We start from the raw sequence: 111,513 nt of genomic DNA, 5'->3' as shown, positions 1-111,513 counted from the left end.
TGCTGGCGATTAGGTGCCTCACCCTGGCAGGTGTGGGTTCGAATCCCGCACGGGACTCAACCCAAAAAAGTACTAGAATCTGTACTTTACTAAGAAAGTGTTATCCCAAATATAACATTAGTTACATTTGATCACTTTCTAAATGGCATTGTGTATTCATAGCTTTCGGCCATGGGAGCCGTGCCAATTTACACCTGTCAGGGGCGTACTCAGAGTACTCGTGATCTAGACTACCAGTTGTCGGACTTTCATTTTAATTTAGTGGAAGGCTCGGTGGCTGAGTGGGTTAGATCGCTGACTTTGTGTGCTGGCAATTAGGTGCCTCACCCTGGCAGGTGTGGGTTCGAATCCCGCACAGGTCTCAACCCAAAAAAGTACTAGAATCTGTACTTTACTAAGAAAGTGTTATCCAAAATATAACATTAGTTACATTTGACCACTTTCTAAATGGCATTGTGTATTCAATTCATAGATTGATAATCCGTATGAACAACCTATTCATGGCTTGACAGTCAGTCTGAACTGAAACAGCAAATATAGACTGTCAGGTGCATAGTCCCTCTAAATGACCAATTATCTTGCAAGAAAAGTCACTGGTGGGAAAGTTTTTCTGTCTGACAATGGAAGAATCTGGTTCTATCTCCATTTTTCTGACACGAGAATGATATTTAGTAAGAAACAACAAAACATCAGGTAATTGCTTTCTTTTTATTCATTATTAGTACATTTAGAGTTAAAGGCACAAAATATATGTAACAATATATATGAGTATTATTTCCATTTAAGAATACATCCCATACATGCTGTTATTTCCTATATACACCAGTTGATATGATAACAGAATATGATAACATGGAAATGTCCTCTTCCCGAGGCAAGAGAGTTAACTGACTTTAAAAGTCCAGTTTCCACCCTTGCCGAACTAGGCTGGAATTACTGGGCTCGATCGTAGCGCCACCAGTGGCTATTACCAATTATGTCCCTTCTAAGCCTCTCCTATGGACCAATCAGATTCCACCTCTCGTATCACTTGAGTTTGCTTCACACAAAATGGTGGCGCCCAGTCAGGACGATCTGATCGATAACCAAGATCTATATTGTGATAAAACGGGTCTTACATCTCGAAATGCATCAAATCACATGAGCACCTTGATTAAAAACATGAAATGATTTGGAAAATATCTGCTGACGAGTTGGCGGTGCACATGCTTTGCAAATCTTGCAATCGATCGAAATCTGCACGACAGTTTACGAACTGGATTTTGATTTTGGCGCGTGATTTTGATTGGACTATGCACTGACTCGTTAGTCCAGCCAAACTCCATAATACCAGCCTAGTTCCTCAAGGGTGGAAACTGGACTTTTATACTCAGTTAACTCTCTTGCCTTGGGAAGATGCAGGTAGATATACGGTACAAGACACCAGAGAGTTTTGCATATTAATGTCATGGAATACATTTTGGTTTGGACGGAGTACAGTATCACACTTACGCCAGTAAATATGTAGATACATAGCAGACGGCAGTGTCATACACTGCATCTATACACAGATACGACCAACTCACACACATGCCATCAGTTAGTTCAGTGGAAAATATATATGACTGATAGAGATTCAGCTTAGAGAACCAGGAACCAAATATGGCAGATGAACAGTCCTTGATGCATCCTTCTTTGGCCACAATCCATTCACAGTGCTGAGGCCCTAGCTGTCTGTTACCCACAGTAGTGTGTTAGGCCTCATACTTAGAACTTACTGTATTCGACGTAATAAGCGCCCCGCTCTAAAAAGCGCCCACGGCGATATTTGCATATATATTGGCTAGTGAACAATCCCAATTAGCACCCCTTCCGATTGATTAATGTACACAAGACTTATTCATTCGTGTATAATACGTACTCGTGTGTTATATCACCCTTATTATGGGCAATTAAATTCTTGAAACATATATCTGTCGTACATAAACATTTCAGGCTGTCAGCATAAACCACGAAATTTATCTTTCAACTCACCTTTTTTTTCACCAAAATAATATTCTAATTTTTAGAGCGCCCTGGGCGCTTATTACGTTGAATACGGTACATGTGTTTCAAACATCTTTCACACATTTCTTTCACACATTTAACTATCAACACACCTTTCTCTACACCATGGCTTCAGTTTAATAATAATTTTAACAAAGGAGCATTTTTATGAACATCTTCGATTTAAATTCACATTTCTAATTGATGAGAAGTATCCATCTTATCAGATTATCCAGAGTTGGGTTATGGTTCTTTGTAACTAACATTGTTGTGATCTTTCATGTCTTCCAGCAAACATACAGTACCCTACATCCAGATAGAGACCTCTACAAGATAAGTTTATACAAAATCACTTAAATGTTGTTATGTCGAACACTACTTCCTAAATGTTGTCAAGTTGCCCCAGGTTCAATATATAAAAAACATGGTAAAAGAGCAACTTCCTTTTTTGGTTTGACCATACGACTTTCAATTTTCAATACTGATTTCTTGGTACAATTGCAATTATGAAAGAGCTTTAAAAGAAGGCAATAAATAAAGCAAATCTGATAAGACATTTGCCACTATTCTATTTCCCATCTTCAAAATAGATGTCAAGGCAGTGTTAAGCGTCAAAATAAGATGTCTCTCTGTTCAGAGTCTTCAGTTGTGATAACCTAGACCGATAAGGAAAAAAATAATAAACATAGTCCTGGTTCTCAGGCACCGTCCACATCATCATAAAGTTCGCTGCATGTTTCGTTTTCATTTCCATTATGAAAACAAACCAACCAAAAATCCGTAAATATTCCAAGTCCAACAGTAGTCAAATACTGTACTCCAGTATTTTACTCCCCAAGGAATACATTTATGCAGGCTGGCCCTTTCCAAGGTTGATTGTTCACAGTTGTTTATTGATTACACAACTGTTTATTGGTTACACTAGTTTGAACAACCCCCCCACCAAAAAAAAAGGACACCGCCCGCCCGCACTATATTTTCAAAAAACATTGCCTGAGAACCAATTCTTTAATTTTTTAAGCCAAAGCATACAAACAAGGTGTAGCTTGAATAATCCTACTGGAAACTGCTAAGCCTGCACTATTTGTGGACCCTAGCACCTCTTTGTTACATTCTGAAGGAACCACGTAGATTCAAGGAATTTAACCTTGAATGTCTACTTGCCCGAATAATAACATACAGGAACATCCTCCAAAATGTTTGAAATTCTACTAAAGTACTGTTGGAAATGTTTGAAGACTGCTTTTCTGGCTCCATTTAATTAATACAAGTCATAGGACTATAAATAGAGCATATATCAAAATAACGCGAATTGCCCTAATCTAGCCTGTCCTAACTGACACTGATTACCCCGAAAATGTACTTTTACAGTTAAAATGATGATCAACTTAGAAAATATTTGTGTGTTGTCATGCATGTATGAAATGGCCTATAGCCTGAGGTAATTACCTAACACCTGTCCCAAGGTGATGACCTCACACCGTCCCGTGCATTCTCACAGGTGCAAATGTCACCGATTTGGGGGTGGTCTCAAAATATTGCTGTTATTGTACTTAATTGACATGTGCGTTGATGGGGGTAGCAATTAAGGATATGAACTGCATTATATTTATCTCCGCTGATGACGTTTATGAATCTGAACTTTTGAATGCTGTGTTATGTCTTGCTACGAACCCTTTACACTTAGCCAAGATGGGCACAACAGGGTTAACTCACAATGTCTGACTGGCGTACGTAAGACACCGTAACCCTGTTGTGCTGCCAGCACACATGTCCTGTCCTTTACAGAGTTCTTATTCAGATGAATTTTCTCCATGAGTTGAACTTTTGTTTCATATGGTCTGAAGTCGACAATGTCATATATTCCTATATGGTCGCCTTCAGACTACTCATGGTTTGGGCGACAGTATCTGATTCTGGCGTTATCTATGACAATAACACTGATGTTGTTTAAAATGGACAATAGCAGAAGTTCCAACCAGTTTATCAACACATCACCTCCTATAATTTCCTTATGAAAATCACCAGTTTTCTTTTCCGCATCGAAAACTAGCACCCATCCATCAATAAGCCCCATATCATGGGTTGCAGCGTGGAAAACAATGAGACAGCTGCCTTTACCTAATGGTCTGTGGGTGCTCCTTGTACATCTGCCGACAGCCACATGTAGTCAGTGGAATGATTCATCAAGGTAAATTATCTGGACGCCCTGGCTGTGATAGTTATGAATGGTGAGGAGAAAATGTGCTCTCATAGACAGGATGGAATATTTTCCCCTGAAAAGTGCTCGGTCATTGCCACGCACAGTGTATCAAAATCCCATCTCTTGGAGGGCAATAGTTAGTGCAGTTAACATTAACTGTATTTTTTATTCCTCCTAAATTCTACTACAAGTCAGGGTTACTTTCTGCTCATAAAGCTTGTATACTATACGCCTAATCACCCTGTATCAAGCTGTCTAATATCCTTTTACGTCCTAGTTTTGTTTTTGAGACCACCCCTATAACTGTTTTGTATTAATTATCATACCGTAGACTTGATGGTATGACTTGAAAACCATATAGCTTGGGCAGTTCGGTTCAATCTAAATTGATAAATGTTTTCCCTCTATCTCTCTAAAGTGTAAAGAACTTGTATACATTTCCCAGTACAGACTCCATATCGTGTAATGTAACAAGCATCATGGGAGCAATTGTAACAAAACAAACACAGCGTCATATTGTCTTTTTGAAGAATTTTCTCAAAATGATTTTTGTGTGTGGATTAGATGTTTTATGAAGACTACATTATTATAACAGTGTCACATGCCCATATTTCTATAATCTGTTTCAGACTGCCATCATCGGACTTACAATAAATATAAACTTCCTGTTTCATGAGAATTTGTCTCCCGTAAACTTGTCGATAGGACTCCTTGTGACTGAAATACTTGAAACCACAGGTAGGGCGATCGGAAGTTACTCGATATTTCAATATCAACAGTCTGTGAAAAATTATGTCCATTTTTAACAGGCAAAAAGCAGTTTTCTAGCGTTTCCGACAGTACTTTAGCCCTTAAGACACCTTTGGCAGAAGTGAAACTGGGCTAGTGGGCCAGTGCTAATTTCTGTCCCTGCACGACATACACCAACACAGAATATTGAGTTCCTCTACTGGGTTATAAACACAGTGCTTGCATAGCATCTATATATATGTTGTCAATATCACCCCTATGTTGCCTGAGAGATCTATGGTGTCTTGTCACATCACATCATCTCTCGGACAACATGTCATCAATATCACGCCTATGTTGTCTTGGAGATCCATTTGTTTGACCGTTAGAAATGTCAGCCATTCGGAGACTTTCTGCTAATCTGCCACTGTGACTCAGGTTGGAAATATTGTGGCTCCTGGCAAACAAATAAAATTCAAATAAGATATAACACATGAAACAATTGGTGAATGTTGTTTTAAGCCACAGTCAGCAATATTGCATCGATGTCATGGCAGCATTCAGTAATTAAGTCTGTGACAAACCAATGGTTGACAGAATCAATACTTTTGTGGTACAATGACATGTGGTTAGCAAGGTCTTCCATTCTAACCACTTGATTATCTGCCCTAGACTGGGAAACAACAATTCACTATCACATGGAAAATTGGCTGTAAACTAACTGGAAGCCTAATTTGTATAAATGTTGATATCTATCAATGATACATTCACAAAGCCCCCCAAATTATTACCGACATCCCCTATACCTATAAAAATGAAAACCAGTTTTTACCTTCAGAGTATTTTTGTCTACCAGCGTGATTATCAAACAGATCCTGTCAATTTTTCATCCCCAAAGAATTTTTCTACTGATGAGGTGAGATGAAATGGGGTTGGACGTTGCGTCCAAGATTATTGCACTCATATAGCGACGTGCATGTACGTGTGTGAGTTTGTGTGGCTGCTTGTACTAGTCAGGACAGATGCCAATTTATAGTGCTAGCTCACTGAGATACCCTCAGTGCTAGTAAACTACTTTGTGATGTTGTGTCATTAGCTCTATGTGTTAGCTGTACTACGCTACCTGTTTGTCTCTCTCTGACTGCGAGTGAGTTCTTGCAATAAGCCCTCTCTCTCACTCGTCATCTGTCTCTCGCGTACCACATGCCGAGATAACTGCAAAAAAATACACAATTTCATGACATAAATATATCCATATCCAACACATAAAGTGTTTCTATTTCTTTCACAAGGCTACTCATGTGACCTGCTTGTGGTTGACATGGCGAAATATTAGGAGTGTAACGATATATTGAACTATCGCAATTGTTTGCTCTACGATGATACAATGTCAATTTGACTTTTGAAATGCCAGGAGTATTCATAACAATCGTTTGTATAAATAGTTGCAATTAGTTTTAAATAAAACATATATTATACAAATTTCACACGGTCCTCCATGCTCCCAGGACCCTCAAATTCCTGGTGGACTCGGCTGCCCTCTGCTCCGACTCCCGCACACGGTCCTTCATCCTCCCCACCCCCTCCACACACAGACTCACCTTCCTGGTGGACTCGGCTGCCCCCTGCTCCGACTCCCGCACACGGTCCTCCATCCTCCCCACCCCCTCCACACACAGAGACTCACCTTCCTGGTGGACTCGGCTGCCCCCTGCTCCGACTCCCGCACATGGTCCTTCATCCTCCCCACCCCCTCGACACAGAGACTCACCTTCCTGGTGGACTCGGCTGCCCTCTGCTCCGACTCCAGCACAGGGTCCTCCATCCTCCCCACACACAGAGACTCACCTTCCTGGTGGACTCGCTGCCCTCTGCTCCGACTCCAGCACAGGGTCCTCCATCCTCCCCACCCCCTCCACACACAGAGACTCACCTTCCTGGTGGACTCGGCTGCCCTCTGCTCCGACTCCCGAACACGGTCCTCCATCCTCCTCACGTTCTTTGTGTACTCGCTGATCACACGCTCCGCCTGCACAAACACACAACTACCACCTTTAGTAGCATGCTCAGTGTTGTCTTGTGAGCAGTCACTTTGAGTTTCCATTGTTAGAAATTTGAATGTCTGCAACAGGTGTCAAACTTTTTCTCTGATGGATGTTTTCAAAATCCTTAGTGGATTGATTTGCTTCCTGTTGCAGTTGATGCACTATATACCTTTGAGCCTCCTGAAGTATTTGCACACTTCTTACCACTAACTGCTGGGCTTAATTTGGCATTAGGTGCTGTAAAGAGGGTGGTTGATTGGGTGGGTGTGAGGACAGGGGTTGGGGTGGTGTGGATAACTGGGATAGGTGTGAGGACAGGGGTGGGTGTGAAGACTGGGATAGGAGTGAGGACAGGGGTGGGTGTGAAGACTGGGATAGGAGTGAGGACAGGGGTGGGTGTGAAGACTGGGATAGGAGTGAGGACAGGGGTGGGTGTGAAGACTGGGATAGGAGTGAGGACAGGGGTGGGTGTGAAGACTGGGATAGGAGTGAGGACAGGGGTGGGTGTGAAGACTGGGGTGGGGTGGGTGATTGGGATAGGAGTAAGGACACTGGTGCGAGGACAGGAGTGGGATGGGTGATTGGGGTAGAGGTGGGGTGTGTGATTGGGATAGGGGTGAGGACAAGGGTGGGTGTAAGGACAGGGGTGAGGTTGGGTGATTGGGTGGGTGTATGGACCGGGGTGAGGTGGGTGATCGGGATAGGAGTGAGGACGGGGGTGGGTTGGGTGATTGGGTGGGTGTAAGGACAGGGGTGAGGTGGGTGATTGGGATAGGAGTGAGGACGGGGGTGGGTTGGGTGATTGGGTGGGTGTAAGGACAGGGGTGAGGTGGGTGATTGGGATAGGAGTGAGGACGGGGGTGGGTTGGGTGATTGGGTGGGTGTAAGGACAGGGGTGAGGTGGGTGATTGGGATAGGAGTGAGGACGGGGGTGGGTTGGGTGATTGGGGTAGGGGTGAGGACGGGGGTGGGTTGGGTGATTGGGGTAGGGGTGAGGACGGGGGGGGGGGGGGGGGGGGGGGGGGGGGGGGTTGGGTGATTGGGTGGGTGTAAGGACAAGGGTGAGGTGGGTGATTGGGATAGAAGTGAGGACGGAGGTGGGCTGGGTGATTGGGGTAGGGGTGAGGATGGGAATGGGTTGGGTGATTGGGGTAGGGGTGAGGACGGGGGGGGGGGGGGGTGATTGGGGTAGGGGTGAGGACGGGGGGGGGGTTGGGTGATTGGGTGGGTGTAAGGACAGGGGTGAGGTGGGTGATTGGGATAGGAGTGAGGACGGGGGTGGGTTGGGTGATTCGGTGGGTGTAAGGACAGGGTAGAGGTGGGTGATTGGGTAGGTGTAAGGACAGGGGTGAGGTGGGTGATTGGGATAGGAGTGAGGACGGGGGTGGGTTGGGTGATTGGGATAGGAGTGAGGACAGGGGTGAGGTGGGTGATTGGGTAGGTGTAAGGACAGGGGTGAGGTGGGTGATTGGGATAGGAGTGAGGATGGGAATGGGTTGGGTGATTGGGTGGGTGTAAGGACAGGGGTGAGGTGGGTGATTGGGGTAGGGGTGGGATGGGTGATTGGGATAGGAGTGAGGACAGGGGTGGGTGTGAGGACTGGGGTGGGGTGTGTGATTGGGGTAGGGGTGGGATGGGTGATCCGGATAGGAGTGAGGACAGGGGTGGGTGTGAGGACTGGGGTAGGATGGGTGATTGGGTGGGTGTTGGGACAGGGGTAAGGTGGGTGATTGGGGTAGGCGTATTGGGTGTTTAGATATTTTCAAAATGTTAGCATTTGTTTCACCCAATTTTTGTACCGAGAAATACAACCATATTAACCAAGAAACTATGCATATCCTTTGAATCACACTTAACATTTTCCACCTATCAGACTGCAGCAAACTCTCATATTTGGTTCACAAAACGACCTGACTGACCTCAATAGTCTTCTGCTGACTCTCCTTCAATAGTGATGTTAACTCTTCATTTCTCCGCTTCAACATGCTGACCTCTGACCTCAGATCTGTCACCTTGACCTCAAATTTCTGCGTAATGGTATTGCATTCCTCTTTCCACCTGAAGTAAATATGTGAAGAACTTGAGCCTTTTTCAACTAATAAACATACAGTAAGGGATATGACTGATGTAGACATGCCTTTATTGCAGGCATGACATTATGACATGTCTCTGTACTCGGACACAGATTTGTATGATAATGATAACCTGATAAATTGTTTCTGTATCAATGAATCATGGGTGTGTAGTAATTATTGTAATGTCCCCTCTCCCTGACCGACGTCCCTGCCCAAAGTGAGCTGTTACCTTGCACTCATCCTCTGCTGGGCATTGAGGAGTTTGCGGAGCTCCAGCATCGTGTGTCTGTTGGCGTCCTCTGTTGACTGCAGCTTCACCTCGTAGTCCCGCATCTTCAGCTGCTGCCCCTGCTCCATCATTACCGACTGCAGAGGATAAAACAGCTACTACATTCATCGTCACATTGTTGGGCAGTTGTTAAATCATGGCGTGTCAGCTTAATGTGGGAAGGAAGCCAAACGTGTTGAAGGTAGCAGATGTTTACCACTTCTGTGAAACCCACAAGCACATGCAAGGTGTCGGTAAGGATCATAAACAAGGCTGTCCATGGATTCAAAACCATGATCAGTGGATCCTGCATGGATAGGGGACATAACTCTTTACAGCAAATCATGACACTAGCAACTAGGGAACCTGTGCTGTCTATAATTTGTAACAATTAGGTCAGAATCTAATAGGCTGACATAAAAGACAAGATACTTTTAACATACAAAAACTAAACAACGACCATCATAAAACAAAATCACTTCTCATGTCCTGCTGCTCACCTGCTTGGTGTACTTCCTCTGCGCAGCCTCCTTGTCTTGCTGGGCAGACTGTAGCTGCCGCTTCAGCTTGTCGATCTCATCGAGGTAGCGGACACGGTCGTCGTTCAGGTTCTCAAACTCCAGCTCCATCGTCATGAGGCGCTCCCGCGTCCCGCTCAGCTGGGACTCCAGCTGGCCCTTCAGCTGCTCAGAGCTGTAGGGGAGAGATGTCAGAGAGAAGGTAACACCACTTTGAACCATGCTGCAGCTTCATATAGGAGTAAAGCATAGTGTGATAAAGGTCATGATTATGGGGGGGCACGGGTGACACAGTCGTCTAAGGCGCCGCGATTCGTTGTGCAGAGTTGCGTCCCTTGGGCACGCCAGAAACCTATGATTGTGGGTTCCAATCCCTGTTCATCCCGATTATGTTTCTAGGTTTGTCAGCACCGTACCCGTGCTCATGGGTTTCACCGAAGTGGTAAACGTATGAGACCTGCATCACTTTGTGCTTTCCTACCACATTAAACTGACACGCCGTGATATAACTGGAATACTGTTAAAAGCGGCGTTAAACCCAACTCACTCACTCACATGATTATGTAGCTGACCAACTTATCATCAGGTTGAAGCCATGACCAATGGATCCAGGCAGATTAACAGGTGACACTGTGCAAAGTGACCAGGTCAAAGGGAGGAAGGAAGTGATGCCAAAAATATAACACAGTGCATCTTTGTAGATGAAAGCATCTTCATAAAGTTTGGGATTTGAAAAACAAACATCAAGACACAAATGTCCATTCAATGCAAATGAGAGTATGGTGGTAATTGAGAAATATAGGTGCAGATTACTATTTGATGAAATATTGTAGGTCACTTTGACCTTATGACAAATCTCACTTCATTGCTTCCCGCTTCAGCGTAGAATCCAGCGTGTCCACCTTAAGTTCCGCCTCATCGCGACGTCTCTCCGCATCAATAGCTCGCCGGTTCAAATCCTCGTATGCACTGTGTTGTTTGGAGCCCTGCACGATGCCGTCCTTGTAGATCTGTAACATGTGATGGGGACACATTATATTCCTGGAATAAGATGCCTCCTCAAAGACTATCACATCATGCCAGGTAGGATCAGGGCAGGGGTCCGTTTAGGGTCCAAGGCCACATTGTTGTTGGGATAGGGCCCAGGCAGATGTCAGGATAGGGCCCAGGTAGGTGTCGGGATAGGGCCCAGGTAGGTGTCAGGATAGGGCCCAGGTAGGTGTTGGGATAGGGCCCAGGTAGGTGTCGGGATAGGGCCCAGGTAGGTTTTGGGATAGGGCCGAGGTACGTGTCGGGATAGGGCCCAGGTAGGTGTCAGGATAGGGCCCAGGTAGGTGTTGGGATAGGGCCCAGGTAGGTGTCGGGATAGGGCCCAGGTAGGTGTCGGGATAGGGGCCAGGTAGGTGTCAGGATAGGGCCCAGGTAGGTGTTGGGATAGGGCACAGGTAGTTGTCGGGATAGGGCCCAGGTAGGTTCCGGGATAGGGCCCAGGTAGGTGTCGGGATAGGGGCCAGGTAGATGTCTTGATAGAGCCCAGGTAGGTGTCAGGATAGGGGCCAGGTAGGTATTGGGATAGGGCCCAGGTAGGTGTCGGGATAGGGCCCAGGTAGGTGTCGGGTTAGGGCCAAGATAGGTGTTGGGATAGGGCCAGGGTAGATGTCAGGATAGGGCCCAGGTAGGTGTCGGGATAGGGGCCAGGTAGGTATTAGGATAGGGCCCAGGAAGGTGTCGGGATAGGGCCCAGGTAGATGTCAGGATAGGGGTCAGGTAGGTGTTGGGATAGGGCCCAGGTAGGTGTTGGGATAGGGCCCAGGTAGATGTCAGGATAGGGGCCAGGTAGGTGTTGGGATAGGGCCCAGGTAGGTGTCCAACATCTAACTTATTGTTGTGTCTGGAACTTGTTATGACACGTGTCAACATGATGTTATGACTAGTGTCACACCTGCCACAAGTTGACATTGTTTGTGTAAACACAAATGGCCAAGTTGCAAAACTTATTGAACGCCCCTCATAGGTGTTGGGACGGGGGCCAGGTAGGTGTCAGGATAGGCGCCAGGTAGGTGTTGGGACGGGGGCCAGGTAGGTGTAGGGATAGGGGCCAGGTAGGTGTTGGGATAGGTCAGAGGTAGTTGTCGGGTGGGTGTCGGAATAGGGGCCATGTAGATGTTGGGATAGGGGCCAGGTAGGTGTCGGGATAGGTTGGAGGTAGGTGTCAGGGTAAGGGCCCTGGTAGGTGTCGGAATAGGGGCCAGGTAGATGTCGGAATAGGAGCCAGGTAGGTGTTGGGATAGGGGCCAGGTAGGATCAGGGCAGGGGTCTGGGTAGGGTCCAGGGCCTTATAGGGGATAAGGACCACATACGTGTTGGGATAGTGCCCAGGTAGGTGTCAGGATAGGGGCCAGTTAGGTGTTGGGATAGGGCCCAGGTAGGTGTTGGGCCAGGGGCCAGGTAGGTTTCGGGATAGGGGTAAAGTAGGTGTTTGGATAGGGGCCAGGTAGGTGTTGGGATGGAGCCAGGTAGGTGTTGGGATGGACCCAGGTAGGTGTTGGGATGGGGGCCAGGTAGGTGTTGGGATGGGGGCCAGGTAGGTGTTGGGTAGGGGGCCAGGTAGGTGTTGGGATGGGGGTCAGGATAGGGGCCAGGTAGGTGTCGGGACAGGGGACAGGTAGGTGTTGGGTTAGAGCCAGGTAGGTGTTGGGATGGGGGCCAGGTAGGTGTCAGGATAGGGGCCAGGAAGGTGTCAGGATAAGGGCCAGTTAGGTGTTGGGACAGGGGCCAGGTAGGTGTTGGGATGGAGCCATGTAGGTGTTGGGATGGGGGCCAGGTAGGTGTCGGGACAGGGGCCAGGTATGTGTTGGGATGGAGCAAGGTATGTGTTGGAATGGGGGCCAGGTAGGTGTTGGGATGGAGCCAGGTAGGTGTTGGGATAGGGGCCAGGTAGGTGTCGGGATGGGGGCCAGGTAGGTGTTGGGATGGGGCCCAGGTAGGTGTTGGGATGGAGCCAGGTAGGTGTTGGGATGGGGGCCAGGTAGGTGTCGGGACAGGGGCCAGGTAGGTGTTGGGATGGGGGCCAGGTAGGTGTTGGGATGGAGGCCAGGTAGGTGTTGGGATGGGGGCAAGGTAGGTGTTGGGATGGAGGCCAGGTAGGTGTTGGAATGGGAGCCAGGTAGGTGTTGGGATAGGGGCCAGGTAGGTGTTGGGTTAGGGGCCAGGTAGGTGTTGGGTTAGGGGCCAGGTAGGTGTTGGGATGGAGGCAGGTAGGTGTTGGGTTAGGGGCCAGGTAGGTGTTGGGATAGGGGCTAGGTAGGTGTTGGGATGAAGGCAGATAGGTGTAGGGTTAGGGGCCAGGTAGGAGTTGGGTTAGGGGCCAGGTAGGTGTTGGGATGGAGGCAGGTAGGTGTTGGGATGGAGCCAGGTAGGTGTTGGGCCAGGGGCCAGGTAGGTGTTGGGCCAGGGGCCAGGGTAAGGGTAGGGAAGGTGTCAGTGAATGGGGAAGACTATAAATAATCAAGTGTCGACCTGACAATTCACACATGTGGTCGAGTGAATGGTCAGCACTGGATGCTCATTCAAGGCTTGTCTTGAATCAGACTGCTAAAAGAATTAGACAGAGATATTGTTGGAATTGTTTTGAGATATATCACTGACCTTTTCCAACTCGGACTCCACGGATCTCTTCTCCCTCACCAGTCTCTCAATCTGGGCCTCCCGCTCCGCCCCTTCCTGGAATGTCATCATGTTGTTTACTTAATTCTAAACTATGACCATCAAACTTCAAACTATCCACATTTACTGCTAATCAGCATATATGAAATAATGAACTACAAGTGATAAATTCTTAGAATCTTCACGCAAAGATTTAATGAAATTTTAATTTAATTTTATGAAAAATTATGCCAATCCTACAACTAACTAAACAAATACCAAAATTCATTACATTTTGTACAAAAACATTGCCATGAATAGATCTTTCCAAAAAGAAGAAAGCAACAGCAAAGGTGAATTGTTTGATAGGCATTACTTAGAAGTTGATGGATGACAAAGAAGACACAATTTATGGATAACAACTTCTTTAATACTGTAAAGGCGACGTTTTGGTATAGGTCCTTATACCGTTGTGTGGAAAGATTGACTTGCTTGACAACAGTATAAGGATCTATACTGACACGTTGCATTAACAGTTATTAAAGACGTTGTTGTCCATACATTGTGTCAACTTTGCAACAGCAAAAGTGGTAACATAAACTGGAGACAAGACACTGTGGTGACAGTAACTCAGGCTCACCATCTCCAGGGAATGGACTTCATCGGTGAGTTTCACGATTCTCTCATTGCACTGTTTCCTCACTGCATCAACCTATGGGGACAAAGTATAGGCATCAGTTATACATGGCCCTATTCAGAGTGCTAACATCACAAAATACCCATTTTAACATAGATTTACCAAATTTGTATTGATAAGATATCATCCAACACCTAATCTGACATGGACTAAAATAGCATTGATTCAGGGAACTGGGCCCACGTCCAGGTCTACCTATTGATGTTGGCAACCCAGTACGGAGTTGCATCCCTTCGCCATACCAGGATCTGCTGCTTTGAATCCAAGATTAACATCTACGACCTGCATTCCTTTATGCAGTTCCCCTTGTTAACATGCCATGGTTCATGCATGCATTCTGGCCATTACTGAAACACTGTTGAACTGCATTAATCCCCACTCACTCACACACTCTACCACCTGGTCAAGGCCAGGCCAAGGAATACAACGCTTCCTACCTCTTGCCGTGTCCGTACTCCTGCCTCATTGATGAGTTTACTGACAACATCCTGCATCTGTTCAATCTCGTCGTCTTTCTGGCGACTCTGCACCTCCGCCTGAAACACAATTTGTGGAAGATCTTACTCACGTCTTGCAGGACCCCTAGAGTATGATCAAGGCACTTTCCACAAAGCTCTGGCACCACTACGCCTGTCCTGTCTCCTTACTCCCATATGATAGTTTTAGTGCAAGATTGCACCTCGTATGCTCTATCATAAAGATCATGGCACTAACACAGGATAGTTTTAGTGCAAGAGTGCACCTCGTATGCTCTATCATAAACATCATGGCACTAACACAGGATAGTTTTAGTGCAAGATTGCACCTTGCATGCTATATCATGAACATCAGGGCACTAACACAGGATAGTTTTAGTGCAAGATTGCACCTTGCATGCTATGTCATGAACATCAGGGCACTAACACAGGATAGTTTAAGTGCAAGATTGCACCTTGCATGCTCTATCATGAACTTCATGGCACTAACACAGGGTAGTTTTAGTGCAAGATTGCACCTTGCATGCTCTATCATGAACTTCATGGCACTAACACAGGATAGTGTTTTTGTCTTTTCCCCACATTTTATTATGAGTGCAAATTTTGATGACAAACAATATCACAATAAAGTGAAAAGGGGATAACAAAGAATGAAACAAACTAACGTTCCTCAAAGAATTCCAAAATGTTATAAAGTTTGTTTTTAGAATTTTAAATGCATTTAGAAAGCACCAGAGGTGTGAAATAAAAGGCCTCAAATTGTTTCCATTCTTTTTCCAGTGTAAAATCCAGGTGTTGACCATAGACTTACCTGATCCTTCTCCAGCACGGCATTCTCCACCATCTGTACCGCATCCCGCACTCTCATGATGGCATCCGTTTCCTTCTCCTCCAGCTCAAAACTGTAACCACACACATCACGCTCAGCTGGGTGCCATACAGTTTGTTTTTTTTTGTCAGGAGACCATTACAATTAGTGAGCATGACTCACTGACTTCCTTCAGTCTGTGTTAAGGTATATGAGTCATTGTTATTGCTTTATGAAATGGGGCCCTGCCAAACAAATATGACAACAAGAAATAGACCCAATGTGACCATTCTGACCAAGGATCCAGGTGGTAAATGGTGATTTGGACCATGAGTGTTTGAGTGTGTGAGTATGGTTTTACGCCGCTTTTAGCAATATTCAAGCAATATCACGGCAGGGGGACACCAGAAATGGACTTCACACATTGTACCCATGTCGGGAATCGAACCCGGGTCTTCGGCGAACGCTTTAACCACTAGGCTACCTGACCGCCCCCCATAATTGTTTGAAGAACATTTGATGTAGCAACAGTAAAATCTATCCTGAAAACAACAAGAGCTGAAACTCACTTCCTCCTCTGAAGCTCTGAGACCCTAGTCTCCATGGCGAACTTTTCTCGCTTCAGCTCTCCACTTTCTCTACTGGCCAGTGACAGTCTGAAATTGATATCCATCCATCAAAGAGTGTGTGACATTTGTTTCCTGGCCCCTGCATCATGAAAATAACTTACATCCATACATATATATACACATCGCAACTTTCGTATCTCCCTTGGTTGAAGAGTTCTGTGATTACGGTAGTATGTTAACGTGTGTGTGTCCCATGATGACGGTCTCAGGCTTAGACTTAGTCTGGATGCTGCTAAGGTCATTTCATGATCCAGTCTAAGACTGAATCTTAGTTAAGCAAAATCTTCAAAGCTTTAGATAAAACTTGTGCTGATGACCCTCTTCAGACCCAGTGATTGTGAATTGTTTGAGTTCTGAGCAACCCTCCCAGTCTTGTGTATTTATCAAATGTGAAGCTTGGAGATACATCTACTTACTGGTGTTTGAGATCATCCATGATTTTTTTCAGTTCAATCATCTTTGTGTCTGTGATGCCTTCCTTGAATATTACATCTGCTTTCTCTTGATCCTGACAACACAAACAATTCACTCGCGTGATCAGTGATCTTAGCGCTAAGATGATCGTAACTCCTATTCTTTTACATAGGCTTACAATAGTTGTAGCGCTAAGATCGCTTTGTGCAAGTGGGCCCAGGTCAAGGGTGGTCAACAAACTAACAACAGTGTGTTAATTCTGGACAGTTATACAGGTCTGTTGAATATTTGTGTAACGATACGGTAATACATTTTGGGCCTCGTATCAGGATACAATACATCCATTTACAACCCCTGTGTCGCGATAAATATGATACATTACATTGCAAGTTATATTGGTGTAAGAACGTGAGTAATAAGCAGCTAATGCAGATTCTCTTGTATTTCCCTGCAATAAAAATTCACAGTGACCACTAGCCTATGTTTCTGACCCACTAGCAACTTTTGAAATAGAAGTACTGTATCGAGATCTCGTATACGAAGTAAGCATATCATTACATCTCAGCATATCGTTGAAATGTGTACCATACAAAGAATCTGGTGGGTCAGAAAAAATAACAAAAAAGTAAGCAAACTGATCAACATTGTTTGCTTTTCATATACAGTAAACTACATTTATAACGAATACACTTATAATGAACTGACGGATATAACTAACTTATTTTTTAGTCCCGGCCATTTGATGTATATATGCTTACAACGAACTACGGTTATTACGAACTAAAATGAGTGATCGCTTTGAGTTCGTTATAACCGTTCCCTTTACGTCTGGAAAGTGATATTCAGTATGTGTGTGTGCATGTGCCTGGTGTACATGATCTCACCTTCCATGAGAGCTGCGACTGCAGGTCAGCTATTGTCCTCTTCTGGTCCTTCATCACCTGTTCAGAGGTCACTAACTCCGTCCTGGCTTGCCTGGAACAGTGTATTGTACGGTCTTCTGATGTGTTCTGAAGTGCATTCAATCTTCAAACAGGCAACCATTCTTAATGAACATATATTACAAGTCTATAATGTTAGCCACAAGTCCAGAGTCACGGTTCCGAGAATACTGTTTGGACTAGTAAGCCCAGCCAATGATATTCTATTCCCGAGGCAAGCGTTTCCACTAGCCTAGATCAAAGCCTAGTTTCTACCCTTGCCACATCAAGGTCGTAGATCATGAATTTTCCCCATTGTAAAACACAATATCCAATCACATCACTGTTCTTATCTCATATAGCTTCACAAAGATGGCGACCTAGTCGATCAGATAACGAAAACAATCGCAATTCCATCCCTGACACCAAAACATAGGCAACAGTTGGGGTTGTAAAAGATGAAAAAGACATATTCATGTCAACAAAGACAGTCAGCGGTAAATCACTTCCATACGAAGGTGAACAGTCGTGGATGTTGATTTTGTGAAATGTTCTCTGATTGGACAATCATATTTAGCACAGGAAAGTGGGCTTGATGTGCCGAGGATGGAAACAAGACTTTGATGAAAAGGATAGAGGATGCGCTTGCCTCAGGAAGATGATGGCCTATATGATAACACCAAAATGAGCTTCTTGTACTAGTCATGATCCCTGGGCCAGGAAACAAGTGTCACTTGTTCTGAGCGGCCAGGCAGGAAAACAACAAGTACCATCTGTTAGTGTCATTTGACATGAGAGGGATTGAACCACTGACCTGCTCCCTGGGCAGATGCTCCATCCACTAGAACAAGGATGTGGTCCTCAGGTAAGTAGTGAGTGGAATACAACACTTAAACCATCACAGATAACATATTGTGATATCTCCTATCTGATGCCAGAATGAGAGCTGAAAACCTCTTCCACTAATATACTCACCACCAAAAGAAACGCAAACCACAGAAACATATAGAGAAGTATGTATGTTCAGATGAGATGTTTCCAATGTCTACCAATTAATGACAAAACTAACAATCGGTCAAGTGTTACCACAGAGTGTCTTTATTCTTATCACTATATGCTGCATGTGATTTCCAAACTTTATATGTTAATCCTACACGAGACAAATGGTGCATCTCGAGTTATGGATCTAAGACGTCAAATGTGATGCTTTCATAAGCATTGGTTCACACAACATACCAGTATGTTCGTTGTGCATCAAACCAATCTGATAGCTCTTGAATATGAGTAATTCTTCATATATTCACCAACATATTTGGTATTCATGTTTCTTTTGTCGGTGAGAATAGTAAACGAGTAACCTGATTAATGAATAATATTGAAAATACTGCTGTGTGGACTTGGATATTTTAAGAGTGTAAAGAGGTTGCATTCTGACATTGAAATAAAATATGAATGTCCTTATAAATCTGTGTGAAAGCAAACCTGGGTCTTACTTTGTGGTCATCGCCAAGGCTTTAAATTTGTGTGAGTGAGTGAGTGAGCTGGGACTACCACTGCTTTAAGAAGTGTTTCAGTTATATCACAACACTAATGTCAACAGAGTTTTTGCTTTCGTTTGTTTGTTGTTTAACGCTGCACTCAGCAATATTCTGTCTGTATGACGGCAGTCTGTAAATATTCAAGTCTGGACTTGACAATCCAGTGGTTGATATCATGAGCATGGATTCATGCAAGTTTTTGCATTTGAGTGAGTGAATGTTGTTTAATGCAACAGTCAGCAATATTCCAGGTAGTGCACAGGATCCTGGAGATAATCAACCATGATCAAAAGCCGGACCCCAGAGCTCTAGATAACTTTTCGAGCAATTGAGTTTTTACTCTAGGGTTTCTATTTTAATTGGGTTATTACACTTTTCATTGGGTAACCAATATTTTTTCACTCGTCCATTCATCACTCTATTTGGTTTTTCCCCAAATTAGTGAACATTTTAAGATTTAAAAAAAAATATAGATGTACATACGCATGTTCGCTATAACCAAAGTTTACTGTAGCTGTTCTAAATAAATAGGCTTGACTTGGAAAGTAAATTAGCTCGTATTTTTCTTTCGGAAAATAGCTCCTTTAAATGCATGCTGAAAAAGCTTCATTGGGTATTTACGCATTTGTACATTTGAGTTTTTCATTTAATGCATACATTTCTGTATGCAAGTTAATTGAAAGTAATTGGGTTTTTAATATATTTCGGGAGTATTTTACGCAAATACGCTGCTTATCTGTAGCACTGTGACCCACTCCAGCATAGTGCGAGGACACACAACCAGCCCTGCCACGGAGTCTGACCAATGAATCCTCCATAGTCAGCACTTTGTATGGGATTCTGGGAACCTGGCTCTAATTCAACAAAGCGAGTGTTATGGCTATTGTAGCTTCCATACCTTGACATAGAATTATGACAGTCATAAGATTGCTTTGTTGAATGGAGTCCTGTCCCACTCTTGGCCTTCAGGACTGTGATGGATACAAAAGTGATAGTATCTGTGCCTAAGTACTAGATTTCAATGGTAATATGACACACAGTTGACACTTTGACTTTTTTCTCAACACTTATCTATGTGTTAAGATACTGTACTGTTTCCCTTCCATGTCTGCAACACATATTGTGAGTTACCTCCCTTGGTCATGTATTCGTGTCGTCTTACCCAGACCCATGATGGAGCAGGCTCCGGAGCCCTGGAGTCCCTACAGGAGGTTCAACCTGTCACTCCCAGCATCAGGCAGTGGACTATTGTTAATTCCCTCTCACCTCAGCTCTTCCTGCAGGGTGTCCACCTGGGCTGTGACAGAGGCCATACTCTCCATGTACTGCTCCTTCACCTGGGAAACACAGTACACGGTACACTTGCAGCAATATACAGCTCACAACACTCTACTTGCGTTATCCTCATAGTTCCAAGTCAAATATGAAGTAATATCCTTAATTCTCAACAATAACAACAACAGGTTATGAGGCAATAATTTTCAAAACTAACAGTTTAATATTAAAAAAACCAAATGCTACAAAGGCCACAGAATTTACGCATTTGTTTTACGTGAAGTAAAATAATATGCTGACATGTGAGAGTAATGTTTTTGCAAGAGCAGTGTCTTTGAAGCACACAGAGAATCCAGAACATGGTGTTTCCATAGCCATTAGAATCTCAGTCTAATGAAAGCTCCAAGAAAACATTAAAATTGAAAACGGAGGAGGTGATTGCATCCCTGTACCTGATGTGCCTGCTGCTCCACTACCCTCCATTGATGAGACTCCTTCTCAGCCTGGAACACAGTGTTTTACAACTTGCTGTCAAATGCAGAAGTTATGTTCCCTATTAATATACCACCTTGTGGTGTACTTGCTATGTTTAACTGACGACATGACTTGGTTCGAGCAGGAGGAAAACCAACAAGCACTCGCATATACATCGTGAAAACGGCAATATTTGTCACAGAACATGTGCCACAACCTTGCAGCCATAACACTGCTTCAACATCAGGCAACGGTTGCATTCACACAAGCTTCATGCACAGAGCAAGACTCAGAGCTCCAGATAAGCTTTTGGTGATGTAGGTATTTTACCCATGCATTTTAAAATCATTGGGTATCAGTAATTCTATCTGGGTATTCAAATTTCTGTTACCCACTAGTTTTTACACATGTGGGTATTTGAGTTAAATATTTAAAAACACTATTCATGTAGTCCCTGCAAACTGGGTTCGAGAGCTTTATAGGACTAAAAAATATGACAATACTTCCACAAGAAAGTGTGATGGCAAATGATCATGATGTAACTGTCATCTTGGAGTTTGGCAAGCTTGACGGAATGCCCGTTTATAATTTCAAAATAAGTTGCTGATTTGCTAATCTAATACGCAGGGTTACTTCACAATGTTTTGATGATACACACAAGTTTTATTTTTGTAGCGTATCTGTAATGTTCGTTGCGTATTTGATACGCTTGGATTATATTTTACTGTGTATTTCTGCATTTCTAATGCGTATTTTATGCAGATACGCATCTTATCTGGAGCGCTGAGGCTCATTGACTTCCGTGAGATATATGCAGCCTCATTTTATTATTTAACGAAACATAGCCACATGTGCCCACACAACCTGTGAAGTGACATTATACATATATAACATAGCTACGGGATAAATCGCAACAATGAACAATGAATGAAGCATGGTTTCTTTCATGATAAAACATTGTTCTATCATGACGTCATTTCTGGAGATTCGAACATGCGCTTACAACGGGATGACGTTATATATTGGATGACATTATTTTTGAGAGGGAAGTGTCTAATGAGTTCTTCCCCATAGATGTAGCCTGGCTACACAGATAAACGTAGGGACTGAGTACTCGCATTCAAACGTGGGAGAGAAATTACAATCGTTATTGGAAGAAAAGGTACAGGTAATTGATGTGAGGGATTGTGAGAATATGTGGGAAATACCAAACTTAACCCACCTGTTCCTAAAATGGACTTGTCAGACATAGTCGAGGTTGGATGCTATTTCTGGGATGCATCATGATTAAAATTAGGGAGCTTGTACATTTTATCAACATCCTTAAAGAGGTTGTTCATAATGTTGATATCTCATGAAAATAACAATCGACTTTCGTACGATAAAACACTATAGGGAGAATGAGTGCAGTCCCGAGTGGTTCATTCTCCATGCAGTGTTTTACTGTACGATAAAGAACTCCCACTGGTCGTTTATTTCTTACATTATACAAAGTGTTTATTCAATTACTGAAGTGACCCTGACTGACCTCCAGCTCTTTCTCCAGACGGTCAATCTCCTGAGATGCTGCTCTCCATTTCTGCTCAGCTGATTCCCTCTCCTGTGGACAAGAGAATCTCATTTGCAACAACATATATATCTTAGAGTAAATCTTTTATACTTATTCTGACTCATACTGTTGCTTATCTAAACTCATTTCCGAAACATAGCAGAAACCTCCTGAACTGTGTTCCGGGAGAACAGACAAAACAGCTCATCTGAACGCACTCCTGGTCTGTGCATGAGTACCGAAACACGACCAAGACGGTATACTAGGATACGGTATATGGTAAAGGTCATTCTGACTTGATCCATAATGGGATGTCCTCAGATCTTTGTTTAGCGGCAGCAAGAACTTAGATCTGATTTTAATGAGATTGAAGGGCCACAGACCTTGTTGTTTGAGAATTATGGAGAATGCCACAGTTGAGTTGCCTGTTCTTATCATCAACAACTTGTGCTTCAGCTGTGGAGCCCAATGAGTGATATCTCTGATGACTGCCTCGAACTCTAGATCGTTGATGTGGAGGAGGTTTCCTTCTGCTGAATATATCCCTGAAGTTACTCTTCAATGAAGGAAGCACCCACCCTTGCAGGCAGGTGTCAACTAACAGATGCTGATGGCAAACCAGCTCGTTCAAAAAGGTTCCTCCGCAGACATTGATTGTCCACGAATGCAGGTTTTTCTTCAATCTTTGTGGATGTAGAAGTTTGAGGTCTGGATGGTCTAGGAATGGTCTTAAGAATCTCTGAATGGGACATACTTGCAGTCTGCCTCTTACCATCAGTGCTCGAGAGGACGTGAGTAGACCTTGCAGCTGGTTGACTGGTCTGTCCATGAATAGCTGTTGGAAGATAGCTTTGAATCGTTATCCACCGATCTTCTGGCCCTTGAATAAGATTCTGCTTTGTGAGAAATCTGATCCCTACAAACTTGAGATTCTGATTTCTGATAATTGATCAACCAAGTTGAGTTAACAATTTCAGGGTGAAGTTCAATTGATGTCTGAGTAGTTCTACTGCTTGATAAGCTTAATTCCATCATCCAGGCAGAAGGTACATCAGATCCCCTTGTTGTACAGGAAAGCTACAACTGGTTTAGTCATTCAGGAAAACAACCACGAGGCCATAGAAAATCCAAAGGGCAGGACTGCCCATTGGACGTGTTGCCCTTAAAACAGGAATCGCAGGAACTTTGTGGAGGATGGATGGGCATGTGCAGGTAGGTGTCTGTTAGATTGACGCTTATGAGATGATCATGCTGCTTTATCAACTGCTTTAGCAGCCGAAGATGTAGCATTCCGAAATTGTCTGTTTTTTTAAGATACTTCTTGTTGAATTCCTTCTTTTAGTAGATTAAACAAAACTTTTCGTTTGAGTTCCAAGATCAGTGAATAAAAACCTGGAGTTAGGGGTCCATCTCAACTGCTGCCTTGATGAGAAGATTGTTGATGGCTTGTGTTAACTTGGGTTGCAGTACTTCCTTAATATCTGATGAGCGGCAGGTTGAGTGAGATAGGTGGTTACTCACTTACAGTTAACTTGTAGCCCTTCTTGAGTATGTTGATGTTGTCCCAATTCCTCCAATATCTTGCCAGCCTTCCACCTCTGTTGCGGGCTGTACATGAGCTTTTGGAGGTGGACGTTCTCAGTAGTCCATCAGATTAGCTTCATCGGTAGGCATGGCATTCTCGGGACCCTCACCCACGGCTGGACTGGTCACGTGACCTGTCTTGTGGCCTATGAAAGGTAGAAGACTTGTTGTTTGTCCTTAGCTTTCTGGATACCAGAAAATTTGTTCTTTGAACTGCCTCCTCTGCAATGACTATTTATACACAGAGTTCATCATCTGGACAGATTAATTTTCATAGGATGGTCAGGATTACAAAGCTCAGGAAAGTTTCCCCCAACCACTCAGTTGACGCGAAAGTGTGAGATTAACGAGTAATACCAGCTAGGTCACATGTTTCCAGTGCGCATGCACAGACCACGGGTGCATTCGGGTGAGCTGTTTGACTGTTCTCCCGGAACACAGTTCAGGAAGTTTCCACGCCTTTCGGAAATGACTTGAGATAAGCAAAAGTAGGAGTCAGGATAAGGTAAAATCTGTAACATTTATGTTTCTGCTTTATTGTCCTCTGTCGACAGGTATTTGTAAATGACTAACTTTTTTTCCCATCGCTATACAGTCATCTTCCACCCTGCCCTACCTCTGCAGCCATCTTCAGCTGTTCCTGAAAGTTGTACAGCATCTGGTCGTCATCTTGTGCTTCATCCACCCCGGAGAGTCCCACCATCCCCATCCCCACTGAGAGCTGAGCTTCCACATTCTCACGGAGTTCGCCACCCAGTCTGAAACAGTCCATTAAACGTATCAGACCACAACAAACAAACATTCCAAGGAGCGAATGGTGGCTAGTTATATTGATTTAACATGTTTAAGGACAGTCCCTATTATTTGTTACAGGTTTTCACAGACAGCATGTTGACATATAGGAGGCAAAAGAAAAGAAAAGAAAAGAAATGTTGTCAAAAGTATTTAATTCCTAAAGAGATACTCTAGAAATATAAATGTTAAAACAAAAATGTGTAAAAGCAGAGAATTTGGTCACTTCGTGGGGGAGGGTGCAGGGACACCTTTACAATTATATTGGCAAATATATCTCTAAATCATGCCTGGCTTGAGTGAGTGAGTGAGTGAGTTGGATTTAAAGGCTGCTTTTATTCCAGTTATATCACAGCGTGTCAGCTTAATGTGGGAGAAAAGCCCGAAGTGATGGAGGTCTCAGACGTTTACCACTTCGGTGAAACCCACGTGCACGGGTACGGTGCTGACAAACCTAGAAACATAATTGGGGCGAACCGGGATTCGAACCCACAATCATAGGTTTCTGGCGTGCCCAGGGGATACAACTCTGCACAGCGAATCGCTGCGCCTTAGATGATTGGGCCACCCGTGCCCCCATGCCTGGCTTGAACATGTTAAGCAGCGACAGAATAGTGCATGATGCAAAACACTGCCATGTACCAGTCAAGACAAATCCACTGACTTGGACCATACAAGATTACTGTCTGACTGACTGTATCAATCAGATGACAATTTTCATCCTTTGCACCAACAACCTTTTTTGTCTTCACTAAGCTAAACAGTAACATGCATATGACACACCAGAATTAGTCACAATGCAATTTGTCCATAGCGCGCTGATCAACTACTAGCGTGTATTCATGATACACAAAAACCTTAAATCAAAACACTATGACACAACTTGAAGGCTTTGGAATTTGTGGAGAAAGCTTATTGTTTATTATAATGTCATTTATTGCTCTGAAAAAGAAAAAAAGACTTGACCATGTTGACACTGGGTTATTGCCCTTGGTTCATAGTTTGCAAGCAATCTTTGTGCCAAGATTATTGTACCTCCCATAACCAAACATAGACATACACCAGAGACATAGATTTGTGCAAGCGGCCCCGGGTGAGTTAAGCATTCTTTAAACAAAGTCACTGGGTTGGCAGAAAAGAAATGTAAAACTCATTCTCACCTTTCATTTTCTGAAAGCAGTTCATCAATGGCTTGTCTTAGTTTACTCAGCTCAACCTGAAAGAGAAATAAAATACCTTCAGCATTGACTGTCTCCTACCATGTCCTACATGGATCATGGATAGGGATAAGGAATAGGAAATGTCATCTTTCTCAAATTATCGGACATTCACAAATATGATATGGATTAAATTTCCCGAAAAGGTCAAAATCACAAACTAACTTTAACAAGGAAAAAACAACACACATATGTATCATGTAACTGTGTGTCAGTGTGAGATGAATGTATTTTTCATACCTTTTGATGACTTATTTCAGCTTCTTGTGCATGAATGATGCCATCATACTCGATCAGCAGCGGAGTCAAACCACTGAAACAAACCAGATGTCAAATGCGTTTCCCCTTCATAGTCAAGATAAGATAACTCACATAACAGTGAGTTGTGCTTAATGCTGTTTTGAATAGTACTTCAGTAATATCAGTGTGTCAGCTTGACGCGGGTCTTAGATATTTACCACTGTGGTAAAACCCACAAGCACAGTTCTGGTGCTGACAAAACTAGAAAAATCATTAGGGTGAGTACGGAATTCGAACCCATGATCATAGCTTTATCATGGTTAACATTTATACTAAGTTATCTTATAATAATTAGATCTACATCAAGTGCTTTTATGAGTTATCATGGTGTAATATTTATACACCATTTCATATAATTATAGTTTAGCAAGTAATAATTATCATCAGGTAAAATGCATATATAAAATATCAGTAGTTTCAGTTATAGCTTTTTAGATGGTTGCTAGCCTAAGGTATCAAGATCCCATCTCCCAGACAAAGGATATTTATTTAAGTATATCTGTCATCACCTACCGGGGTATATTAGAATAACATTACTTCAATTAAGACTCATTAAGGATTAGCCCCATACAAGCTCGTCTATAGTGCCTTAAGGATTAGCCCCCATACAAGCTCGTCTATAGGGCATTAAGGATTAGCCCCACACAAGCTCATCTATAGTGACACCCTAATCTCTTTCAAAGCATCCAGTAAATATGTCAACAAGATTAGTGCCAGTCCAACAGGATAAACAGGATTTAGTATTCCCCTCCGTCTAGCCATCCATTTAGCATAGGACACAACCAATCGTGTATCAACCAATCAAATTCCTTTCTATTGTTCAAACTTTCATTAAATACATACTGTAGCCAAGTTCTAGCAGAGAAGGGGTTTGACTCTCTTACCAAGCAGACCTCTCTCCCACAGCCCAGAGTGTGTACCGACTCTCTGTGGCACCCTCAGTTATTTCTAAGTATATTGTAAATTGTTAATTGTTCTTGTAAATAAAATTGTGATTAGTCTCCTGTGACTCTGGCTCTTTGCTGACTAATTCCCCAAGAAAACCAGCACGTCATTTGGAAGGTATTGTTCACCTAGAACAGTTCCATGATAAATTGGTGGAGAATCATCGTTTTCGGAACCACGGAGTCCAGGAACTAACTACAACCAACTACAAGAACCCATTGGAGGACATGTCCAACCGTGATCATCTGATGGAATAACAAGCAAGCTGCATCTACCTCTGACCTCAACACTGGATTAAAGACAACCAACTCCTCCAAAGACACCAACAAAGGAAGAAAAAGTCTTCAAATATTGTAAGTACTACATTGTTGATTACTTGTCTTCCTTTAATTTAGTACGGTACATACTAATAGGTGTCATGGCAAATATGGAGTCTGGTATGGAAAGTAACTTTGAAAGTGAAATTCCAACAGTGTCTTTAGTTACGCCCCTTGCCAAAAGTGTAATTCAGGCAAAATTTGGCACAAAAACAACAAATTGTTTAGTAGATACAGGGGCATCCATTTGTTGTATTTCGTCTGCTTTTCTGAGCACAGCTTTTGAAAACCTTACTCTTGGAAACTCACCCTTTCCACAGGTTAAAGGTGTTGGCGGCGAATTGCATAAAGTGTTAGGTTCAGTTGTGTTAGATTTTGTCATTGAGGATCAGGAATTTTCTCAAAGATTCTATGTTCTGCCTACACTACCAGAAGCAGTGATACTAGGTGAAAACTTCCTTGATGACAATGATGCAGTCTTAGATTATAGCTGTCATTCCTTGATACTTAACAACAGCACCTCAGATAGGCAATATATCAATTTCATAGCCAATTCAGTGCAAGAGATTAGTGGATTAGCAAAAACAATAGATCAGATTTACATCCCCCCTCAGAGTGAAATTCATTTCAAGGTTAGACTATCAGAGGTCAAAGAGGATTCCCTCATCCTGATTGAACCCATTGCTTCCCTCACTGCTCATTCTGAAGTAGCAGGTGGTAGAACTCTTTCCAAAGTGAAAAGCAAAACTGCTACCTTTAGGCTTATGAATCCCTCCCAAGAAGAAAAAGTTCTTGACAAGGGTACAGTTGTAGGCAAATTTAGTTACATTGACAAAGACTCTGTTTTTGAAATCGGCTCTGACCAACCATTCATCAGTACCGTTAACACCGACAATGAGAAGAGAGACAATGACACCAGGGATTATGTTAAAATTGCACAAGAATTAGGATTTGATTTGACCAATACACAACTGACTCCAGACCAACGACACAGACTACTTAGATTCTTGGGACAAAATAGAGACATGTTTTCAAAGAGTCTTGCAGATTTAGGAAAGACTGACATGCACCAGCATATCATTGACACTGGCGACCACCCACCCGTTAAGTGTAGACCATATCGCCAATCCCCTCATCTCCAAAAAGTCACTGAAGAGCTTATAGATGATTTCCTGAAGTATGATTTGATCGAGGAGTCTACTTCTATGTATTCAGCTCCCATTATCCTAGTCAAGAAACGTGATAGCTCATTTAGATTTGTTTGTGACTACAGAAAGTTGAATTCTGTCACTTTACCAATGTCATGGCCTCTTCCAGTTTTTGATGATGTTGTTGATAACATCGCCAATGCACAAGCTAAGATCTTCTCAACTTTAGACCTTGCTAATGGCTTCTTCCAAGTGCCATTACATGAAGATTCAAAGCATAAAACTGCTTTCGTCACCCATCAAGGCCTTTATCAATTCAAACGTTTGCCCCAAGGTTTGACAAATTCTCCACTTTGTTTTCAACAGCTCATGAGCAAAGTGCTAAGAAAATTGCTTTTTAAGGTTGCGCTGATCTACATTGATGATTTGATAATTTACAGCAAAAACTTTGAAGAGCATCTCCAACATTTGGAGCAAGTATTTTACTATCTGAAACAGGCAAAATTGACACTAAAGCCATCCAAATGCAATTTTGCAACGGACAAAGTTTCTTTTCTGGGTCATGTTTTATCATGTGGAGGTGTTCAAGTTGATGACAAAAAGATTGAAGCAAAATAAACCAAACCCTATCACATTGAACCGAACGAAAATCAAAGCGAAACAAACCAAATAGTTACGAAAACTAACAAAGAATTCTAAAAAGGATATACACCTTTCTAATACCTTTTGTATAACGTATTAGTGTAATAAATCGATGCACTTGTTATATGCACATGCACATATATGTATATATAATTCGTCTAATGATTGTATCCAAAAATAGAAGGATATTACTATTTTTCCATGATACACCTTTTTGCCACCAATACATTCGTCCTGGTCATGACACCATTTAGTAATACTTATGTACTGATCTTTTACATCGTAATTATCAAATTTGTTTTATTTTCTAGCTATTACAGACAAACGGAGGAAGTATTTATATATGACATAATTTTTTTAACATGCTAACTCTCTTTTCTTCGTTTCCATGTAAAACCTCTAATGGACACAGCCAACTATCCTCAAACCCCAATCCAGGATGTGGAACTCAAGGCCTCCTACATCACCCATAAAACCACCAGTACAGAGTGCCAAGACAAGCCAGCTCCACATCCAGATTCCCTGATGACAGCATTTTTATATTATGTTTTCCTTATATCAAAGAGACTCTATAATAATTATTATTCACTACTACCAGTTTAACTTTATACATTGTCCATCTAAGCCTTCATTATTTTTATTTTTACACGTTTGGGGTCCAAACTTTTTCAGACGGAGGGGAAGTTATCATGGTTAACATTTATACTAAGTTATCTTATAATAATTAGATCTACATCAAGTGCTTTTATGAGTTATCATGGTGTAATATTTATACACCATTTCATATAATTATAGTTTAGCAAGTAATAATTATCATCAGGTAAAATGCATATATAAAATATCAGTAGTTTCAGTTATAGCTTTTTAGATGGTTGCTAGCCTAAGGTATCAAGATCCCATCTCCCAGACAAAGGATATTTATTTAAGTATATCTGTCATCACCTACCGGGGTATATTAGAATAACATTACTTCAATTAAGACTCATTAAGGATTAGCCCCATACAAGCTCGTCTATAGTGCCTTAAGGATTAGCCCCCATACAAGCTCGTCTATAGGGCATTAAGGATTAGCCCCACACAAGCTCATCTATAGTGACACCCTAATCTCTTTCAAAGCATCCAGTAAATATGTCAACAAGATTAGTGCCAGTCCAACAGGATAAACAGGATTTAGTATTCCCCTCCGTCTAGCCATCCATTTAGCATAGGACACAACCAATCGTGTATCAACCAATCAAATTCCTTTCTATTGTTCAAACTTTCATTAAATACATACTGTAGCCAAGTTCTAGCAGAGAAGGGGTTTGACTCTCTTACCAAGCAGACCTCTCTCCCACAGCCCAGAGTGTGTACCGACTCTCTGTGGCACCCTCAGTTATTTCTAAGTATATTGTAAATTGTTAATTGTTCTTGTAAATAAAATTGTGATTAGTCTCCTGTGACTCTGGCTCTTTGCTGACTAATTCCCCAAGAAAACCAGCACGTCATTTGGAAGGTATTGTTCACCTAGAACAGTTCCATGATAGCTTTCTGGCACACCAAGGAGAGCCCACATTGTGCAGAAAACTGCAGTGCCTTAGACAACGGGCCACCCCTGACCCACATTATAAAATTCTGATAAATGCAAACTTCTAATCATGTTAATTGTAACACATCAGTATAATTCTGCATTTCCAAGTTCCAGGTAGCCAAACAAGCAAACTAAGTAAGACTCAGATCCTGCAATGGCATGTCCCCAAACATTATCAATAATACAAACTGTTGTTAGGAAAATTCATGTTAAAACATACTCTAAGTATTAAACTTTAAAGGTTCCCAAAGCAGAGAGTTAAGGGAGAATCAACAAGACACCACAAGAACAAAGCAGTCAGCATCCCTTGATGACATCACGTGAACATGAGTGAGTGAGTTTGATTTTACGCCGCTTTTAGCAATATTCCAGCAATATCACAGCGGAGGACACCTGAAATGGGCTTCACACATTGTACCCAAGTGAAATGAACCCGGGTCTTCGGTGTGACGAACGAACACTTTAACCACTGGGCTACCTGACCGCCACCACATGATCATGATGTCAAGACCGAATGACAACGTATGTCTATGACATCCTCTTGGGGAGTGAGTGAGTGAGTGAATATGGCTTTACGCCGTTTTTAGCAATATTTGAACCCTGGTCTTCGACGTGGCGAGCGAATGCTTTAACCACTAGGCTACCTGACTGCCCCCATCCTCTTGGGGATGACTGTAGGGTTGTAGAGGCCTGCCCTAGATCGAAGCCCTACATATACACCATACATTAACACTTCACTGTACACGCTGTAGATTACCTTCTGTCTGTAGTACTTGGTACAAGAGAACTGCTTTGAGCCTGTTGATAGAAGGAAAAATAGTCAGCTGACAACAAACAGTAGATCTACAGTTAGATTGTTTATGAGACCCAGGGCCCGTTCCACAAAGCGACCTTAGCTCTATAACTGATGTAAGTCAATGTTAATGTATGGGAGTTATGACAGCCTTAGAGCCAAGATCACTTTGTGGAACGGGCCCCAGAAGCTGTTTTTAAAAAAGAAGTGTTCTGATTAGCATGACCAAAACATAGTCAACTGTTCCTTCTTTCAAAGCCATTGTTGACACTGACCTTTGTTGGTTTATTGCTTAACTCCATCCAGTGTATGACATCTTTGTCATCCTGTGACATAATTATATATTTTGTGTGTCTTTATGTATGATCATGATGATTTATGAGAGGAGTTAATAATTTTAGTAAACTTAGAAAATGACCTATTTACTTTTTCCCAGATGAATGCATGTCTGTGTAAAAACATTGGTTTGAAATTGAAGACAATCGGAAAAGACTCCAACTTCTCCAATACATACTCATTAGACTGGTGAATGGACAGAGATAATAACATGCTATTTCCAGTTGACAAACAGCGTCACAGCAGTCATGTATTGTTTGTGACATTAAGTAGATGATAAGTCAGACATGGTTGAGGTTGCACAGTGGGGAGTGATGTCCAGTTGCAGTGATAGGATATAGAGTTCAAGGAACGAGCTGACACTATCAGGAACTTCACTTTAATACGATATTGCAGGGGAGATAACTCATTATCAGGGTATGCTGTAATTAAAATAATTACATGACTACAATCCTAAGGTCAATTACTTTAATATCAGATTCACATCATATAACAGAATATATAAGTTACATGACTGCTACAAATTTGTAAACAGAAATGTTTATCGCTTTCATGCGAAAAGTAAGACGATTTTGACGTAATCAGTCATACAGCCCTCAACTTCTGTACAGAATACCCCTTCTTGAGGGTTGCATGATTACAAAACACAGTCTGACTGTCACTTTCCCGATCTGGTGATGCTCTGACTCATCAGGTGAAAGATCGTCCTGACGTGATTTGTTATGGGATATCCTCAGATCTTTGTTTAGCAATAGTGAGCACTAAGATCTGATTTTAATGAGATTGCATGCTCATGTCTAGGAGATACCTCACCTCTGGTGTGTGTGAAGGGTACTTCCTCTGATAGCTGGCCAACAGAGCATTTAGTCGGACAACTGTAAGGTAAAAGGAAAAATGACAATAAGCATAAACAAGGAAAGCTTAATACATATAAACGATCCACTCCTTTTGAATAATGTTGGAGTCAATGATCGATTATTAGTCAATTTCGATCTGGACAGACAGATTGATTATCAACTTAATATCATGTCTAACTTTCAAAGAATTAATTATTTAAGAATTTGAAAATAAAGAGACATTGTTTTAACAATTGTTTAATGTTAATTCAATAAACATCCTGATTAGGTTGTGTATCAACTTGCTTGCATATCAGTGAATGTTGATATTATTAGAATCTTTGATGCATATATCAAGTTTAAAGCAGGTCCCTCGACATCAGAAACTAATCAACTTTCTACATCATTGTACATAACCATATTAATACAAGGACAAGCTTACCTTAACATACTATTTTTATTACTATTACTAATGGGTTGTAACAGATCTCTCCATTGTGCAGATCAGTAGAAACTAATATCCTACACCCAGTGCTTACATCATAGTTTTAACAACACTGTAAATGAACAGCAGCTGGGCCTCCATATAGACACCCCGGGATGTACACAAGGAGGTATAGCAATTTTCAACACAGATGCTGATGGTAGAAGAAGGAAAGTTGTCATCATGCATTCACAACTCTGACAGAAATGGATAGCTGTTCCATTTGTGGGAACAGTACTTGGCTAGCTGATGACAGTTTCACAACTACTGTTTGATGCAGTACCAACCCTAAATCTAAACTAAATAAACCACAGATTTGTGTTAGTTATATTTCTCAAATATTTTGTTCCATTTTCTCAAAAACATGGATCCATTTTCTCTCAAATTAGTGGCATTTTCACAAAAATCTGGGGCCATTTTCTCCTGCACCCCCCACCCCCCCATATACATATATGTAGTGTCATCCTGGGAACGTGACTTAGTTCATATGTCCCTCTGTTCAACCAGCAGGGAATGGGTACCTGATATATGAGGTGAGTGTAAACATCCTCTAGTGAATACTAGGGTTGTGACGAATAGTCCACATTTACTACCCGGGTACCCACCACCCTATTACCCGACCCTACCCGGGTACCTGCTGTAGGTCTCAGAGAGATAGGTACAAAATGTCTCATACATACATCCACTGAAATTGACTGAAGTTTTAACATTTATATAAAAAAGTCAGAATGAATGGGTGCATAGTCAGAAAGAAATGTGAAAATTCATGACTTAAAAATTGTAGTGTAACCATATAGTTCTAGATCATTTTTGTCATTAAACAATATGTCACATGACTCAACACGGGTCCTGGTAATCCTGTTGGTACCCGGGTCCTTCTCAGTACCAACCCGCCCCGAGTTACCCATCCCAGCCCTATTGAATACTCCCCAAAGAGTTTTGAGAAAGTTAATTTGAACCGCATTTGAGCAGATATCAGTACCTGGATAAGTGTGGTATACAAAATAATAATATAATAACATAATGATAATAATAAAAAAATAAAATAATGATTGTAGTGGTCCATTGTGGAATCTCCTGGCTCATTATGGTCATCAGCACTGGACATACAGGAATGGATGAAAATGCTTTATTAGTTTATACCTTGTTCCTCATTTTCGTGATGAGTATATAAATATGAATATGAATTCCTTTGAATATGGAGTTAGTGCTTTTGAAGTGACAATAGGATTAATCATAAAAGTAGTGAGTGCATGTACATGATGCATGATTTGACAAAACTTAGGCCTAGTTAACCAAATAACAAATTCTGCTCTTGATAATAATGAAAGTTCTTTTTTTGGTATTTCATATTGGATCTACATTCTTAAAATAATTTGTTTTATAATTTGTAGCGATTTAGAATAGATACATATCTAACTGTCTTTCAGCCTGGAGTGAAACATTTTTCAGTCATCATTTCCATAGTGAAAAAAACCGTAGACAAACAGAAATGCGTTTTGACCCGGCTATGTGCATGTTGAAACATGAGATAAAATGCCGGTTTGACAAGAACTTGCCTTGATCATTCAAAAACACGAGGTCTTGAGTTGCCATTTTGGTTACATTTGAAAGAACTTGATGCGGTTCATAAGTGACAATGCATTAGAGAAATCAAAGATAATCGCATGAAACGTAGATGTGGAAAATTCACATGACATTTACGCGACGGTTGTATTTCGCCGCCATATTTGTTTACATGTAAGACCGCACTTCGAATTTCAAGGTAAAAGAATAAAAAACTATTAGTAAATGCAAAATGTACTCAGATTATTTACATTCCTTTGATTATGTTGACTGATGATATTATGATATATTTCTTCGTTTGATCATTGTAATTACCTAAATTTTTATCCAATTATAATGCACTCCTATTCTGACTCCGAACTATAAAAAGTCACATGATTGGCCAAGATGGAGGAGGTGGATCACATTATTATCCATTCCTTGAAATCTATTGACTGGTAATTATTGTCACTATGTTTTCGTGCATATTTGATAAAAATCAAACTTTTAATTCTCTGTAACAATTGTCAGTGTTTAATTAGTGAGTATTTTCAACCGCTTGAGGATCTGGAAGAGCAATGTCATAAACTTGCACAAGAAAACGATGTCAGTAAGCTACTAATCAGCTGTGGGATAATTTGATCCATGTTATGAATATGACACCAGCTAATTATCAGTTCATGGTATTATTGTCATTATAATCATATCAGCATGTAACCCCTTGCATGAATATGAATATAGGATGTCATATAAGCAGGTCACCGGCTCATGTATCGTTGCTCTACACTATGGCAATGACAGCACTACTAAAACTGCAATGTAACGGAATATAACCTTTGACAAGAGAGCGGGTCTGTACCTAAACTGCAATATAACGGAATATAACCTTTGACAAGAGAGGGGGTACAGATCCTCACTCAACCATTGTCATTGCTGTCACTGTCATGTGTGAATTACATGAAACATTATCACCTACAAATATATCCACTTTGATGTTGATTATACATTTGAACACATTATTACCTAAAAGTGTCAAAATCACATAAGAATGTTGGCGTCGTGATCACAATTTCTTAACTGATATATTAATTGTCTTTATTGTATGTTGTGCGTATATACTCTTGTTCTGCCATTGGTGTTTTTTAGAAATAAACTGTACTGTAATGTATGCAATAAATGAATCGTTCATTTGACATCCAAAGTCCATTATGTATTGCCTACTCAATTATTTTACTTACATTAATCATGATATTAATTTTATGGAGGGATGTTTTTGAAGTGAGTTAACTATCTATAATTCCTAAGAAATAATGTTGCTGTCATGTAAATTGACATTTGTTCACAATTGTGATTGTGGTGGTGGTGATATGATATAGTGAAGCATTAGATATAATATTTACAATAATCTCAATTTGGAATTTGTATTTTCCTATGCATAAATCTGTCATTATACATTTCTGGTTTCAGTGACATTGATGATGATATTGTGAGTCTGAAACAGTTTAATACAGAACTGATTGTCTCAACCATCGTGAGTTGCATCAAGTTCATCAACAATGAAATTGATTTGCCGAACACGCTGCCACCAGGCATGTCTGCTCGCTTCAGAATGGGAGCCAGCCTGGCCAACTGTATACAGGTCTGTTGCAATCAATCAAACAGATAAAGTAAAAGCTAATTTAAGTTCTTCTGCAGTATATGATCAGGGCTAGTAAACATGGTAAATGGTACTTTCTATTAATCCATGTTACCCATAGAGCTTTCACTGGTGATATGGTATGTCTTCTTTGTGATCCATAAGATGATAGTGATATATAGCAATGGATATGACAGATTTGATCCTCTTGAATTTTATGTTTTTTGTTATTTTTTTGTTTTAAAAGAAACTGTTAAAGGCATCTGCCTACAGACATTGTCGGTAGATGTGATTCACATGAAACATGAATGTTTGGTATGACTGTTTCTGGTGTCTTTCCTCAAATACTGAAAGAAGTGATCACTCATGTAGCACTTGAGGACAAAAGGATACATGTTTGGCTGGGTGTTAGTACTCAGACAGGCGGGAATGAAATTTTGTATTTGATTTACATGGCGTAACCTATCCTGCTCACATTCCTTTCTATGGTTGGCTGTATTTTTCAGGATATTGGGTACCGCGGTGACCTAGGCTACCAGACATTCCTGTACTCCAATGAGAGTGAGATCAGGAAGATATTTATGTTCCTGGTTGAGAAGCTGCCTAAAGATTCATCCCAGGCAGCTGAGGAACCACTAGGTAAGAGATTCTGTGGTTTGTCAAATCTTGCCATCACTGCAACATTTTAAGAGCTGGCAACCATTGAGCAATTGGGAACTAATTTGTAATCACCATTAGCATGATTGACTTTATGATTTGCTTAGAATGTTAATCTATAAACCTTCCCATCACATACTAAACCAAGTGATAATTAAGTGATTATTATTAGTTGGTTGTACGTGTGACAATGGTGGTAGTGAAGTCAATAACTAGTCTAGATATTTGGCGATGTTTTGTAGAAATTTTGTAATAGATTCCCCTTAAATTTGCAGAATTTGGTTCACAATATTGTAATGATTTCTCCAAAATGCAACAGTCAGCATCTTTAAGATTCTGTGGCAGAATAGATCCATCATAGTTCATGCATTTCAGAAGGGGGCACGAGTGGCCCAGTCGTCTAAGGTGCCACGATTTGCTGTGCAGAGTTGTGTCCCTTGGGCATGCCAGTAACCTTTGATTGTGGGTTCGAATCCCGGTTCACCCCTATTATGTTTCTAGGTTTGTCAGCACCATACTCGTGCTCATGGGTTTCACCAAATTGGTAAATGTCTGAGACCTCCATCACTTCGGGCTTTCCTCCCACATTAAGCTGATACGCCATGATATAACTGAAATACTGTTAAAAGTGGAATTAAACCCAACTCACTTACTCATGCATTTCAGAAGAGCTGAATGTGGATTAGGTAGTCACAGTGAGTTCGTCAACAAGCAATGTCACCAAACCTGACCAGCAGACAGTTTCAAATTCTGATGTTGTTTAATGAACTTTATAGTTTTAAAAACTGAGAAGACATGGAATGAAATAGTTAAAACAAGTGACAAATGTTCTTGTGTTTTATCCAGGATCCTCAGTGCTGCTGCAGAGAGCAATCTCAGCTGTAATTTCGCGGCAGATGCAGTCGCCATGGACACCACCATATTTGAAAAATAAGGGCGTCACATGGCGTGGGAAACCTCCTACTTGGCAGAGAGAGGTAGGGACCAAGTTATGAGTGAAATTGATGCTGTAATATTTATGACAGAATAACTCATCTTTCTAGCCATGTACAGTTTCAGGTGAATATAAGTTAAATATGTAATCATGTGTACCCCAGTACATATATTTTTGTTTTTTTCTCTGAAAATTCCCTGTTGAATCAATCTGACAGTATAACTAGTGTTTCATTAGTATGATACTACTTTATCAATTTTAAACTGATATGAAATCCAGTCAAGCTAAAATAATGGCGGTTTGTCGCCTCTCACCTCATTCAATTACCACATTCCTGTAAGATGAGTTCTTCTGGAAGAACATGGTCAATTTCAAGAAAAGATGTATAAACGTGTGTATGAAAATCTTATGACTAGGTCATGTAGCTGGCCTTGCTCGAGATACCCGTGAAGATCCGGGGTAGAATTGGTCTTCAGCAACCCATGCTTGTCGTAAGAGGCGACCAACGTGATCGGTGGTCAGGCTCACTGACTTAGTTGATACATGTCATCGTATCCCAATTGCGTGGATCGATACTCATGATATCAATCACTGGATTGTCTGGTCCAGACTTGATTATACATGTATACAGACCGCCGCCATATAGCTGGAATGTTGCTGAGTATGGCATAAAACTACAAGCAAATGAAAATGAAACCTTGCTTGATAGTTCCGAGTACTAGGATTCCTGGATCACCCAGTGTATTATGGATCCATTCTATTAGGAGCTTCATTCATGAAATTACCATCACTACATCTTTCCTGCGTGGTCTAGTGGTAGAGCGTCCACCGAGAGAGCGGAAGGTCCAAGGTTCGATCCCCATCCGCGTCATACCAAAATTAAAAGATTAAAAGATGGCACTTGTTGTTGCCCTGCCTGGAACTCTGCATTAAGGAGCTAAAACAAGGACTGGGGTATTCATGTTGTGTGAGTGGGGTATTCATGTTGTGTGAGTGGGGTATTCATGTTAAACTGTGGTATGGTATCTCAGTGGGCTCGCACTGTAAAGTGGCATCAGTCCAGACTAGTACAAGCAGCCACACACACACATATGTGCATGCATGTTGCTATATAAGTGCAATAATCTTGACACAACGTTAAACTCTATTTCACCTTACCACCATCTTTCCAAATCTTTTCAAAATCATGGCCCTCTCAGAGCAAACCGTTGACATGTATTTAATCAAATCAGGAGACTGTTACAAAAGAATGTTTTGCTGGAAAAATAACTGTTTTCATGAGTTTGAAGACAGGGGAGATAAGTCATGTGAGAAGATGTTCAGAGTTGCTTTTGAAATAAAACACAACAAGCGAGTTGAGCTCTGGTGATGTACCAACTTGTGTCAGTCATGGAAGAACAGTGGTATTTGATTGGATGGCTATTTTTAGCTTCATGTCAGTCCAACCGAACTCCAAACAAAGCTGTGGTGGCGATGGGTCCAGGGTAATTATGTAATACATAGAGATATAATACACTGGGTAATTGAGGGGGAGTACTTTACTATTTGTAGACATTGTACTGTGCAATCTCTATCCATAGCTCCATGGTTGTAATATTGCTGATGTGATGCAAGCAGAGATTTCCAATGTGCCACTGGGCACTCTCAAAGATGTTCACATGTGCCCTTTGGAATATAAGTGTGACAATAAGAAGAATACAATCATACTGTGAATTTTTGAACTTATCCCATCTCATACTATACATTTCTTCTTTTGATGCTTATGTGGAAACTCTTAAGTTCTGTGGCCCGAACACATCCTAGCATCACCATGGTGACCACCAAAACAAATGGGTCACGGACTATAATCCTGTGTGTTGTGACCTAACACGAACTAATCACCTGACTATCTGTGCCAAATCATTCTTTTTCACATCACCATACTGTGAGTACGAGAGAATGTACGAGAGAATACTTTACTTTTTCTTTTGCGTGAGCTGCATCCTCCTTTGTATTTACATCTACGAATTTACGCCAAGAAGAGGATGGGAACAGACCAGGATAAATGCCCGGCCTGTGTTAATTTTTCCTAAGACTAGTGTTTTGTTGCCTGACTCAGAGTCCCTTCTGTGACCTCTGCTCTACATCATCGACTGGTCAACCGTTGGCACCTCCTTGTGACACTTTGACTTCCTCGTTGATTCCTGCACAGGTCGTTCCTCCCGGATCTGTGGCTCCTGTTCAACCTGATGTTTCTTCTGCGTCGTCAGATGTTGTCTTGATCATCAGAAATCCCCCACTTCATCTAATCGTTTGACATCGTTGATCTAGCTCTTATCCTTCCCTGGATTGTGGAAAGACTTGAGTTCAAACGTAGTGCATCAGTGGCCAGCTATTGTGTTTCATTGTACCCATCATCGCTTTCTCTTCCATCACGCAGCCTCACAGTCCCATCCTGTCTGATGTTGCTAGTCATATGGATAAGATCTTTGCTTCTTTTCAGCGTTTTTGAGATCGACTGCAATCTCCTCGTTTCAACCTTGATGATACTGGTCTGTCTTCAATCGCTGTTGCACCAGAGTTGGATGGAGATGTCGCTACACTCTGCCCCAAGCGCTTCTCCACTACTTCTATGGTGGATAATAGAGATGCCCACTTAGACAATATCAGTCAACAGATGCTACCACTCATTTCAACCATCCTGTCGGCAGCGGAAGCCATTTTTGCGTCTGTGTCACACGCGATGTCCTTAGGAAGACGCCTATGTTAGGGGTGCCATTGCAGTGATTCATGAGAAGTTTTGGGGTATTATTGATCTTGTCTTGAACCATATTAATTCCGGCACAGCTCTATGCCGCTGGGGTGTCCTCCAGGCCTGGGACAAACACTTCAAGGCACAGTTATATCAACTGCCCTGGACTACTCGATGCCAACAGGATCAAGAACGTCGCCCAGGGTGTTACTCGAGATACTCATCTCCAGGTGTCCATGGACCTGCTGAAACTTAAGAAAAAACACTTGGAGGACCAACAAAAAAGGGAGCGCCGTCAACCGCAATTTGCCCCTTCACAGCGGGATCTCCATGAAGTGATTGGATCTATAGTTCTCTTCGTGGCAGAGGATGTGGTCATGAAGGGCATCATGGTTACAAGTCCACCACTGTACACAGCTACTCCTTCTGGACAGGTGGTCGAAGATACAGTACGTGACACCCATTTGTTTAGGTGGTGACCATGGTGATGCGGGGATGAGTTTGGGCGAAATGTTTTTAGAAGCTGGAAAGTTTATTCAAGCATGTTTCCACATAAGGATCGAAAGAAAGAAATGCATAGTGTGATAAAATATACAATTTGATGTAAAATTTACAAATCTTGCATATGTCCAATTTGTGAAAGACAATTATCACTGGCATTGTATATGGAATTCTTGAATTAAATATGACCCCTAAATGTACCCTTAAGGCACCAGGAACATCTTTTGACAGTGTCATTAGGATTTTAACATGCATGGGCACTTTATGACAGAGAATTTCAAACCCAGTGCTGTACGGAGATAACCATTTACTTCACCTTTATGTAACCAGGGTAACTCTTGTCCCCCCAGGGTGCATGTAACATGCATAACTTCCATGCAGTACACCTGACGGCACCGGAGGGGGTCGCGGATCTCAACAAGAAAATACCCAAAGGTAGGATATGGAATATGTGCCATGGAGAATTTTACTACTTTTATGAATTTCTTGTGTCTGTATAGGAATATAGAAATATGAAAGCATTGTAATTTATGAAAATTCTGTGGTGCATTTACACTATCTAATTCATTAAATGATTTGTGAGAGTGTTGTTGGTTTCATATAGGTTACATAATGTGTGATGTCCGCTAAACAAGTGGCTTTGGTTGAAATATGCCTCTTGGTACGATAAGATGGAAATGTGAAAGCAAAATCTTTTGGCAGCTTGGCTTGTAGGATCCCAATGGAGTTGAGAATGTGAGTTTTATATGCACACTGATTTGTAGCTCAGATTGATTCTGTGTTAATATTATCGTCATTTCTGAAGTAAACCATTTTCCAGAGTTGAGAGCCTACTACAACCAGAGTCTGCCATTTGTGACAAAGCAAACGTTGCGGCATTTCGACACTGCGCCCTCTGTGATTGAACAGAACTCGTCCGAGGTCGTGGCACACCAGGAGTGGGAGACTGAATGGAACCAGTCAGGTCTTGCATCCAGGCTATCCCAGCAGGTAGGTGCCAGTTGTCGTCATAGCAACATTCATCCAGGCTGTCCGAACAAGAGGCACTCATTGTCATAGCAACAACATTCATCCAGGCTGCCCCAAGCGGTAGGCGCTTGTCATCATAGCAACATTCATCAATTCATTGTAGGTGTCATACAAGGCTAATCTTCATATCAACACTTGGACTTTTATCATTATTTGGCTTACAGATTTGTTTAATGTTAAATAAAATAAATAACCAATTTCATTTATCATGTTTATGGCTCTTTGTACATCTATATACATTCATTATGGAATGAGATTATCAGAAATTGTATTTGAAAATGCACACACACTCATATATGTATGTATTTCCTTCTCAGGAATTCCGAGCGAAGAAGAAACAGAAGATCCAGCGAATGATATCAGACCGCTTGCGTCAGGACGCACAGCGACGAGAAGGAGCCCGCGAAACAGACATGCTCCGTGACCTCCAGCAGGTCATTTCCTCCATCAGCAACCGAGCCAAGTTGGGGGCCAAGACGAAAGGATCACGGTTTGCTCATACAGAAAAACTTATGTTTGGAAAGGTAAACATGCTGGCTGGGAGAAGGGGTGTCATCGAAATATCAATATATTGCTATTGGTAATAGTTGCTTGCAATATCAATAGTTATCGCAATAGTTTCTTTCAATATCAATAATTATTGCAATAGTGACTTCCAGACCAATAGTCACCCCTAGTTGGGAGATATTCAGTGTACATGTCCTGTCATTCCATCACCCAGAGCTCGGAACAAGATGCATATCTGTGTAAACTATGCAAAATATGTTATAATTACCCCGGTAATTTAAATTGACATAACTCTGTATTGGTCATATCCAGTTTATTAAATATAATCTCTACCAATAGAATTGCTACCAACTGTGACACTTAGTTTATGTTTGGATCAGGATGAGGAGAAGACCATGGCCCAGATCGGCGGAGAAGTGCCCACCAAAGATACAGAAGAGGTGAGTTTATCAAAAACAGTGCAGAAGTAATTGTGTGTGATACTGTCTACATCAGTGCTACTGTTTTTTCTCTTCCTGGCACTCAGCATAAATGGGATAAATCAAGGACTGGTAGGTTGAGAGTCAGTGCATCCATGCTCACATATGCACACATATTACATGTAACACCTGTCACTCACCTATCTGATTGTAACAGGTGTGTCCCACCTATCTGATTGTAACAGGTGTGTCCAACCAGAGTGTAACACCTGTCTCTCACCTATCTGATTGTAACAGGTGTGTCCTACCTGATTGTAACAGGTGTGTCCTACCTGATTGTAACAGGTGTGTCCTACCTGATTGTAACAGGTGTGTCCTACCTGATTGTAACAGGTGTGTCCTACCTGATTGTAACAGGTGTGTCCTACCTGATTGTAGCTCCTGTGACCCATCTGCTTGCAACAGGTGTGTGACAGTGTCCTAACTGATTGTAACAGGTGTGTCCTATCTGATTGTAACAGGTGTGTCCTAACTGATTGTAACAGGTGTGTCCTAACTGATTGTAACAGGTGTGTCCTAACTGATTGTAACAGGTGTGTCCCACCTGATTGTAACAGGTGTGTCCTATCTGATTGTAACAGGTGTGTCCTATCTGATTGTAACAGGTGTGTCCTAACTGATTGTAACAGGTGTGTCCTAACTGATTGTAACAGGTGTGTCCTAACTGATTGTAACAGGTGTGACCCACCTGATTGTAACAGGTGTGTCCTATCTGATTGTAACAGGTGTGTCCTATCTGATTGTAACAGGTGTGTCCTAACTGATTGTAACAGGTGTGTCCTATCTGACTGTAACAGGTGTGTCCCACCTGATTGTAACAGGTGTGTCCTACCTGATTGTAACAGGTGTGTCCTAACTGATTGTAACAGGTGTGTCCTAACTGATTGTAACAGGTGTGTCCTATCTGATTGTAACAGGTGTGTCCTAACTGATTGTAACAGGTGTGTCCTAACTGATTGTAACAGGTGTGTCCTATCTGATTGTAACAGGTGTGTCCCACCTGATTGTAACAGGTGTGTCCTATCTGATTGTAACAGGTGTGTCCCACCTGATTGTAACAGGTGTGTCCTACCTGAGTGTAACACCTGTGACTCACCTATCTGACTGTAACAGGTGTGTCCCACCTGATTGTAACAGGTGTGTCCTACCTGATTGTAACAGGTGTGTCCTACCTGAGTGTAACACCTGTCACTCACCTATCTGACTGTAACAGGTGTGTCCCACCTGATTGTAACAGGTGTGTCCTACCTGATTGTAACAGGTGTGTCTTAACTGATTGTAACAGGTGTGTCCAACCTGAGTGTAACACCTGTCACTCACCTATCTGATTGTAACAGGTGTGTCCCACCTGATTGTAACAGGTGTGTCCTACCTGATTGTAACAGGTGTGTCCTACCTGAGTGTAACACCTGTGACTCACCTATCTGACTGTAACAGGTGTGTCCCACCTGATTGTAACAGGTGTGTCCTACCTGATTGTAACAGGTGTGTCCTACCTGAGTGTAACACCTGTGACTCACCTATCTGAGTGTAACACCTGTCACTCACCTATCTGAGTGTAACACCTGTGACCTACCTTATTGTAACAGGTGTGTCCTACCTGATTGTAGCACCTGTGACCCATCTGCTTGTAACAGGTGTGTGACAGTGTCCTAACTGATTGTAACAGGTGTGTCCTAACTGATTGCAACAGGTTTGTCCTACCTGATTGTAACAGGTGTGTCCTACCTGATTGTAGCACCTGTGACCCATCTGCTTGTAACAGGTGTGTGACAGTGTCCTAACTGATTGTAACAGGTGTGTCCTAACTTATTGTAACAGGTGTGTCCTACCTGATTGTAACAGGTGTGTCCCACCTGGTTGTAGCACCTGTGACCCATCTGCTTGTAACAGGTGTATCCTAACTGATTATAACAGGTGTGTCCTAAATGATTGTAACAGGTGTGTCCCACCTGATTGTAGCACCTGTGACCCATCTGCTTGTAACAGGGGTGTCCTACCTGACTGAAACAGGTGTGTCCTACCTGATTGTAACAGCTGTGACCAACCTGATTGTAACACCTGTGACCCATCAGATTGTAACAGGTGTGACCTACCTGATTGTAACAGGTGTGTCCTACCTGATTGTAACAGCTGTGACCAACCTGATTGTAACACCTGTGCCCCATCAGATTGTAACAGGTGTGACCTACCTGATTGTTTCGTGTTTCCAGGAGCAGAAACAGAAGCGAGAGGAGGAGATTGAGTCTCTGCGGGGGGAGTTGGGGGAGCTGGCATCACGACTCGAGCAGCTGGACACTGAGAACCGCAAGTTTGCTGCCAGCCACCAGCAGATGCAGGACGCCATCAGCACAGAGACTCGCACGATGGATGATAAGGAACAGGCCTACAGGGTCAAGAAGAGGACACTAGATCTGCTACCTGATGCTGAAAATAACATTGCCAAATTGCAGGTGAATATAAAGTACCCGATGCCACCTGAAGGGGCACGGGTGGCCCAGTCGTCTAAGGCGCCTTGATTCGCTGTGCAGAGTTGCGTCCCTTGGACAAGCCAGAAACCTATGGTTGTGGGTTCGAATCCTGGTTTGCCCCGATTATGTTTCGAGGTTTGTCAGCACCATACCCGTGCTCGTGGGTTTCACCGAAGTGGTAAATGTCTGAGACCTGCACTTCGGGCTTTCCTCCCACATTAAGCTGACACACCGTGATATAACTGGAATACTGTTAAAAGCGGCATAGAACCCAACTCACTCACTCACTCGATGCTACCTGATGCTTAAAAATAACTTGAACAATAAGAAAAAAACATTTCAGGTTCTTTTTTGTTTAATGTTATCTGAACATGTTGATATGCATCTATGTTTTGTTAAGTCTTGCAGGTATGAACATGTAAATTTGCAGTTGAACAAAGTAGATTTCTTAGGATCGGATCCATAACCAAATTTAAAAAAAGTATCGCCTAAGAATTGTTAAAGTGGTATTTTATGGTCTTCATTTTCAGAAAAGTTGGAATGTGAATTTTGCTATTGGTATCTGTTTGTGTATGACATGACAGTAGTGTCTGCCACAAGGTGATGTGTCCCCGTGGGGAGTCCGGGTTAGATGAGATCTCCAGCAACCAGTGCTGGTCGTAAGAGGCGTCCAAACAGATCAGGTGGTCAGGCTCGCTGACTTAATTGATTACGTGCCATTGTACCCCAAAGTCATCGTTGCTCATGATATCAATCATTTGTCTGACCCAGTCTTGGTTATACACTGGCAGCAGTGATGTGTTGCTGATGTGGGTATTAAACACTGAACACTGTTGCAGGAACTGGTGGACAACAGTGGTAAGAAGCTGATCCTGCTGGCCAGCAAGTGGGAGCAACACCGGGCCCCGCTCATTGACCAGTACAGAGAGCTCCGCGACCTCAACTCAAAGAAAGAGGTGGGACAGAGATTTTGTTGAGCATGCTAACCACTAGGGCTGGGACGAGTCCAAATTTACTACCCGGGTACCCACCCCCTATTACCCGACCCTACCCGGGTACCCATCCCCCTATTACCCGACCCTACCCGGGTACCCACCCCCTATTACCCGACACTACCCAGATACCCACCCCCTATTACCCGACCCTACCCGGGTACCCACCCCCTGTAACCCGACCCTACCCGGGTACCCACCCCCTATTACCCGACCCTACCCGGGTACCCATCCCCCTATTACCCGACCCTACCCGGGTACCCACCCCCTATTACCCGACCCTACCCGGGTACCCATCCCCCTATTACCCGACCCTACCCGGGTACCCACCCCCTATTACCCGACACTACCCGGGTACCCACCCCCTATTACCCGACCCTACCCGGGTACCCACCCCCTGTAACCCGACCCTACCCGGGTACCCATCCCCCTATTACCCGACCCTACCCGGGTACCCAACCCCTATTACCCGACCCTACCCGACCCTACCCACTGTTAGTCTCAAGAGATAGGTAAAACATGTCCGATTGGGAATAGTTTGACCGTACTCCTGTCAAAATAAATTTAGCTATACGTATAATGCGACCTGGTCATGCATACACTGACGTTGACTAATGTTTTATCATTATGCAAACATATAAAGTCAGAAGGAATGTGTGCAAAGTCAGAACATTTATCACTTATAGAGTAAAAATAGAGTCCTAGATAATTTTTACCATTAATCAATATAATCACGTGACTAACCACGGGTCCGGGTAGTCCTGTGGGTACCCTGGTCCTACTCAGTACCCACCCAACCCAGGTACCCGAGTTACGCGTCCAAGCTCTACTAACCACATTTCACATGTTTCTAAGAGTAGCTGCATTTGGGAGCTTCTCACCCCTTTGTTGCACAGGGATGTTTTCTGCCACTTTGGAGTATTTGGGTGCATGACATATTTTTGCATACTTAAGAGTTGTTGCTTGAATTGATCATGCTTATGGATTCTTATCAACAAAATGATTTTTTAGGCTTATGCTTTGGTGAGGATTATGGAATGTTATTTCTAAATGAATGGAGTATTTTAAAAAAATCTGTTATATTTTGAATTTTAGACATTATTAAGAGCCAATGATTATCTAGTGTATCCTTTATCCATTCTATTGTGATTTGTACCACAGACTTACTGGCCACTGAAGACCTGGGTTTCATCTCTGACATAGGTATGAGTGAAAGCCCATTTCTGGTGTCACCCGCCGTGATATTGCTGGAATATTGCTAAAAGCGGCGTAAAACCATACTCATTCACTCCCTCATTTGAGGATGGCGAGCAATTTGCAAAATTTTCAAGCTGATTGTGAAAAAGGTTCTGGTGTGTGTACTCCCTATGTTTACAATCTGATTAGGGGCGGTCGGGTAGCCTGGTGGTTAAAGCGTTCGCTCGTCACGCCGAAGACCCGGGTTTGATTCCCGACATGGGTACAATGTGTGAAGCCCATTTCTGGTGTCCCCCGCTGTGATATTGCTGGAATATTGCTAAAAGAGGCGTAAAAACAAACTCACTACAGTCTGATTATGGCCCATGTTGTATGTCTGTGTGTTGTGTTTACAGTCCGAGGCCCAGAAGAAGCTGGAGGAGATCAAGGCGTTCCGGGCTCGGATGAAGGAGTTCGCAGATGACACTCGGCACAAGGAGGAGCTACACAAACAACTGGTCAGTCCACTCATATATCAACCAGGGTGTGGTCAGTCCACCATATATCAACCAGGGTGTGGTCAGTCCACTCATATATCAACTAGGGTGTGGTCAGTCTACCATATATCAACCAGGGTGTGGTCAGTCCACTCATATATCAACTAGGGTGTGGTCAGTCTACCATATATCCACCAGGGTGTGGTCAGTACACCATATATCAGTCAGGGTGTGGTCAGTCCACCATATATCAACCAGGGTGTAGTCAGTCTACCATATATCCACCATATATCAACCAGGGTGTGGTCAGTCCACCATATATCAGCCAGGGTGTAGTCAGTCTACCATATATCAACCAGGGTGTGGTCAGTACACCATATATCAGTCCGGGTGTGGTCAGTCCACTCATATATCAACTAGGGTGTGGTCAGTCTACCATATATCCACCAGGGTGTGGTCAGTACACCATATATCAGTCAGGGTGTGGTCAGTCCACCATATATCAACCAGGGTGTAGTCAGTCTACCATATATCCACCATATATCAACCAGGGTGTGGTCAGTCCACCATATATCAACCAGGGTGTAGTCAGTCTACCATATATCAACCAGGGTGTGGTCAGTACACCATATATCAGTCCGGGTGTAGTCAGTCTACCATATATCAACCAGGGTGTGGTCAGTCTACCATATATCAACCAGGGTGTGGTCAGTCTACCATATATCAACCAGGGTGTGGTCAGTCCACCATATATCAACCAGGGTGTGGTCAGTCTTCCATATATCCACCATATATCAACCAGGGTGTGGTCAGTCTACCATATATCCACCATATATCAACCAGGGTGTGGTCAGTCCACCATACATCAACCAGGGTGTTGTCAGTCTACCATATATCCACCAGGGTGTGGTCAGTCCACCATATATCAACCATATGTCAGCTAGGGTGTGGTAAGTCCACCCGTATATCAGCCAGGGTGTGGTCAGTCCACCATATATCAGCCAGGGTCTAAATATTTTCTCATTTTGTTTTAGACCAGCGACCCAAAGTTTGATTATGAGATTGTTTGTCAGAAGTCTTACTTTTATCCTTCAGAAAATGTGTGCATGGGAAAAGGCGTGAATAAGATGTTTATATTTTCATGTTTTTTTTTGTTTCAGCAATCAGAGTATGAAAGGATGACCAAAGATGTAAACAGATCAGCATATACACGGAAAATTATGGAAATAGTAGGCAATATAAAGAAACAAAAACAAGAGATAGACAAGGTCAGTTTTCATTCTATTTATGTGTCAGTAGGAGTAAATATTTATCCAGTGTTTATGAAATAAAATAAAGTTAAATGTTTCAGTAATCTTTCTTATTTTATTTACAGGTATTAGTGGATACAAGAGAAATCCAAAAGGAAATTAATTCTTTATCAGGAAAAATTGATAGAACATTTATTGTCACCGATGAGTTAATATTTAAGGTAAGTAAAACCTCAACAATTATGCTGTCTTCAAACTATTTCAAAAGTTAGCAAGATACTTCTTTTCATATTGCATGTTGTCAGCTGAGAAGATTTAATTTATGTTGCTTTACATTTCATCAATTGTAACCTGCTATTCACTCTCACTCTCTTTCAATCTTGTGTAATCCATATTGACTGTAATTGATATCCTGGGTTTGTCTGCTCTTTACCCGCGGGATTACACGAATGTGGTAAACGTCTAGGACCTGCCTCACTTAGGGATTTCCACTGATATGAAGGTGGGCGATGGGGTAGCCTAGTGGTTAAAGCGTTCACTTGTCACGCCGAAGACCCGGGTTCAATTCCCCACATGGGTACAATGTGTGAAGCCTATTTCTGGTGGCCCCTGCAATGATATTGTGGGAATATTGCTAAAAGTGGCATAAAACCATACTTACTCACTCACCATATGAAGGTGACATGCCATGATATAGCAGAAACACTGTTCCAGTCTGTGTTAAGCCCAGCTCGCTCACTGACTTCCACTGTTTCAGGATGCCAAAAAGGATGAGGCTGTGAAGAAGGCCTACAGGTTTCTCGCTGCTTTACATGAGGTAAGTAGCCCTTGTGTTACACCTAGTGATTATCTTAATCTGTGAGGGATGTATTGGTTGATACAGGTATGTGCAGGTGTGTACTGGTATGTACAGCTATGTACAGGTGTGTACTGGTATGTACAGGTATGTGCAGGTGTGTACTGGTATGTACTGGAATGTAACGGTATGTCCAGATTTGTACTCGTATGTACTCGTATATCCAGGTTTATACTGGTATGTACAGGTGTGTGTATAATTGTACATGTATGTACTTGTATGTACAGGTGTGTACAGGTATGTACTAGTGTGTACTGGTATGTGCAGGTATGTACTAGCGTTTACTGGTATGTGCAGGTGTGTACAGGTATGTACTAGTGTGTACTGGTATGTGCAGGTTTGTACTGGTATGTACTAGTGTGTACTGGTATGTGCAGGTTTGTACAGGTATGTACTAGTGTGTACTGGTATGTGCAGGTTTGTACTAGTGTTTACTGGTATGTGCAGGTGTGTACAGGTATGTACAGGTGTGTACAGGTATGTACTAGTGTGTACTGGTATGTGCAGGTTTGTACTAGTGTTTACTGGTATGTGCAGGTGTGTACAGGTATGTACTAGTGTGTACTGGAATGTGCAGGTTTGTACTAGTGTTTACTGGTATGTGCAGGTGTGTACAGGTATGTACAGGTATGTACTAGTGTGTACTGGTATGTGCAGGTTTGTACTGGTATGTACAGGTGTGTACCGGTTTGTACCAGTTTGTGCAGGTATGTGTGATATGTTATTTCAGAACTGTGACCACCTGATTAAGACTGTGGAGGAGACTGGAGTCATCATGAGGGAGATCCGGGATCTGGAGGACCAGGTGAGTTGAGGGAAAACACTCCACCAATATCAGGAACCTAGGTCACAACCCATGCCAAGAAGTTCCTCATAGCTTCCAGGCCATCACAGGTTCTTGAAGCCCTGCTTGTTGTAAGAGCCGACTCGTGAGGAACCAGTGATCAGGGACAGTCCTGGCAGACGGTGTGTCACCATGATCTGAAGATGGGGATAATTGACCATGCATGTTGTAAGAGCTGAGTTCAGGGACTGTCCTGGCAGACTGTGTGTCACCTTGATCAGACGATGGGGACTCAGTTATTTACATACCTCTATCATAACGCTGGAACACTGCTAACTGCTGCGTATCACAAAATTCACGCACTCTCCTCCCAAACACACACAAATCAAGTGAAGTTTAGCAACATTGGTCAAGGAGAGTCTTTGGATGGGTGACTGTGTTCGGCAGCTTGACTCCTGAGAGTTTCTAGGACTTGGTCCTGCTCCACACTGAAGCATATGCAACACGTGTGGTGTCTCCTTGGGCAAGTGACTTTGTTCGAAATGTCCTCCCAGAAGTGAATGGGTACCTGGTAGGATGAGATGGCAGTGTGGTTGTTAATGTAGTGCCTCACAGGCAGCTTGGGTTGTATACTCCCTAGGGAGCTGAGAATGATGTTTGAGTGCACACTGATCCTTTGACTGGGGCAATAATAGTGTAGTGCTTTGTGCATGCCTATGGTGTGGATGTAGCGCAATATAAATAGGTCTATCATTGTTGTTGTTGTTATTACTACTGCTACTGCTACTGCTACTACTGCTACTGCTACTGCTACTACTACTAATACTGCTACTGCTACTGCTACTACTACTACTACTACTGCTACTACTACTGCTACTACTACTACTGCTACTGCTACTACTACTACTGCTGCTACTACTACTACTACTACTGCTACTACTGCTGCTACTGCTACTACTGCTACTATTACTACTACTACTACTACTGCTACTACTACTGCTACTACTAATACTACTGCTACTACTACTGCTACTACTGCTACTGCTACTACTACTGCTACTACTACTACTACTGCTACTGCTACTGCTACTACTGCTACTACTACTACTACTGCTACTACTACTACTACTACTACTACTGCTACAATCACCAGTCCTCCAATAGAGTGCGTGGATGTCATGATGGGACAAGCCTGAGTGTGTAGTATTGGTTGAAGGGAAGGTAGGGCAGTTGGAAGGTAGCTGACGCTTTGCTAAAGTCATCATCATATCACTGACTACCCCTTTGATATTTATCACGACATGTTTTGTTTTTCAGATTGAAAATGAGAGTAAGAATAAGGTGCTAGCTAACTTGGAGAAGATCACAGCAGACTTCCAGCAAATGAAGAAGGAGAATTCAACCATGATTGCAAGAATTAAGCAACAGTCATAATTTAATCCTTGCAAATATTTGTCATAATAATTATCTAAACATAGCTGTTTCTCCTTCCCAGAGGAGAATCACACATTTTTCATGATCAAATGTTACAGAAAACGTTAACTGATCGCCTTGATGATGACCTTGAAGACTATGTTTGCTAGTTTGGGTTTGAGACGACCTTCTGATTGCCGTATGTAGGACTCATTAACAATACTCCCCAATAAGCTGGTCATGTTCACCAAAGATGATCTACCTGTGTAGCCTGAGTTTGTGATTGGGATTTCATCTACAATGTCTAACATGTCTAAGGCACACTCAACAAGGAGTTAAATAATTAAGGTGCTCACATGATTTGATACACTTCTCAAAGTAAGACCCGTTTTATTAAAAACACAAGTCTTTATTATCAATCAGAATGTCTTCACTGGGCGCCACCATTTTGTTTGAGGCAAATGTAAGTGATGATAATGAGTAGCGACATTGTTTTTTTTTTACGCATAACAAAATCACAGACAACACTTAGCAGTGTCTCTTTATCAAATCAATCAGTTTAATATTTGCTGTTACATTTACACCACATCATCAGACAGGAAAGTGAACATTTTACATCTCGTAATTTTATAGTCTGAGGTTGACACAGTGCTGCATGAGCACAATTCTCGCACAACGTTCACTTTTCAGATGTTATGAAAATGATGTAATATATTGTGCACCTCGATATACACCAAATGGCCGCCCACACTCAACAATAGTTTTTTTTTGGTATTGATGCCAAGTAAAAAAAAACAGCAAGAGGTTTCGGTAGTAGAAATTCCATGCTATGCATATAATATTCACAACCAAAACTATTTTCACATGGAAATGAATCCTACAGTGTCATTTTCTCAGAAAGATTCTGGTTTTCAAATCCAACAGATTTCCGAACAGATTGCAGCTTAGATTGTATACAAGACGAGATGCACCAAGAAGTATTTGCTCTCAAACATACCGATGTATTGGAGAGCAGGTATGATGACTCCCAGTCACAGATGTCAGGAACCAAGCTTGTGCTTCCAAGGACCATGTTACTTGTCAATAATTTGTATAAAAAGATTGTTGATTTTGTCATTTATGAAGCGGCGTAGTTTGTCATTCTTTCAACAATGTGAAGCCGATTATTACCCTAGTATAGACTTAAAGTCTAGTCATCAAAGATAACAACTGGTCCCTTATTGCGTATATCAAACATGTATGTGTGAGCAGCTATTTTGTAACCTGGTTGCTGCTTGTTAGAAATTGAGGTTTTATCACAAATGTGAAATTATGATCTGATGATATTTTACTAAAGAAAAAGGCTCTATCTACATATTTCAAACATTAAGTATATTAAGTTACAATTAGTTTGTGTGAACACAAATGAGTAAACTCGTGAAAGACTCATATAAAACCAACCAATCGATGAAAAACATGTCATCTTGAGGCTGCAGTGCATCAAAGCATCGTGTAAAGTGAATCATGATATCTTTTGTTTTTATTGAATGTTTTGTTTTCTTGTACATAATATGTTTACGAATTATGTAAAGCTTCATGCTCCTCTGCCTAATGCATAACAGGCCATTGTATATAGAGTTGCCAGGCACAGGACTTGACTGGGATATTTCCTATTACCTTTATGCTGTTAGTATAAAAATGATAAATTGTTGCGAGTCTGTGAAAATAGAACGTCAATGTCTGAGAAAAACTGGTTTCCAATTATCCACCAATTGGGCATAAATGATAAATATTATATGAAACTTTGTTCTGTGGAACTTCACAACTCGTTACTGGTTAAAGGAAGTCATTGACCGATACCCAAAGGCTGGAAGACCTAGATTAACATGTGACCTAATAGAAGTTCCTTGTTACACACGATACCTGTGTGATAACATCCACTACAGCACTGCATACAGGCATGTGTTTATTAGTTGTAACTATCATATATATATTTATGCTGACAAAAGAAACACGAATACCATACATGTTGGTTAATATGCGAAGAATTACTCATGTTCAAGAGACATTAGATTGGTTTGACTCAAAAAGGAATATACTGGTATTTTATGTGAATCGATGCTCATAAACGCACTACACATGACGTCATAGACCCATGACTCGAGATGCACCATTTGTCTCGTGCAAGATTAGCGTGTAAAGTTTGGAAATCACGTGCAGCATATCGTGATGAGGATAAAGACACTCTGTGGTAACACTTGACACATTGGAAACATCTCTTCTTAATGTACATACTTCTCAATATGTTTCTGTGGTTCAGGGGCGGTCGGGTAGCCTAGTGGTTAAAGCGTAAGCTCGTCATGCCGAAGACCCGGGTTCAATTCCCGACATGGGTACAATGTGTGAAGCCCATTTCTGGTGTCCCCCGCCGTGATATTGCTGGAATATTGCTAAAAGCGGCGTAAAACCATACTCACTCACTTCTGTGGTTCATGTTTCTTTTGACAGTGAGTATATTAAATGCAGGAGCCCATTCCACAAAGCAATTTTAATGCTAAAATTATTGTGTCTGTTTTCACATGGGAGTTTCGGTAGTCGTTGCTCTAAGCTCGTTATGTGGAATGGGGCCCTGTTATTATAAATCACAACGATACACTTATTGAAGGTTATGTTGAAATTTACAATTGATTTTGTATTTATTGTGACCGACCAGACAGTACCCTAATGTTGAAATTAATGCCTGCAGCCTGACTATACATGTATTTCGAATGTTACGTGTATGTCTGAGACATAACTGTATGTGATAATTGAGGGTGGTTGTGAGTGAGTTCTCGTCCCAGATTTGACTGGATGATGGTTCTTGGTTTGTCTGCACCACAACCGGGCTTGTTGAGTTCCTTACAGAGGTAAATGTCTTCAGCCAGCATCACTGGCTACCTCCCACACTGATGGGCCGTGGGCAGTACTGATTACAGTGGCATTAGGAAACTCCCCATTTCATTGTCTTATTCACACTTCCAATGTCTTTATTTCATGGCCAGTGAACAAATATAAGGTGTATAAGCTTGCCTACTGTTGATTGTATAAAGATAATCATGTGCAAAAGACTTGTTTGTTGTGTTTGTCACCAACCCGTGAAGATTCCGGGGTAGAACCCATGCTTGCCGTAAAAGGTGACTATGCTTGTCGTAAAAGGCAACTAACGGCATTGGGTGGTCAGGCTCGCTGACTTGGTCGATCCATGTCATCGATCTCAATTGCAAGGATCGATGCTCGTGATATCAATCACTGGATTATCTGGTCCAGACTCGATTATTTACAGAACGCCGTCATATAGCTGGAATATTGCTGAGTGCGGCGTTAAACAACAAACCAACCAACCAACCACAAGAACCAAACAACGGATGCAATAACGCTGTGCCAGTACAGTAACGCCTACATTTGAGTGCACACTAATCCGTTGACCAGGTAATGTGGTGCCACAAGCCTTCACTTGGTGAATGAAATCTGGGGCATCATAAATGGTATTATTTGTTACTGGTTCCTGTCAGAATGGATTCCAAAGTACTCACTACGCCATATCAATCTTGTACTCCATCACCTATATTCAACTCAACATAACCTAGTGGTTAAAGCGTTAGCTCATCATGTTGAAGGCCTGGGTTCGATTCCCCACATTGGTACAATATGTGAAGCCCATTTCTGGCGCTCCTGATATAATATTGCTGGAATATCACTAAAAGCTGAGTATAAACATACTCACTCACTCACCCCAACCCTCCTGGATAGGGATCTCTATATAATATATAGCAACCCTTAATGGAATGATTTTCCCCTTGCATTGCTGGATCCTGGCATGGGTAAGGGATGCCACTCTGCAGAGAATCACATCACCTTAAGTCACATGCTGACCTGTGTGTCGAGTAAATGTACTAATGTATCGCTGGATCCTGGCATGGGTAAGGGATGCAACTCTGCAGAGAATCACATCACTTTAGTCACATGCTGACCTGTGTGTCTAAGAGTCCTAATGTATCACTGGATCCTGGCATGGGTAAGGGATGCAACTCTGCAGAGAATCACATCACCTCAAGTCACATGCTGACCTGTGTGTCGAGTATTTGTACTAATGTATCACTGGATCCTTGCATGGGTAAGGGATGCCACTCTGCAGAGACTCACCTCACCTTAAGTCACATGCTGACCTGTGTGTTGAGTACATGTACTAATGTATCGCTGGATCCTTGCCTGGGTAAGGGATGCAACTCTGCAGAGAATCACATCACCTGAAGTCACATGCTGACCTGTGTGTCGAGTATTTGTACTCATGAATCACTGGATCACTTGAAATCAAAACAATGAAAAGGTTAAAAATATTACATAGTTTATTCACAAGGCATTACATGTACAGTGCTGTCTTCAAATGGTATACATGTGCATCACAGTTAACACCATGATCACATAGCTTTGATATCTTAAAGACAATACATAAATCTACACTCAGCAGTCATGAGAGTGAGTGAGTGAGTGAGTGAGTATTCCAGTTACATTGTGGCGTGTCAGCTTAATGTGGGAGGAAAGGGATGAATGATGACATGACTGCTATACAGGCTTGCAAAACCTATCAACAACAAGGCAGAAGGTAGTTACTGATAAGTACAGGCCATCACTGTTAACGATAGAAATTCTTCAAAACAATTTCTGATTCTACCAAATAGTACAAATATTTGCATAGGTACGTTCCAAATGTAATAAAGAAAAGGAAATTAAAGAAGCCAGAGTTTATTCAGCAGGACCAGCTTTGCCCTCCACACCAAAATACAAACTGAAGATTTTTCCACATTTGTGCTCCTCAAGAAACTCAAAAAACTGGCCTAAATCCATGTGATATTCTCTCCCTTTTCCACCCCGAACATCAAACCCAACCTCTTCAAAATTTGAAAATTTTCTAAAATATTGAATGTTTTTCTTCCCCATCTCTTCAACTTCTTGTTCCTTAATTGCAATTTTCTTCCAATTTAATCGTCTGAGTCGATACCAAAACTCGTCCACCTCACTACTATATCCTTCAATACAAATAACTCCTGGTTTACCAGGCATACAAAACCCTGATACCTTCAGCTCACTGGCCCACGCCAGGATGTCTCGACGTTTGAACTTACTAAATATATGGTGACTGTAGATCCAGAGTCGGGTGAACACTGTGTCTACTTTAGATGGAGCTTTCTTCTCTTGCGGGACCTGGGTGTCTTGTGTTTGGACATAGTGAGGCAGGTTCTCCTGCAGCCACTCGATCACAGAACCTATACATATTTCTCCTCGGTCGAGCGTTGTGAGAAACTCGTTGAGGTCCTCATTAAGTTGTGCGTGGGACTCTCGGTTGAGGTGGTGAGCTCTGATGAAGACCTCGGGGGATGCGTGGGGGTAATCGTGGGGGAGGTGACATACCAGCTCGGCTGTTTTCTTCTGGAATAGAAAATAAAATGTGTAACTATGTGTATAAATCTACTACTGTGCATACCATAGCTCAAGTCCATGAGATGCTGGGTCAGATTATACTCAGATGAGTCCTTTGTATGCACTTGTACAAATTGACTGAAGATATTTTGGTGTGATTAATCATAATAATAGTCCAGAATTCCATTTATACGGCGCTGTACTTCATGCATAAGCATGTTGTAAGTGCTGAAACTATTACCCCTGTCAATGGATCAGTGTGCACTTAACAATCATTCTCTGCTCCTTGGGGAGTATACAACCCAAGCTGCCTGTTGGATGTAGAAGGTTAACCACATCGCCATCTCATCCTACTGGGTACCCATTCACTGAACAGAAGCATATTTCGAACATGTCACTTGCCCAAGGTGAGGTGAGGTGAGGTGAAATTGGGTTTAACGTCGCTTCCAAGATTATTGCACTTATATAGCGACGTGCATGCACGTGTGTGTGTGTGGCTGCTTGTACTAGTCCGGACTGATGCCGATTTATAGTGCTAGCCCACTGAGATACCATGCCGCAGTTTAACATGAATACTCCACTCAGACACAGTATACTGACTCCGAGCCGACCAGTCCTTGTTTTAGCCCTTTAATGCCGAGCGTACCAGACAGGGTAACAACAAGTACCATCTTTTAACGTCTGACACGGCCGGAGATAGAACCCCGGACCTTCCACTCTCTGGGCGGACGCTCTACCTCTAGACCATGGAGGCGGTCTCTTGCCCATGGAGGCACCACATGTGTTACCAAGTGCTTCAGTGTGGGGCAGGACCGAAGCCCCAGAAAATCTCATGAGCCAAGCTGCCGAAACAGTCACCCATCCAAGGGCTTGTTGCCTGTCTTAGGTGTTATTATTGACAGAAACGCAGTGACATACCAATAGCTGGAAAATGGTAGCCATGGTGGACATTTTGAAGTCTTCATCAGGATCGTTATAAACATTTTATATCACATCTAGTGAGTTACCACGGCAACAGATTCACATCCAATCCTCAATCAAAATGTCATTAATGTCAAATGATCTTGCTATGTCATGTGCAATGATATTATCACCTTACGACTGTAATCATAGTGAAAAGCATGTTGGGGACTTGACAAATGACAATATCAGAACAATACACAGAGATCGATCGGTTGTAGAACAACTTGGTTCAAAAATTGATGAAAATTAATCTTTTAATTATTTTTGTTTTTGCACCTTTTGCACTGCTGTTTACTGCTTCTGCGTTGCTCTTAAACAATCTGTAATAAACACAAGTAAATACGAACATGTACGTAAATTTTCAGTCTTTGTAGGGGGCACTACAAGATTATAGTTACATATTGGTCTAGAAGTTAGGGGGGTTTATTGTGGCAGGGCACTTAATATGGTGAATACAGTACATTATAACCTTTGGATCAGCTGAGCTGAGCTTAAACAAAAACTAATACACTACTAACATTTGTTGTGATCTTGACAATGAATCCAATGCGGCTCTCCAGAAACTCCGCCCTGATCTTGTTGTCAAGGAAAGCCTGTATTTCCTCCAGGGACTCCGGTCCGTCCTCCATCTTGAACTCCCCTGGGTTAGGGAACATGCTCTGCAGCATCTCCACCTCGGACAGCTGCAGCTCCAGCGTCTCCTGACAACAACAACACACAGTCTCAGCCTCAGGTTTAAAAAATAATAGTCTTGGTTCTCAGGCACTGCCTGCATCATCATAAAGTCTGCCGCATATTTCGGTTTTATTTCCATTAAAAAAAAATATAAACAATCTTTAAATATTCCTTGTCTAGAACACACGACCCTGTCAGTGAAATACTACAATACTTAAGAAAAACATAATTCTGCCGAAATAATTGTAAACAAAATTTGGTTACATACTAGCTTTAACAAAAAAACAAAAAACAACAACCACTGCCCACACTATGTTTTCAAAAGCAACTGCCTGAGAACCAATTCTTTAATTTTTTTAAGCCTTAAAAATTCCTTTTTTCATGACCAGTATTTTTATCTACTAACTCAAATTGTATTGTATGTCAATGTCAGTTTCCTGTCACACTCTAATTATTACACCTGGGATTTCTATGAAAATTGACAACAGGTCATTCAGCATTGTCCCTCTTTAAACAATGACATAAGACAAACTTTATCAACACATGATCCATGACATTAGGAAAAGAAGTCAGAAATAAGTTTTACCATGCTCTAGTCATATTACATTTATAACCATATATATCTACAGCTGGATGAAACATTCCAGGGTTGACTTACAAAAGTGGGGTCCAGGGACCCCCAATAATACATTTAAAGGCTCCTCGCAGCCAGTACGAGTGTCCTGTAAAGTTATGAAATGGTGTCGTGTACTGTACATTTTGATAAAAAAAATTTAGAGCCTGGAATGAATCAGTGATAATGTGGACAGAGGTTATGATTGACGGATTAAATGACAGATGCCCATAACTGCTCTTGATGTGCTGTAGGTACAACGAATTTTATTGTGCATCCCATGGTATGGATTATTATTATGTTTTCTCTGCATCCATTCTCTACATTTGTGCGTACTGGACACACATCTGTGCATCGCATAAAACCCTGCACTTTTCTGAAAGATGATATCAGATAAACGTAACAAAAACAGATACAAGTACATATAGGCTGGCCTATGTAGCGTGAAGCTTTGTTTGCAAACAACAGCTGATAACCCCTGAGCTTACTCGGCTCTGCTCGCCTTATTCTGCGAGTTTCTGCTCCAATGAACACACTGTGGGTGTAGGCTTATGCCGTGACCAGACTTTTCTCAAACAAGGCTGGAGCAAGGAACCCTGGCTAGGAGAGTGTTATGCAACATGAATATCTTCATACAATCCAGGCATGTATATTGTAACCTAGCCTTTGATAAACACTGGCTTCTAACCAAATCAAGCAACCAATTAGTATCTGGTAACTCATGTGTAAGAAAAACATATGAGCTTTCTCTTTAATTTGCCTCAAATAAAAACATGACCTAAGCCAGTTATTCTGCGCAGTGCTTGGGTTGTCGGCTTCACTCTATTGTCTTTGTTTGAAAATTGTATTGTGCATTCATGAACTAAAGGTGTAAGGTCACACACCTAAAATATTTTCATGCATGTTTTAAAAACACCAGGGTGCCATCAACATACTGGACCTTCAACAAAATAAACATGGATAAGTAAAAACACACTTTTCAATTTTAATCTCAGCAAAAGATGATACAAAATGACTGACAATTAGTTTCCAATCACACATTCTACATGTTCTAAATGAAAGAGTAAAAACATGTAGAATGTGTTATTAGAACCAACAGCCACGCCCCTAGTGATTGTGAGCTGGTGCAAAAGAAGAGCATGAATGAAACGGAACGAAATGGGAAGTTATATGTATGTTTGAGAAGTATGAAACGAAAAGTACATTTCACTATCGTTGAGCAGGAAGCTGAAATTCCTACCTTTAAATCTACACTGCTTGGGTCTTCATTTTCCATTATCAGAGCCATTGCCATTGGCATGTTTCGAAGTGAAGAACTTTGCCTCTATTTGTCACAGAACGGACGTATATACAATTCTATATACGTCTTTGGTCACAGCTTTCGCTCTTTTGTGGAAAAGATTCACAGCAACACGGACACAGAAGGTCGTTGTTTCTAACTCTCAAGTGACAAAACAAAACTTTTTTGTTGACAATGGCAGCGAGAATATATGTTGACGTTCCTATTGATGTGGTATATGTTTCAACCAGTGCTGATGAAATCGTGGAGGATTCTTTCACTAGACAGACACGTGATCTAAAACAATGTCAAAGCCGTTTCTTGCAGGCAACTTATAAACGATAAGCATTCGTGTCATATTGACAAACTATCTAAGGGGGGTAACTCTAAGCCATAGTCTTGTATTTAAGCCCACTACAAAATAACCTTGAAATTTGTTATGACGTGCGCCACCACATTGCTTCCAAAGAAAATGGTGATACAGTTCACTATTTTCTTTCCGCAAATGGAAATCAGAACGCTGCAAACATACCGAAACAGCCACTTCATTGTGGACTCAACTGTACTCTTTAGTTGGTGACCCGTGAAGATTCCGGGGTGAAATCGGTCTTCAGCAACCCATGATTGTCGTAAATGGCGACTAACGGGATCGGGCGGTCAGGCTCGCTGACTTGGTTGATGCATGTCATGGACCACAAGTTGCGTGGATCGATGCTCATGATATCAATCACTGGATTGTCTGACCCAGACTACATTATTTACAGACCGCCGTCATATAGCTGTAATATGAGTGCGGCGTAAAACAACCAACCAAGCAACCACAACCAACCAACCAACTTCAGTTGGTTAATAAAACTCGACCTTCATCCAAGAGGGGTAGACTAAAATCTAGTCTCTGAAATGAACATATCGTACATAAAAACAGTTGTTCAGTTATCTTAATAAAAATATAATAAAAAGGAGCCCAGTGACTCTCTTCATTTTCAGATACTGGAGTGATCTAGACTTGCCAAACACTATAGACTTGCATGGACTGTATTTGATATAAATTTTTTATCAGGGTCTGTAAGACAGACTACCAAGAGGGTATATCACTAATTAGATCAAAACTAGACTACGGCTGCGCCATATACAACACCCTAAACAACTCTCTATCTAAAAAACTTGACTCAATACAATATCAGGCTCTCAAACTAATTACACGCACCCAACATGGCACCTCCTACACTTCACTCCAGGCCTTAACAGGAGAAATGCCACTAAGTCTACGCAGGGAACAGCTAAGCTTAAATTTCTGGGCCGCATCCCAATCAAACCCTCTCATCCAAAACCTAATAAACCAAAATATCAGCCCCAAAAACCAAGCTCTAGCTCGTAAACACCCCTTACTTACCCCAATATCTCAAAGAATAACAAACTACCTAAATGAACACCAAATTAAAAATCTTAAACAAAACTGCAAACAATCAAATATCTTCACCCCTAAACTTAAAATACCCAAAATAGACACAACACTAGCTAGCCAAATAAATAAACAAACCGACCCAAACATAGCTAAAACCACCACACTAGCATACATACACGAAAATTGGCCAAATTGGTGTCACATTTACACGGACGGATCTTCAGATCCGACCTCCAAACACACAGGTTTCGGAGTCCATACCACACAACCAACTAAAACTACACAATCCTTCCGACTCCCAAACAACCAATCAATATTCACGGCAGAACTAATGGGCATGGCCTCAGCCCTCCATAGTCAAGAATCCAAAAACCACAATAAAATCCTAATACTTACCGACTCCCTAAGTGGACTGCAAGCCCTCAAAAACAAAAATACCAAAAACCGACCTAAATTAATAAATCTAATACTTAAAAGCTCCAACGACCTAACTAACGCAGGCAAACAAATAACTTTCTTGTGGATACCCGCCCACGTAGGAATATACGGTAATGAAAACGCCGATAAGGCAGCTAAACTATCCCTCAAAATCCCAGAAATAAGCTTAAACTTACCCATCTCAAAATCAGAAATTAAAAGTGTAAATAAGCAAAAAATCACCAAAAAATGGCATAACCTATATCTAAACTCAAATAGCCAAATCAAAAAAGTACTCAGCAAACCACTAACCAAACCAAAAATTCACCATCCATCAAAAAAAATCGACAGAGTAATCACTAAACTCCAAACAGGACACACCAACCTAAATAACCACCTAAAAAAAATAAAAAAACATACTACAGGTAACTGCCCACACTGCAAACAACTAGAAACCCCAGAACACGCACTCATCTACTGCACACACTACCTAACACATCGAACCGCATTACAAACCACCCTCAATCTAAACCAGGCTCTCACTCTAGAAGCAATACTAAACCCACAAAATAAACTAGAAAACTTCAAGGCCTTAGGCGTATTCTTAATCAAAACGGAACTAATAAAACGCATCTAAAAACACTATAATCCACCAAATCAAAATTACATAAACACACAAAAATCCACCATACCCAGCTCCCTTAGTTCTCCTTCCTTACCCCATCGGCATCTATTCCAAATCTCAAAATTCCCAAATTCTATATAAGCAACCCCTAAAGCCCCCTCTTGGGTTGCACACACCACTTTCGCCCCTTTCGGAAACACATTAAATGGCCTGGCCGGGCCCGTGTGCGAAATACGCATCAGTCGGAAAGCGCACGTTAAATCTACAAAGTAAGTAAGTAAGTAAGACAGACTACCAAGAGGGGGTCTAACTCGGTGGAAAGTGAAGCGAATAGGACAACATTCACCAAACTGTAACGGCACCTTACTACTGCATGTAGTTTCGTGTATAACACCAAAAAGGCACAACAAAAGCTTGATACTTGCATTCACACAATACAGAACGGTTTGAGAGTTGTAATCTTGTAACAAAGCCTACTCACATTCAAACACGAGCCCAGTTCTCAAATCGTGAAGAATTGTACAAATCTTCCAAAAGCAGTACTGAAAGCTTTGAGCGCGATACTCTTGAAACCAAACGTACTCATCTTTACTTCTCAAAATGTGATGGTATAAACAAACTGGTCTAACATATCTTACAGAAATGCTGAAAAGTTTGGCATTGGGCATAAACCCCACCCTCAAAAGTCTCCCAGGAATGTTAATTCCAGAATAGGAAAAAGGAACCAGTTCAGCTGTTCCCTACCTACACTAGTCTTGAACGAAGTTATTTTTGTCCTGAAAACGTCAAATCTCAAATTTAAAGATGTACGTCATGAATAACACAGGGTAAGAGTTTAGCTCTTGCGTAATGTCTATACAGAGTTAGACACATTTAACTATTGAACATCTTCCCGAGGCAAGGGAGTTAACTGACTATGAAAGTCGAACTAGACTGGAATTTCTGTGCTCGATCGAAGCGCCACCAGTGGTTAATACGAGTTGTGTCCCTTCTTTGCCTCTCCTATTGACCAATCAGATTCCACTTTTCATATCACTTGCATTTGCTTCAAACAAAATGGTGGCGCCCAGTCAAGACAATCTGATCGATAATCAAGATCTATAGTGTGACAAAACGGGTCTTACATGGCAAAGTGCATTAAATCATGTGGCCACCTTGATTACAAATATGGAAATATTTGGAAAATATCTGGTGGCGCCGAGGTGGCGGTGCACATCCTTTGCTGCAAATCCTGCAATCGACCGAAATCTGCATGACAGTTTACAAACCGGATTTCGATTTTGTTACGACTATGCATAGACTCGTTAGTCCAGCCAAAATGTAACTCCATAATACCAGCCAAGTTCGGCAAGGGTGGAAAGTGGACTTCTTTAGTCAGTTAACTCTCTTGCCTCGGGAAGATGTAACAACTCCTGTTTCGGATAGACGACGGATCATTGTTGCTAGTTTTAGGACACCACGGAAACCTCGCTCGACATGCCGAAGACCCAGGTCCGATGCCCCACATGGGTATAATGCGAGAAACCCATTTCTGGTGTCGCTTCTCGTGGTACTGCTGTAATATTAATACAAGTGCCGTAAAGTCATTCACACTCACCCCAATCAATAGTCACCGAAGCGGACGTAAAATATATTCAGGAGGTTTTTTGTTGTGAGAGTGAGTGAGTGAGTATGGTTTTACGCCGCTTTTAGCAATATTCCCGCAGTATCACGAGAAGCAACAACAGTAATGGGTCTTCGGCGTGACTAGCGAACGCTTTAACCACTAGGCTACCCGACCGCCCCCCCCCCCCCCCCCCCCCCCTTTTTTTAGTGAGAAATGACTGTACGGCTCCGCCTTATTTATGTAGCTATATTTCTTATAGAAAAGCTGGAATTAGTGTGTCTTCGAAAATATACATCATATTTGTCATGAATAGACTCATTTACACACCACGTGTTAATACATACGACAGAAACATACCTTGAGCAATAAGAACAACACGACGAATAAAGGAACAAAACTTGGCCATAATCCAGCATTCATAATATACTAAACTAGTAGGATTGGCGGTGGGGGACATACACACACATGCACCACGCACGCAGTCACGCACACACGCACACATGCACACATGCACACACCACCACCAACAACCACCATCAACTCCCTGGATCCGCGGTGGGTCTTGTTAACCTGGTAGACAGACGATTTAAATATCTTTAATAGTGTGCAGTCGGTGTGACTTAGTCAAATTAATGCAAAGTAAAAAAATAATAACCACTTGCCACTCCCCACCCTGGATTACCCTGTGTATTATACTGAACAAAAGAAAGTTGGGATCATGAATATTTTGGCACACAGTTTAATAAAAAAATATCCCCCAAAATATTCATGATTCCTAACATTTTTGTCCAGTATATATCTCCATTCTATTACAACAAGTAATAAACTGGAGGTGACATACACTGGATGCAAGAGTGTGTGAGTGAGTAGGGTTTTACGCCGCTTTTAACATTATTCCAGCTATATCACGGTGTGTCAGCTTAATGTGGGAGGAAAGCCCGAAGTGTTGCAGGTCTCAGACGTTTACCACTTCGGTGAAACCCACGAGCACAGGTATGGTGCTGACCTAGAAACATAATCGGAGCGAACCGGGATTCGAACCCACGATCATAGGTTTCTGGCGTGCCCAAGGGACGCAACTCTGCACAGCGAATCGCGTCGCCTTAGACGACTGCCTCTCCCCCCCCCCCCCCCCCCCCGCAACACACACACACACACACACACACACACCTGGATGCAAGATGATGGCCACTCCCTCAAACACAGTTGGTTGATTAATAAAGTACACAATGTATTGTGTTTATGAAAGGATAAGTAATGCTCTGTTGCGTAGTGCTTTCCTGTTCAAACGGTAATTTGAGCAAACGACTTGTCATATTGTGTACCTCGCTGTGTATGTTCATTCCCCTTCATTATCATCTGGGACAAACATATAACAAGATGACGAACATGGAATCCATCAAATGCCATTCACTTACTTCATATAGGATAAAAACAACAAGAATTTATCATAAAATAACTGACACATATCGTAAGACAATCGTGTACAATACAAAGTTATATAGTTATATTTACATATATTTATGAATGGTCATTTAGCATAATACACCTGCATGAAATTACTTTATTGACACCAACCGTTGTTACTTAGAAATTATTATAAACTGCATTAAGCGAGTATGAGACATTTGCTAAGCCCAAAAGATTGGTGCAACTTCATGACTCCTTTTCTATAACAATAATAAATCTGATTAGACGCTTACTACTTTACTTATAACAATACTCGTAATTCATGTGCCCACTTAACGCTATGGAGTCCCCAATGCCATCCAGTAACCAACAAGGTATCAACGGATTAGGATTAATATCCTAGAGACCAGTTTCAGTCTCAGAGCGAGGTGTACCCAAAAATCAACATGGCTGCCGGCGAGGTACGGAGCAGACGGCAATAGTGGTAACAGGGAAAAAAGCTGCTATAACTGAGTATTTCTGTGTAAAAAGTGATGACATACAAGAGGCAGATATAAACTACGTTGTTTGATGTCATGATACAGACGTCTCGGAAAAAATGTCATCTATATCAATGAAAATATTTCTCTGTGTTTCGGTGCTACTGGTTTTCCTCAACAAATCAGGTAAGACTTTTCATTTTATGTGCTATCATATACCGTTAGACGCTATCTCGGAATAACTTTTATAGCTATGTAACTGTTATTGGTACATGTGCTATTCACGATGTACAATCTTAAAATACAATTCACGATGTCAGCCACACGAAGCGATAACTTCAGAAACATACTTGCCGTATTGGTGAGTACATTTCGAATATCAGAATCTCTGCTAACATTCATTGGATATGTCGTATTAAAAAATGATTCAGTGAAACAAATATGAAACAAAATAAGAGCCTGGCTTATATTCTAAAGCTACATTTTCACGTACCGATCGTTTATGTATAATATACTACTCAAAATACGCTAAGGATCACCCGGTTGTAATAGTAATACGAAAGAATCGGATGATCCGTAACTCCTTTTGAGCAGTATACTTTAAAACACTATCTATTCATATGTAATTGAATAAGAGGTTTCTCATAGCGACACGACAGAGAAAGAATTGTATATCAACATAAGCCCAAAGAATATACATTAAATATGTGTTTACCTAATGGTAAATATCTACTGCCGTCACTGAGATATGCAAGTATTGTTGTTAACTTCTTGATATAGATCAAGGAGTAGTTTATAAGAAGCTATACTAACTTGTAGGATATTTTATAAGTTATCTTTTCGATAAAGTCGACATGTGCCTCGGGATAAAATGGAGGGTAGTTATGAAAGTTAGTAACATGAAGAAAACAGCCTGCCTGACTCAATAACATAATCACCCTCTTAAGGAGTAAAATGTAATAAAGGAGATAAAGGTTACTATATGCTTGTTGTAAGAGGCGACTAACGGGATCGGGTGGTCAGGCTCGCTCGATGCTCGTGTATCGATGCTCATGATATTAATCACTGGATTGTCTGGTCCACACTCGATTAATGACAAACCGCCGTCATATAGCTGGAATATTGCTGAGTGCGGCGTAAAACAACCAACCAAGAAACCAACTAGCTAGATACACAGATTGGCAGATAGAAATAAAACAAATGTCCAGACTAGCTTGGTGCGTAGGTAATAATTAGAAAAAACAAAGTAATATGATGTCAAAAATAATCATCCTAATATGCAAAGTACTTCCTGTCCTTCAAGGAGTTCACCAACGCATGGTAATAATACAAACTTATATTGACGAGCGCTTCCAGCTCCAAGGAGCATTTTCATAATGATGTTCCTTTTAACATTTGAAATATGCTGCTTGTGTAACATGATTATGTCAGCGAGTGAGTTCAGTGTTGTTTAACGCTGAAGCCAGCAAATTTTAAGCTATATTGGGGCGATCTGTATACAATTGAGTCTCGACCAGACAAGAAATAACATGATTTCGTTGAACAGGTTTAACCATGTCATACACTTTTCCTTCAGATGGCTGCACTTTCCCCTCTGACCTCACCGGCGACTGGGTCACAAGTAGCCGGAGTACTTTGACCTTTACCTCAACGACCTTCACCCCGTGGATCGTGACCTCGCAGGGGACCTTCACCTTCACATGTCTGCAGAATAATGGTTCATTCTACATTAGCAAGTACGCTGAACCGGAAGGACATGATTCTGCCATGAACAGTGCATGCCGATATATTTTTCATCCAGCTCCATTAAACAGTTCTCGTTATCGCTAAACAAAGATGTGAGGACATCCCATTACGGGTCACGTCAGAACGACCTTTCATCCGACCAATCAAAGAGTCGCTTACCAGATCATGAAAGTGACAGTCGGCATGTATTTTCTAATCATGCAACCTCGAAGAAGTTAACACGGGGTATTCCGAACGACAGTTACGGCCCATACGACTGATTCCGTCAAAATTAGCGTCTATCTCTCGCTTCCGTGGGATAAACATTTGAACGGAGGAAGCGTTGCACAGTACACGAGAAGCTCTGTCAGACAATCGCAACCATATATAAGATACTCCGAAATGTTCGTTAAAGTGCGGTAAAGCTCGAGAAAGCTGCTTTCTAATTGGCTGATGTCGACTTCTTGTTAGTCATTTCATTGGTCGGTCAAAGTTCGCGAAAGGTCGTTCTGACGTGACCCGTAATGGGATGTCCTCAGATCTTTGTTTAACGGCAGCGAGAACTTAGATCTGATTTTAATGAGATTGCTTCATGTTTTGAGCGCGATGGGACAGATGTATGGCTAAAGCGTTCGCTGGTCACACCTAAGACAATGCTTCAGTTCCTCATAAGTATACGGTATTTTCTTATTGTCTTACCCGCACATTGCCCTCTGAGGACTCTTGGTCAGAAAAGGACCCTAGTACATAACTTTTGAAAAAACTGACAAAAATTAGGATATGTGGCTGACTGAAGAATGTCATCGTGTCCCGATGGCGTGGTCGTTGCTCATGTTTTCCGTCACTGGTTTGTTTGATCCAGACTTATTTACAGGCCGCCGCGATAATCTTGATTACGACAGTTCAAACCTAACTTCCTCATGTGTATGTTGCAGCGTTATCGTTTCTTTTGTCTCCAGATCGAATAGTTTCTCCTATGTCGGCCTCACCTGGCACGCCTATCTCTGCATGGACCTCAACGCCATCAACTCCAACGCCTTCTACTACAACCTGGGGTCAAGTAAGACATATTGTTTAGTTCTAAACACGATAACTTTGTGTTCACATTAATGTGTTCAGAGGCAATATGGAGAAATCAACACAAAACCTAGACACGTGCATGTCTGATGCCAAAGTCCTCTTGCCTAAACAAGTTCTGTCTCATTTTCGATAAATTAATTTGTTCAAATATTTAAGCAAATCTCAAGCAAGTCCTTCCCGAACCAGCGCGACCAACTAAACTTGATATTGTTTATACAGTAAACTGCGGTTATAACGAACACGCTTATAACGAACTGACGGATATAACGAACTTACTTTTTTGGTCCCGACTATTTGCTGTAGTTATGTTGTATATATGCTTATAACGAACTACGGTTATAACGAGCTAAAATTAGTAGTCCCTCTGAGTTCGTTATAACCGTAGTTTACTGTATTATCACGTCATCCTATTATCCGTCCATGCTCTTCACGACACCATTTTACTTAAGCTGCTGTCTAGTCACCCAGAACTTATCTTAGTCTTACGATAATCCAATGTATTAATATCCCCATTCTTCTTATAAATACGGGGCCCAGTCGTCAAAGGCGCCGCAATTCGCTGTGTAGAGTTGCGTCCTTTGGTCACGCCAGATTCTAATATCGTGGGTTCGAATCCCGGCTCGCTACGATTATGTTTCTAGGTGTGTCAGTACCATATCCATGCTCGTGGGTTTCACCAAACTGATAAACGGGATAATTAGAAATGAAAGTATGCCAGTATGGGATGAGAAGCTATTACCAAAATAAAAAAAACAACCCTTTTATCTTTAAATCACACGACCTAAATCTTCTGGTAAAACAAACCTTTGAATGTTTTTTGTTATTTTAATTTCAACAACCCATACACTACTGTTCAGAATAAAATTTGCAAATAGGGTGATGAAAATAAGTCCCAGTGCTTATGAACTATAAACGTTACTGTGATGCAGGTGGGGAGGCAGGTGCCGGCAATGATAAGGTGAAGATCTTCGCAGATGGAACAACTATCACACAGGACCTCATCTGTGATGACGTCAGTTACACCATCGGCACACACGACGTCATGGTCAAAAGCGGTACGTATTTATAACGAGGTTCTGGCGTGCCAATGAAAACTGATCCTATTATTCTGTTTCATATTTACATGACATATAAATGGCCATATCATATAGCTTGTAGGCCGTAATATCAGAGTACAGCTAACAGAGGTGTGCGCGTGCGTGCGTGCGTGCGTGCGTGCGTGCGTGCGTGCGTGCGTGCGTGTGTGTGTTGGGGAGAGGAGGGGTTACTGCATCTATAATCAACTTCATGTCTGTTTGTTGTTTAAAGCCAGCAATATTCCAGCTATATGTCGGCGGTCTGTAAATAATCGAGTAGGGACCAGACAATCCAGTGATTGCCAACATGAGCATCGATCCACGCAATTGGGATCGATGACATGCATCAACCAAGTCAGCGCGTCCGATCCCATCAGTTGCCTCTCACGACCAACATAGTCTCCTTTTACGGCCAGCATGGATTGCTGAAGACCTATTCTACTCCGGATCTTCACGGGTCACTTTTTGTCGTCATATGCAGAGGCGGATGAAGGAAAGTTAAAGGGCGATGGGTCATTTGCATGTCTTCGTATCCAAGATGCATAGATCGATACTCATGTTGTCAATCACTTGATTGTCTGGTCCAGATTCATTTATTTACAGACCGTCGTCATATCGTTGGAGTAGTATTGAAAGCAAACAAATAAACATTCTGTACGGGTATTGTGGCCAACCGTTTCACTGTGCATGTTTCTTAACAAAATGCATCACAACGACGTGGTAACCTGTTTGCAGGAGCAGCCGCCAGCGCTGCCAGTAGTTGCCCGACAGATGTTCAGGCCAAGTGGATGTACTCTTTTGATGCCGGAAGTGGAGACACGTGCTCATCCGGGTCCTACCTAGAAGTGTGCACTGACACCACAGCGATGAACTTCAACTACACTTCCTGTAACTCGAACGTCGCTTACTCGGGTCAGTGCAGTGTGACTTGTCAAATATATCTTACTTATAACAGCGACATTTAATAAACGTCATTCAGTTTGTAAAGATTAACAGTAAGCATATAATATGAGCGATAAATCGTTGATGTTCATTTGAATGCATTACATAACATCAAACTTATATGTTTCTTCTTCCCGAGGCCAGAGCGTCCGAAAGCCTTTTCATCAAAGTCTTGTGTCCACCCTTGCCACATCAAGCCCACTTTCCTGTGCTAAATATGATTGGATTATCGCACATATTGATTGTCCAATCAATGAACGTTTCACAAAATCAACATCCACGACTGGTACACAGTCTTACGAAAGTGATTTACCGCTGCCTGTCTTTGTTGACAAGGGGCACAACTCGTGATCTACGCCAGGTGGCGCCACGGTCAAGCCAGGAAAAGGGTCCTAAATGTGGCAAAGGTAGAAACTAGGCTTTGATGTAGGCTAGTGGACATGCTTGCCTCGAGAAGATATATTTTTGCTAACGTGTATTTTAATCGCAAGCCAGTGACTTTTGGATCCACGATATATTCTTCCATTGGTTTCCTGGGATATTTGTTGGAAACATATTTTTATGAAAGGAGGATCCGAAAAATTTCAATTTTCTTCACAAGACATTAAATTTTTAGGAACAATTTATCTTTCGCGGTTAAACTTGTGGACGAAATATTTATTATCTTCTGGTAAAATTGTTTTTGAACCCAACCGTTGTCGCTCTGCACAAAGTATAATTGTAGACATTGTCCTTTTCGGACCATTGCGTGGATCGATGCTCAAAGTATTAATCACTGGATTGTCTGGTCCAGACTCGATTATTTACAGACCGCCGTCTTATAGCTGGAATATTGCTGAGTGCGGCGTAAAGCAACAAAATAACCAACCAATCCGTTATAACAGCAGTGTTGTCTGGTTACAGCGGGAGGCAGTCTTTATTGCATATACAACACCACCAGCGGGGCCAACACCTACCTCACCCTCTACAACAACGACATAACAACGGATGAGGCATCGACGTACAGATTTACATGCATGGTAGGATGGAGTATACATCACGATAACAACACGAGTAGTTGATGATAACGGCCGTAAAAACCTACCTGTATCTAAAATGATTTGTACCATGCAGTTTGACCAGTTTCAAAACAGAACCGGATCGTAACAGGTTTTCTTGTGTAATTATGTACGGCAATGCTGTGAAATATGTATAATGACGTCATCTTCATTTAGACTTACATCACGTTTGGGCTCTCCTCACACAATTCATTCATACGCGGGGGCACGGGTGGCCCAGCCGTCTAAAGCGACGCGATTCGCTGTGCAGAGTTGCATCCCTTGGGCACGCCAGAAACCTATGATTGTGGGTTCGAATCCCGGTTCGCCCAGATTATGTTTCTAGGTTTGTCAGCACCATACCCGTGCTCGTGGGTTTCACCGAAGTTGTAAACGTCTGAGACCTGCATCACTTCGGGCTTTCCTCCCACATTAAGCTGACACGCCGTGATGTAACTGGAATATTGTTAAAAGCGGCGTTAACCCCAACTCACTCACACAATTCATTCATACGCCGTGATATAACTGAAATACTGTTCGAAGCGGCCTTAAAGCAAACACTCGCTCGTTAAAGTGAATCCTGGCCACCATTCAATGACCATTTGTTTTTCGTCCCACATGTTGGCCTGAAAAATCCCTATTGTGAGAAATAAAAGTGAACTCGGCTAAAAATATAATGTAATGTTGTTTGTCCTGATTTTGATAGTGGCTTGAATTCATGTAGCTATTCCGAAAATGTTGCTGTCCGTGCAGTCGCCATCTTGATGAGGCTGTTTGGTACTTGGTACGCGTTCTTACGTCGGTTTTGCAATATTCTTGTAACGTCAGCATTAAACAGTTTGCCAGCATGTAGACTTGATCAGATATATGGATAAAAGAGTGAGTTTGTGAATGTGGTTTTACGCCGCTTTTAGCAATCTTCCAGAATACCTTGGCGCGCGACATCAGAAATGGGCTTCACTCGTTGCGCCAAACCGGGCCTTCGGCGAGACGAGCAAACGCTATAACCGCTCGGCTACCACATCGCCCCATACGCCGAGAGGTTATATGTTAGCAGCATACAAAGCAAGGAGCTGTCACGAATCCTATGAATGTTCATTGCATGTCTAACATCGTGTATGCAGGAAACCTACAGCTGCGTGGTGGTTCATGTTTCAGGTGCTGAGTTCTTCAGGCAGCCAAGTGTACATGACACAGTACCCACAACAATGCTTGTCCAACCAGACCTCTACATCAGTTGTCTCCCCTGGCGCCAATCTCGTTCTCCAGAATTCAAGTAAGCATACATTTAGACGAATGCAAGAAGGAAAGGTATAAAATAGTCACTACTTTTATGCAAGTGGCTTAAATATGAGGTTTGTGTTACGTGTATTTGGATGATAAAGTTTGACACATTGTGTGCTTGTCCGATGCAGGTGCGCACCTCTTGTGCTATCGTTGATGATAAAGTGTGTTTATATATCCATTCTATTATGATAAATACCATGGGCCGATTTCGAGAGAGAAATCTCTGCTCAGACTGATTGTGATAGTTCAATCCTCCCGAGGTAAGACTATATAAGTCCAGTTTCCACCCTTGCCGAAGTAGGTTGGTATTATTGATGTTACATTGTGGCTTGACTGACGAATTCATGCATTGTCAAATGAAAATCGCGTAATAAACAAGACATCCGTTTCATAAACTCCCGTGCAGATTTCGGTCGATTTCAGGATTTGCAAAGCATGTGTACTGTCAACATGCAGTCAACAGAAACTTTCTAAATCTTTACATGTTTTTAATCAAGATGCTCACGTAATAAGATGCGCTTCGCAAAGTAAGACCCGGTTTTTTTCAAAAAAGATCTTGATTATCAATCAGATTGTCTTAATTGGCCGCCGCCATTTTGTTTGAAGCAAATATAAGTGGTATCAGAGGTTGAATCTGATTGGTCAACTGGAGGGACTTAGAAGGGACATAAATCGTATTAGCCACGGGTGGCGCTACGATCGAGCCCCAAATTTCCAGACTAGTCCGGCAAGGGTGGAAACTGGACTTTTACAGTCAGTTAACTCCCATGCCTCGGGAAGATGAAATATTATCGAAACGAATCTATTGTGGCTATTGGATCCAGGGTATTTTATATAAAAGAAAGGAGATAATCACTGGATCATCGAGGACGCACATGCGCCCACCCCCTGGAGTCGCCAGTGACTACACCTCAGCAAAACGATGCCAGAACAACGTGTTCTCTTTAAATGTGCATTTAATCAGCTGTCCAATTTGAACCATTTCAATATGACAAAATAATCCAATATTTGATATGCTTACTGTGCGATTAGATATAAACAACTGATATGTGAATGTTCAACACTAATATTGATATATCTTATTATCTTTTTTCAGCTTCTTGCAACCGTAAGTATTCAGTACGATCACGTGACATATTCCAACCTATTTTCTGTGTGAATTAATTATTCAGAAACCTCTCAGAAAACATTCGCTACATCGTGTTAATGTGTCCTCTGTATTAACAACATACATCACGTAAGATTTATACATGCAGATACATATGTATGATATGATGTATTGTGGGTATGATAATCGATACGTATGAACAATCGCCGGGTATTACAAGCTACAAAGGGCTTTTATATTAATTTGGGACGGTGGGGTAGCCCAGTAGTTAAAGCGTTCGCTCGTCACGCCGAAGCCCCGGGTTCGATTCCCCACATGGGTACAATGGTTGAAGCCAATATCTTGTGTCCTCAGCCGTGATATTGCCCGAATATTGTTAAAGCGGCGTAGAATGCATTCAAAATAAGTTGACTGGTTTGGTTTGAATAGGTCGCAAGCGCTCTACTGCTTGTCATACGAGGTGCCTAAATTGGAATGGGGTTGGTGGTGGTGGTGGTGTGGTGGTGGTGTGTGTGTCAAGCATGGTGACTTTGTTGATTGCGGGTCATCGTATCTAAGGGCATGGGACGTGCAAGTTTTGCCAATCACAAGGCCAAATGGATCGGGTGCTCAGGCTTGGTGACTTGGTCAATAGTGGGGATCATTGCAATCTCATTAACATCAGACCTTAGTTCTCGCTACCGCTGAACAAAGATCTAAAGATGTCCCATTAGGGGTCATGTCAGAACGACCTATCATCCGACCAATCAGAGCGTCGCTTACCAGATTATGAAAATGACAATCGGAATGTGATTTCTAATCATGCAACCTCGAAAATTTTAACATGGGATATTCCGAACGATAATAGACCATCTATTAGCCATTCTCGAATTTTTGTTCATGTTTCAAATTTGTAATCGGGAATATCAAAATATGTTTCGAAGAGTAGTCGCCAATTTGAAGAAAGTGCCGTAAAGCACGAGAAAGCTGCCTTCTGATTGGTCATTCCATTGGTCGGTCAAAGTTCGCGCAAGGTCGGTCTGACTTGACCCGTAATGGAATGCCCTCAGATCTTTGTTTAGCGGTAGCGAGAACTAACATCTGATTTTCATGAGATTGGGATCATTGTTCACAATATCAATCACAGGATTAAAAAGGTTCTCGTCCAGATTATTTACAGGCCGCCGTCACACATACTACTAAAAAACCTATAAGGACTTGCATGCCAGATATTAACTAATATTAACTATATTAATATGAAAGAATCGGATGGTCCTTAAGATATTTTCTGTAGTATAGATGGAATATTGCTAAGTGCGGCGTTAAGCGACAAACAAACAAAAAAAGTGACGGGTAATCGAAATAACATTTATGTTTTTTACGCTTGAAAAAATTATATAACACGAGTATTAAATCCGTAGTATATAGTGGCTTCGAAAGCCGTTGGTCTCCAACTAAATTGGCAATGACTTGGTTCACACGTAGACACTTCAGCTGGTAATAGCATGTTGTTATAATTACGAGTTATCGTGAGGCCTTGGGTAAATATTCAGAATCTCGTGACCCGTGAAGATACGGGCGAGAATAGGTCTTCAGCAACCAATGCTTGCTGTAAAAGGCGACTATGCTTGTCGTAAGTATAAGAGGCAGCTAACGGGATCGGGTGGTCAGGCTCGCTGACTTGGTAGATGCATGACATCGTATCCCAATTGGGTGGATCGATGGTCATGGTGTCAATCACTGGATTGTCTCGTCCAGACTCGATTATATACAGACCGCCGCCATATAACTGGAATATTGCTGAGTGAAGGGTTAAACAACAAACAAACAAACATAGTCTTGTATTTAGATTTGTATTTATGGCCCACAGCTACCACTGCGGCGCCAACTACTACCGCTGCTACTACTACGACTACGACGGCGCCTGTGTCGTCTGCTCTGGCCACCGGACTGGGGGTCACTTTCGGTCTGCTGTTTATCATTTTGGTTGCTGTCGTCGTTATCTGGTGCTTGTGGAAAAAGAACAAAGAGAATGCAAAAATAAGGGGGGATAAAGATGTTGAGGGGGGAACGCAGGAAGGGGGGAAGGAATTGGACAAGCCGGACGGAGCAGTACCCCCGGATGTTCTCCCGACCATCCCGGACAAACCCCAGAGCCCGTCCGGGGAAACTCTCCGCCCGACAACCAGCGGATCAATCCACGTGACCATGGGTTCTGCCGACGAGAGCGAGCGGGATAGTAAACAGTCTGATCTCAGCGTCGAGGAGCATATTTCTACCCCGACAGGGTACAACGTGGTGGGCGTCCATCCAGGTCTAGAGGACGAGGTAACCGTGTTGGATCCTACGCCAGTCAAGACATTTGCTCCACAGAGAGGCGTTGTTCCGAAAGGAGCCGTTTCTTTGAGCAATGGAACCAAGCCACGGCCGAAGGTTGGGAAACGAACGAAGCTTCCCCCAGTCGAAGGGAAGCCGTTACCCCCCATCAAAGAGGACATCACCCCCAGGGGAGTGAGTGGCCGTAGGGGCAGTCAGACCAGTGTACGGAGGAAATTCGGCCAGAAGGGCATTGTCGGCGTAGAGGAAACCAGTACAGAGAGTGGGGTAAGACTGGTTGAAGTGAGGTGAGATGAAATTGGGTTTAACGTCGAGTCCAAGATTATTGCACATATGTAGCGACGCGCGCGCGCGCGTGTGTGTGTATGCTAGTCCCGGCTGATGCCGAATTGTTTTGCTAGCTCACTGAGATACCATGCCGCAGTTTAACATGAATACCCCACTCAGACACAGTAATCTGACACCAAGCCGACAAGTCCTTGTTTTAGTCCCTTAATGCCGAGCGCCAGGCAGGGTAACAACAAGTACCATATTTTAAAGTCTTTTGGTTTGACTGAATGAGAGTACGTGAAAGTAAGTCTCCTCCATTGCTGATAGCGGAAGGTCTTCATGAGCAAATACACTAACCCCTGGGCTAGGCTATGGTATTTCCAGGTCTTGGTCACGTCATCATTGATATATGACGAGGTATGCTAAGCAACCTTTAGGATCCATACGAATGAACTGTTTATTTCAACAGCATGTTTTTAATGGTTTAATATACCCGTGAAGATGACGATTAGAATAGGTCTTCAGCAACCCATGCTTGCCGTAAAAGGCGACTATGCTTGTCGTAATAGGCGACTAACGGAATCGGGTGGTCAGGCTCGCTGACTTGGTTGATGCATGTCATCGTAACCCAATTGCGAGGATCGATGCTCATGATATTAATAACTGGATTGTCTGGCCCAGACTCGATTATTTACAGCCCGCGTTCATATAGCTGGAATTTTTTTGAGTGTTGCGCTGAACAACAAACAAACAAACAAATGATGTTTTAACATATAACCTCGCTAAATGTAAAGGTACGGTTACTATGTGTCGGGGATGCTGATTTTAGCGGAAGCATTTTCCCAGTAGTTGAACATGAGCGAGTACTTGACCCAAGTCTATTTTCTTATGACATGGTAAACGTCTAAGACCTGCATCACTTAGAGCTTTCCTCCCACATTAAGCAGACACGCCGTGATATGACTGGAAAAGCGGCGTTAAACACAACTCACTCTTATGACATGTAGATAAAAACAGGAAAGCGTGTGTCTGATGTGGTCCAAAATTCATGTTGGGACAAGTAATCCGACATAAATTTTCTCTTGAGGTTCGAAAAATCCATCGTTTCAATATCTTACTCCGATCTAAAACGTTCTCATCATAATAAGACATTTTACTCTGACAGTAATCAATCTGATTTTAATGAGATTGAGTGTAAGTTAGCTGTAAGTTACGTGTACAGAACTGAAGAGCTTGGAGCTAAAAGGGACCAAAATGCACTTTGGGCCTTTTTGCATATTATTGCATCTAAATAACATCTATGAGTTCTTGTCTACCTGTAGAAATAATATTGTATGTTTTCATGGATGCGTTTTTGAAATATAGCTACTTAAAATTCTATAAAAAGGGCCAAGGTCAAGTTCCAAAAGGGCCAAAGTCACTTTGCTAGATTTTGGACGTTTTAGCTCTCATTTCCGTGTGTGGTTGAGACTGGTCGTCTGAGAGAGATTTTGAAAGTTTGGACACCTTTTAATTATGTTTCAACTATTTCAACAAAGTTAGAATTAGCTTAATCATTTAAAAGTACTTCAATTGTATTTGTTTGTACTTTTAGTAGTAGTTTATCAATCTCACATGTTTAATCCCATGCAAATGCCTGAGGGTCAAAAAGGGCCAAAATACAGACATTGGCCCTTTCCACCCTTACATAAATTAAAAACGTAAGTTTATTCCTTTTTTGAATGTTTTTTTTATAACAACAGTTATATCTCTGCTGTCAGAATGCGTTAATGTCTAGGAATTTATCGGTAAAAAAATGTTCATCAACATGCATAATATTATGTGTTTTCATCACTTTTCTCAAAACAAGACTCTACATGACATTGGCCCTTAAGGCTCTAAGCTCTTCAATTGTAAGCGGTTGTCGTATGGGACTATTGAGATACCACTGCCTACTGATCAGATCAAAGAGATTAGATAACAGAGTGTTCAATCCATGTGAGTGTCACCACGCAATATATCGTGATGGGACCAGGCATGATTCAACCTGGCACAGAAAACGCTAGCCGTGTGGGGTTAAGTGAGTAAGACAGTTCGCGACGCTTATATGTATGTGTGTGTTAAGTATGATATAAACAAGGAGCATCTGTCTGCAGGAAGAGCTGCCTGGTCAGCCTCAGACCCGGGGGGTGGTCAAACTCAGGCCGGTCAAGATGCAGCGCGGAGGAAAGAAACCTGTCCCAGAGAAACCAGAGAAGAAGGTTCGAACCAGGAGCTACAGGGACGCTAAAGATTCCGTGAGCATTGAATTCATATTGAATTGTATTTAGAATTGAAGTTAATTGAATCTACTGAAACTTGACTTGAGACATTTGCGTTATGGTCTTGTGAAAGAATTAACCACGCAATTAAAGGCAGTAAATGATCTCTTTACAAGATATACGTATATCTATAATGGGATGTGGAATGTTGGATTTTTACCTAGGCTTTCAAACTAAGTGCCACTGGCAGGCAAATTAGAGAAAAATATACTTTGTATAAAATGCGATTTTGTTAAAAGTACATTTTTTGAGAATACAGAGACATTTAACGTTGCGATTGTTTTAAATGGAATTAAGTTTTAAAACCCGTGCGTCTATATTGGACCTTTATTGGCGTGGGACACATGGCAAAGCTACCTGGGTCGTTATCAACTTTACTGTAACTCTGTCCCTCGATCATGTCAGACACGTACACAGTACAATAGAAATAATGTATTCTATATTTGAAAATCAGTAATGAAATGAAATATTTGCTGCATTGTGAGCTCTGTAAGTCAAAGTCTTGCGGATAACATAAAAAACGCCCAATTTACCGTTGTTCGAAATGGCAACGCAGTTCAACGCCTTCACCATATCGAGTTAAAGAAAGTTTTCGCCCCTGTCACTCTGTCCACCAGGGGGCACAATCTTCTAAGGCGCCCCAATTCGCCGTGCAGTGTTGCGTCCCTTTGGCATACCAGGATCCTATGATTATGGGTTCGAGTCACATATTCGGTCTGATTATGATCCTTAAAAACGCCGTTCCCGTCCTTGTGGGGTTGACCATGTGGATAAATGTTTACTTGGGGCTTGCTCCCACATTATGATTGCACTACTGATACAATGAAACTCACACATTCACAATCTTTCCCTCAGTCTGTTGACGACGACGACTACGTCCCGCCATCCACGCCGATCAAAATAACCAGAGTGGACATCCCCAGTCTGGCCAAGGAGGACTTCAAGAGGACCAGGAGCAACAAATCTGACATGAAGGTCGTCGATATGGATGATGAAGGTGAAAAGAATGTAAGTAAGGATGACATGAGAGGAATGTCTCCTGAGCCTTCTTACAACCCTTCATCCTTGTACCTTAGGGGGTCCCCCCCAGACATACATAGCATTGCCCACGCTGCTCCCATTGGGATGGAAGTGGGCCCTGATAGAGGCAGAAGCATGTTGAGAGACAGGCCTATGTCCTCCACAGAGAGACCTCGATCTTTATTGGAGGATCGTGTGGGCGGCACGAGGTCACCAAGGTACAGGGCTCAGTCTGCAAGGAAAAGGTCGGCTTCCTTCAGGGAAGACATGTATGGTGGGGAAGTCAATCGAGACGGGTCTTTTAGGCCTGTTTCGTCAAGGACCTGCGTTTCTCCTGACCACAACGTTCGTGCGAGGAGCAGATCAAGGTCTAGGGGTAGGAAGAAGAGAGGTAAAGGTTTGGTGAGGTCTCAAAGCGAAATAAGACCATCTTCGGCGCCTGCTTACACTCCCCGTTCCATTATGCTAGATGTTGAGGAACTACCACAGGATGGCAATTCTGACGAGAAGGTGTTAGCAGCGAGGTCGCTCGCTATAGATATGGAGCAGATTAATGTCGACCAAAATGGCCAACCTGTGGAAAAGGACGGCACAAAACGGGGTAGGGATGTGAGACCTAAATCCAGGCCAAGGGCAAAGACTGCATTAAGCAGAGCAACCACCTCCGCCGTGGACAACACATTGAGGTTCTGGGTGTTTTTCTCCAAACCCATCATCCTTCTAACCCGGCAGTTCCGGCCCAGCGGCTTCATGCGCAGACGAGAGGAGGCTATAGCAGACAACACAGTGGTCGAAGACTGGAGTCTGAGGAGCCCCCGTTCTCCCAGACGCGTGTCAACTGTGTCATCGCAACTAAGAAGGAACCCGGTCAAAATCGAGTTCGGTACTGCGGATGTGTCCCGAATCAGAGACTTTAACTAACGATTGAATTATATTATTTGTGCAGGGAACCATTGTCATAACCTTTTGGTCTAATTTACAATTTCTATCTGGTTTGCTGTGTTGAAGTGCAGTTTGTAACGGTACAGTCATTCCCATATATAAGTACCACCGTGTTTGTATATCCGCCCACGGAGTCTACAAGGAAATTATTTCAAAATTCAAACCAGACCAATTGTAAATTTGAAAAAGAATTGAAGTTTTTAATTGGAATATCCCTAGTAACGTTTGCCAATTTCCTTGTAGGTTCTCCCGGGCGCTACACTAGAAGAGAATCCCGACTATCCGTTCACGTCACCCCGCAAGCGCTCCTGGCTTCAAGAAGCAGTCCCAGACGACCAAGTAGAGGTGTGGGGCAAGGTGTCAACCCTCTGGAAGCTGGGTCAGGTGTGGTCAGACAAGGTACACATGTGAAGCAGAGGCCATTGAGGTCACACGTGAGGCAGAGGCCACCTGAGGTCACACGTAAGGAAGAGGCCACCAGGTCAAACGTGAGACAGAGGTCATCAAAGGTCACACGTGAGGCAAAGGCCAACTGAGGTCACATGTGAGGCAGAAGTCATCTGATGTCAGACTTTCGTAACCTTTCGTTGAATGCATGCTACGCTACCTCGAATATTATAGCATGTCGTTGGTTATATGTATTTTATCCATTCGTGACCAACTCGTGTTATTCCGGGACAAGCCGAATAGTCTTCTTGCAGGTTACGGAAAGGGGCGAGTGGTGACGAATGGTATTTTATCGTATCCGGTTTAGCATAAATAAACTGGTTGTGTTGTTTATGTTGCGATAGCTGGAAGTCCGAGATGGTTGATGTTAATTGTTGTATTGGCAATATTTACAGTGTTGCCGTTTTGGTAACGTAGAGATTAACACTATTTCGAGAAGACTATGTTAGTGGCAAAAGCTAGTTGATGTTTTCTGTTGAGCTTTACTTTACTTTATTTGGAGATTTTACGTGCGCTTTGCGGCTGCAAGCGTATGTCGCACACGGTTGAGCTGTCGTGGACTCACTGTTTCAGTAACATACCTTACACCATTATGATGACGTCACACTGTTGTTGTTGCTGACTCTCGGCCAGGAATTCAGTGGCAATTCTGAACGTGTAAAACTCATGAAACTATAGGTCATTATGCAAAATTATAGAGAAATTATACATCAACCAAAACATGGTCTGAGATATCACTCCATTTCCGGAAGCCTTCGGGACTCGTTGATTCTACTTCCGGAATCAACAGTTGATCATGGTTTACTGAGAAAAGTAGGGAGGGACGGGGCTACTGGTTAAAGCGTTCAAGCTCGTCATGCCGAAGTTACGGGTTCGATCCCCAAATGGGTACAGTGTGTGAAGCCCATGTATAGTGTACATCGCGTGATATTGGTGAGATAGCGCTAGAAGCGGCGTAAAACCAAACACTCATTCACAGAGAAAAGTAGTCCTTCCAGATTTTCACTTGTCTCGCGACTTTCGAAATCAACATTACTAGTGTAATAAAAATTCCAATTTTCACTCGTCTCTGGAGTACGGGCTAATGCCTGTATTATACATGAAACTACATAACAGCAACTAATCTTCTGGGGATTCGTGTTGTGTGAAGATTAGGATTTGTGTCTGACGGTCACTCATGGAGCACTATACAAGTCAAGGATTAGTCATTAGCCGTGTCTGATGCCCCAAATCTGTCCTTGACAACCCCAGCCATTGTGTAACGAATGTAACGTTGCAAGGAAGGTAGGACACCTTCAACCCCACTTTCGTAAGTTATTTGTAAATAAATGTAAAAGTCTGTGAAAAGGTTTGCTTGTGTACTATTTATTAAACTTGATTAATAAAATCATGTCAGATTTAATTTTCGGTATATTATATTTTTGTAATAATTTTGAATACCTTATTTATTATTTATTTATTGTATGTTTTAATAGTTTTCTTAATGTATCGAATAGAATGGATGTTGAAAGCGTTGTCCAGTATTGTCCATCACACACGTTAATTAAGTCAGGATGCGGCCGTTTGTTTTGTATTGTGAGCACTGCCAGCACTCGGAACCCAGGCCTATGTAAAAATGTGCACGTCGACCTAGGTTTCCAAGACCAAGCATTTAATGTTTGTATGAGTCTTTTCACAAGTGATGTTTGCAATAAAATTGATCGGGATTTAAATTCAAAGTTGTCTTTTGTGAAAAGCAAACAGCTGGATTTAAGAAAGGTAACGTGTTTCTTCTGTTAGTATCTGTCACCTTGATGCCATACTGATGACTAACTTGAGAATGGTTGCCCTTGGTATTGCCCGCCATCCCGCCTGAAGAACTACCCCAAGAATGGGCACGTTGGCTGGTGCTGGATCTCCGGCGTACACTCTCCAAGTCTCATTAAAATCAGATCTAAATTCTTGCTGGTATGCGACGCTTTGATTGGTCGCATGAAAGGTCGTTCTGACGTGACCCGTAATGGGATGTCATCAGGTATTTGGTTAGCGATAGCGAGAACTAAGATCTGATTTTAATGAGATGGACACTCTCCTTTCATGACATCCCACTGATGCCCTATTGGGGACATGTCAGGGGACTTCGCGGGCCAGTCCAATGTCCGTATGCCTTCTCGACGGAGATAATCGGTGACGAGCTAGGCACGAATTGGTCTGGCATTGTCATCTTGTAGTTCCCAGTTTCTACCGATAACTCTGGCAAATGGAACAGCGAAAGGACGCAAATTTCGTCAACATATCGGTGGCCAGTCAAATGGCCATTCACAAAAACCAGATCAGTTCAGCTGTCATGCGTGATACCTCCCCACACCATGACACTACCGCCCCCATTACAATCATGGTCAAGAAGTGTTGCCCTGGCATACCGCTCGTCGCTACGTCATCAACAACGTTTTCTGCCCAACTGTGAATCGGAAGAAAAACCTCTGTAAACATGGGTTTTGCCGCTTATGGTAGGCCGTTACGGTCAGATCCTTCACAGGATGCCTTTCTTTCAGACGGGCTCCACGTCAAGGTGTCAGTTCAACCCCAGCTGTTTGACGGTACTTATCCAGCAGTCAACAAATTACAATTCGATTTCCCAAACTTTCGGGCAACTTGGGCTATTGACGATAGCTATACATTTCAAATCGGTAGTTCCCTTTTTGTCGTTCACGCTTTGGCTAACAAATGTCCAAGATTGGTTTGTTGTCTTACGCCGCACTCAGCAATATTCCAGCTTTATGACGGCGGTCTGTAAATAATCGAGTCTGGACCAGATAATCCAGTGATTGATATCATGAGCATCGATCAACGCAATTGGGTTCGATGACATGCTTCAACCAAGTCTGCGAACCTGGGCACCCAATCCCGTTAGTCGCCTTTTACGGCATGTATGGGTTGCTGAAGACCTATTCTGACCAGGATCTTCACGGGTCTAATGTCCAGGAGTAAAAGGATGTAGAGATGGTATTTTTTTTGGAACGAACGCCACAACCAATATATCTAAACTGTGCATGAGTTGTTAGTCTTCCCGTCATTGATTCAGAATCGATCCACTCGCCAAGGTCCCAGGACACACAAATACAGCAGGCTAAATAAAAGACACTAAAACCTTCCCATCATCATTTATCGATCTTCTAAAATCAGTCCATTTTACGATTGTGACCATATCATCAATCTCATTAAAATCAGATTTTAGTGCTCGCTGCCGCTACACAATTGTCTTAGGATATTCCATTACAGGTCAAGTCAGAACGACCTTACTTCAGACCATCATCTGATTTTAATGAGATCGACCATATCATATCATGGTGAGTGAGTATGGTTTTACGCCGTTTAAGCAATATTCCAGCAATATCACGGCGGGGGACACCAGAAATAGGCTTCACACATGTACCCATGTCGGGAATCGAACCCGGGTCTTCGGCGTGACGAGCGAACGCTTTAACCACCAGGCTACCCGACCGCCCCTATCATATCATGTGATGATGAATCATTATCAAATAGGGCGGTCGGGTAGCCTAGTCGGTTTCAAGTCTAGACGTTCCATTTGGATGTTATCCAGATCCGGGTTAGAATAGATCTTCAACAACCCCTTCTTGTACCTATGTGAAGATCCGGGTTAGAATAGATCTTCAGCAACCCCTTCTTGTACCTCTGTGAAGATCCGGGTTAGAATAGATGGCCAGCAACCCTGCCTTGTACCTCTGTGAAGATCCGGGTTAGAATAGATGGTCAGCAACCCTTTATTGTACCTCTGTGAAGATCCGGGTTAGAATAGATCTTCAGCAACCCTTTCTTGTACCTCTGTGAAGATCCGGGTTAGAATAGATCTTCAGCAACCCTTTCTTGTACCTCTGTGAAGATCCGGGTTAGAATAGATCTTCAACAACCCTTTCTTGTACCTCTGAGAAGATCCGGGTTAGAACAGATCTTCAGCAACCCATGCTAACTGTAAGAGGCGACTATGCTTGTCGTAAGAGGCAACTAACGGGATCGGGTGGTCAGGCTCGCGGACTTGGTTGATGCATGTCATCGTATTCCAATTGCGTGGATCGATGCTCATGATATCAATTACTGGCTTGTCTGGTCCAGACTCGATTATTTACAGACCGCCGTTATACAGATGGAATATTGCTGTGTGCGGCGTTAAACAATTAACGAACAACTCCTAGCCCGTCCGTTATTACGTCAGTACTGATGTCGACAAGTTTTCAATCTGGGACATTTAACTAAAGTGAATTTATATTAAAGTGAGTGAGTGAGTATGGTTTTACGCCGCTTTTAGCAATATTCCAGCAATATCACGGCGGGGGACACCAGAAATGGGCTTCACACCATGTACCCATGTTGGGAATCGAACCCGGGTCTTTTGCGTGACGAGCGAACGCTTTAACCACTAGGCTACCCGACCGCCCCTTATATCAAAGACAAACCTCGAGAGTCAAGATTTTGAGTAATCGTCTTTTACCTCGAGTTCAGCCTTAACCAGTGGTTATCATATTATTTCAATTTGGTAAACGACAGGTAAAAGTGTCAGTATATGAGTGGACCTTTGCACATATCGATACTCCAATCAGAAAACTTTTACAAAATCAACAGCTACTGCCTGTTGAATTTGCACTGAAATTATTCTAAAATTAAGCTGAGATAAATATTTTCGAAGTGGTTCAAAGTTTTCAATCCAGTTGCCCAAGTTCCAAGTTTCTATTTGAGTTTAAACTTCCTTCCTTTTTAACTTGAACAACTGCACGCTTGTAGCAGTGATTCGGTGCTATGTTACCGCGATGTGCAGTGTTACTTGATACTGAGTAGTCTGTATTCACAGGAACTCGTTATTGGTCAGTTAATAAAAATATATACCCCCTATATTCTCTACTTACATATAGGGGATATATATTTATATTTCAGACCAATAACGAGTTCCCATGTCTGTATTCCTCTATTACTGTAAAAGCCAAGTACGTCAGTTGTCTTTACTGTGGTAATCTGTCATCTTGTTTGTCTGTTTGGGATGCATGCTGATATTACAGTCATCATTCTGAAGCCATTCGAAATAAGATTTGTTTGTTTGTTGTTTAACGCCGCACACAGCAGACAATCCAGTGATTGACATCATAAGCATCGATCCACGCAATTGGGATACGATGACATGCATGCCTAGCCTCGCCTCTTACGATAAGCATAGTCGGGCAGAGCACGTGTTCTGCACGGGTGGCGCCACGATCGAGCCATGTTGAGTAGGCTTAAAATGGCAAGGGCGGAAACTGGGCTTTGATATAGGCTAGTGGACACTCTTGTTTCACGAAGATCATGCGAACAAGGAATCATCGAACAAATATTTTGACAAAGTTGTGGATTCAGATATTGAAAACTGAACAAAAGAACATTCTGGAATGTCTAATAGATGGCTGAGATAGTATGGCAGTAGGCCTATTTCCAACGGGCTATCGAAAGTCTCTTCCGTTCAGATATTTATCGCATTGAAGCGAGCGATTGACGATACTTTTGACGGAATCAGTCGTACAGCCCGTAACTGTCGCTCGGAATACCTCGTGTTAACCTTTTCGAGGTTGCATGATTAGAAAACACATTCCGAGTGCTACTTTCACGCAACGAATTGCTACACCCCATCATCATTTACTGTGTCAGGTTCCATTGAACATATGACGGGTTCTTATCATTACGATGCAAACTTTATGGGGATTGTGTCTTTGTTTGTAATTAATGTGGCTATTGCTATTCAAAGTACAGTAAACTACGGTTATAACGAACACGTGTATAACGAACTGACGGATATAACGAACTTACTTTTTAGTCCCGGCTATTTGCAGTAGTTATGCTGTATATATGCTTATAACGAATTACGGTTATAACGAACTAAAATTAGCAGTCCCCTTCGTTCGTTATAACCGTAGTTTACTGTATGTGCATATTCCATAGGTTAGGAGCCTTCTGCTGGTTGTCTTTGGTAGCCCTGGCCCGACAGCGTCTCAGAATGAAATGTCGTATACCCACCAGATGTCAATTTAAAAGTATCCGCCCTGTTTCAAGTCCTCCTAAGAATATATTGGTGCAGAATCCGGGTAACACATACTTTAGATACATGCTTTATTAAGTAGTTTAGGTCAAGGTCAAGGTCAAGGTCAAAGTTGATCTGTAGTCACATCGTCCGTAGATTTCATCCTGTTCACGGGGACACGATATACCTTAGTATCTCATGGTTGTGAGAGCCATGATCGGGTGGTTGCAATGTGTCATCGTGACCCAACGGTGCGAAACGTTGCTCAGGCTATCAACCACTCGCCTGTTTGGACGTGACTTGATTATAAACAGGCTGTCACGGTGTAGCTGGGATAGTGCTAACTGTGGAATTACACAACATTCACTCACATGCACTTGAAATACAGACATCATTTTCTTTATATTCATGTTTAATCGACCTCGGCACAGCACGCATACACATTATTATTTATGTACAAACAACAGCAATAGGTAAGGTTAGATATGAGTTCATAACATTGTCACATATATACATCGTGGGTACCTGCAGATTAATACTGTACAAAGTAATAAATTAAGATTTAAATAGATTAGTATTGACAGTGTATATACATGATACTGACAGGGAACAATACACATATATACAATATTGAAAAATCATCTAAAATGGACTTTGCACTATTTCTGTTTCCACGGAAAAGAACTATTTCAAATAAATAATGCAACCCGGTTGCACGTCGGCAAATTGTTTAAATCTTTCAAAAGAATGTTTTTTTTAAACAAATGCTTCGTTTAGTTCAGCGGACTTTCGTCGTAACATCGACACCTTGCAAAACATTCTAAAACAACAAAACAACATACAAACAACTCCATTTCCAAACTTCAAACGAAGGATATTCATATTATTATTTACCACAATATCAATGTGAAGGCAACGAGGTGATGCATTTACCCTTCATGGTCCTTATGTCCATATACTCACCGCCAAAAGAAACGCGAAACATGGAAACATATAGCGAAATATGCACGTTAAGAAGAGATGTTTCCGATGTGTGCCACCTAATGACAAAACTATCAATCAGTCTAGTGTTACCACAGTGTCGTTATTCTTATCACGATATGCTGCACGTGATTTCCAAACTTTACACATTAATCCTGCACGAGTCAAATGGTGCATCTAGAGTCATGGATCTATGACGTCACATGTGATGCGTTCATGAGCGTCGATTCACACAACATACCAGTATGTTCGTTTGTGCATAAAACCAATCTGATATCTCTTGAATATGAGTAATTCTTCATATATTCACCAATATGTATGGTATTCGCGTTTCTTCTGTCGGTGAGTATATATACGTTCTGGTTGCCATTAGAATCGGAGAAAACACTGGTCACACCGGCCATTTGCCTGATAGCAATTAAGTACTGGTATCAATTAAAACTATTAAAACTATCCTCCGGTATCTGCTCGTTCATCCTGTTGAAGGTCAGCCAAATATGTAGCCTTGCATTTCACAATGTCCACAAACCATCTCGATCTTATTAACACCTGTCCTTATAAATGTTTAATATCCTATATCTAGGGGACCAGCATGGCACCAGTTGGCACATTATAACAGTTCAATATAAAAATCTGCAGCAGTCATTTCACAAAGTTGTATCTCTATACAAGGCGGGGCTGTGCAAACTTCTTGACCTTGACACTGTGGCGCTGTTTGCACTTCGACCCTTCTTCCGAATGGAGCGCGTGCTCTTGGCACGTGAGCCTGGTCTGACAACTGGTTCCGACTTCTTCCAGTAGAGGGCGCGGTCATACAGATAGTCCAGCCCGTCGTCTGCTTTATGACGTAGCATGCTCTCGGATCTCGTGCTGGTGGCTGATGAAAACATACACCAAGTAAGAAACGGTTCATTGGATGGCATAATTCCTAAAAAATAATATTTTTCAGCTAGACATAAAGGCACTTACTGTACAAAATGTTGCTTTCATGTTGTCTTTGATTGTTTGTTTGTTGTTTAACGTCGCACTCAGTAATATTCCAGCTACATGACGTCAATAACCGACCAGACACTCCAGTGATTGACATCATGAGCATCTATCCACGCAATTGGGACACCATGTCTGATGACATAGATCAACCAAGTCAGCGACCACCTGACCACCCGATCCCGTTAGTCGCCTCTTACGACAAATATGGGTGCAGAAGTCCAATTCTAGCCCGGATCTGCACGTGTCACGCTGCTTTTGACTTATAGGCATAAATGTAGTGACTGCACTCAGGGATTTTCCTTGGTCTATATCTCCACGAGTCCTGGGACTCTTGGTAATATATTTAGGGGGCCATTGGCATGAGTCAGTGAGTGAGTGAGTGAGTGAGTGAGTATGATTTTACGCCGCTTTTAGCAATATAACAGCAATATTACGGCGGGGGACACCAGAAATGGGCTTCACACATTGTACCCATGTCGGGAATCGATTCCGGGTCTGAGGCGTGACAAGCGAACGCTGTGTGTTATGGAATTATGTTTTGGGGTGGACAAACGAGTCTATGCATAGTCCAATAAAAATCGCGTAACGAATTCAACGTTCAGATTTCGGTCGATTGCATGATTTGCATAGCATGTGTTCCACCAACACGGCGTCAACAGATATTATCCAAATCTTTTCATGGTTTTAATCAAGGTGCTCACGTGACTTGATGCACTTCGCGAAGTAAGACCCGTTTTATGACAATGTAGATTTTGATTATCGCTCAGGTCGTCTTCACTGGGCGCCGCCATTTTGTTTGAAGCAAATACAAGTTCATGGAATCTGATTGGTCAATAGGTGGTACATAGAAGGGACATAACTCGTAATAACCCCTTTTACAGTCGGCTCACCCCCTTGCCTCGGGAAGATGAAAGGGCGTCGCATATTTGATATTATGTGCGTCCATTCTTACATTTTATGCTTACATGACGCAATAGATTCACCTACTAAATCAGTTCGTATGACACATACCTTTTGCATAGTCCATGTAGAGTTTGTCAGGATATATCTCATCCAGGTACTTCCCCCAGTCTGCATCCGCCGCACTGCGTCTCAGACCCCGACTGGTCACTCTCGCTGTCTCGATGTCCGGCATAGCGAGGCTGGCCGGGGGCTTCCGGTGTATGCGGCCAAGGTAGCTGTTGTTTTGCCGGACCTTGGTGCTCACGGGCTCTCGACGGAACTTCATGTTTGGAGTCACCTCCCTTCCGCTCACTGTGTACACCTTGGATGCATCCTAAACGACAAGATGTTGGAATAAATCGGTTTCATTTGGTTTCAGTAAGGCTGATAAGATACACCATAGAATCGAATAAATACTTGAAAATTCACCTATAGGATAAAGACTAAAGGCATTTCAGGACACGTAAATGTCGTCAGAAAATAAAATTATTCACAATTCTCTTTTCAAGACATTTAACATGTTATCCTGGTCTATGTATGCATCTAGTATCGACAAATATCCTCCCGAATAGATCCTAGCTGTCGTATAAAACTGATATACGATGTAAGCCCCTCTCAAAGACCCAAGAGCATATATTTAATGCAACGTTAATCCCCATTCCTTTCTCATCCCCTTCCCAGCTCAAGCAGCCTATACTCATCCCCATCTCAGCTCTAGCAGCCTACACACATCCCCATCTCAGCTCTAGCATCCTATACTCATCCCGTTTCCAGCTCTAGCAGCCAGCCTACACTCATCCCCTTCCCTGCTCTAGCAGCCTACACACATCCCCATCTCAGCTCTAGCAGCCTACACACATCCCCATCTCAGCTCTAGCAGCCTACACGCATCCCCTTCCCAGCTCTAGCAGCCTACACACATTCCCTTCCCAGCTCTAGCAGCCTACACACATCCCCATCTCAGCTCTAGCAGCCTACACACATCCCCGTCTCAGCTCTAGCAGCCTACACACATCCCCTTCCCAGCTCTAGCAGCCTACACACATCCCCTTCTCAGCTCTAGCAGCCTACACACACCCCCTTCCCAGCTCTAGCAGCCTACACACATCCCTATCTCAGCTCTAGCAGCCTATACACATCCCAATCTCAGTTCTAGCAGCCTACACACATCCCCTTCCCAGCTCTAGCAGCCTACACACACACCCTTCCCAGCTCTAGCAGCCTACAATCATCCCCATCTCAGCTCTAGCAGCCTACAATCATCCCCATCTCAGCTCTAGCAGCCTATACACATCCCCATCTCAGCTCTACCAGCCTACACACATCCCCTTCCCAGCTCTAGCAGCCTACAGTCATCCCCTTCTCAGCTCTAGCAGCCTACACACATCCCCTTCCCAGCTCTAGCAGCCTACACACATCCCCATCTCAGCTCTAGCAGCCTTTACTCATCCCCTCCTCAGCTCTAGCAGCCTTTACTCATCCCCTTCCAGCTCTAGCAGCCTTTACTCATCCCCTTCCAGCTCTAGCAGCCTACACACATCCCCATCTCAGCTCTAGCAGCCCATACTCATCCCCTTCTCAGCCTACGAACCCACTGTGGAGGAAGATATTTTACAACATACTCACAATCTCTTTAATAAGGGGTTACAGCAATCAAAGTCTTAGTAAAGCTAAAACAAAACCCTTAATATCGGAGATACGTGGAGGGCATTTCAAAACTTGACGCATCAGTGACCCAAATGATGTATTTCCTTATTCTAAGTATGCTCCCGTGTTTGTCCAGGTAAAGATTTCTTTTAAATATGGAAGGATTTCTTTGCGTTTATTTACTACCATCATGGATAAATCACAACCTCGATGTCGAGTCAGAATGTTATAGTTGCAGATGACCCTACCTCGGCCCTTTCAGGACTCCCCATGGCGGGAGTGTTGTCGAGGTCCTCCACGATCACGTCGTTGATGACCCTCCCACCATCGGCGATAGTCACTGCCTGGAATAACCAAAGCGTGAGAAATACAGGGGGGGTCAAATTAATTGACCCTCGGGCAAATAGAACAAAAACCTATGAGGATACTGGAATGAGGTAGAAGGGGAAGCATGTTAGATAACTCCGAATTGCGTGTACGTTAGCACCCTCTCTGCGGGTTAGCCTCGAGCGTTGAATCCATACCACTCGGCGGAGGGGAGCGCTGACGTACCAGTCGGGTTTTCTGGGTTTGCTGCGCTGGCGCGGCTTGGCGCGAGCGCAGCAGATCCAGGGAACCTGATAAACATCTAGTCTCTGAAATGAACATATTTTACGGATAAAAACGGTTGTTAAATTATAGTAAGGAAATTAAAAGGAGCCCAGAGACTCTCTTCAATTCAGCAGATTTGTACCCTGATTCTGAAGTAATCTAGGCTTACTAAATATTATAGACTTGCATGGGATGTATTGGATATATGTTTCAGGGTCTGTATGAAGAACTAGGAACCTCGCTGCTAACGTACTTACACCAAGATGGGTGGGGAACACGATGCAGTGTACACGTTACTGTAAAATATCGTGCATCAAGACTTCCCTCCCCTCACATCTAAATCGAATCGTCGGTTCAGAAGAAAACATTTCACTCACATTTGTATCTGTCAGTCGGCCTGAGGTCTGTCAGTTCAATAAACGAAATAACGGAGACATAACGGAGACAAAAAGACACTGTCTGACGTCTATGTACCACGGTTGACAAATGTATTCTTTCTCTGAGGATTAGAACTGGGGGTCGTTCTTCAAAAAGAAGTACATCATCGTCTATTCTGAATAACTTCTGAAATATTAACTGCACTCCAAAGTAACAATGATGCATTGTGATTAAATAGATCTCATTGTAAACACAGGGTCAACATAAGACGCCAAAGGCATTGTTTGTCTCAATGCTGTCTCGACGGATTTGTAGATATGAACATGTGTTATCTAAACGTGCCGCTGAAACACAGCAAGGTAGGAATGCAGGTTTCACTGAGTGTCGCTGAAACACAGCAAGGTAGGAATGCAGGGTACACTGAGTGTCGTTGAAACACAGCAAGGTAGGAATGCAGGGTACACTGAGTGTCGCTGAAACACAGCAAGGTAGGAATGCAGGGTACACTGAGTGTCACTGTACCTCAGTCAAGATACATGCGATATTATACACAGAATATGGAACGGATTTTGTAAAACAAGATGGCGGCCCCCTCGAAAACACCATCCTTTTTTCGACATGTCATCCTTATTACAGCTCTCTTTCGATGAAGTAAAACATGCGAACTTGGAGGTAAGTGTTTAAGGAAGAGTCTAGTATATTTCAGAAATAGTTTATGATTTATAGCTAATCGAAACTGTAATACTGCTGACTGCGGCTTAAAACGACATTTAGTCACAGTATGCATGTTCTGTCACCTATCACAACGATGATGGACCTCTTCTGTCATGAAATACCTAACAGGTGTGTGTGTGTGTGTGTGGGTGTGCGTGCGTGCGTGCGTGCGTGTTTGTGTGTAGTTTTACCTTGGGTCTCCGATCATCTCCCCGGGGTGTCTCCGTGGCGAAAGGGGGTAGGGCTGTGTAGGCGAGCAGCTGTGACACGTCGAGCTGGGTGGGGACCACGTCATCGCTTGATTGCGATCCCGCCTCGTCGTCCCTCTCCAATGACTCATTAGCCTCGTTCTCGTGCACTTCATTTACTTTCCTAGCGTCCGTGGCGCTGCTCTGAATGGCGGCAGACGTCTTCCGGCGTTTTCGCGCCATCTTCTTGATCTTGCTGACTAGGTTTATTCCAGCCGAGCTGGTCAGGGCTTTTTCATCCTGGAATCCCTTTCGTCCATGAATTTTCATGAATCTTTTCTCCTCCGGCTGAATGATTAACAAATATATTATTAATTGAAATTGTCAAACTTTTCATTTTAAAGAGTTTAATTATATAATCAAGGACCTTTATTTATCAAGATGTTCATGGTGTTGACATCGATTTGCATTTCTAAACTCTACAAGGCTTAAATAAAATAAAAAGTTATTGTTATTTGTCGTTATTAATATTTAATATCAATCATTCACAAAATTGTGCACCGCAAAGAGTTCATGAGATACTGTTATATTTAGAGTTTTGAAACATTTGACAGAACTACGTCTGTTTCTAGTACGTTCAGAAAGGGATATTTATCTTATAAAGTCCGACATAATATTCCGTGATACTTTGTTGAAACGAATTCTATCTAGAAATTTGAGAAGGACAATTATCTTTGTCAATAGTTTGATTCAGGTATGATTATTTGGTGTTTTATTTTTGAATTTATGTCTACTCACAATTTTAGCTCGCTCTTTCTCCTTCTCGCGTTGCTCGTCGTGGAGAGTGATCAACCTCTTCATGAAGTCGCTCACCTGGAGCAACAGACAAGCAAGACACCCGTCAACTTCTACTGATATTTCTAAAATGGTCTAATTTCTAGTATATCCATAACCTCAGGCCGGGTATGGGGTATGTTTGTACTGGACCCTTCGACACGTACATCCCAACAGATACAGGGTTCAAAGGACGAGGAATAGGTTGAATATTTTGTTGAATAATTGATTATTTTAACATTAGTGCTAGTGAGTGAGTTTGGTACATTATAAATGAATTTCGGTTTTATGACGGCGTGATGTGGAGGAAAGCCAAACGTGATCTTTGCCGTTTGCTCCTGTGCTGTAACTACCGAGCACTGGTATGCTGCTGAAAGGCTAGCAGCATAAACGGGCCTTACGGGGATTCGAACCCACGATCATAGGTTTCTTTCACGCCTAAAGGACGCGACTCTATACAGCGACTATGCGGCGCCTTTGACGACTGGGTCACCCGTGTCCGGTAATGTTAGCACTATAATGGCGTCCGTCATCTCAATAAGCTTCTATGATAATGACTGGATATATGGTGATTGATCTTCGATGAACTTATTGACAGGGTTTTAACACTGACAGGTAAATATCTATTAATAGCAGCCACATGGACTGGCGTCTCTACTGCAGCTATTATACTTACCGGCCTTGACCTTTGGGACCTCAGCATAGGATAACCGTCATCTTCCTTTAAAAACAGAAAATAAACAATTTAGGTGTTGATACGCGATATGTATGATACTTCTGGCACAGACGATTCTCCTTTGGATGTTTGCAATGTCGTTTGAGTGTCCTCACTGAATAAACTGCTGAACTTATGCACGTGGAAGTGAGCGAGTGAGTATTAGGTAACGCCGCAATATTCCTGCTATATCACCCTGCATGTATATGTTTGAGTCTGGGACAGACACACCCTTGGTTGATATATGCAACGTTCCACGCCGCCGAGATTTGATAACACGCAATGGACCAAGACACTGAGCGCCTACTCGACCATCTGCCAAATATGTCTCCTCTTTCCACAAGCGACCGCCTCCATGGTCTAGTGGATAGAGCGGAAGATCGGGGGTTCGATCCCCGGCCGCGTCGTACCAAAAGGACTTGAAATGATGGTGCTTAGTGTTACCCTACCTGGCGCTCAGTATTAAGGGGCTAAAACAAGGACTGGGTGAGTGAGTATGGTTTTACGCCGCTTTCAGCAATATTCCAGCAATATCACGGCGGGGAACACCAGGAATGGGCTTCACACATTGTACCCATGTCGGGAATCGAACCCGAGTCTTCGGCGTGACGAGCGAACGCTTTATCTAGGCTACCCGACCACCCCAAAACAAGGACTGGTAGGCTCGGGGTCAGTATTCTGTCTGTGTCCGAGTCGGGTATTTATGTAAAACCACGGCATGGTTTCTCAAGTGGCTAGCACTATAAATCGGCATTAGTCCGGACTAGTACAATCAGCCACACACACACAGACACACACACTCACATGAGTGCAATAATTTTTAATGCGGCGTGAAAACCCATTTCACCTCACCTCTTTCGGCAAGCAGTAGATATCTAGGAACCCTTTGCGACCTTGTCCCCACAGAGACCAAATATATACAATACAAAATGGACACATCGTCAATACATCGCGGGTTTATATACGCTACGTTCCTCTAACACTGGGCGATGGAAGAACGTAGTATATATAAAACCCTGAAGTATTGACGATGGTATAGAATCTGTTATCCTATATACATATACAACTATACTTTCTGTTTTGACTTGTCTGTGTTGATACTAAAGAAAGTAAATCAATGACTTCTAAGAACATAACTGAAATCTCCAGCTCCTTGCTTCACAAAGCAATTCTAGCGACTCGGCTGCCGTAACTCCCATACTTATACATAGACCTAAGTTTGTTTAGGAAGATGCCCACAATGGTCGTTAAAGATATGCATTCCACGTTGACTCATTAACGCTTTAAAAAAGTATGTCAGATTACTTACATCCATCCCAAGAGCACTGTCGGGTGATTCCGTCTCCCTGACGGAAATACCCGAAGGTGATAGTGGTCTATCATCATCATCCTTGACAAGTCTGGTTCGGTCTCCCTTCTGCTTCTTCCGAAAGTTGGAAAGCACGCGTCGAGTGTAGTCTGGGAACGTGAACTTGACGCTAGGTGGCGCTTGACCTCTCTCTTCATACTTCTCATCCGTTGCCCGATGTTCGTCGTCTGCTGCGCGGCAGTCGATGATCTTCCGCTGATGGGCGTCCATTTCTTTTCTGTAGTTGTAGCAGCAGTAGACATAAGCGGCAATGAAGAGGCCGAGGACGACGAGGATGGCGATGACAACGGCGGCAACCCAGTCTAACGACGCAGCGGCTGCCGCCACCGATGCAGTAGTTGTTGTTGTTGTTGTTGTGGTAGTGGTGGTGGTGGTTGTGGTGGGCACATCTACGGACGACAGTGTGATGCATTGCCACAAGCCGGAAATGGATAGGTCATAAGAGCTATCCTAAGCATTACCCTCCCCCCCACCTTAAAACCCCAAACACACACACTCTTTTATATGTCGGCTCTGGATTAGTCCCCCCACCCCCTACCCCCCTCCCCTTAAAAAATAAAAATAAATAAATAAAATAAAAAAACAAACAAATCTAATGGTGGTAGCCTCATTGACTAATAGCATAATATTCTCAACCAGTTCTGAGGGATTTAATTTTGCTACAAATGTGAACTGAATAAAACTGACAAAAAATATAAACATAGTGAACATTTTTGTCTGGTTCAAGCAGGACTAGCTACTAAATCTGAGGACGAGTGAAATAAAGTTTACACTAGTCTTCTGGACTAGAAAACCGGATTTCTAAGGCTGATTTCTCTTTGCACAGTTGGCTCAAATGTCTTTGAAAAATATATTCTAAAAAGCTTGATTGGTTTAGATGTGAACGTTGACAAGGAGTAAATGTTCTGGTGAATGAGTTATCTCCCCTCACAATGAACCACAGCAAGTATACTTACAGCAGCTTGCTGAAATGTAAAAAGAAAGTTACATTAGTTGCTGTTTACACGCATGTTCCTATATGCTAGTATGAATAATGTTATAGTGGTTTGATAGAACATACAATAACGTATTGATTCGCTGAAAAGACACTTAATTCGATGTTCTATAAAAAAATCTGTCGTTAAACCAAACTCGAAAAATGTTGAATTCAAATAAGACTCGGGTGTATAAAAGGTTGACTCATTCCACCGACCTTGCTAGACAGGAAGGTGACATCTCGAACACCATTTACTGTACATAGGATATACAAATACATATATAATTCTGCTAGCGTGAGGCATTCGGCACCACTCGCATTTCTCCGTAACCACGAAGACATTCGACTTGTCTCGGAATGATCCGAGCTGGTCAGGAATGAAAGGGAGACTCACCGTTGAATGTGAAGACGAGGGTGTTTCCTGGGGACGGGACGGAGGTGGCGCTCTGGTTGACTTGACACGACCGGGGGTACTGGCTGGCGGAGATAGACGTAGAGCTGCTTAGATCCAGGACCTGGCAAATATGGCGTGATTAACAGCGCTATCGGATGTCAAACATACATTTAGACAGGCAAATTAATCAACCGAGCTTTAATCATGAGGTAGCGTAGGCACTGTATGCCCATTCTCCGCATCGAAAAAAATACACAAGTAAAACATTGGGGGTATTGTACAGTTGTCAATCTATTACTCATAGCTTAATTATACCCGAAAGTGGCAACATATTTGTACTGTAGATATAGTGGGAATTTCATTTGTGTATTTAAACTATACTGGTTAAAAGGGTAAACTATGCACCCGGAAAAACGTTAAGCACCCCTTACTGTGTATTTCCATACGAAACAGCGTCTTTCTGAAAACGTATCCTGTATTAATTCTATGAGGAAACACATTTGGATTTGTTTACACATTGACATACTAGGCTGGGATTCTATCTAAAAAATAGATTTTCCCTGGAAAATGCTCGATAAAAATAATTTAGGCCCATAGCTTGAATTAAAAACATATATCTGGTTTTGCAACTGTAGCTGGTATATGAAATAGTCGGTCCCTGAATAGAACACGGTATCACAGCAAGGAACACCATGCACTGGATTGCGGTTCGAATCCCACAGGTGCTCATTCGTCAGCATTGATCCCTGTTCTAATACAGCAATGGTGGTGGTTATACACTGGCGACATGGAACCCGGCGTCCGGGTTCGATTCCCCTTATGGTTTCAATGTGTAAAGCTCAAATTGTATCTCCCGCTTTGTCAAGTTTTATCTCTCACTTACCAGACACGTGAATCTGTAGGTGCTGGTGTCGTCCACGCTGTAGTCGGCGTTGTACGTCGTCAAGTAGGTCGTTGACCCGGATGTATAATTGTACAGGCAATTGACGGAACCGCCACCTGCAACAGTGAGTGAGTTAGTCAGTTAGGTTTAACCCCGCTTCAAACATTATCTGCGTTTTATCTCAATTTATGTGGTTATCAGAGTTGATGTCATGAAACAAACGAGGATAGGGGTATCGTTCTGAAACAAGGATCCAGATTGGAGCGAATCGCGGATCCTGGCACAGCTTAAGGACGCAACTGTACACAGCAAAATGTGGCGTCATAGACCTCAGAGCACATGACCTTCATCAACACTCAACATCCAGCGCTACAGTTACTTTTCATAGCTTTAGGTGCGTATGTTGTGATACCATTCAACGACCTTAATATCAATTAAACTTAGTAAAAGTCTAAACAGTAGGAAAGAACGACCCACTGCAAATATTTCACCGTAACGTTGGTTTGTTGTTTAACGCTGCGCTCAGCAACATTCAAGCTATATGACGGCGGTCTGTAAATAATCGAGTCAGGACCAGACAATCCAGTGACGTCCAGTAAAGCACCATGCCACACTCATTGGGTGACCATAGCCATCAGTATGTGTTTGTTGTTTAACGCCGCACTCAGCAATGTGGACCAGATAATCCAGTGATTTACATCATGAGCATCGATCCACGCAATTGAGATCGATGACATGCATCATACAAGTCAGCTAGCCTGAGACCCGATCCCGTTGGTTGCCTCTTACAAGCATAGTCGCCTTTTCGGGCAAGCATGGGTTGCTGAAGACCTATTCTACCCCGGATCTTCACGGGTCACACCGTGACGTAAACGACAATCGGTTATGATCAGTTCATCTGTCATCATCGTCACTGGCTGTTCAGGCGACGTCGTCAAAGACAACTGACACGGACACGTACGACGTCCCCAAGTTTCAAAAATCCACACATCCCGAGTATTCTTTTTGATATATAAAAAATAATAATGTGTCCCCTGGTTTCATCAGAAAAAGTTAACTATAACCATTTTTCTTTGTAGAGAGCCTTTCTTCCGGTTTATTTTAGGGGCCACGGATGGCCCAGTTGTCGCGATTTGATGTGCAGAGATTGTGCCTACGATTGTGGGTTCGAATCCCGGTTCGCCCAGATTATGTTTCTAGGTTTGTCAGCACCATACTCGTGCTTGTGGGTTTCACCGAAGTGGTAAACGTCTGAGACCTGCATCACTTCGGGCTCTCTTCCCACATCAAGCTGACACGCCGTGATATAACTGGAATACTGTTAAAAGCGGCGTTAAACCCAGCTCACTCACTCCAATTTATCTTAAGTACAGGGGGCAGCCCTTTGTTATCATTTCAAAAGGACATAACCCTTAATTTTGAATTTGAACTTCACTTCATCGGAATAATAAACATACTATTTTTTTTGGTATTAAATTACAGTATTACAAAATGAATAATTTCGGTACGACACTGTGTGTGATTGCGTTTTACCGCTGCTTACTTGAATACAGGAGGTAAGAACTGCAGAGGGTGTAGTTGAAGGTGAATGCCGTCGTGTCGAGGCAGCCGTTCAGCTGCGTCTCATTGGAAGAACACGTGTCCATGCTGCCGTTGCTGATGCTGTAGGTCCAGTAGTTCTCAAACTGGTAGGGACAGGCCACTTTGGAGCTCGAAATAGTGTCTGCAAGCAGAACAGATGTACATAAAGGGGTATCTAGGGGGTTTAACATCAAAATTATGGGCTTTATGTAGCAACGTGCATTGTTTCATCTACTTAATGCCTAGCGTCAGGTTGGGTTACAGTAAATACCATATTATAACGCTCTTTGGTGTGACGCGGCTGAGGATCGAACCACTGACCTTCCGCTCCTCGGGCAGATACTCTTTCCACTAGACCACTGAGATGGTCTGAATACACCACATAAAGCGTGCTGTGTGTCGTAAGTACAGTATAGACATATGGGCACCAGTGGATAAAGGAGACAATAGACTATATTCTCTTACCTCAGCATACATTCCTAATACATTACAACGGGCAACATAAAGTATATGGACAAACTAGAGACTAGAAGCAAAAATAAAATATTGCATATTCAAAAAGATATGTCGCAGTAGTTTTCATAATATATATATATATATATATATATATATATATATATATATATATATATATATATATATATATATATATATATATATATATATATATATATATATATATTGCTGAATAACTGTATAAATACCTAAAAGGCATTAAATCGGGAAACAATATTCATCAACATTAAAACCGTTTTCAGATATTGTTTTAAAGGCGAATGATGTTGGAATAAGCGGTGCACAAGTTCTTCTATCATATTGTGAAATGGAGTCGGAAAGGAGGATTGTGTTTTCCACATGTAGGGCGGGAGTAGGGTGGGTACTGATTTTCTTCAGCCAGTGTTAAAATATGTCACTCATATAAGAAAGAGTGAGTGAGTGGGTGAGTATGGTTTTACGCCGCGTTTAGCAATATTCCAGCAATATCACGGCGGGGGACACCAGAAATGGGCTTCTCACATTGTATCCATGTCGGGAATCGAACCCGGATGTTCGGCGTGACGAGCGGACACTTTAACCACTTGGTTACCCGACCGCCCCTATATAAGAAAGAAGGGACTTTAACAATAGACCCGTTCTTTAGCCACATGGGCGTGAAAGTGAAAATAGTTACTACAAGATAACTGAAAAAAGTAATTGTGCTTCATATGAGGTGAGGTGAGATGACATGGGGTTTAACGTCGCGTTAGTGTGGCTGCTTCTACTAGTCCCAACTTATGCCGATTTTACAGTGCCAGCACACTGAGATACCATGCCGCTGTTTTACATGCATGAATACCCCACTCAGATACAGTATACTGACTCCCAGCCGACCAGTCCTTGTTTTAGCCCCTTAATGTCGGGCGCCAGACAGGGTAACAACAAGTACCATAATTTAAAGTCCTTTTGGTATGACGCAGCCGGGGATCGAACCCCCGACCTTCCGTTCTCCGGGCAGACGCTCTACATAATATTTGGTCATTCGTCTGATCAATGCTTTTGCAATAAAGACACCAGATGAGTGGGTTTATCCGCACGAACCGCTTGGTTTGAATCCTTGATTCGCCAGTGCATGTTATTATCCTTGGTTTGTCTGCACCATACTAGCAACTTTCACCAAAGTGGTAACCTGGTCACCATGAAGAGCGTTATGACAACTGACAGTTTTTTAATACTGATGGTAAATTATATTAATTTATTATCATGATTTCAAATTTTGATCTAACATACAGTTTACATCTTCCCGAGGCAAGGGCGTCCACTAGCCTTTTTATCAAAGTCTTGTTGCCAACTTTGCCACACCAAGCCCACTTTCCTGTGCTAAATATGATTGAACTATCGCACATATCGATAGGCCAATCAGAGAACGTTTCACAAAATCACCATCCACGAATGTACACCTTCGTATGAAAGTGATTCACCGCTGCCTGTTTTTGTTGACAGGAATGTGTCATTTTCTTCTTATAAACCCCCCAACGACTGGTTATTTTTTGTGTCAGGGATGAAATCGAATGTTTTCCTTATTGATCGACTAGGTCGTCGCCATCTTCGTGAAGCTATACGAGATAAGAACAGCGATCTGATTGGATACCGCGTTTTCATTACAACTGGCACAATTCGTGATCTACCATGGGGGGCGCCAAGGTCGAGTTAGGAAAAGCGGCCTGGTGGCAAGGGTAGAAACTAGACTTTGATATAGGCTAGTGGACACGCTTGCCCCGGGCAGATGACATTTCAAGGAGTAACTTGTTTGGTTCACGCATTCAGTTAACGTATTTTTCGTCTGGTACGGAAAACGCGTGTGTATCAATGCGATTACGGGTATCACAAGACGTACATAAAGGTTGACGTTAATTTCACGGCGCCACATTACATAAAATGGATCTGTGTTGTGTAATAAACGGTCGAGAATCTCACCATTCCTCATGAGGAACCTGTACGTCCCCGCGGCGTAGGAGGAGGTAGAACAGATGTCGCTGTAGACGGGGGAGGCGCCGCTTACGTACATCTTTACGTTCTCTCCTCCGGCATCCGACAGCGCGGCTGTGGAAACAGAAAAATGATTATTCTCGAAATCACAATATGAAATATTTTCGAATTACAGGAAAGAGCAAATTTAAATCAAGATGAAGAGGCGGTACCATTGTGACTTATATATGACAAAATAAACACCCTTTAGCGTATACACTACGGTAAGGTTGGTGACGTATGATTGTCGATTAACGGTGGATGGTGATATCGAAATACTATCTTATGTCGGACATACACCAAGGACAACTAGACACCTCTGTGAAAAAGTTCACTGTTGTGTGTGTGTGTGCGTGCGTGCGTGCGTACGTGCGTGCGTGCGTGCGTGCGTGCGTGCGTGCGTGCGTGCGTGCGTGCGTGTGTGTGTGTGGATGGGGGGGTTGGGGGGGTGGGGGGGGGGGGGGGGGGGGGGGGGGGGGGGGGTTGTGTACGGCGGACAATTATTGTGTGAAGAGAATTCCCGATGTATCGAAGAATTCTAAAGGGTCATTCGAGTTCGCCATACCCGAAGTTGAATGTACTTTCACTCTGATGTGTTATGTCTAGTCAAGAGCAATGTATTTGATATAGTTACCCAACCACTAAGGCTGCATAACAAATATAGATATTTGTGCACATCTTTCTCAACATTGCAGGAGCGGTCCGGTAGCCTAGTGGTTAAAGCGTTCGCTCGTCACGCCGAACACCCAGGTTCGATTCCCGATATGGGTACAATGTGCGAAGCCCATTTCTGGTGTTCCCCGCCATGATATTGCTGGAATATTGCTAACAGCGGCGTAAAACCACACTCACTCAATCACTCACCCTCAAGGAAGGAGCGGCATAGGACTTCTATATATTTTTTTGTGAAAACAAAAGTGATGGGAGATTGCCGCTTTTTTACCTAAGAGTTTCACAGTCCCATCCGAATGGAATGATGCTGCTAACAATGAGTACTGTAAAAAGTTTCTAGTGCTTTTAATCACAACGCAACACCCACCTGTTTTGCCGATATGACATTCCCTGAACTATGCGTACTGTAGGCGCTTGGAGCATACCTCAGTGTGGATCCAGCGCAGTGTAACTTATTATTATCCGAACCAACAGAGACAACTGGACGCACATTGGATTCGGCCTTTAAATACTCAGTTGTCAAGCATGGATAACAGTGTCTGTTTCGTACGACGCGGGAAATTTGATAGCTTTGTTTTAGGGCAATAAAATTGACTGACCAGTATGATTTAAAGTGCCGCGCCGATGCACGAGAAACAGGTCCGTTTAGCCTTACTGTATTACACAATGTGAATATCGTTTTTCAATGTTCTCGGACAACCCGGACAGGTTTATACATATTTGTTGAACATAAGCGAGTCAGACCTGTGGATTCGTAGAAGTAGAACTTGTCTGTGGAGATCTCCGTCAAGTCCCAGCACATGTAGGCGTCCCAGTTGAGGCTGAAGTAGGAGAAACTGGTGGCGGACCTGGGGACGGATATACAGTCACAGATATACTGGATATATAGCAACGTGTCGGCATACAGTCACAGATATACTTGATATATAGCAACGTGTCGGCATACAGTCACAGATATACTGGATATATAGCAACGTGTCGGCATACAGTCACAGATATACTGGATATATAGCAACGTGTCGTACATAACAGATATACTGGATATATAGCAACGTGTCGGCATACAGTCACAGATATACTGGATATATAGCAACGTGTCGGCATACAGTCACAGATATGCTGGATATATAGCAATGTGTCGTCATACAGTCATAGATATACTGGATATATAGCAACGTGTCGGCATACAGTCACAGATATACTGGATATATAGCAACGTGTCGGCATACAGTCACAGATATACTGGATATATAGCAACGTGTCGGCATACAGTCACAGATATACTGGATATATAGCAACGTGTCGGCATACAATCACAGATATACTGGATATATAGCAACGTGTCGGCATACAGTCACTGATATACTGGATATATAGCAACGTGTCGGCATACAGTCACAGATATACTGGCTATATAGCAACGTGTCGGCATACAGTCACAGATATACTGGCTATATAGCAACGTGTCGGCATACAGTCACAGATATACTGGCTATATAGCAACGTGTCGGCATACAGTCACAGATATACTGGCTATATAGCAACGTGTCGGCATACAGTCACAGATATACTGGATATATAGCAACATGTCGGCATACAGTCACAGATATACAGGATATATAGCAACGTGTCGTCATACAGTCACAGATATACTAGATATATAGCAACGTGTCGTCATACAGTCACAGATATACTGGCTATATAGCAACGTGTCGGCATACAGTCACAGATATACTGGATATATAGCAACGTGTCGTCATACAGTCACAGATATACAGGATATATAGCAACGTGTCTGCATACAGTCACAGATATACTGGCTATATAGCAACGTGTCGTCATACAGTCACAGATATACTGGATATATAGCAACGTGTCGTCATACAGTCACAGATATACTGGCTATATAACAACGTGTCGGCATACAGTCACAGATATACTGGATATATAGCAACATGTCGGCATACAGTCACAGATATACAGGATATATAGCAACATGTCGGCATACAGTCACAGATATACTGGATATATAGCAACGTGTCGGCATACAGTCACAGATATACTGGATATATAACAACGTGTCGGCATACAGTCACAGATATACTGGATATATAGCAACATGTCGGCATACAGTCACAGATATACTGGATATATAGCAACGTGTCGGCATACAGTCACAGATATACTGGATATATAGCAACGTGTCGGCATACAGTCACAGATATACTGGCTATATAGCAACGTGTCGGCATACAGTCACAGATATACTGGCTATATAGCAACATGTCGGCATACAGTCACAGATATACAGGATATATAGCAACGTGTCGGCATACAGTCACAGATATACTGGCTATATAGCAACGTGTCGGCATACAGTCACAGATATACTGGCTATATAACAACGTGTCGGCATACAGTCACAGATATACTGGATATATAGCAACATGTCGGCATACAGTCACAGATATACTGGATATATAGCAACGTGTCGTCATACAGTCACAGATATACTAGATATATAGCAACGTGTCGTCATACAGTCACAGATATACTGGCTATATAGCAACGTGTCGGCATACAGTCACAGATATACTGGCTATATAGCAACGTGTCGTCATACAGTCACAGATATACAGGATATATAGCAACGTGTCGGCATACAGTCACAGATATACTGGCTATATAGCAACATGTCGGCATACAGTCACAGATATACTGGATATATAGCAACGTGTCGTCATACAGTCACAGATATACTGGCTATATAACAACGTGTCGGCATACAGTCACAGATATACTGGATATATAGCAACATGTCGGCATACAGTCACAGATATACAGGATATATAGCAACGTGTCGTCATACAGTCACAGATATACTGGATATATAGCAATGTGTCGTCATACAGTCACAGATATACTGGCTATATAGCAACGTGTCGGCATACAGTCACAGATATACTGGATATATAGCAACGTGTCGTCATACAGTCACAGATATACAGGATATATAGCAACGTGTCGGCATACAGTCACAGATATACTGGCTATATAGCAACGTGTCGTCATACAGTCACAGATATACTGGATATATAGCAACGTGTCGTCATACAGTCACAGATATACTGGCTATATAGCAACGTGTCGGCATACAGTCACAGATATACTGTATATCTAACAACGTGTCGGCATACAGTCACAGATAAATAATAAATAATATTCTTATGACTTAAACAGGCATAGATATAAATGTGTTGACAAGGATCATTATCGAGTCGACTTACTACGCCAACATTCTTCGGATCCTGGCACGATTAACTCTGCATCACTCGTAATGTCACTTTTCAACAGTTGACCCTAGTACGACTAAGAGAGGCAACTCTGCATATAGAGTAGCAGCCTAATAACTTCTGACCCTGGCACGACTAAGGGACGCAACTCTGCATATAGAGTAGCAGCCTAATAACATCTGACCCTGGCACGACTAAGGGACGCAACTCTGCATATAGAGTAGCAGCCTAATAACATCTGACCCTGGCACGACTAAGGGACGCAACTCTGCATTTAGAGTAGCAATCTAATAACATCTGACCCTGGCACGACTAAGGGACGCAACTCTGCATATAGAGTAGCAGTCTAAAAACATCTGACCCTGGCACGACTAAGGGACGCAACTCTGCACATAGAACTATATGTAGCTTGAGTGTAGTTTCAGTTAATGCCGATGTCCACTTACTTCAGAACATACTGTGTTGAGGAGTATTGGTGGTCGCAGTTGAAGTTGAGAGTTCCGAACGTGTGCAGGACGTATGACATCAGTTGGCTGGAGGTGAACGACAGTACCCCTTTAACACTCTCGTCGAAAGTCCCGGATAGATGGCTCGGAAACGAACAAGCCCCATCTGAAAATTGTTAAATATGTCTTGTATTAGTTTGCTTCGAAATGTGACGCCCCGAAACACCATGATGTTAAACCGGGTCTTCGTGTTATCTATAAGACAGCGGGTGGTCAATATAAGCACGAAGTAGTGCTACAACACTTTCTTGTCCACCAGAACTGCAAATGAAGAAATAATTTAGGAATTGGTATGATTTTGTGTTTGTTGTTTAACGCTGCACTCAGCAATATTCCAGCTATATGATGGCGGTCTGTATATAATCGAGTCTGGACCAGACAATCCAGTGATTGACATCATGAGCATCGATCCGCGTAATTGGGAGACGATGGCATGCATGAACCAAGTCAGCGAGCCTGACCACCCGAATACGTTAGTCGCCTATTACAAGCATGGGTTGCTGAAGACCTATTCTACCCCGGATCTTCACGGGGTTTGACCAGAAATTGGCATGAACGTCATCAGATGTGTTAATATTAATTAAAAACTTAAGGTACTTATAACAACCCTGAAAAAGAAGACTTTAGATATATTTAAGTGTTTTTCGCCTTAACTGCCGGGCAAAAGAATGCATTCACTTGAAAATTGAATTTGACCAAAGAATTACGAACGTTTTCGAAACGTTACTAGGCTGAACACTGCAAGCTTTAGGCTCAAAACGCAACTATGACACTCGTTTCAAATATATCAGCATCGAATAACCACTTCTTGTTTGATTCACTTTAGCCGCCATGAAACATGAGTGTATACTGTCTTCGATCCGCCAGTTTACATTATTTGAACATGGAGAAGTCTTTAATCCAAGCTCATCTTCTTGTACATATGTATTCTATGAACGTAAAACAGTATGTACAGCATATCATGAAACGTTACTGACAGTCAAATTCCCTTTAGCACTTCGAAAACAAAAAAGCGCTGGTTAAACTTTCGTTTGAATCTCCGAGCTTGCGAGTTTAACCAGCGCTTTTAAATTGTTCGCACTTCAATGAACCTATCCAAATTGACGTTCAATTCTTAATTTAAAATGAGTGAGTGAGTATAGTTTTATGCCGCTTTTAGCAATATTCCAGCAATATCACAGCGAGGGACACCCGAAACGGGCTTCACACATTGAACCCATGTCCCGGGTCTTCGGTGTGACGAGCGAACGCTTTAACCACTAGGCTACCGGACCGCCCCTCCAATCTTGAGAAAGATGTGCACAAATATCTACATTGGTTATGCAGCCGTAGTGGTTGGGTAACTATATCAAATACATTGCTCTTGACTAGAAATAACACATTAGAGTTAAATACATTCAACTTCGGCTACCCGACCGCCCTCATATTTAAAATGATATATAGTGGTTGAAATTAGGAAAGATACAATATTCACTGCATTAGAAGACGGAAACTGCGCCTGATTTGAATTCAAAAGTTCCTAGCAACAACAAACAATAACGAGAAGAAATATTATTCGGCTTGCTAAGACATTGTCAAGTTATCTAGACCCTGTCATACCTGGTACATACGAGTTGATATTTCAAATAAATACTTCGCTGAATATATTTTGCTTTATTTTTTACCATCAGTATACAGTCAGAATCTTACCTCGTCCGGGAATAATCACACCAAATATAGCACACGTCAGCAGCACGACCTTGAGCGCCATGTTCTATATTCGAATAGGTGTCTCAGGTTAAACTTTGTCCATCACCAGCTCCGTGTACAATTTTAACTAGTCTTTCTGACAAGTCTTTAATGTACACCACCAAGTTCAATATCTATCAAAAGTCAAATAAAACCTATCTGTGTACTTCCAACACATAAAATTCCAATTCTTCCGGGGTATCGAAAGTATTTTTTGACGGTGTGATATTGTCTATATCACACTGTTGTTGATATTGTCCATATCACACTGGTCATCTCCGTGGTCAGTCGTTGCCCATGTCACTTCCCCGGGAGGCAAACAACTTGTTTCTAAGGCTCTCCTCCCAATCCACCGCCCTCTCCAAGCCGACACGTACGTGATTATAGACCTGGTCACTTTGCAGCCTAGAGTGAACTC

General features: G+C 42.4%; 5 protein-coding genes across 5 annotated transcripts; 2 read left to right on the top strand and 3 right to left on the bottom strand.

Moving 5' to 3' along the window:
- Positions 1-2,948: 2,948 nt before the first annotated feature.
- On the bottom strand, positions 2,949-31,461 carry LOC139450794 (sodium channel and clathrin linker 1-like). The gene is made up of 21 exons (XM_071232634.1): positions 31,448-31,461; positions 26,122-26,194; positions 25,825-25,880; positions 24,489-24,630; positions 22,268-22,339; positions 20,718-20,768; positions 20,257-20,327; positions 17,417-17,507; positions 16,535-16,626; positions 16,059-16,145; positions 15,493-15,583; positions 14,643-14,741; positions 14,149-14,220; positions 13,512-13,586; positions 10,725-10,873; positions 9,846-10,038; positions 9,307-9,443; positions 8,922-9,060; positions 6,891-6,986; positions 6,081-6,172; positions 2,949-5,414 (listed from the first exon to the last, which is right to left on the bottom strand). Exons 1-21 carry the CDS (start codon positions 31,459-31,461, stop codon positions 5,276-5,278), a joined length of 2,031 nt encoding a protein of 676 aa, XP_071088735.1. The 3' UTR covers positions 2,949-5,275.
- Positions 31,462-35,200: 3,739 nt separating this feature from the next.
- Positions 35,201-52,782, top strand: LOC139449975 (coiled-coil domain-containing protein 22 homolog). The gene is made up of 16 exons (XM_071231588.1): positions 35,201-35,255; positions 36,265-36,436; positions 36,940-37,072; positions 37,937-38,067; positions 41,607-41,691; positions 42,077-42,246; positions 42,603-42,809; positions 43,173-43,232; positions 45,485-45,724; positions 46,582-46,698; positions 48,327-48,428; positions 49,568-49,675; positions 49,783-49,878; positions 50,415-50,474; positions 51,244-51,318; positions 52,615-52,782. Exons 1-16 carry the CDS (start codon positions 35,206-35,208, stop codon positions 52,729-52,731), a joined length of 1,923 nt encoding a protein of 640 aa, XP_071087689.1. The 5' UTR covers positions 35,201-35,205; the 3' UTR covers positions 52,732-52,782.
- A 4,316-nt stretch (positions 52,783-57,098) lies between these two features.
- LOC139449920 (RWD domain-containing protein 2B-like) lies at positions 57,099-62,041 on the bottom strand. Its single transcript, XM_071231530.1, has 3 exons — positions 61,638-62,041; positions 59,628-59,810; positions 57,099-58,155 (listed from the first exon to the last, which is right to left on the bottom strand). The coding sequence occupies exons 1-3, from the start codon at positions 61,695-61,697 to the stop codon at positions 57,472-57,474; spliced, it is 927 nt and encodes a 308-aa protein (XP_071087631.1). The 5' UTR covers positions 61,698-62,041; the 3' UTR covers positions 57,099-57,471.
- Positions 62,042-67,737: 5,696 nt separating this feature from the next.
- LOC139449539 (uncharacterized) lies at positions 67,738-82,700 on the top strand. The gene is made up of 11 exons (XM_071230977.1): positions 67,738-67,804; positions 69,195-69,354; positions 70,303-70,403; positions 71,353-71,478; positions 72,235-72,411; positions 73,345-73,460; positions 74,637-74,754; positions 75,862-75,873; positions 77,723-78,456; positions 80,595-80,735; positions 81,615-82,700. The coding sequence occupies exons 1-11, from the start codon at positions 67,738-67,740 to the stop codon at positions 82,698-82,700; spliced, it is 2,838 nt and encodes a 945-aa protein (XP_071087078.1).
- Positions 82,701-90,836: 8,136 nt separating this feature from the next.
- On the bottom strand, positions 90,837-111,117 carry LOC139449535 (uncharacterized). The gene is made up of 15 exons (XM_071230973.1): positions 111,057-111,117; positions 109,308-109,473; positions 106,313-106,416; positions 104,846-104,971; positions 102,354-102,533; positions 100,811-100,926; positions 99,928-100,048; positions 99,514-99,522; positions 98,498-98,946; positions 97,150-97,194; positions 96,438-96,512; positions 95,643-95,987; positions 94,017-94,112; positions 92,191-92,455; positions 90,837-91,066 (listed from the first exon to the last, which is right to left on the bottom strand). Exons 1-15 carry the CDS (start codon positions 111,115-111,117, stop codon positions 90,837-90,839), a joined length of 2,388 nt encoding a protein of 795 aa, XP_071087074.1.
- Positions 111,118-111,513: the final 396 nt, after the last annotated feature.

The sequence above is a fragment of the Haliotis cracherodii genome, unplaced genomic scaffold (genome assembly GCF_022045235.1).
Source record: "Haliotis cracherodii isolate W230 unplaced genomic scaffold, xgHalCrac1.p SCAF_8, whole genome shotgun sequence".
Lineage (NCBI taxonomy): Eukaryota > Metazoa > Mollusca > Gastropoda > Lepetellida > Haliotidae > Haliotis > Haliotis cracherodii.
Note: the sequence above shows the minus strand (reverse complement) of the source record. Positions and strands in the feature narration are given on the sequence as shown.

Coding starts and splice junctions, on each gene's coding strand:
- LOC139450794 (XM_071232634.1), bottom strand. Junction 20,328..20,717: donor TGGAGCAGCAGGCACATCAG/GTACAGGGATGC, acceptor TGTGTTTCCCAG/GTGAAGGAGCAGTACATGGA. Junction 15,584..16,058: donor TCAGAGCTTCAGAGGAGGAA/GTGAGTTTCAGC, acceptor GTGTGGTTACAG/TTTTGAGCTGGAGGAGAAGG.
- LOC139449975 (XM_071231588.1), top strand. CDS start 35,206: ATGGAGGAGGTGGATCACATTATTATCCATTCCTTGAAATCTATTGAC. Junction 38,068..41,606: donor CTCCTACTTGGCAGAGAGAG/GTAGGGACCAAG, acceptor TTGTCCCCCCAG/GGTGCATGTAACATGCATAA. Junction 50,475..51,243: donor TTCTCGCTGCTTTACATGAG/GTAAGTAGCCCT, acceptor ATGTTATTTCAG/AACTGTGACCACCTGATTAA.
- LOC139449920 (XM_071231530.1), bottom strand. CDS start 61,697: ATGCCAATGGCAATGGCTCTGATAATGGAAAATGAAGACCCAAGCAGT. Junction 59,811..61,637: donor CAAGCAGTGTAGATTTAAAG/GTAGGAATTTCA, acceptor TGTTGTTGTCAG/GAGACGCTGGAGCTGCAGCT. Junction 58,156..59,627: donor TTGTCAAGATCACAACAAAT/GTTAGTAGTGTA, acceptor TTTCTATTCCAG/AAGAAAACAGCCGAGCTGGT.
- LOC139449539 (XM_071230977.1), top strand. CDS start 67,738: ATGTCATCTATATCAATGAAAATATTTCTCTGTGTTTCGGTGCTACTG. Junction 67,805..69,194: donor GGTTTTCCTCAACAAATCAG/GTAAGACTTTTC, acceptor CTTTTCCTTCAG/ATGGCTGCACTTTCCCCTCT. Junction 80,736..81,614: donor ACAGGGACGCTAAAGATTCC/GTGAGCATTGAA, acceptor TCTTTCCCTCAG/TCTGTTGACGACGACGACTA.
- LOC139449535 (XM_071230973.1), bottom strand. CDS start 111,117: ATGGCGCTCAAGGTCGTGCTGCTGACGTGTGCTATATTTGGTGTGATT. Junction 109,474..111,056: donor TGTGATTATTCCCGGACGAG/GTAAGATTCTGA, acceptor AACAATTTTCAG/ATGGGGCTTGTTCGTTTCCG. Junction 92,456..94,016: donor GGAGTCCTGAAAGGGCCGAG/GTAGGGTCATCT, acceptor CTTGTCGTTTAG/GATGCATCCAAGGTGTACAC.